The following is a 144,179-nucleotide window of genomic DNA, read 5'->3' on the forward strand; positions in this document are numbered from 1 at the left end:
TAATACTGCCCCAATTCCAAAAGGGGATGCGTCTGCTGCTAGCACTAATGGAAGGTTGGGGTCAAACTGAATAAGGACCGCCTCTGACGTGAGTAGTGATTTGACGGCGCGAAAAGCGGAGTCTTCTTTGTGACCCCAGTGCCAAGGCGATTTTTTATCCAACAGTCTGTGCAGGGGTTCTGCCACTGATGCTTTATGGGGCAGGAAGGACGCGTAAAAGTTCAATAGCCCCAAGAAGGCCTGCAGTTCAGTTTTGGAGGTTGGAGTGGGTGCCTCGTGGATTGCCTTAACCTTGGACTCCAGGGGGTGGATGCCAGAGGCGTCAATTTTATAACCCAGAAAGTCCACCTGTCTAGTGGCAATGGCACATTTTTCTTTTTTCAACCTGAGGCCATGCTGTCTGAACCTCTCTAATACTGCTCAAACTCTCTGGAAGAGTTGGGGTCTGTCCCTGGCCGAGACTAAGATGTCGTCGAAGTAGGGTACTACACCAGGGAGGCCCTGCAAAATCCGCTCCATGAGGGATTGAAAAATGCCTGGGGCAACACTTACGCCAAATTGGAGACGCTTGCACCGGAAAGCACCCCTGTGTGTGACAATGGTCTGGAGTTCCGCTGTTTGGCTGTCAACAGGGAACTGTTGATACGCTTGAGACATGTCCAATTTGGCAAAAATGCTGCCAGGTTCAAAAGTGTGTAATAAATGCTGAATGACGGGCACTGGGTAGCGCTAACTTGTAAAAACTTATTAATTGTGGTCTTGTAGTCCGAGCAAATTCTCAGGCTACCGTCTTTTTGAGGGGTGTGACAATGGGCGTCTCCCATTTGGCGAAATCTGTTGGCTCAATGACCCCTTGTTTTAATAGTTTATCCAATTCTGCATCTAGTTTTGGCCGAATAGCGAATGGGACTCTACGCGGTTTTAGCCTGATTGGGACTGCCTGGGGGTCAACTGAGAATGAGATAGGGGTACCGTTATAACACCCCAGCTCATCGCTGAATACATCTGAGTAATCAGCGAATAAGGAGTCAGTGTCAGAGGTTGAGACAGCATGGACTCCTGTTAGCCCTAGGCCGAGATGGGGAAACCAATCGAGCCCCAAGAGTGTGGGGAGATTGCCGTTAACTACCACTAGAGGTAGGTGACCTTTGAAAGCTTTAAAATTGACAAGGAACTTGCCTCTGCCGATTACAGGAATGACCTTCCCCTGGTAGTCCTTCAGGCTAAACTGGCACTTCTGGAGCCGGCTTGTTGATAGACTGGGCTGTAGCCTCTTGAGGGTGCTCCATGAGATAATTGAGAGCGCTGACCCTGTGTCAACCTCCATGCGACACGGTTTACCTTCTAACAAAACGGAGAGAGAGATTTTACTAATGGTATGGCAAGTGTGCTTGGCATGGTGGTGAGTGCGACAGTTCAATACTTGCCTCTGAGGTCCAGAATGTGAGAAGGGAGGGTGCCTTTGTGCCAAGTTTTGAGAGGCTTGACAGACTCTCGCGATGTGCCCCCTTTTGTGGCAGATGTTGCAGGTGGCTCCTTTAAATTTGCAGGCGGCCCTCGGATGAGATCCACCACAGGATAGGCACAGGGTGATGTGCTTGGGTGGACTGATGTTTTCTTGCTTGGAGCCTACCTGCGGATGCCTGGCGTTGGTGAGGCGGTGGATGTCGGTTTCATCACTAGGGGCTTCCTCTGCTACCACCTCCTCGGAGTGGACTGGAACTGTCGTTAGCTTGGAAGTTGGACCATGGATTTCGGTGGCTGAGTGTGCTGCCAGTTCTGCTGCCAGGGCCTCCTCGACGGCTTGTGCGAGGTTGAGGTCCTTCTTAGCGAGTAGGCGCCTTTGGAGGTGGAGATCCTTGACCCCGCATACTAGTTGATCGAGGAGCATGTCCTCCAGGTAGGTTCCAAACCCACAATGGAGTGCTGCGGTCCTGAGGGCGGCCATGTACTGGTTGATGGTCTCTTTGTCTGATTGCTTCCTCATACGGAAGGTGAATCGCCTGGCAATCTGTGAAGGTCTGGGAGAATAGTGGTTAGTAAGGATTTCTAACAGTTCAGACCATGGAACGTTTTTAACTCACGTGGAGCCACGAGTGCTGTGGCAGTGTCAAAGACGATGGCTCCACAGTAGATCAGGAAATATGATTTTTTCCGGTGCTCCCCTGCATCAGCCAGCCCAATTGCGTCGATGTAATGGTTAAAGCGGTTCTTGTATGACTCCCACTTCTCCTCATCCGGTTTGAACGCTGGGAAGACTGGATTGGAATTCATAGTGAGGAAATCAGTTGTACAATCTGTGGAAAAAAATCTCTCTGGGGCAGCAGCAGAAGGTTTCTAGTGCCTGTGGCAGGCAAGTGATTTCAGCTCTGGAGAGGCTTTTTCACAATCCTCTCTCTCTCTCTGGGCTAAACACGAGGTTAGGCTGCCAGCCGTTGGCAGCGTTTTGAAATTCGCGCCTGCGTGGGCGTCAGTGACTTGACTTACAGCACCGCGCTGTACTTTTTAGGTTTGAAATTCAAATGACAGCCGTTTGAATTTCGCGCCTAAAGAAACGAGCGGCTGCGGCTCGCAGCGCTTCACTTTTCCTGTAGCTGGGCTAACAAGCGGCTACAGACGCTTCTCACTTTCGTTGCAGGCTGACCGCTTTCTCTGGCTGCGGATCAGCATTCGCTTCTCGTTGCTTGCTGACCGCTTTCTCTGGCGGCGGATCAGCATTCGCTCTCGTTGCTTGCTGACCGCTCTCTCTGGCTGCGGATCAGCGTTGCCCTTATCGCCGGCCGATCGTTCTCTCTGGCTGCGGATCGGCGGCTAGTGACTCAGCGGTTGCATTGTGCTTCTGGTAGCCATCCCACCTTCGTCGCCAGTGTTAAGTTTGGGTAATGAGAGGCTGGACCAGAGCATTAGTGCAACAAATACTTTATTATAACAATAAAGGACTGACCGTGCTTGCCAAGCCTGGAACTGGCTCGCAGCGATCAGTAACTGGTTGGACCCCGCAGCCTGCTTTTATAGCTGGCTGCTGGGGAGAACCAACCAATGAGTGAGGGGGAAAACCACCCCCGCAATGTGAACAGACCTGAGTGGGAACTCCTAGAGTTCCAGGGACATAACAGAAAGATTCCCTCCCCTCCCCCCAGGAAAAATAATAATAGTGTTAGGTGTGCAAAGCTATAATTAGATAGCCTATCAAGAAGTCTTTAATTGAGACATACCCCCTCATGCTGCTTTGAAAAACAAGCTATAACAAGGTGCCCTTTTCTTTAACTAATATGAACTTTGTATAGCTGGAGTATTATTAATATGGCTCTTGTCAGGGCCTCCAATTCTGTGTTTTCCACCGATAAATATTTCCATTGGTAGTTGAATCCTTGAGCCAGTTAGACTTACTGAGGCCCAATGCAATTCCACGTTCTTTAGTTTGCTATCAGATATGCAAGACAGTTTCCATTCTCCCCAGGTACACATATGCCACTGCATAGTCCCAATGATCTCAGCCAGAGAAGATCACTTATGAAAGGTCTCTGAATGCTTCTTTTTGGACAATGACCGCCGGTTGGCCCTTAACAAGAAAAGCTCCACTTCTTCCAAGCCACACAAAGGGGTTTCCCATATTTTGCAACTCAAGAAAAGCAATCCTGATATAAAGGATGAAGACAAGGAATAACATTAAGCCCCCACCCCCACCCCCCAAAAAAATCCGTAAGTGGATGTCACCCTCACCAATAAGCCACAATGAATATGGCAGCCGCTCTTTAAGATAAAGGATTTTAAACAAACAAGGTAGAAATGATTCAGGGAGAAGGTTAAGGATGCAGGTGAAGTAGTGGAGAAAGGAAGAGAAACAAAAAGCAGCTAAGACACTTAACAGCTTTTAGTAGGAATCCTAAGAGGAGAAAGATTTTGGGGCCTGAGGCAAAGGAAAAAAGACATGGCCATTTTTCCTTTCTCTGCTCTCCAGAATCTCTCCCCTGCTTATAATTGACAGTGTTATCAAATATTCAAATTTAGAGTTATCAGTCCGAGCCCCTTTGTATTCTCAGAAATCTCTGAATAACAGACATTTTGAGAAAGGCTGTCTTTAGGGGAAGTTCATAGAAAGCATGGCAATTGTCTGCAAGCTGTTATCGCTTTCTTCTAGAATGAATAGCATTGTTTAGTGTCTATGAGAATAAAAAAACCAAGCAAGGCCTAAGAAACAAAATATGTGCTAAACCTTTTTCAAAATAGGTGCTAAACCTTTTTCAACCAGCAAGAGAATCCACTGGAGCCCACCCATGTTTGTCCCATCCAGAGTGAACTATATACTATGAGTGAAAGATGCTGCCCCCTCACATCTTTGTATATAATCTGTTGGCCCAGGATTTAACCAGGACAGCCTGCATTTGAGCCTGAGCTCAAACAATAAATGGTGCTATTGTCTCTTCCTAGACTAGGACAATAATATTTAAGATCGTACAATTACCGTCCGTTGGATTTGACCTCCAGGCAGAAAATCCCACAAGTCCTTTCACATCACTTTGTGGGCTATAAAAATGGAACAATAGCCTGTCCCTTGCTGAAAGAAATGCATGGGCATGGGCAACCAGTCCCAGTGGCATTACATACATAATCATGTATCACCTTGACCAACTAACTCTCCCCAGACATCAATGTATATGGGTAATCTGTAGGAAAGACAGACTTGTGGCCTTTCTTGCAGCAACAGCTCATTTTTTAGACAATCAAATTTGAGACTTTGTACAAGATTCTGAAGTTATTGCTTTTCCTGCTTTTATTCATTGGTCTGATATTAATCCACTGTATGTATTATTTACCGAATGGTCATCCCTTCACTGATAATGCTTCCAGCATTTCATTCCCTTTCTATTCTCCTCTGAATCAACTACTTTCTTTTCATGCCTTTTTTTTTTTTGCTTGATTTAAAAAAAAAAAGGTTATCTACCCATTGTTGTGCAAATGAGCCAAAGTCAACATTCAACCAGTCCACCTTTTGGCAAACAAAATGATGCTTTCTGATGAACTAGCAGAAGGGCAAGGCGAGGGACATTCTGCCTTCTCTCAATTCACATTGCAAAAGCGTCATGGGTTAGTAGGAATGTCCCCTGTTGCTTTTGATCACTGTTCAGCTCTTCAATCATGTACAGAGCCAGGCTCCTGCCAAATTCATAAAGTGGCATTCTGATCATCAGAATATCTGTCTGTTACAAAAAATAAATAAATCCTCTGTTTCATTGTTATGACTGCCGCTATGACTCAGGAACCGCTGGCTTCTTTAGAATATGGTGCAATCATGATAGAAAAACTGTTGCATTAAACCCCACAGAGTAGATTGCTGGGTGTGGATAGCACCGACATACGCAGCTCTATGTGGCAATCGTCTTGCTTTTATTTTATTTTTTGCTTCATGAAAAAACATCAAAGTACTCAACATAAAGAAGCATCCTCTTCTCTCTGTGGGTGAATTTCAAGCTGAAATTTTGAAAACTACTTCCTAATATCCAGCTCACAGTATTTCAAAATGCAGAGATATTTATGGTTGTTTTGTTGGAGTAGGGTTTTTTTTTAAGGGCAATCCTTTCTGGGCTAATTTTTAATTACAACACTCTGTAACCTAGGCATACGTTCCTTTGAAATATTCTTTAGTGACTTGTCAGGCCCTACTGTGATTCTAGGTATGGTTGGTTGATGTGCACGTTGCTGTATTCTTACTTAATTCTTCATAACAGAATTTACGAGTTCCCCAACAAATAATGGTCCTGTTTGTAGCTGTAGATTCTTCTTCCTTTTTAGCTCTCTCTGTCCCATTTTTTTTTTCATTTTTACTTCTGACTTTGAAATCAAACCTTCTAAAAGAAATTCAGAGAGCAACAAGATGGAAGTAAAAATCCCACAAAGAAGGTGGAATTAAATATTCTTAGCCTTGAGAAGAAAAGATTATGGCACTTTTCAAATATCAGAAGAATTGCCACATGAAAAGACCAAGACTTGTTCTGTAACATGTGAGAGTATAAACCACAACATTATGATTTTAAGTTATAGTTCCTTGGCCATGGTGAAAAACATCCTAGGAGTAAAGGCAGTTTGATAGAGTCTAAGATGATAGCTTTTTTTATCACTGAATATATTAAAGGAGAAGTTGAAAAACCATAAAGATAGAGGGTCTAATTTGGATTCCTACACTGAGCATAAATTTGACTTAACAATTTAATGACTTTTCTATGATTTTCTCTGAAATTGAATCTCTGGTGTCCCTTTTCACCCATGGATTCACTGGACAGTTATTCTTTCCTTTGCCCCAGATGTCCACAGATCATTGTGAACCATAATGTACTTACTAAGCTTCAAAATAAACTGTGGTTTAATGAGTGGCTGAATCAATACTTCTGTTCCTAGCTCTTTTTCCCTATTTTTAAAATATTTCCCAAATCTTTCTGTTCTGACCCTGTCTTTGGGCTTTATTTTTTTTCTCACTGCTTCAGGTCTACAAATATCCCATCACTGTATTGCTTTTACCTCTTTCTTTCAGACATGACTCTGGACAACAAAAGTCCAGCGTTGACTCTTAAAGACCTTCTGAAGAAGTTGTGGTTTTAACAAAAAGTAAGTATTAATCAGCAAAGAAAAATGGTCTATTATATGGGTGTCAAACTCATGTCATTACGACGGTATCATGTGATCTATTGGGACATTTTCCCCCTTTGCTAAACCAGGTGTGGGTGGGGCCAGTGCATGACCCATCCAGCCCGTGGGCTGGGAGTTTGTGTTCTGACCCAACCTAGTTCCAAGAGAGAAAACACAAGACAAAGGCAGCAGCCCCCACCTTTTAAGGTTTCATCCACTAATTCTGGATGAAAGGCTACTTGCAACTAAATAGCTCTGACAAGAAAAAGCCTTGCCAAGTTGTTTTTCAAGGCTGCCAAAAACCCAGAGATAAGAACTAGTTTACAGGAGTTTTCAAATACTAACTATAATGTCCACAAGGCTGTTAGATAGCTTGGTGACCCAATGTAGGAGTGGTTGGCTAAAATTCAACACCCTCTGCCCACCTCCGCATGCACCCAGTGCCCTTTTTGCTATCTTGTCTCCTTGGTTTTATCTTTTAATGGTTTTATCTGCTGTGGATTTTTTTTTTACAGTGGATGATTTTAATGTTTTTCAATGTTTTTATGTTGTAAGCCATCCAGAGTTGTTGGTACAAGATGGGCGGCAAATACATTTTATAAATAAGCAAACAAACAATTCATGACACCTCAAATTCTGAATGAAAGCCAGGATGTAAAACTCATCAATAAATGGATAAAGAAAAACCTCCACCAAATAATCCTGCTTAGTTTGGCTGTAAGGAAACAAACAATACTGAAAAGATATGGCAAAGCATTATTTCCATGACACGGCTGTCTCTGAAGCAAGTGAAAGTAGTGAGAAAGAAATAGAGGAAGACTTCAGCCATTATCCATCCACCAGAGGAGGCTTCACTGTCCTCCATTAATATTCAAGTTTGACTTCTTTAAAGAGTATGACAATATAGTCCATTTAGCTTGCTTTCTGTTCATTTGAATAATTTAGATTGCAATCCTAATTGCACTTACTTTCAGAAAGTTTCTTGGGAAATCATTGTGACAGTCAGCCAAGCTTATATGGGACTCTACAGATAGGAATTTTAAGGCCAACTTGAAATGAAGTTAAAACTACTAAAGGAACAATCAAACATTTGAATGGGGGCTCTGAAAAAAAGCCATCAGAAAGAAAGACAGCAGCCATATGCTATAGGACTGAAACCACAGGGGATACTTGGTGGGACTGAGTGAAACTTATTCTAAAGTATTCAGTATATTTATAAATTAGACGTGAAGGTGATTTAGACCATTATGGGAAAGAGCAGAAAATGATCCTTGTCACTAATGGAAGAACATCTGTCAGCAGAAGCGCCCTGCTAGTCCATCTTCTTTTTAACTTTCCACCCAAACATTTTTTGTGACAACTTACAAACCAAGATGTTATCCTTTAATTGAAATAATCCCCTTTCTTTCAGACTAGATCCCAATTCATAGCTTGGAATAGTATTGGAGTTTCTGATAGGTCATCCTCACAACAATTCCATAATAAAAATTATAAAAATATGCATACGTTTATTTGTATCTTCTGGTTTTGTCTCATCTAGTTGGAGGGACAGTCATACCTACCAACAATCCTCCAGTTTCAATTGGAATGGAAGCATTTGAAAAAAAAATTCCTCACCTTTGCTTTTACATACATACAAGCAGGTCTCCTGGCTATTTGTTAGGGCAAAAGCCATCCAATATTACTATTCAGATGTGGATTTTTCATGCAACTAGTAATTCACTCTGGAAACGAAACATGTAGCCTTCAGGTTTAGCAGCTGCTACCTAAGCAAGAGTTACTCAGCCTGCTTGTACCAGCAACATACTCTAACCATTCCAATATGATACAGAGAATCCATGATTCTGGAAGTCACTCTTTAGAAAATTGTTATTTATAGAAGCACTTCTGAAAGACACACTTTATTTTTTGCCATTTGTTGGTCAATGAATCGGTTGTGAAATTGCTGTATAACCAAGCGCCTGTAAAATAAAGATCAATTTTTTTCCAGAGTCTACAAATCTATTCTATATTAAATTGGAAAACACACACACATACACACACACACACAAAGGTTTTCAGAGTATGTGCTTCCAGTTACTGCTGAATTTCAGTGTCCTTCAGAATGATGGTATCTCATTTCATCCAATATGTATTCCTCATATTTTTATTTTCAACATCTACACACTGATCTTCAGGTCAGATTAAATAAATTTCAGACTGATTTATGCACCGGGATAATGTGCAAAGAGATTAAAGGTTTGGGGAGAAGAATTTTGGCGTGGAAAGATAATAAAGTCACAGACTCTTGGGACTAGAGGATGTATAGGTGATACTCTCAATCCTTGATGCCAGTGAGGTAGTCTCTGAAATTTATTTACTCATTTATTTATTTGGTTTGTCAATTGCTTACAAGATAATAGGTATCAGTAAAAACATAGTTATGAATATATGGATACATATAAGAAAAATAAAAAAAATAAAAGAAACAATAGGACAGGGACGGTAGGCATGTTGGTGCACTTATGCACGCCCCCTAGGAAAGCCAGACAGCGCCCACGGGACTTGAACTGCTAGCAACTAGAGTTGAACACGAATTAGCAAATTATGAAGGAACCGCTAGGCTAAATGCTAAATAGTGAATAAAATTTCTATATATTTCATTTTATGACATCAGTTGTTAGAATACATATTACTCATCTGTTTATTAGATTTTTATCCTACCTTTATTACTTTATAAGTAACGGAAGAGGGTGAACTTATTAATATTCCTTCCTCTTCTTATTTTTCCCATAACAACAAAACTAGGGTTGGACTGAAAGAAAGTGACTGGACCAAAGTTATCCAGCTGGTTTTTGTGCCTAAAGGAGGACAATATCCTGGTTTCTAGGATACTGCCTTCCCTATTCCACCAAACTGTCTGAAGGTCTGACTATCTTCTCAACAGAAAGCAATTTCACATTATTGCATATAAAAAGGTCAAATTTAAAAACTGCTGAAAATATTCATAAGATTCTGGAGAGCTATGAGAGGACAGATAAAGAGAAATGTAAAAAACAAAAAAAAACCTAGGCTTCCCATCTGGCAATGATTAAGGGCTCTGCCCGGTTTAAAAAGTTGCTTGTCCCACCTCTGCAGAAGCAAAGTGATGATGGCTCCACAAGAACTGACCTGACAAAAGAGGAGTCAGTGAATATATCAGCTGTTGAGAATTCCTTTCTAGATTAAGAAAAGGATTAGGATCACCCACAACTTTGCTCAAGCCACAGCCTCCCTGCAAAGAGATTGGAAAATAGTGATCTCCAGCATGGTTGAGAACTCTGTGAATCAGGGGACAAGCCATTCTGCCTAAACCATGATTTGGCACCCTCAATGAGACATTGAGTTCACCTGTGAGGGAGAACAATTAATCTGTGGAATGGCTTACCTCCAGAAGTTGGGGTGCTCCATTACTGAAGGTTTTTAAGAAGAGATTGGACATCCATTTGTCTGGAATGGTATAGGATTTCCTGCTTGACCTGGGGGTTAGACTCGAAGACCTAGTTCCTTCCAACTCTATTCTGTTGCTCCCTCTCTAAATTTTAGGGAATTGTTTAATATGTTTCTGGATAAGGACCTTTTGAAAGATAAGCTGTATTATACCAGATTTTCTTTTCTTTTCTTTTTTTGGTAAATTTTATTTGAATTTTCACAAAGAGAAAAAAAATACAAATAAAACATCTTTTTTGAAAGTAGCATAATCCCGGGTTACATTTCTTCGTACAGACACAAATTCAGGTTCATGCTCATTTTTATATTCTATTCCATATCTTATTACTATTTTACATTTTCTGCATAGCTTCTCCCCTCTTTTAATTTTCTCAATTTTATTTTAATTATCTCATCTCAATTCAAATCATTGTATTTATATTTTTTGTCTGTCCTGTTTCAATTATCAATTATCTATTATCTTTTCTCATTAAACAAAATTTATCCTGTAGTTACTGATGGGAGTATGATGCCTTTATATCTTTTCCCTAACGTTGTAACATTCAATATAATACATAACTTCCATTCAGATTCTGTTTGGTACATTCTTAAAATACACACTATATTCTTAAAAAAGAAAAAAATATAAATGTATAACATAATTAAAACAACATTCCATTCCAATTCAATTCTATCATTAATATTAATATACATTAAAGTCTTAACATCTTTAACATTACTTTTCAATTAAATATCATACTTCTATGGGAACAATTATAAGCTTTCCATAGTTAATTCCCCCCCTTCACTTATATTTTATAAAACATTGACTAATTAAAATATTCCCGTTCCTTCCTAATTCAATTTTCTCATTTATTTTATTTCACTTATTTTATTCACAAACATTTCACTAAATTACACTAACTAGTTTATCCCTCATTTTAATCATACGTTGTTTCCAATTTTCTAAAGTTATTTCTATTACTAATATAACAATACAATCTTATGTACCTTTACAGAATCCCTTTTTCAGTTAGATTTTCACCCATTATCTCTAAAATAGGTCCTATTTCTCTATATCTTGCTCCAGTCCTTTGTAACTTCTTTTCCTTTCCTTCTTCCCTCTCTTCTTCTCTCTCCCCTTTTTACCCCCTTGTCTCTCTACCTCTATTTCTCTCTTCTGTATTCCCCTTTTCTATTGCTTTCCAGTATTATACTTATTTTTCGATTTTTTTTTCTTTGGTTGTTTTTTTAAGTCTTAAATTCTCCATTCTCTTTCCCCCCTTTCCTTTTTCTTCCCCACATAAAATTACTTGTTCCTTAAAGATGGCTTCTTCTTTGTCCCAGTCTTCTTGTTTTGCAATCGTTTCTTGTTGTTTCTCATAGTTCCAAATCTCCATTTCTAAGAATTGAAAAACGAAGCCAAAAGAACCCTTCCCTTCTTGTGCATCTTCTTTGTACTTTTTAAGTTCCATTTTCAATTCATCCAGAAGCAGTGCCATTGTATAAATTTTTAAACAACCACCCGATTGATTTTAGTCATTCAAATATAATAACCAAGAATCCAAAGATCACCAAATAATCCAAATACATGCAAGCTGTTTATTTTTTGCTCTTTTGTTTTCACTTTCTCTTCCTGGGGTTACTATTTAGTTGCAAAGTTTCAGTTAAAATGTATCTTTTAGAAGTCTTGTTGAAGTTTTACTGTAGATTCTTTTAATTCCAGGCAGTCTCCTCCCTCTTCCAGATCCTGCCCTTATTCTTTTTCTCTCCCTTCCTGCTTATGAAAAAGAAAATTTTTAATGTCCAGAAATCTTTATTATCCCTTTGGCATTTTGTTTTATTTTCAGCTTAATTGTCTATTGATGTCAAAGTGGATTTTTCCGATTTCTTATTTAAGTCTCTTAGTTGTCAGTATAGGGAAGGAGAGAGAAGGGAAAAAAAGCCAAACCTTTCCCTTTCCACTTTCCTTCGCTGCTTCTGACTCTTCTTTGGGAGCAATGTTATTTTTTGTAAGTTTAAATTCCAGGGTACCTTTGTTGTTGCTTTTACAATTTAACCCAGTCAGCCAAAACTTTCACTTCTTATCTTCCTCCTGCACATTCTTTTCCGGTCGAGTTCTCCTTTGTGGTGGCCGTTTCTGACCACCACTACAACTGCCATTGGGAAAGGGAGTAATGGCCAGCTGAGGAGGAGAGATGCAGCTCTCCTCAACCCTGCTGGTGGTCTCCCCCCTCTTCACCACCTCTACGGGGTGGCTTAGCCCCGAAACCAGCCGGCTTGGGGAGCTCCAGCGGCGAGCCCAGACAGAAACCGTGCACAATCACGGATTTCTGTCTGTCGCCGAAACCCTTCAAACCGGAAGTCCATTATACCAGATTTTCTACCCCAGATAAAAGAAACTCTAAGGCTTAACAAGAAAAACTTCAATTTTTGGAAAACAGCAAAACAAATGGACTAAAATGCTGATTTTGGAAAGTTACAGGGCAAGATGGACTTTGAAAGATTGTTCTTTCATGTGGGATATTTATGTGGAGTCAATATTTCTAAAAGAATATAGTATTTCAAATTTGCTATAAGAAACCCTCCCAAGTTTTGCTGATTTGAAAATAAATAGATGATGAGAGAGGACTTGAAAGCTGATTGAAGGAAACCAGGATCAAAAGACTATAGATCCATTTATGTAATTGGAGCAACTCTATTTGCCTATAGAAGAAATAAATACTCTTTGGGAACAAAAAAAAACCCTCTCAAATTACTTACAGGATTGTTTGATACTCTAGCAGATAATATATAAGAGCAATGGATTTCATTGAATAAAACAGAGACTGAGAGATTGATTTGAATGTGAATTTGGATTTTTTTTAAAATGCAGGGTTACAAAAATGTTATGGAAAAAAGATGCTGAGGTTCTGAATATGGATTTTTAAATGCCAGTGAACTGGAAAAGTATGCCAAAATGGGTTTACAAATGAAACCAGACAATGTTTTAATAATTAAAAGGGACATACAAATAATAAATCAAAAGAGCGATTTGGAAAGCCCTCTCATCTTAGATTTATAAAAGGCAGGTGTTAAACTAATCAAGCTGTTCCTGAGAGGAGAGAAAGAGACATTATTTAAGCTATTTCTGAAAGGAGACAAAGAGAAAATGATAAGAAATCAACTTCTGCGACATTATTGGATGGGATTAAAGATCAAGTATTTTAAAGGAAAGCAGAAGGTTTATAAACTAGATTTGTCTGACCAAGAATAAAATATATATATATATGTTGTGGTTTCCAGTAGATATTGACAAGATTTCCTTTGGAATAGGACTGAATGATGAGGGTTTAGGGAATGGTTTATAAGTGGGGAGAGAACTTTTTATGTTTTAGAGAAAGTGATATGTTGCATTTAAAAAAAATGATTAAGGCTAAAATAAAGGCTAAAATTGGGACTGGATTATGATTTCTTTAATAATTTGTTTATTGATAAGGGATGAGATATGGGACGAAAGATGTATTATTATTATGGTTGGTCACACAATGAACCAGATGTTTAGACTGGATTTGACATTTTTATCCACCTTTCAAATCCTTCTCAATGACCTGGGATAGGCAGATGTTGTTTGATGGTGTATTGTCACAAGATTTTAAAAGTGGGGTGAGTAAGGCTTGGAGGACTGAGCTAATGAAAGGGTGAAAGAAGCTGGGAGAAGAAAGTGAGGTAGCGATAACTAAAGTAAAATAAACCCTAACCCTAAAGTAAAGCCAACTTGATCTAGTGCTTAAGATAGTGGCCTAGGAACCAGGAGGCTCTGAGTTCTAATTTCCCTTAGGGTGGTTGTTGTGGGAAAAATAAATGTAAGGAGTAACTATTAGCTATCTTGAGCTGTTTATAAAAATAATATAGGTGGGATGTAAAGAAATAAATGAACTAGGATGAATTAATTGTGGTGAAAGTCACTACATATTCCTTGTCTTAATCCATGAAAATCTTTGAGGGGATTCTGGGGCATCTTGCATTTGAGTTGGGCACCTTTGCTGTAGAGTGATTGCAGCTATGTCTCTATAATTATTTTTCTGGTCCTTTTCCAGGAGACTTTTGGTGTTTTGTGTTGTCTTTGGTTTGATTGTGTTATGTTCCTATGTTTTTGCTTTTAATTGTGTACGTGAGCTGGTGAGAGTTATTTATTTCTGAAATATATATGTGGCCTGACTTTCAGTGACTCAACATTGGTGTTGTCTTGTTTTCTCTTCAGATCTATTTGTATTACATTCCCGTGCTTTGGGTTTTTTAATGGTGTGTGCTTATTTTTGTGATCCACCAAGAGTTTTTGTGATTATAGGGGGATATAAATTTGACTAATAACTAAGTAAATAATATTTTAGATCCAATTTTAAAAAATGGTAGGACAGGTATGCAACAGACTCAACTTTATCCTAACAAATACCAAAACTTGATATAAGTATTTGAATGAGACACCAGTAGAAAACACTAGAGCTGAAGGTTAGATTGAAGACAATTGTAGAAAATGCCAATGACAAACCACACCTGCATTATTACCCAGAATACTACATGGATGTAAACATGACATCCAGGAGTGCGATTCAACTGGTGTAACAACCGGTTTGGTGAGCCCGCACTTTGCATGCGCACGGAGCGTTTGCTACTGACCTTCTCCAGCTATCTGTGTGTGTTAAATAGCTACACATGGCAATCCGCTGTGTCGCAAAATCAGCTGACCTTGAAAACCAGGATATAAAGCACAGACTACTGGGTGGGTGGGCCCAACAGATGATCGTTGGAGTTACTGGTTTGCCCAAACTAGGCTGAACCAGTAGAATTCCACCCCTGATGACATCACAGAAGTCAATTCCAACTCATATGAGATTTTATTTTGAAAAGGTAGGTGAAAATAAATATAACAACTTTTTTTTTTGCATGTGGCATTTTGTAGGACTGCCTTCTAACAATTTGCTGTGGTACTTATAGAAGAAAATATTGAATTGTGGGGTCTTTTTGAGCTTGGCGGTCTTTTTGCACATTGGAAGTGGTAATGAAATCAGGGCTAGAGGGGAATGGAATTTGCTCTTATTTTTACATACTAGTGGCTTGCCTTGTCAGTGTTGGTGGGAGTGACTGATGATGTTACCTAATTTGGTAATGAAACATCTTTGAGAAAATTACCAAGCTCAGAGACCACCAAGGTTCCCCACAATTAGATGTGGATTTAACAGCTGGAATTATTATGCAAACTAAAGTAGGCTTTCCGCCATTGGTCCCTATGTGATTACGTTTCCTGATAACAAATATTTGAAGTTGTTTGAGATGAGAGTTCTGTTTCTGCTTTTCAAACCCAATCTTTACCCATTCCAGCTGGATTTGTAATTGTGGCAGAAAAGAAGTAGCAGCTGGAAGGAGATCTGACTGAACAGCTCTGAAAGAACATGAATGCTCTGTAAAGTGGAGAGGGGGTATTTTTGGAAGGTGTCTTCCCATGCCAAATGTGCTAATTCTGAAATGAATATTAGTGAGGATATTCAGCAGAGTCCTAATAATATGTTTTCATTCATAGTCGAAGACATTGGCCAATTCCTAATGATTCATGATTGGTTGAAAAGAGGAACTAAATAACCATTGCAGAAAGCCAAATGGATCGAATCTTTCAGCCACCTGCAGATATCATCCTGTGGAGGAAGAAACTTGGTAATCTGATATATTTATTAACTGCACCACTGTTAGATTTTCCTGGCAACTGCTTTTTATTGCATTTCAGGAGCAAAACAAGTGTGCAGAGGAGTTAAACAGAAGGTTGTTCTTTCCCTTAAAAACCAGCCTTTTATTCGTGTATTATCACCACAATCAAAAGGAACTGAGGAACATGTCTTCATACATACTTTGAGTCAAATGGACCATCATAGAAAGAAAATGAGAGATAAAGGTTGTATGTCAGTGACATTCCAGGCAATTTCCATATCTATAATTCAGCCATAGTTCAGCTATTCATTCATCATCACAAGCTACAGTATGTGATTATAATTAGGGATAAACGTTGAAGTTGCATTTTTTAAATTCAAAAATAAGAATAGGGGACAAATTCATTGTCTTCTTATTTGAATGTGAATTTACCCATTTCACATTCCCTGAACCAACATTCAGCATCTGCTTCCACTTTTAAAAAAAGGATTTTAAAGAATATCTGCATACAAGTATATACATTGGAAGAAACTGCATGAATATTTAACTTAGAGAAAACTGTTGTCCAAAATGTATATTAGGAAAAAATATATTTAAAAAATCATATGCAGTGGAGCCTTGAGTCACGACCATAATCTGTTCCAGGATTTTGGCCGCAACCCGATTTGGTTGTGACTGGAAGCACAGCCGTCTGCACATGCGCAGACAAACAAAAAACAAAAAATGGTGCCAAAGGGGAAATCAGCACAGAAAGGGAATCTTTCTGCACTGATTTTGTTCACCACCTGATTTTTGAATTGTGACCCAATTCAAAAATTGGCTGGACTTTTTGTTCGCCACCCGATTTGGTCACAAACAGAAGCGTTTGTGATCTGAGGTTCCACTGTATTGGAAAATGCATCAAAAAGCATGTACAATGTTATCCTGATACTCAATTGCTTTGAAACTCATCAAATTTTGAACTCAACACATCTTGATGCAAAAATATTGTCCCAGTGCTCATTGTTTGTTTGGTACTCAATGCACATGCTAGAACCTGTTCGTGTTGGCTGCTTCATGACTCACCACAACTCAGATACAAAGTAGGAGATATAAGAAACATGGCCAAGATCCATAAAGAACTCAAATGCCTGTACACAAACAATCAAAGTTCAGGGAACAAACAGAGTGAACTTGAAATACCAGTACATGCAGGTAAATATGATATAGTTACCATTACTGAGACATAGTGGAATGAAAATCATGACTGAAATGTACTGATGGAATGACACAAACTATTCAAAAGAAACAGACCTAACAAAAGGAGAAGTGGAGTTGCATTATATATAAAAGATCACTACATCTCTATAGAAATCCACAAAACCAAGGATGAAACCCTCCTAGAATCCATTTGGTTCAATATAAATGGAAAAAAGAATGATGTTGCTATAAGCATATACCACAGGCCACCCAACCAAGCAGAAGAAATAGATGAACTTTTTGCTAAACTACTAACAAATGTCTGTAGGAAATATACCACAGTAGTAATGAGAGACTTCAATTACTCTGATAATAAACTGGGAGACAAACTCTGCAGCAAGTGGCAGATCAAACAGATTCCTAACCAACCTAGCTGAGAACTTTGTCATCCAAAAGGTAGAGGAGGGGACTAAAGGAAAAGTTATACTAGACCTAATTCTTACTAATAGAAAAGTTGTGATAGAGGGAGTTGAAATTGATGGAATCTTGGGCAAGAGGGACCATGTCATACTGGAATTTAATATAATACAAACACAAGCAATAGAATATAATATAGCCAATGTCTTAAAGGAGCTAATTTTAACAAACTCGGAGAAAGACGAAGAAAAATCATATGGATGAAAATCTTAAAGGGGAAAAACAACTCAAGAAGTGTGGGAAACTCTGAAAAATTTGGTCATAAAAGCCAAGTCCAACACTACTGAAAAAGAAAAATAAGAAATCCAAGAAGAAATCAGCATGGTTGCACAAAGATCTCTTTGATAAACTGAAATACAAAAAGGACAAGTATAAAAAATGCAGAGGGACACATTCCTAAGGCAGAATACCAGCAAATAGCCTGAATCTGCAAAAATGAAATCAGGAAATCTAAGGCTCAGAATGAACAAAGTAAATGGTCTAGAGGCAACTCTAGCCACTCTGAAAGTCAATGAACAAAGCGAGAAATTCCAACTTAAACAAGAAGACCACACCAAAATAAAACACAGTAGGCAGCAAACAGCTTCTTTTTAAAAATGATGTCATATATAAATATAAAAAAGAAAACTGATACAAGATGAAGTCAGGAAAGCAAAGGCTCAGAATGAACAAAGACTTGCAACAAAAGTCAAGGGTAATTTAAATTTTTTCTTCCAACATACAAATAACAAGAAAAAACTCAAAGAAACAGTAGGTCCACTTAAGAGAGAAGATGGCAAGGAAATAACAGGCAGTAGAGAGAAAGCAGAGCTGCTTAACTCATTCTTTGCATCAGTCTTCACACAAAAAGAAATTATAGCCCAACCTGTTAGGAATGTAAGTCACCTAACAGCTATTTGGTTTGGAAATATATAGACCAGGATAGACATTTTAATACTGTCTTTTTAAGAAAATGCAAAAACTGCAATTGGGTGTGGTTCCGCAAACGGCCATAAGATGGAGCCAGAAACTTGGGTTGTTTAGTCTGAGGAAGTCTCAGTAGCCAGGCTCAGTGAAGTGAGTGAGTCTCTGTTTCCTTCTGTTGGAAAGAGTTGCCGTTCCTCCATTTTTCTCCTAATGACTGTTATTGATCATTGATGTAAGTCTGTTACTGAACTGTTTTTTGATACTGGACTTTGATATTAAGATTATCCCTGAACTGAACACTGACTGCTTTAAATGTGAATGATTTAGACTGCTTGTTTGGACTGTGCTTAAACGTTTATTGAAAGTAAAAACCTACATTAACTGTACAGTGTATCTGTGTGCTGTGTGTGTATTATTCAAACACTTCTCTCACTACGTCTCCCTTTATGCGTTCATTCTCCTAATGGGGAATTACCTCAATACAACCTCAAGGTGATTTTTTTTTTCAAGAAGCAACTGGACTTTCTGGTTTTTCTTTGAAGATATTTTACTTGTCTACCAAGAAGCTTCTTCAGTTCAGACTGGATGGTGGGGAATGGAAGCATTTATACTCCTTGCAGACAGTTGGACATTTGCATTCTTTTAGTGGGTCATTAAGGTCACCTGGAGGTTTATCTGTGTCATCAGGGTCACCTGCGTGTTGCAATTTGGTGTGGAGCCTTCTTGGAACTGTTGAAAGGACTGTTTTATAGACTGAAGATAGATGATGTCGGATCCCTCCCCCTCTACTGAGAGAATGTCAGTTTTGACATAGATGGCCTCTTTAACCCCTCTTTCAAACCAGTGATCCTCTCTCTCCTAAATATGGACTTTGTGGTCTTAAAAAGAGTGGCCTGTGTCTTTTAAATGCAGATGGACTGCTGAATCTAGTCCTGATGTGTTCGTTCTCCTATGTTGTGCCATGTGTTTATGAAGTGGCTGTTTCATTTCCCCAATGTACAGATCTGGACATAGCTCACTGCATTGTACTGCATATACCACATTGCTCAGTTTCTGCCTGGGTGTTTTATCCTTGGAGTGGACAAGCTTCTGTCTTAGTCTATTCTTGAGTTTGAAGTGTGCACTGTTATGTTGGCTGAAAATCCTCCTGAGCTTTTCCAATATGCCTGCAACATAAGAAATGACAACGTTGCTTCGTTTATTGTTCTCATTATTGTTTGGAGCTCCTGTAGGGTCTTTTTTGAGATTTGATGAAGGCCCACTTGGGATAGTCACACAATGGTACTAATGGTAGTACCATTAAGGATGACTTGTTGTGTACGGTTTGTTAGCCAACCCATCTGCCTACCATCCAACCTCTCTACTAGCAAAGACGAGAAAGAAAAAGAATGAAAACATATCAAGGAAGCCTTCAGAATATGTGGCTATCCCAAGTGGGCCTTCATCAAATCTCAAAAAAGACCCTACTGGAGTTCCTCTGTAACAGTCAACGACAACAACAATAAATGAAGCAATGTTGTCATTTCGAACATTGCAGACATATCGGAAAAGCTCAGCTCTATTTTGATTGATTGATTGATTGATTAATTTGTTTGGTACTCATCATTTTTGGTACTCATCATGCCTCCCAGAACCAATTAAAGATGAGCAGCAAGATACCACTGTATAGATTAAAAAATATCAAACAAAAATGTAAGCGTGAAGTACTACATAACTGGAAAAAAGTGCATGCATTGTAACTCATATTTGTTTTAAAAAAATCATAAATTGTTATTAAAAGGATGAATAACTAAAAAGAAATAATTGAATGAACCCAAATTTGCCTTTTCCAAACAATGAGCAGACCACATGCCTTTTAAATGAAGATAATTCGTTAGTAGTACTCTGGTTATTATTTTTAGAATCCAATATTCCCATAACAATTCTCCAGCAATTTCAGGGCTGCCACAATTTGATCTAAGATTATTTAGATCAAACTGGACCACATGCCCATAATTTATCAATCAGCCTTCCATTCAACAGAGATTTTATTTATGGTCTTTCACTGTAGGAATGAGTGAACCCAATGAATATTCTCTACAATCTTAGTTATGGCTGTCCTTTCCAAGGAAAACAGCAAAGCATCTGAGGAAGTAGGCCATTAATTCGTCCAAGAAAATATATTCAGGAAAATGTGACATTGAAAGAAATAACTGGAAACCTCAATAAATAACAAAACTAACTTATATAAGGACTAGTTAGCATATACAATGTGTGCTAAACTCAGTCATCAATTAGATGATTCCAAGGTCCTCTTTACTCATAAAAGAGCTGTAATAGGAAGCCAGTGTAATCCAGTACTATAAACTGGGTCGAGTTTCTCACATTCTGAGAAGTAACAATCTAATGTAGCATTCCGTGTACTATTTTGCGCTTAATATAGCAACTGAAATGTGGGCTATTGTCTGGGCTAGTCTTTGGTGACCCACACTTTTTCCCCCCAGTTTTGATTGCTATTAAGTTGTAAATTTTGACTTCCAGTTTTTCATTTCACATAATCTGGATGAATATTTTCAGTTCTTAAATATTAACATGAGGGCAAGCTGACCTTAGGAATAAAGTATGATCTAAATATTTTAAAATAGAAAACAGATATTACTCCTGTACTGTTTAGTCCAGATAGTCATCAGTTACTCACAGTAAAGTTTGAGAAAATTTTCACAAATATCATTACTGACATGTTGTGTCATATGCAAAGTTATTTAGGAATTTATCACAGAATTACCTAGTGAATAACCTTTTTCTACAAAGGTATTTTTTAAGCAACCATTTGAAGTTATGATGCTGAAAAAAGTCACTTAATGACTACTTCGCTTAGTGGCAAAAGTTCCATTCCCAACTGTGGTCATAAATCAAGGACTACCTGTCTAAAATATTTTTTTTATGATGGTGTATATGACCATGGGCCAAAGTTGGAGCTTTGAACAAAATAATACTTTGACGCACCCTGATTCCCTACCCAATGCCATCAAAGAATGCTTGTCAGACTTATGTGAGAAATCTAGTACATGTGTATTTATACTTAGAAAAGGAAGCAAATTAACTTTCCCATTTGGTTAATTATTTTAGGCCACTTTCACTCCTACTTGGCAGTTATAATCAAACAGAAATCCGAAAATCCTTATCCCATTGGAGACATCTTTTCTGAAAGAATATGTTTCTAATTTGTTCTGTATGCAACAGGGAGCTGTTGTTGTCTTGTGATCTCCAGAGATCATATGTTTCTATGCATGCAATTGTTATTCAAGCACATACTGTTGATCCAAATGTTTCCTTTAATAAAGGGCTTAATTTTGCAGAACTGGGGAATTTTATTCTATACTGTGTCTGTGGTACCAGTCTTGCTATAGAAATCACAGAAGCCAAATAGAAATGCTGGTCTTCTTTTCAAGGATACTAAACAGTGGTGGGATTCAATTTTTTTTTACTACCGGTTCTGTAGGTGTGGCTTGGTGGGCGTGGCAGGGGAAGGATACTGCAAAATCTCCAGTCAGAGGTGGGATTTGCCAATTCTCCAAACTACTCAAAATTTCCACTACTGGTCAGAACCTGCTGAATACCACCTCTGATACCAAGGCCAAATAAGTCTTTAGCTCTATCATTCACATATCAGAAACAATTATCTCCTATGCCCATCTATTTAGAGTTTTTGGTCCCTTTGTCAAGCTACAATGCAAATCTGATAATTTGCTCCAGGAAAGAAGGAAGGAAGGAAGGAAGGGAGGGAGGGAGGGAGGGAGGAAGGAAGGAAGGAAGGAAAGGAGGGAGGGAGGGAGGAAAATGAGTGTGTGTGTATGTGTGTGTGTATAAAAGTGTCAACTCTCTGTCAACTTATTCTGGATTAATTTGATTCAAATCAACTATGTTAATGGAATAAGCAAAGTCAGATGGCTTATTTGACTACACACATTGGGACCTAATGAGTACTGTCTATGCTATGAAGTGCAGAACTCTTTTTAGGACTCAGAGAATAGTCTTTAGATGGTCTATCCTAGCCATTAGATGAAGTGAGCAACTACCACAGGCAGTAGATGGTAGAAACAGTGTGGAAATGCTCCAGCCATTCCATCTGAATCTCTCCCCCATGCATTCTTCCTCTTGGAGGACAATTAACTGCTGCTTGGCCTACACAATCTACCTTGCATCTCTTAACTAGCCCTAGAAGTGTGTAGGATATCCTATTTCATTGCCCGTGATAAAATAGCTGCCAATATAATTAGCTTCTGTACATAGAACTGGAAGTGGGGAGGGGATGAAGCCATCTTGTGGGAGATTAGCCAAGAGACAGCTGGACAGAGACAAGCTGTTCAAACATAGACCTTTCAACCACTTCAGAAGCATAGTCACTCAGAGTTACTCATGCTGTACATCAGCCAAATGCACAGGCTTTGAGGTGAAGGTATGCCTGGAGGTGAAACAAATGCGAAGAGTTTATGGATAACGGGGTTTTAATCATCTGTACTAAGCTAAGAATAGTAGCTTCTGGGCTAATAAATTTAGAGCATGTCTATTTTCTGTAACCATCCCCATCTCAAAAGGGAAAGTTCTCTTTTAGTAACCCGGGCATGTGCCAGTTGGAACATCAACCACTGACATTTCCTTCAAGACCTTCAACACAGGGGGACTTTATTTTTGTGGTGTTATATTTCATACATACCGGAAGAAATGAATGACCAACAAATTGACAAGGTTTTGGGAGGACAAAAACTAGACACAGTGTTCTACACAGAGTACATCCACTTTAGCCTATTTTATCCCTGCAAACATAGCATCATTTAAACAATGAGAAGTCATAATAATAAGCTCAAGGTGCTGAGCAGCATAATAAAAACATGATTAAAATCCAATAAAAGAATAATTAAAAGGAGCCCTGTTATAAAATTTTAACAAATACAATTAGTCAAGAGAGCCTATAGAGAAAGAAAGAACAAAAGAGAAGTTGGAAAATGATGATAGTTAATAAACCAAGGACTGTTGAGTGGGTTATACACAAGCACTAAATAAATATTTGGTTTAGAGCCTCAGCAGAAATGAGAATTGAACAAGGTCTGAAGAGGGTAAAGCAGTAGGAGCTAAAAAAAAATGAATACAGTATATATTTATTCTAATCAGGACATTAGAAGATAACTAGACTGGCTTGTAACGTATCAATCAGTCCTTTGTATTAAGTGTAAATACAATTTGTAGGTTGCCTGGCAATCAAATTCTTTTACTATAATCTCAAAGCTGGCTATTGGAACCTACTCTTTCCTTTCTGTTGTGAACAAAAGCTACAAATGTTTTAGTTCAATAAATCAAACACATCCATAAGAGGACATTTGAAGAAAGCTATATATATGGGATCTCATGTGTACATGCGCATTATTTTTATACTATTGGATTTAAACAGACCAAATTCGCATACACTCCCTTATATGATAAGGTAACCTCCCAGACACACCCTGTTGGGCAGATGGACAACTTACACATTTAATAAATAAATAAACTTGTTAAGTTTTGGCACAATATAAAGTATGAGGCCATCTATTATGGCTTCTCGTCATACATATTGCTAAAGGTTGGAGTTTGGAAAGACAGGAATAGTCCAATGTTCCTGTTATTTTGGACAACTCTCATAATTGACCCATGGATGTCACCTGTTAGAGTTTGTAGGGACTGAAGTTAAATTTATCTAAAGAGTATCAGACTGTCTGATACTCAAAGAGAGGAAGGAAATTGTCCTAGGTTATGGCTATATGATGTTCTTCTCTGCCTGCAGGAGGCCTTGTGATGACATAGGGGCAGAGGTTAAGTGTGGAAATGGGGTTGGTTTCTCCAGAAAACATCAGATCCCATTCAACTTCTTAGAATGTAGGTGGGAAACCTAGAGAAACTATGTTACTCGAAAACAGCTGCTTGGATACCAACATTGGGCTATGTGGTTTCAAAGTGCCAAGGTGGCTACAAGTAGAGTCCTAGACAACCACATGATTCATAGACCACTACTTCCTGATCCGTCCCATAGGGGATGCTAACACCTGGTGGCACTCCTGAAAATTATAGGTGACACCTTTTTTTTATGTTTCAGATTAATAGACCTAAATATTTAACTGTGGCAATTTCTGCAGCGCTGCAACTCAATGCTTGATGCCATAAAATCATATTTATGTTCTATTATTCTGTAATTAACTTTTGGGAAAGCAAAGGCACATACATCCACACAAGAGTTATGAAAAATTAAAGCTTTGTTCTGTGCACATTCCCTTTTGTATGCAAGTGTGTGTGAAATCAATAAGGGGAACCAAAATTGTTCCAGCATTTTGAGCTGTTCTGTCATTAGTGATGTCTCTGGATGTTTATCCTTTTCTGTGCGCTACAGAGTGTGCAGCTCGATCCATAGATTAAATATGGTAGACATCAGCTGCCTGTAGCTGCAGATAATTATTTCAACTGCTATTAAAAAGAAGAAAAAAAAGGGAAAAAGGCATTACAGTGCCAACTGAAAAATCTGTTCTGGGTTTATCAGCTCCCTTACTGGGTTGATCAGGATTTCTAAACTAAGCCGAGAGAGAGAGAGAGAGAGAGGAAACAGATGGAATCATACATGTGTAGGCAGACTTAAGACCCATCCCAGTCACAGCCCAGTTTTTGTCTAGGTGTAAAACTTGATCACATCATGTGTTGTATCATGACACATTGTGACATTTTTTGCCTGGGCTGGGCGTGGCCTGCACATAAATGGGCCACCAGTTTGACACCCCTGGACTCTATGCCTTTTTGTCTGTATTCATGACATTTCTAGCAACGATTGAAACCTGGAATTCTGTCTGCAAGGCTTTACTTGTACCTCCTCAAATGGAAAACAGATGACATTTTGTCTCCCCAAACATTCAAACAGGTTTCTGTGTATGTAAAATAGGGATCTCTCAAACATGCTGCTCTGGCATATTTACTGTTGCAGAGCTTTAGAAGAGTTGTAAGGGGTGGGGAGAGGGATGAATTCTAATTTCAGTTCTAGCATAAATATATTTAAATTATACAAAGTTTTTTTGTTTTTTGTTTAAAAAAACAGCTTTGTCCCTAGGGCTAAAAATACACATAAAGTCAATGGGAAGCAAATGGCGTTTGAAAGGCCTGCTTTAAAAGGATTATGCAGGTCTGACTGTCCATAAGGTGGTTAAATATTTCTTTGCCCTGTGCCGTCAGTCACTTTCAATCCTAAAGACATTTTTCCTTCTTAAATTAATCTCTCAATCAACTTCAACATGCTTCTTCTTTTTTAAAATGGATCCCCTATGTATAGGTAATCAGTGTGACAGAAAGATTCATGAACTCTTCCAAAGCATAGCAAAAATAAACCAAAAAAAAAAAAATAGCTATTGTCAAGCACTGGGGAAATCAGGAGATTCAGGCAGTTCAAATGAGTATAAAAATTATTGCATGCTTAAAACTCTCTACAAAAATCCAACCTGTTAACAGTCAAGGGAAATGAGCAGGAATAAGAAGGCATTCAAGGTTGGCTGGACTGAGATGTCTTGTGGCCATGCAGGGACGTGTGACTTATGATGTATTTGACCCCACCCACCCACCGACCCCCGCCTCTCAGGCTCAGCCTGGTCACCTCCTACAGCTATGTTGTAAATGCCACAGAAGCAGGGGCAAGCTTATGAAATGTCAGAATTCTACATCAAGTCTGAAATTTAGTTTAGTTTAGTTTATTGTCATTACACCTCGTACAATGAAATCAAACACCATCTTCAGTGCACATCATGACCATGACCATGAAAATAAACACAAACACACATCCTTCACCCTCCACACATTGAGCCGGAAACCCCTGACACCATACCAACACTGCACTATACAGCAGAATTTAAAAGAGCTGCTGCCCTGGGATGGAAGCTGTTTTTCAGCCTATTTGTCCTTGTTTTTATTATTCTGTACCGTCTGCCAGATGGTAATAGTTCAAAAAAAAAAAAATCTCCATGGCCATGACACTCAACTAGGCTAGAGAACATTTTGCTTCTTTCACTCCTCCCTGTTTTGGTTCACCTAGTTTGAGAAAACATTTGGAGAATGAAAAACTTGCATACATTTGGTGACACTTTGTGGTCCAAGTAAATGTTGGATTTGTTATCTCCAGGAAGCTTCTTGCTACAGAAAAATCAAATAGAGGATGAGCAACAGAGTTTCTTTGCAGCGTATCTTAGAGCCATGTCCACTGTTAGTTACATGCCTTTTCTTTCCCCAGCCATAGCAACCAGGAGATAAATACCAATGTAGTGACTGAGCAAATATTTTCCAAATAAGAAACACTCCTCAGATTTCAGAAAAACAAGGCAAAAAGGCCCTTTATTTTTTAGAAATCATAGCTTATTCTGGGGAACCATTTACTCTAAGAATCTGACAGCCCAAGGCACATTTTTAACCCGAGTAAGCTAGGGAAATATCTTAACATGGCATTCCAGACTAGTCCTGATGATGATATAAAGTGTTTGCTCCATTTTCAATTTGTCAAATTGTGTCTTGTTTCTACTAGAAGAGCATCACTTTGTCATCTGAAAAGCAAACTTTGGCTCAGTGGCATAAGATCCATACACTTGTCTAAAATCTTGTTGTTGCAGAATATTAACATAGTCTCTGAAGACAAAGAAAAAGAATGGGAAATTAAAATCACATATTCTAGGCATCCATCTAACATTACAGGCTAACACATACCTGCCTTCTCCTGTATATTTTATTCTCTTAAAAAATGAAATAAAATTCTATACATTGGCTCTTGAAGATAAGAACACATGCAGGGATCAAAGGCCAACCCCCTTAATATTGATTTATATACTACCAGAGAGATCTTTGTGATATATGATCAGAAAGCATAAGAATAATTTTGCTGGACCAGACCAAAAACTATGAAGTAATATGGGATAATGAGCTATTTACTGAGGAAGGAAGACAAAGTACACATATGCTTAAATTATGATGATCTCTTCACATATTTAATTCTTTGCATTCAGCAATGCAACCTGAGGGACATTACACATTTTTCTCAAATAATCAAGAGAAAATAGATTTATCCAACAGAGATGGGGATCTAATATTCACATTTAACAATTTCTCATCTATAGAACATAGCTACCCATGACATCCTAAACTTCCTATTCTCACTGTTTCAACCATCTCTACAATATATTTAGAAATGGACTGTACAGAGAGGCAAACTTATTGTTTATATTCACATATTCCATAATATGCACTAAAAAGTGCTTGCTAACAAGGATTCACATAATTATTGCTTAAAGGAGACTAATTCAGAGAGACCATGACAGTAAAATCTCATTGAAATTCCATCACATGTGACAGAAAATAATGAAAAGCATTTGTAATAATGTATACACTTATGCTAAAATTAAGACAATATTTTCCCAAGTAAAGCAATGGCAGCTATAAGAAATTCTGCAACAGAGTAGCTGCATCATAGACATAAAGAAGCACAACTGCCATTGTGAATTCAAAAAGAAAGAATTCTTTGAGATGATGACAACTATGTTCATCACTATTAGCAATAACACTTAGATACCAACTCCATTGTGATTTACAGCACTTTGTGAGTGGTTTACAGAGTCAGCATATTGCCCACAACAATCCGGGTCATTTTACTAACCTCAGAAGGATAGAAGGCTGAATCAACTTTGACCCAGTCAGGATTGAATTCCTGGCGTATGGGCAGAGTTAGCCTGCAATATTGCATTCTAACCACTGTTCCACCATAGATGTCAGCTTTGGAAGCCATATATTATTTAAAAGCTTCCATGTTGCCACATCTTAGCGCCTGGGAATTTGGGAGGGGGGATTTCAGAGAGTGGTGGAAGATTAGACATAACAACATTCTTCTCATAAAATCAAGGACAAGTTACCCCGCACCTGGAAAGGAGTGGTTGGAGTAAGGTCTCCAATTGGGACAATGGGTAATTGGACCATGTGATGGACTGGTGGGTGTAAGGGATAGGTTTTGATTTTCAATTACGCAGGGAAAACCTGGAACTCTCAGGTTCTGATTTTTCCCAGTATGGCTTCTTTAATACATTCTTACTTGGATGAACTTTGTTTCTAAGTGCTGAATGAAATGGGGAGTTTCATTCGAATGCTGACATTAACCTGAATCTCTTAAAAAATCAACCAGCTCCCCATCAACTGGGGGCTGTCCAGGGTCCTGAGCCCTGACCACCTGACAACAGCAACATTGAGGAAAAGGTGGATCAGTCCCATTTCACTCCTTTTCGAAACACCCACCGCTTCTCCATTTACTCAGCTGCCCGCATTCCAACGAGCTTCTGCTTTTAATACAATGAAGATAGTATGGTTATCCTGCCTTCCTGTAAAATGTTGCTCTTGGGAATCATGTTTGTTGAACAACTGTACTGTGTAAAAGGAGCACCTTGTGCCTTCGCTTAGTTGTAGCAAAAGGAGAACTAACTGCTCTTTGTAATGAGTATTTCCATTCATGTGTCAGAGAATGTGTTAGCAAGTGAGTAAGAGGGAAAGTAATAGAAGGCAAAGATCAATAAATAATGTAAGTCTGGGGGGTTGTAAATAATGCCATGAGTGAGTAATTTAGAAGATGAGATTATTATTGTGTGATATTAAGGATGTGAAACTGGCACCAATTCACTTTATAGTGTAAATGGCTAATAAGATATCCAATTATACATCTGATTTTCTGCTTAAGGGAAAAGTGGGTTTTACTTATTTCTGAAAGAAAGAATCTGAACATTTTGGCTTTTTATTCTTTTCTTAATTAAAAAAAAAACCCTGCTGATCCATCCAGAGCAATAAGTGGCTTTCTTCAGAAAATGCTTGATTCTTGCTGCTCTTTGATAAAAGGCAGATGCTAGCCAAACCTTATTACCATTTGTCCTCCATGAATATGGTAGGAATGATGACTTCTTTTGTATGAGCCAGCAATGTGCTGCAGCTGCCAAAAAAGCCAATGCAGTCCTAGGCTGCATCAACAGAGGGATAGCATCAAGGTCATAGGAAGTGATAGTATCTCTCTATACTCTACCAGTGAGGCCAAATTTGAAACAACTGTGTCCAGAGAAGAGCAACAAAGATGACAAAGGGCCTGGAGTAGTCGTCTTCTTCTTCTTCTTCTTCTTCTTCTTCTTCTTCTTCTTCTTCTTCTTCTTCTTCTTCTTCTTCTTCTTCTTCTTCTTCTTCTTCTTCTTCTTCTTCTTCTTCTTCTTCTTCTTCTTCTTCTCCTTCTCCTCCTCCTCCTCCTCCTCCTCCTCCAATTCTCAAAAACAACTATCTCTTTTACTCCCTTTTAGAATTTGAAATTTTTTTGGATGCCTTTAATATCCTTTAAATGTTATCAGAGCTTCACATTGATTCTTCTGCTATATAAATAGATTTGGAGCGAAGAAATAATTCCAAATTTCATGCCTCTCACAGCACTTTTGGTGCAGCAAGATTTCTATTACTTTGCGGTTGACTTTCTCAGTTCTTTCATATCATTCACCTGAGCTGTGCTGTCTCTCTTGCACTAATGGAATGTTTTACATTCATAGATCTGTTATTTGCCAATATGCCATCATCAGGGTTGACTCTTTTTTATTTATATTTTATTGCTTTATAATTAATAAGCAAAAAAGAGGAAAAAAATGAGCAAAAGACAAGAAAATGATGATGAAGATACAGTTGTCAGAGAGAAGGAAAAAATGAACGGAAAAAAAAAATGAAAGGAATGTAACACAGGAAAAGTACAAATATGAAACATCATTATAATTATATACTGTTACTACAATTCTATGTATACTTTCTAATGTAAATATTATTCAAATAAGCATATAATTCTTATATATTTATGTAACTATCTTTTTATGCCTGCTGTAATCGGAATAGATGAGTCCCATACTTTTCCACACAAGGTCTATATCTCTAGGCAATCCACTAATACTGAAAGTGGCAAGTGCAATCAGATTTTCAATCCAAACGGAACCATAAATTTATCTTTCCAATGGAGCAGTATCAGTCTCTTAGCCATGTTAACGGCACAGAGAATCCATTTATGTTGTCTGGCTGTCAAATTCCATCTACTCTGTATATACTGTAGAGCTTTAAAGAATATTATCCTCTGAAAAATGTAGTTTTTGTTGCACAATCATATTTGTATAAACCACTACTTTCCCCCAAAACTTGGTAAGCATAGGACATTGTAGAAACACGTTTTAAAGATGCATTATCTTTCTTTAAAGTGCTGCTTTTGACAGTCTTTTGCTATTCAAATGTAATAGAGTTCAGTAAATTCTAAATATTGTTTTTGCTGAATTTGAGTTCCATTGGCACTCTTGTTATAGAAGGTGACAGTCTCTCACCGCCTAGACAATACAGGAATCTCTAGGGAATTTTTTATTCTACTCATTCCTTAACCTGTACATGTCAAATTGATTTATTAATAACAAATACATAAACTAATAGTATTTTTTTTAGTTTTAAAGGATTTAATGAGTTGTTGTATCTCAGGTGTCTCAGAAGTTGTTGCACTCAATGGTGATTCTTATTGACCACATTAATAGACCTTCTCCAGGATGGTCTGTCCCCAATCCAAAGCCCTTTAGGTCTTCCAATGGTGCACCCATCACTGCTATAATTGATCCCCCCATCTTGCTGCCAGTCATCCTTTTCTCTCCCTTCCACCTTTCTTAATATTATGAACTTCTGAAATGAGCTGGGTCTATACGTAACGTCAGCTTGATCACTGCAACTTGAATAATAACTCTGATTGATTTGTTCTATGATCCCTTTGCTTTCATTCCTATTCATAATATTCTTAAGAGGTTTCCCCAGTATCGAAGTTCAAAAGTACCAATAATCTTTTTATTCTGCTTATTCAAAATCCAACTTTTACTTCCATAAAGTGTCATGGGAAAGACCACTCCCTGCAAAATTCTGGCATCTCCCTGTATATTTATGATTTGTTTATTTATATCCCACCATGTTCATAAATAGATTTTCAGTGGTTCACAAATGAGAATAATAGATTAATTACAAATAATTTTTAAAAAATACAATACATATAGATTCCAAAACAGTATGTGTCAACTACTGAACACCCTTCAGAAAACCTTATATCTATCTATCTATCTATCTATCTATCTATCTATCTATCTATCTATCTATCTATCTATCTATCTATCTATCTATCTATCTTATCTATCATCTAGCTATTCACGTCATTTCTCCACTCTCTGAATATAGATTCAAGGCCAGTCCAGAAGTGTATGTTCTTAAGTCAAAACAAACTTCTGTATATTATGTGACTCGGATAGGTTGAAGTATTTTCATTTTACGATGAATGAATAATTCAAGTTTATGTTGACCAGCAAAGTTTTCATATTTTTTTTATTTGCTGTCTCCGAATGTGTTTCCTTTTTTCCCTTTTGTATTTTGTAAGGCAATATCTATCAATTAGTCTGTTCCTGCTTCTTTCTCTGTGGTCTGCCTATCTATGTGCCTTCCTATCTTGCTGTTCCAGTCTGCTTGTGCTACCTCTGGTATCAACAGGGAACTACCAGCAAGGTGCAATTCTGATTAACCAAAAAGTGTTTATGGGCTCCTTCCAGCAGGAGGCCAAGTTTGTTAAGTAGTTAATGCCTGCCTGTTGCAGCATCCTAGGAGATCCAGGGACAAAAGGCATTATCATCATGAAGGCAGGCCAGTTTTTATTCTGCTAAGTGCTGTCCAGAAGCTTTGCCAAAGTGTTCTGCTCAGCCTGAGTCCTCTAAGACTAGTGATAAGGGGTACTTCCTAGGAAGAGCCAAAAGCTATTTCTGCTCTCTCGGGATCTCACAAGCTCAACTGTGTGATATTCCAAAAAAAGCACATTAAAAGATAAATATGTTTTAGTTTTTAAAGTTTGGATTTTAAAATAGAGTTGGTTACTATATTGATTAGCCAACCTGTCTGTAGGGTTTTGCTAGACAGAGGACAATCTGTAGCTTGTTGGATTGTTCTTTCTTCACTCTTGTTATCTTTCTTTCTTTCAATAAAACCCTTAGAGTTAACTGATTGGTTTTTGGCAGGGTAAAACTTCTCTGAAAGGTCTATCATTCCTGAAATTTTCATCCCATTCTGCCCCACCCTCTCAAAATTCAAACTGTATAATCTATAGATCAGTCAAATATTGAAGCTTCAGACAATATAGTTGTGATGACCCAGGGTGGGATACAAAATAAACATAGTCACAAAAAAACAGGTGAAGCCTTTTATTCCTTCACTTTGCTTCCAAGCTCCAGATATCCTTGACTGGAGACAAAAAACTCCCACACGAGCAGTTACAGGAAGGAGGAAATGCCGTTTAAATTATAAAGAGTAAAAAACAACACAAACCAGGCAAGATAAGGGCTGGAAGACATCCACAGGTATCAGAACACACATTGGGAAAGACGCCAAACTCAGAGAGGAACAATAAACTAGATATATTTCCACGCTTTGTTTCCAGCACTTGCCCCTACGCATGTCCATCCTCTTATTCAGTTGTCACAGCTGCAGCCCATGAAGAGGATCAAGGCCCTCTCCTCCCGAGTAGACCACATCTCTCCCTTATCCTCTCCTCCCTGCGTGCCCTAGGATGGAGAGGGGATGGGCCTGGGTCCTCCTCTGACTGCCCAGCCGGCCTAGGCCCTTCCCCAGCCTCCTCCACAACCTCCGGAGCCACACTCCCACTCCCTGTTGGCTGTTCCTCCTCTCCCTCAGAGTCAGTCTCTGCACCATAATAGTCTATAGATTAATCGAATATTGAAATCCATTCAAATTGGTTGGTCAAATGTCAATCATACCATGCCCCATCCAATTGAGAGTCAAATTAAAGTTCATTTAAAGAACAGAGAGAGAGGGTACTGCAAAAAAGGCATACCAAGACTGTTATGGTAGAGAAGAAAATTGAAAAATGTTCTACACCCCTAATTTTCTTTTCTGGCTGAACAGTCTCCCTTCCTACTTCCAACTATCCTTCCATTTCTTTATATCTCTCTTCAGTGCGGTGCACCTTGCTGCGTTTATAGTTTTCTCCTCCTGGAAAGCCAGGTCTTTCTTAAGAGTTGCTTATTGCAATGAATTTTTAAAGTTTCCGATCTCTGCATGACGCTGGAGTAATTATAGGATTAAGTTGGTTAATAATGTGCATAGGGCAGCATACCCACTCTGCACTGATACACTAGAAAGAGAAAGGTATAAATTTGAACGCATATAATTTGTGTCTCAGAGTGCGCATGTGAGTGTATTGCTTGTATGTAAGAGACACATTGCCAAATTCTGTGCAGAAGCAAAGTAAAGGCGCTGTACTAAAGCTTCAGTAATATGATTCAGACTTGGAAAAGTAAAGAGCCAAAGTTGAAAAAGTAGGGAGACAAGATAGAGTGATTGGAACAGCATTAGGGAACAGGTAATACACACACACATACACACAAACACACACACACTTCAGCAATTCTTTAGGGAGCTTTGGGGATTTTTTTTTTTATAAATCACTGTTTTCAACAGTCAAGAACCTTAGGGGACATGGCCAAGTTGACCTCAGAGATGGTGAGTCCATTAAAGTCTTTCACCATTTTCAGGAGGAGTATGTTTCACATTTCATGCTATTCTATAGACCCACAGTTTTGGCTCACTGGAGATTCAGTTTAGGTACAGACCTAACATTCTCACTGGTGCCTAAGGAATAGATCAGTTGCCATCCAGTACACAATGTTTATGTAAAGTAATAAACATGGCCAGTAAGGTAATTACATTAGCTGATAATCAAGGCAGTTGTATATCTAGAGGTCTCTAGGTGGAATGTTTGCCTCTTACTTTCTTTTCCTATGCAGGGCGTTTAGAAAGTAATTTCCCTTCTATTGTTAAATCACTAAATGTATGAAATAAAGTTATGTTTATAAATATAGTTGTATGTAAGATTGATACTCTGACATTGGTAAAAGATCTGATTCTTACAATCAAATCAGCCTATTATGGCCTGCCTATTAAGTTGGCATATACAATATTTATTTATTTATTTGTTTGTTTGTTTATTTATTTATTTGTCACTCGCTTACAAGATAATAGATATAAGTATAAACATGAGTAAGAATACAGGAAATAGGTACAAATAAATGGGGACAATAGGACAGGGATGGTAGGCACGATGGTGTACTTATGCATGCCCCTTAGGAATGGGATGAGGTCAATAGTGGATAGTTTGAGGTTAAAGGAGTGGGGGTTAGAGGATGTAACAATATAGACAGGTAGTGCATTCCAGGCATTGACCACTCTGTTGCTGAAGTCGTACTTTCTGCAATCAAGTTTGAAGCGGTTTACATTGACTTTGTATCTGCTGTGTGCTCTTGTATTCTTGTGGTTGAAGCTGAAGCAGTCATTGACTGGTAGGACATTGTAGCAGATAATTTTGTGTGCTACGCTTAAGTCTAACCATAGGCGCGTAGTTCAAGATTATCCAAGCCCAAAATATCAAGCTTGGTGATATAGGGTATTCTGTTGCAAGCAGGGGAGTGTAGTACTCTTCTCGTGAAATACTTCTGGACTCGCTCGATTGCATTAATGTCTGATATGCAGTGCGGATTCCAGACTGATGAGCTGTATTCGAGTATTGGTCTGGCAAAAGTTTTGTATGTTCTAGTTAGCAATTCAATATTTCCAGAGAAGAAGCTTCAAAAGATTAGATTTACAACTCTTAATGCCTTTTGGCAATGCTGTTACAGTGAGCTCTGGTGCTTAGGTCATTTGATGTATGAACTCCAAGGTCCTTGACAGAGTGAGGATCATCAACAAGGTCATATCCACCTAGTTTGTATTTGGTGTATTGATTTTTTTTTTTTTACCAATGTGTAGGATAGAGCATTTGTTGGTTGAGATTTGGAGTTGCCAGATGTTTGACCATTCAGGCACATAATCAAGGTCTTTTTGAAGAATGGTAGCATTGATGGTGGTGTTGAATAGTTTTACATCATAAGCTAAGAGGACACAGTTGAGTATAAGGTGATCGCAAAGGTCATTTGTGTAGAGTATAAAGAGGGTGGGTCCTAGAATGCTGCCTTGGGGGACACCCCTGTTAACTGGAGCAGGATTTGATATAGTGCTCCCTATTTCTAATATTTGCTGCCTGTTTGACAGGAACGCAGTAATCCACTTTTGGAGGGGTCCGGAAATGCCATAAGAGTTTAGTTTTAACAGTAGTTTGTCGTGTACCACTGAATCAAAGGCTTTGCAGAAGTCTATGTAAATTGCATCTATAGCTTTACCCTGGTCAAGTAGAGTAGTCCATATGTTTTTGCAGTGTAGGAGTTGTAGATTGCAGGACAATATTTTCCTGTATGCATATAAAATACGCACATAAAAAACAAAGCTGTCCACATGGATGGTTTCTGGAAGAGTAGATTAATTTCCTTCTTACTTGTATACTTTTAGGGACTCACATCTACCACTTTCCATGTATCTCCAGTGACATAGGAGGCACTGTGAACTAGTAGATAAGGACTGATGAGATCAAGGCCTCTGCCATGGAAACTCATTGAATGTCTACGGACAGTCATGTTCTTTCAGTTCAACCTAATTCATAAGTTGATGTTGAAGGGGAAGATCACTAAGTACGTCACTGCAAGCTGCTAGGAAGAAGTTGGAACAATAATTCTAACAAATAGAATTAGAATTAGAATTCTTTTATTGGCCAAGTGTGATTGGACAACAAGGAATTTGTCTTGGTACAAATGCTCTCAGTGTACATAAAAGAGTCAAGAATCATAAGGTACAACACTTAATAATAGTCATAGTAGGGTACAATAAGCGATCAAATAAAGAGAAGGACCAGAGGAGACATGATAGCGGTCTTCCAATATTTGAGGGGCTGCTACAGAGAGGAAGGGGTCAAGCTATTTTCCATGGCACCCGAAGGCCAGACCAGGAATAATGGATGGAAACTGAACAAGGAGAGATTTAACCTGGAAATAAGGAGAAACTTTCTGACAGTGAGAACAATCAACCAATCGAACAGCTTGCCCTCGGAAGTTGTGGGAGCGCTATCACTTGAGACTTTCAAGAAGAGATTGGACTGCCATTTGTCAGAAATGGTGTGGGGTCTCCCGCTTGGGTGAGGGGTTGGACTAGATAACCTACAAGGTCCCTTCCAACTCTGATTATCTGTATCTGTAAATCATACTAGGAAACAGTCAATATAAGTCGTAAGGATACAAGTGACAAAGTTACAGTCATACAGTCACGAGTGGTATAATAAATAAGTAAAATAAATAAATTTGAGTCTAACCGCAATCACAATTGAGTCCAATCTTTCTGAGGCACCTTTCTCTTGCAAACCACATTTGTTATAGACTGTGTGAAGATCGCCTAAGGTCAAGGCAACAACTTTTAAATGACTCCTTTGGGAAATTAGACTCAATACATCAAGTGTTGGAAAACACAGAAATAGAATTAATGTAAGCTGATCTTTATGCCGTGCTAGGTTGGAGGGAGGATCACACTCTTTCGTGTGAAATAATAATGTCTTGGCATACGGCTGAACTTCGTGAAAAATGAAAGAAAGCACTGCAGCCATGATTACAAAAAACATTAATACCAAGAGAATTGTAGCAATTGGGTCCCCTAAGAGTGTAGCCTTTGATGCATGAAGATCAGCAGGGATTTTAAATAGGATAAGCTTATACTTCATCATATTTCCTATCGATAACATTTCTAAGTAAGCATGAGTCAGAAATCCATTTGGCCTCTTCCTGTTAGCATCTCATAATGCCAGCTTATTAATGCCAGCTTCTACTTTTTTAAAAAAAATCTTAGCGCCGATTTGAATTATATATTCTATGCTGATACTATTTGAATAAAACAGGATTTTTTTTGGGGGGGGGTGTCTTGATACTATCCAATCATCCCATTACTTTTCCATGCTGCTTACCTATTGCTTTCAAGGATTTTTGGGTCCTACCACCATCTTAAGCACTAAGTAGGTTTTGGATTAGCAAATGACGTAAGGTTTAGCATACCTTGTAGCACCTATTTAAGGATATTTATTTACTTACTTATTTATTTAAGATTTTTTTAAATCCCATTTTGTGAGGTGAATTAAGATGAGAGAGAGAGAGAGAGAGAGTGAGTGACTGGCCCAAAGTCACCAAGATGGCTTTCTTTTCTGAGTCAGGACTAGAACTCGCCGTCTCCTGGTTTTTCAATCTGGTGTCGTAACCACTAGATCAAAGTGCCTCTTGATAATAGATGTATCTCTATCTGTTTGCTGAGAATGAATGAAAAAAATGAACAGAAAAGAATCCATAGAGCAAAGTTTTTAATTTGAGAGGGACACTTCAGAATGTCAGTAATCAGCATCTGATCGTGGACAAATGAAACAAAATGTTAAAAAGTTATGGTTTTTATGTAGTTCAAGCACATCTAAATTGCATTAAAGTAACCAAAATATTGTTAAAATCCCCAAGGCATGTGGCAACTTTTGAGCACCTCTAATGTTTGAAAATTGAAAGTTGAAAAATTTGACATGCCCTAGACTATTATAGCCAATGCCATAATATTTGAGTTTACCAAATAGAAACCAGAAATCAGATTTTAAGCCAACTAGAATGTTTGTATTCAGAGTGACACATTAAAAGTTCTTAAGTAGGGTACATTTAGCTGTACTACAGTGCCAAAACTTCCCTTCAAGCATATTAACACCACCCTGGAAAGTGGTACTTCCATTCCAGGTTGGTACAACTTACAACTTCCCAGAAGGAAACACAAGAAAATTTCCAAATTACAGAAAGCAATCATTCCATTTCACTTAGCATTTATCTGACCCTACCTAGAATGTTCTGTACAGTTCTGGGTACCACAATGTAAGCAAGCTTGAGAGAAACTGGAGGAAGTTTTAGAATGGTCAGCACAACAAACTGAGATGTGTGAAGAGAAATTGAAAGAACTAAGTATGTTTTTTTTATATTGAGTAAACTGAACATGTCACCCAGAAGGTCAGAAATCTATTCTCTATCATTACATAGTGCAAGATAGGAAACAATGTACTAGTTATAAAAAGATAGATTCCAACTGAATGCTAGAAAAATATTCCTAACTGTAAGGGAAGATTACAGCAGTTTGACAGCAGAGACAATTATCCAGAGAGATAACTTTTCCATGGTTACATGCATGAAAAGGCTAGCCAGGGATGTTTTAATATGGATTACTGCACCCAGCAGAAGATTGGACCCAGTCGCGTAAATGGCCTTTTCCAACACTGTGATTTTATAATAAACTACTTAGGCAGTGAGTCAGAGTTGTGTGTGCATGTGATTTGCTCTAAGAGCAGGGCTACTAAATAGAGGAGATTCTGCTTGTTTTCCCATTTAAGGTAATATAAGCTCAAGCAAGAGCTGTTGGGAAAAGGAAATGAAAGGATTTTATGCAGTAGATGAATCTGTGCCAAGCTGAAGTCAAAGAGAAAGGAAGGAAGAAGAGGGAAAGGGGAAAAGGAAAGGGGGAAGAAGGAAGAGGGAGGGGAAGAGGAGGGAAAGGAAGGGGTGCATCTGCCCAGGCAATTCTGAATAAGACATCTCATATTTGACCTCCATCTCTTAAAATCAAGAAACATATATAAGTACTTAAACTGAGCACATGATGAACTAGTTAGCTGAAGTTTCAGTACCTGACTGTCTTCCAATTTATCTATTCTTTTTTAGCCTCTTATTTCAAGTTGTAACAGATTAGATGTCATCACATCCATTTGTACGCCACCTCCATCACCCCACACTCCCCTTGTGAATGAAGCTTCCTGGCTTCTATCTAAGTTTCATAGGAGTTTCTAATTTCTTCACAATTTGGGGGTGGGAGGGGCTTTTCAGTGCTTTACCTCAGTGAGGCAACATAGGATATAATCCCACCCCCCCACCCTTCCTCTTCTTCTTCTACAACAGCATGAGAAGCATTTCTTCAGCATATATTCTCCCTGGTTGCCTGACCTAAAAAGGCCCACTGTTATGTCCTGAGGACTCAAGGAGTTCTCACTCAGGTCCACTCACTTTGCGTGGGCATTATTCCCCCATTCCCATTGGTCGGTTCTCCCCAGCAGCCAGCTATAAAAGCAGGCTGCGGGTCCAACTGGCTGCTGATTGCTGCGAGCCAGTTCCAGGCTTAACAGCAACGGTCAGCCCTTTATTTGTAAAATAAAGTACTGTTGCACTCATGCTCTGGTTCAGCCTCTCATTGCTCAAACTTAACACTGGCGACGAGGATGGGATGGCTACCAGAAGCACCTTGCAACCGCTGAGTCACTAGCCACCGATCTACAGCCCAGAGAGAGCGATCGGCTGGCAACAAGAGCAAATGCAGATCCGCAGCCAGAGAAAGCGGTCTGAGTCAAATAGTTAGAAGCATCTGTAGCCGCTTGTTAGCCTCGCTACGGGAAAGTGAAGCGCTGCGAGCCGCAGCCGCTTTGCATTTGGCGCGAAATTCAAACAGGTGTCATTTGAATTTCGAGCCAGTAGGAATCACAGCACAGCGCTGTAGAGAGTCACTAACGCCCACTTTTTTGGCGCGAATCAAGACACCTCCAACGGCTAGCAGCCAACGTGGTAACCCAGAGAGAGAAAAGAGAGGGTAGCAAAAACCTCTCCAGAGCTGATATCACTAGTAACTCATGAGCGTTTTCGTAGTCCCAGAGAGATTTCTCCCGCAGGTAGCCCAGCCGTTCCAGCACCATGGGTTCCAATCCAGTATTCCGCGTTTAAACCAGACGAAGAGAAGTGGGAATCGTATAAGAACCGCTTTCAATCATTACATCGATGCGGTCGGCCTGTCGGATGCGGGAGAGCATCGGAAAAATCCTATTTCCTAATCTATCATGGAGCCACCGTTTACGATACCGCTGCAGCACTCGTGGGCGCCGAGAGAATTAAAAACGCTCCGTGGTCCGGGAGTTGCTTGAGATCCTCACAAACCACTACGCTCCCAGGCCTTCACAAATCGCCAGGAGGTTCACGTTCCGAATGAGGAAGCAATCAAGTAAGGAGACCATCAACCAATATATGGCCGCCTCAGAACAGCAGCCCTGCACTGCGGGTTTGGAACATACCTGGAGGACATGCTCCTCGATCAATTGGTTTGTGGGGTCAAGGATCTCAACCTACAGAGGCGACTGCAGCTAAAAGACCTCAACCTCGCGCAAGCGGTAGAGGAGGCCCTAGCAGCCGAGCTAGCAACAAACTCAGCCACCGAAATTCAGGGCCCAAGCGCCAAGCTAGTAGCGTCCCAGTCCATTCCGAAGAGGTGGAAGCGGAGAAGGCCACAACGATGAGAACGATGTCCATCGCTCACCAATGACAGACGGTCGCAGGTAGGGGCCAAACAAGAATACACCGGTCCACCCAAGCACATCACCCTGTGCCTAGCCTGTGGGGATCACATCAAAGGCCACCTGCAAGTTTAAAGGAGCCGTTTGCAACAACTGCCATAAGAGGGGCACATTGCGAGAGTCTGCCAAGCCCCCAAAGCGCTGCACAAAGACCCCCGTCCCCGCACTCGGGACCACAGAGGCAAGTATTAAACTGTACGCACCGCCTGCCAGGCGTACTTGCCACTCTGTTAGTAAAATTTCTCTCTCCGTTTCCCTAGAAGGTAAACTGCGTGCCACATGGAGGTTGACACAGGGTCAGCGCTCTCAATAATCTCGTGGAACACCCTCAAGAGACTCCACCCCAGCCTATCTACTACCCGGCTTCAGAGATGCCAGTTCGGTCTGAAGGACTACCAGGGGAAGGCCATTCCCGTGATCGGCAGAGGCAAGTTCTTTGTCAGTTTTAGAGCTTTTAAAGGTCACCTACCTCTAGTGGTAGTTAACGGCAATCTCCCTACCTTATTGGGGCTCTCGATTGGTTTCCCCACCTCGGCCTAGGGTTAACAGGAGTCCATGCTGTCTCAACCTCAGACACTGACTCCTTATTCGCTGACTCACGCAGATGTGTTCAGCGAGGAGCTGGGTGCTGGTAATGGAACCCCATCTCGTTCACCGTTGACCCCCAGGCAGTCCCAATCAGATTAAAACCACGTAGAGTTCCATTTGCTATTCGACCAAAACTAGACGCTGAATTGGATAAACTATTAAAACAAGGGGTCATTGAGCCAACAGATTTCGCCAAGTGGGAGACGCCCATTGTCACACCCTCAAAAAGATGGTAGCCTGAGAATTTGCTCGGACTACAAGACAACAATCAATAAATATTTACAAGTTAGCGCCTACCCCGTGCCCGTCATTCAGCACTTATTGCACACATTCGAACCGGGCAGTATTTTTGCTAAATTGACATGTCTCAAGCATATCAACAGTTCCCTGTTGATAACCAAACAGCGGAACTTCAGACCATCGTCACTCACAGGGGTGCCTTCCGATGCAAGCGTCTCCACCTTGGCGTGAAGTGTTGCCCCGGGTTTTTCAATCCCTCATGGAGCGGATTTTACAGGGCCTCCCTGGTGTAGTACCCTACTTTGACGACATCTTGGTCTCGGCCAGGGACAGACCCCAACTCTTCCAGAGAGTGCGAGCAGTGTTAGAGAGGTTCAGACAGCATGGCCTCAAGTTAAAAAAAGAAAAAATGCGCCATTGCCACTAGACAGGTGGACTTTCTGGGTTATAAAATTGACGCCTCTGGCATTCACCCCTGGAGTCCAAGGTCAGGGCGATCCACGAAGCTCCCACACCGACCTCCAAAACGGAGCTACAAGCTTTCTTGGGACTCCTAAACTTTTATGCATCCTTTTGCCCCATAAAGCCTCAGTAGCCGAACCCCTACACAGATTACTAGACAAAAGTCACCGTGGCACTGGGGGCACAAAGAAGACCAGGCGTTTAACGCCACAAATCACTACTTACGTCAGAGGCAGTGCTCATCCAATTCGACCCCAACCTTCCTTTAGTACTGGCAGCAGACGCATCCCCTTTGGAATTGGGGCGGTCCTTAGTCACCGACTCGCCAATGGCGCCGAGGCCCCATCGCCTTTTCTCCAGGACGCTCTCGGCCATGGAGCGAAATTACAGCCAAATAGACAAGGAAGCCCTAGCAGCTGTTGCAGCCGTGAAAAAGTTTCACGAATTCCTTTTGGCCACTTCTTCGAACTGGTCACCGACCATAAGCCCCTCCTGGGCCTACTGGCCAGCGACAAACAGACACCTCAAGTCCTCTCCTCAGATGACAAGGTGGACGCTTTTCCTAGTGGCCTACTCATACAAACTTATCCACCGCCCGGGCAAAAACTCTATCCCACGCTGACGCACTCAGTCGCTGCCCCTTACCCGCTCCGGCTGAAGACCCAGCTCCTGTCAATGCCATTTTGAAATCACCCAGTTGGACCTGCCCATTACCGCCTTGACATCGCCGCCAAAACCAAGGCAGACCAAACGTCGCCCAGGTGCTCGACTGGGTGAGGAGGGGTGGCCGGGAGGCAATGTTGATAACAAATTCGCACCCTTTAAGACTCGCATGCAGGAGCTGTCCAGTTTGCAGGGTTGTCTACTGTGGGGCACTCGAGTGATCATTCCGACCTGCTCATGCATCCGAGTCCTGGAGGCGTTACGAGGGACACCCGGCATTGTGGAGAATGAAGGCATTGGCACGCAGCCACGTGTGGTGGCCGGGTCTAGACGAGGACATTGTCAATTGGGTAAGTTCCTGCAGCATTTGCCAGGAATCCCGTCCTGCTCCCCTCATCGCCACCCCTACCAGATGGGAGAGCGCCAGCGCCCTTGGTCTAGAATCCATATCGATCTGGCCGCCCTGCATGGAAAGATGTTCCTAGTGGTCATGGACGCTTATTCCAAGTGGATAGACGTGGCGCAGCTATCCACGACCACCACACTAGCAATCACCAACGTGTTAACGCGCCTGTTCTGTACTCCATGGACTACCCGACTCCTTGGTCTCCGATAATGGCCCACAGTTCGCATCAGTAGAATTCAGCCGTTTTGGTAGCCAACCTAGGCATTCGCCACATTTTCACAGCCCCATTTCACCCCAATGCGAGTAATGGGTTGGCTGAAAGGGCCGCAGGACCACCAAAGAGGCCCTCGCTAGGTTTGGCAGAGATGACTGGCACCACAAACTCTCACGGTTCCTGATGAGCCAGCACTCAACCCCCTGTGCAGTCACCAATAAGTCCCCAGCGGAACTTCTGATGGGCCGGCGCCTGAGGACTGTATTAGATAGACTGCACCCACAATACTGCCCTGACTCTCCCTCGCTTCCACTTCGGGGTTAGACATTTTATGTTACAGGAGCCGATATTCGAAGGAATTTCGCTGGGGACCCACTTTGGATTCCGGGCGAGGTCATCGCCGTCACCGGGCCGAGATCATATAGAGTCAGGCTGGAGGATGGTCGCGTCTGGAGGAGACACATAGACCAACTCAGAAGGCGCCTCAGCAACCTCGCAAACAAGAATCCAGAGTCTCCAGTCGAAGGGGAACCGTCCCATCCGCCACCCAGCCACATCGCACCCAGTGACCAGTCTGCGCCAGCGGTCGTTCCGGTCAGCCCAAACTCGGACAACAGCGCCCAGAGAGTTGATCAACCAGATCCAACCCACGAGAGTTTGACTCAGAAACCAACCTCGGTGGTTTCCGAGATGCCTGAGTCCAGAGAGAGTGTTGGCGACACTATGCCAGCTCAACCGTCACAGACTGATACCGAACAGTCAGACAATGTTCCCGAGTTGCGCCCGCTCGGGCGCCAGCACAAACCCCCCATCTACCTTAAGGACTATGCGTGTTCGCATCTGGGGGAAGGGTGTTATGTCCTGAGGACTCAAGGAGTTCTCACCAGGTCCACTCACTTTGTGGGCGTTATTCCCCCATTCCCCATTGGTCGGTTCTCCCCCAGCAGCCAGCTATAAAAGCAGGCTGCGGGTCCAACTGGCTGCTGATTGCTGCGAGCCAGTTCCAGGCTTGGCAAGCACGGTCAGCCCTTTATTTGTAAAATAAAGTACTGTTGCACTCATGCTCTGGTTCAGCCTCTCATTGCTCAAACTTAACACCCACCATGGCAGAGTTCCTTCAGGATTTATTTCTTTATTGAAGGATGGAAAATTGAACGGTAGAAGGTGGGCCTACACACATCTTGCCTCTAAGTAAAATAACTCTGATCACTCTGCTGCATCCAATTTCTGAGCCTTTCTTTGTTAAAAAATAATTATAACTCAGTATTTTCCAGCCAATTGTAAAAATAAATAAATAAACAAAAAGGTAAGAGCATTTTCACTATATTCTGGGCCAGATTTCCCATCTTTCCAACATATGTTTACCTAATGGTGTAGATCTTCTTTTTGTGTTTATTTGTTTTTAAACTATATAATCTGTTGTATGTAAGCAGAGTCTTCTCCAGGAAAAATAATTTTATACTACAGTATTTGTTTAATAATCAGCACTAACAGCCACTGTAATACATTGTTATAAACTCAATCACACAATTTTTTTTAAATAAAGTTTTATTGGATTTTAACAAAACATAACAAATAAAACATCTTATTTGAGTACAGCATGATTCCGGGTTATCACATTTCCATAGAGACGCAATTTCATATGCATATTCATTTTATGTATTCAACTTTATATCTTATTTCTCCCTTTCCTTCTCTTAATTTTCTTTTATAGTTATCTCATTTTCTTCTTATTCAATTGCATTTCTTTTGCCTAAATTTCTTTATCTTTTTATTCATTATACTTATACTTTCATCTGTCTTGTTTACAATTTCATATATTCTCTTCCAACATTATTAAACAGCAAAATTCCCCCTGTGAGTGCCAATCGGAGTGCAACACCTTTGGATCTTATAGTTATTATCATATGAAATCTCATTAAACATTAAATTTGTGCATTCTAAAATTATAACATTCAAATTTCTAATATCTATTTTATATCATGTAACTCTCACTATTCAGACTCTGCTTGGTACTTCCCCTTGAAAATACACAAAGAAAAATTCCAAGAAAATATACATATACATACACACACACACACACACACACACACACACACACACACACACACACATATATGAATACCATATATATATATATATATATATATATATATATATATATATATATATATATATATATATACTATATATATATATATATGGTACCATATATATATTCTCAAGTTTTCGTGGGTACTTACATGTATGGCATTCAGCTTTGTTCAGGTATTTTCCCACGTCACTGTAGTTGTGCTTTTAAAGTTGTAGCAACGTTTCAGCAGAATCTCATCTGCCATCATCAGGCTTCTGTATTGTGTTCGTCTGTGAGTCAGACTTTCACAGCCGTTTCAGTTGTAAATTTGGGGCTAGCCTACACTGTGCCAGAATAGTTTTTATTTCATCCTGATTGGTTGGGAGTCTTGGTCTGTGTTTATTCATCTTGGAGTTTGCTGTGTTCTGCTTTACTGGTGTTTCTAATATCTTCTGTCTGTTTTGTAGCTTTTTTTGTCTTGATTGGCTGGCAACATTGTGTTTCCTGTATTGAAGGCTTTTAGTGTGGCTTGGGTCCGAGTAAATGGACGGCTATCATTTGTTAGGAAGCTAGGTTTCATCTGGGTGTCTGGTTTGGGTGTGTTTGAGCTGGAGGTATCAGGGGGGATCTGTTTGTGCCCAGGTGTTTGCCTGGCTTGTGGTGTGGATATTTTTTTTGTTTGTGAGTGCAGGCTTCCAAATGATTGACAGTCTGGTGGAATCATTTCTTCTATTCATGCTTTCAGGTCTTTTTTCAATCTCTATGGCTTCTCTGATAATTCTGTGGCTGGGGTTTTCTATAGTGGCTAGGGTTTTGGTGCCACTGAAGTCAATGCTATGACCTGTGACACTATCTTTTGTACCTTTGCAGAATTCTCACTTTTAACTTAGTTTAACCATTATCTCTGTGTTTAATCCTAGTACGTTTTCTTTATTTCCTGCTTTTGACCCTCACAAATTCCTTCCCTTTCTATCTCCCCCCTTTTTCTCATCCCTTTTTTATACCCTTCTCTCTCTAATTTTCCCTTCTGTAATTTTCTTTTCTGCTTCTCCTTGCTATTATGCTTCTTTTTCAGACTATTTTTCTTTTGGGCTGTTCCCTTTAATCTCAAACGTTTAACTCTTTTCCCCCTTTTTAAGGGGAAATCACATAATATTTGACTAAAGAAAATTCAATTTAAGGACAGAAATCCACTTCCCCACCTCCCCAAAGCAACCCAAATAATTTTTTGACAGCTTCACAAGTTTTTTTCCAATGTAAACATAGATTCCTTTCCAACTGACTCAAAAAAAAAATCTCACCTTATGTCCAACTGGAAGAAAAAAGTTTTAATCAGAGAGATTGCCATAGTTACCAATAGAAGAGACGCACCAGCACTGATGATGTTACCTAGTGTGGTAATGAAATGTCTGTAAGGAAATCAGCAACCTCAGAGAGCACCAAGACCCTACTGGCGTAGTTCCTTGGCAGAGCTGAAAATGCAAGGACTACATATAAATAGCAGTGATTCTTGCAGCAGAAGAACCTCTGGAACAGGAGAAGAGGACCAACTTGGGTTGGCTAGTTGGCCCAAGTAAAGGGAGACCCACCCACTCCATACAGACAGAATTAAACTCAAAAAAATGTATCGGGTGTTTGGGAATCCTTATCGTAAGATCTGGAAAGGCTGAGGGTCTGTACTCATGAAAGTCAGATGTTGCAGATACCATGAAGTCAGTGTGATTATAATCCCATTGGCATTCCCTTCTGGGTGTCTGTAATCATAAAAAGAGATCAGGCAGGGCCATTCTCACAGTCCCTGAGCCAAGGATTACCCTAACAGTAAAATCCCTAGCTGGTTTTTCAACAAATGAATGGTGGTGGGCATCAGGCTAAACAGAGGATAATAGAGAAAAACCGGGATAGACAATATAGCACTGCTTTCTCTTTTAGCCAAACACAATGGTGTGGAAAGAAAGGTCTGTAGGCATTTCCAGCTATGGGGCCACTATAAGAAGTTGAAAAAGCTGCAGTGGCTACCATAAGCAATCTGGCCAAGAACTTTCTCACATTTTGATGTGCCACTGAGCTTGTTTCCTAATAGAACTCTGGGTTGTATTTATTTTTATTTATCTTTGTTGTTTTCGTTCTTGTTAGGTTGTTTGTGGTTTGTTTTTGTTTTTCTTTGTGTGATGTTGTTTTTCATACACTGGTTTTGAGCTCTGATTTTGAGATGGGTGGCCAGGCAAATATGTTAAATAAATAATTTTCCAAGGTGGGACCCAAACATTTGGAAAAGAAATGGGATTATAAATATTGCAAGGGTTGCCCACAGAAATGCTAGAACTCTATGAGAGTTCTAGTTTTCTTTCCTTTCCTTTCATTGTGATAGATACAATTCATCTCCCTTTGAAACCAATGGCAAAATGTGTCTTGAATTAAATGGATGTCTATGAAGCATGGGGGGGCGGGGGTGAGGACTGAAAGGAAGGGACCATAAAATATTATAAAGGAGATAAATAGTTAATTTATCATGCATCATATTCTGCCAAAATAAAAATTAATCTTCTGGATTTAGTTGTCCTCCATGGCCAGAGAGTTCTTTGCATTGTTGAATATTCTACTACAGCTTCACATATAAATATACACACCTTTGCGAGTATCAACTGTACTTGGGATCCAAGTAATTTTCAGGAAATGCCCTGATTTTGCTCCTAACCTTCCTACCTACATACCTTATATAGGGATAAGGATGATGCAGCTAGTTTATTATGTCTTACGCTTAATGGTTTTATGGAACTGGGCTCATTTTGAACAGCAGCTGTTTATTGTGATTAAATATCATTTTGTTGCTGATTGGGATCCATGGATTTTTAAAGTCATATAATAAAACAAGCATACAGTAAATATTCAGCTGGTTATTCTCTGACAACAAATAAGAAATAAGTTATGCTTTTGGTTTTGGCCCAGAAACTGAGGTTTGGCATCTGGAGACCCTTCAAGATTCAAGGTCTGGACCTCAGCCCCCAATTCCAGCCTTAGTGGAACTACTGATCATTCTTTCTCTTATTCTCTCACTTAAAAAGACACACAGAGCATCAGTTACCATTAGGAGAAGAAGGGAATAAATAGACACTAAAAGCTTTTAAAAGGTGGGGGGGACTTAAACATTCCAGGGGGGGAAATTTAATCAAATAATTAAAAACTAAATGTTAACAAACAAGCATTTAATGTCTGAAACATCATTCAGGAAGGCGCAATATAAGCCTCGTGCAATTCACTCCAAAGCTTTGGGTGTGATCCCAGATCTTCTCTAAAAATTATTGAATAAATGAGGTTAATATTAATAGCCTTGGACTTACTCACATTTCAGAGAGTGGTCCGTGAAGTGTCACTGAAAAACCAGAGGGGGCCTTGTTCAGCTTTAATACGTTATATCATTGTTCTGTAAGATAGCTAGCGGGGAGGGGAAACAACCCTGAGAGATTCAAAGTAATAAGGAAGAATAAATTCCAACTTCTTTTTATATTCTAAATATCCTATTCCTGTTATAAGATAAAGTGATTTTTTTCCCCACCAGAACCATGGAAATCAAAAAAATGGTTTCTAAGACCACAAAATTGTCTTCCCTGAAGAAGAGTAAAAGAAGATACAGGGCTGTCAAGCCAGTCACCTCCAACTAGCAGGGCTAATGCTTGAAACATCTAGATCACAACATCTCAAGGGCAGCAGATTGGAAAAGGCATGCTCGGGATATAGATTGAATATATGGGCTTCGAATCTGTTGTTGTTGTTAGTTTCTCAAATAGAAATGCGCTCTGAAGCAATTTCATATGTGTCTTGAATATAGCAGAGTCCTGCCAGTTTTTCAATAGAGAAAATGACTTGAATCTGAAAACCATCCTGGCTTCTAATCTTCATCAGTGGAGGTTGTTGTTTTTTTTTACCTCAGCTTTAGAAACAACCACTTCTATTCACTTTCTGTACAAAACAAGCAAAATGTATCCAGTCTCTAAGTCTCTCCTGGATAGATAAAATAAATAAATAAATCCAAGTAATTTTGTGAATCAAACCATACAGAAGGTATGAAAGCAGTTAGCTCTCTAATAAATCTATTTCCATTTATACTGATGAAGAGACTGGTTTTAGTGATTTCTGCCACACCCAGCAGGCTGTTTCTAAATGCCCTGGCCCAACTGAAATGGTGCTCTGTGGGCAGCAGGGAAGGAAGCCAATCCAAATTGCTCAGGAAAGATGGGGAGGGTTGAATCGCATCCAAATCAAACAGGGTGGTGAATTGAATGAGTGTCTGGACATTAGCCAGAAAGCCATTTCCTAGACATTAGTGGTATTTAGCTGCAAGTTTAACTGATGGCACAACAGTAAGCCACAAAATGTGGAACTCATCAGGGTCACTCTCTGATAAAAATGTCACTCTTGGGTCCTAAGACAAAGATAGGAAAACTGTGCCATACACCGTCCCAGGGCCACGTACAATCCTGAAGTCACATTTTTTGTGGTCCTCAAAGCATCCTCTCACATGAAAGCTGAAGTAGTCACTGAAGTGGGGAAACTGTTCGAAACTGTGGTGCAAGCCCTGAAAAATAGACATTTTATAGTTCAAAGGCCTATTTTCAAAACCGTAACTATGTGGTTCCACCTTAGCAACAAACTAGCGTACAAAGCCCTTAAGGTCTACTTAAACAACAACTTACTCCCCTATGATCCCCACCCCAAAGTACCTTGGAGTAACATTGGACCAGACTCTCTCTTACAATATACACATAGAAAATACAGCAACAAAAATCAATACGAGGAGCAACATACTCCAGAAATTATATGGAACTAAATGGGGGCTTCAGCTGCCACCCTGAAGCATTAGGGTTGGTCTACTGCCCCTCTATAACTTAACAGCTGCCATGCTAGTAAGTTAGATGCCAGATTCAATGCCACCATGAGGATTATAAGTGGCTGCACTAAAACCACTACAACTTGCTGGCTTCCTGTTCTGAACCATATTGCATCTCCAGCTTTACGAAGGCAAGATGCACTAGTGAGAGTATACAGGAAAAATTATGAGCAACTCTTACCGATACATGCCAATCTTCCTCATTTATCAGCCAAAAGACTCAAACCCCCAGCCAAAAGACTCAAACCCACCACCCCCGGCACTTGCACAATAACTTTAATATCAATTTCCAGTGGAAAGCCAAATGGGTTGGTGAACACAAAGACATAGGAAGACACCCACAAAAATGCCAGGCTTTGAATTACCATGGCAACAATGAACAATCCTGAATAGCATTTGCACCTCACACCACATCTGCTGGGACTCTGTATAAATGGGACATAATATCCTCCCCTCAGTGGGACTACATGATCCAGCATCAAACTATAGATGACATCATGACTGGCTGCAGGCTAAGGGCATATGCCAGTCCAGCCTCTGATTATTTTTTAATACAAATGATGCTGCACTTCAACGGTTAGATGGACTAGACATTGGTATTTGAACATAGATCTTTTTAACATTTATATTTTATTATGTTTTACTAATTATTGATTGATTGATTAGTCCTTGGACCATATCAAAATACAGAGTTCCAGAAACAAATTATTACTCAAATTTGATAAAAGCAATTTAAAATGGAATTGGATAAAATATGATTTAAAATGAAATTGGAATAAAATACAATAATTTACAATATAGACAAAATATGGTAAAATAATATTTTAGTATCACCCCTAAAATCTACCCCAATCAATCCCAACCAATGTTTACTTATTGAAATATTAATATATATTGTTAGTCCATGTATGACATGCCATATGCTAAATAACATAATTCAAAGGAATCCTCCAAATGTATTACCCAAACCATACCCCTGATGTTGTCCTAGCTACTTTACAGTACTTATTATTTTCTTGTTATTTTTTTGTATTTGTATCCCATCTTTATTATTGTTTACAAACAACTGGAGACAGCAAACATTTCCAACATACCTTCCCTCACCAGTTTTCTCCACAATAACAACCGTGTGAGCTGGGCTACACTGAGAGAGAATGACTGACCCAAAATCACCCGGCTGGCTTTCATGGCTAAGGTGGGACTTGAACTTTCTGTCTCTTACTTTCCAGCTTGGTGCCTTAACCACTAGACCAAACTGGCTCTCTAGCTCCCCAGAAATGGTTTTCCACCGATGGTAGCCAAAAAGTTACTTGCTCTTGATCTAAAGTAAGTCCCAAAACTGCCAAGAGCAGCACTGACAATATTGAGACTTGAACACATTATCAACTCATGTACAGTATGTGTCAAAGGATATCTCCATTTTAAGGACAGATTATGGGAATCCAAGTGGTAAGTCTTCACATTCTCCTCCATTACGCTCTCACACCGAATACATATGTCCCAAAGTGTAAGTGAAGTGAAAATTGGACAGATTGATTAGGATGAGGAATCGCATAAAGATTATATTCCCTGCAATAATAATATGCCCATAAATGGACAGTGAGGAAAAGGAAACCAAAATTGGAAAATGTTAAACAATTATATTTCCCTTTGAAAAGAAGAGAAAAAGGCAGAGCCAACCAATTAGACTGCAAATGAATGCTCGCATTAGTAATATTTCATTAATAATACACATAAAATAAGAAAATTAAAGAAAAATAACATAGAGACCAAAAAAGTATAAACCTAATTATTGCAAGCTGACTTTTTTAAAAACCCTGATTTTTTCATTATTCTCATCTCCCTTTTTCCTTTCTGAGTTTAAAGCATTAAAAAGAATTAGAGGTGCCAATGTGCCATGTCACAGCATAGCCATAGTTCATGCAGAGGGAAAGAAAGGGCCTTGGAACTCTTCATCTGAGATCTAGAGATGTTCATCATTTCATTATAGTCTTTGGCCTCTTTGACTGACGTCAGATAACCTGGGTGCCACTTTGTGCTGCCATGTGGTGCTAATGGCTTTGCTGAGATGGAAGCCTCCCCACTGGAGGTAAGACCATGAAACTAATTTTAGGCAGCCCACAGAACTCCTGCAGACCAGAAGCTTTCAGTCATTCCAGCTGGAGCTCACATTTGATCCATACAAAAGACAATGAATCTCATCACTAATCCAAGGAGCCATGCTGAGTTCTTTGGAGGCCTCTGCTGAGCAGTTATAGTAATGCTCCATCTAAGTGGACAGAGGCAGACTTTGGAAAACATTTTAATTTCCATCCATGGGAAAGGAGGGAGAGACTGGCTGAACATTAATGTACAATTCATAAATCATATGTGCTCATGCGCTCGCTACAAAATATCACAGTGCCTAATAACATAGAAGTCTGAGCCAAACACAGATAGAAATGGAATTTAGAAACCATGTTCTTATCATAAGTAATAAAGCTCATAAACATATGTACAGTTATAATTATTATAAGATATTCAGAACTCAATAGAGCTTACTTCTAAATCAGAGAAACACAGGAAGCCGTTTTCTATTGATTCAGGTCCTTGGTCTAACTCTGGTTGACACTGATAGGTGTCCTCCAACAGGAGTCTTTCATACCCTAGTGTAGTGGTATGTGTGAATGACCTTGAGGGAAGAGAGGAAGAGGTCCTACCTATGGAATGATCAGACAAGAGGGGAAGGAACCCATAGTTGCTTAATAGTCAGATCAAATATCTTTATTATGCTATTTTACCAGCTTTTACATTTTAAAAAATATCATTATTTGTAGAGGTAAAACAAATAAGACAATAAAGTGACATGTCTAATTAAAGTGTCATACAGCTGTATAACTTGGTGAAGAACTTTGGCTACCTGATACATGAATGGAGGTTAGGCTCCTTTAAAAATGATAGACATAAAATGTATCAATGTGGCCATCATATTTGGAAATAATTTGAGTGATCAGAGTACATCTTGGGGCATCCGAAAAAAAGGACACTGTATGAGAATATGAGCGAGAGTTTCTACCTCCCTGGTTCCACAAGAGCAAAGTTACTGCAAATAAGGAGTTCCATGAAACCTTCCCACCAGTAGAGAGCATCAAAATAAAAAGGCCCATATATTAGGAATAGATTACTTGGTGATCTACTTGGTACTCTACTTAGTCAGACTGTAAAAAGAGATGGTGGGAGATTTTTACTTTCAGACTTGCAAGGTTCTGTTCATGTAGCCTTACAATAAAGTAGCATTAGGTCATCTGATTATGGTTCCTATCTGGTTTACTTGAGAGGGATGATGTCTATTGAACCTGTCAATAAGAAATACTAAGACCTTTGGCTAACCAAGAAATCATTCTACTTGGGCCTGTGGATAAATGTTGCTTTTTGTTTAGTTCGCAATTTGATGAACAAAGTCATCTGTTTTAAAGGAAACAAGAATGTTGGGAATATTCTCACCTATGAAATGTGGTGTTCTCATTCTTACTGTATTTTGTTATATGCTGATCAGGAGTGCGGGAAGCCTGTGAACTGCAGATAACTAGGGCAATGCTTTAACTAAATCCTGAGGGGAGACATTTGGGAGGAAAACACCTCCCATGGGACAGCCAAGGAATCTTTAGACCTATGGAGAGATATGGGAAAGGATATAATAGTAGCACCATCCTTCACTTCTGACAATAAAATAAGTTCCAAAAGCCCACCAAAAGAAATTAAAAAGAAATTCTCATGCACACTCAGAATAAAGTTGTAAAGCCAAAATTAAAGAAATTAATATCTGAGAAATTTCCAAACCAGGACAACATTATTTCTGCACTAAGCCATATGTAACTCTGTTAATAAAGACTATATCTAGCAAACCTGTGGAATAACTAAAACACAAGCAGTCACTTTAGAGACTGTCTGGAAGTTAGCTGGACTCCTGCAAATTTCACTGTGTTCCCATCCATCCCAAACTGACTGTCTAGTCCAGTATTGTGTGTGAATCTCAAAAGCTGCTATGATTTGCTCATAATTACATATAACATTCTAATTAGTGGCTTTGTGAATAAAGGGAAACAAACAATGAAGTTCTGCAACCAACTCATAAAACAAAGAAACTTGCACAGTGTATACATTAACGGGAGGATTTGCATCTTTCACTCAACGATAGAGGATCCCTTTATTCATGGGACTATTCCGCATGACTTAGATGTGCAAGAGTGCTTCCCATCCACACAGTTCCTTCACTGCATAACTGAATATCAAATATCGACATTCACGTGGTGCCATTATTCTCGTACCAAATGCATCTACCTAGGCCCCTGTATGGGAAACACATGAGGATGTAACTTTGTAAGAGGAAGGCAATTATGACATGACACAATAAACAGGAGTCCCCTAGGAATGCGCACAGCTTTGAGGGGTACACATTTCAATGAAAGTTGACATAAAGTACCCCTTTAAAACTGCTTTCTGGTCCCCTCACTTTGTTCTGATCCTGTCTCTTCTGCAATTTTCTCTGGCACTTTGCAAGATTGGAAGCATCATGAAAGACTTCTATGATCACAGGGCATTTGCAGGAACTTCTTGGGGGTGGGGGGTGGGGTTAAAGGAGCCAGAGGAGATTAAGGAAAGACTCAAAGGCATCTTAAAGTAACTTGTAAAAGCCAAGGTACTTCAGCACTCAACTTGGGGTCGTGGCACAAAGAGCCTCATTAAAGGTGGAATCAAAGCTGCCTCACACAGGCCCAACATTCGAACTGAACAGCAGCCCAATTTAAATGTAAGGAAGTCATAGGATGGTTTGAAAAGTGTACATTTATCTTCTGAGATAGAAGGGGGGCAAGTAAAGAATTGGGAGTCATGAAATAAGTCTAATGGGGATTATTCCAACACTGCCACACACAAAGTGGAAGCTCAATGCATGTGTGAAGATAATCCACTTTGTGTTATGAGGATGAGTAAGTGCAGGCTTGTGTAGGTATTTTTATTTCTCTGTATCTATACCAGAGGTGGTATTCAGCAGGTTCTGACCAGTTCTGGAGAACCGGTAGCGGAAATTTTGAGTCGTTCGGAGAACTGGCAAACACCACCTCTGACTGGAGATTTTGCAGTATCCTTCCCTTGCCACACCCACCAAGCCACGCCCACAGAACCGGTAGTAAAAAAATGTGAATCCCACCACTGATCTATACATTTCTAAATCTAGTTAACAGCCTAGTTTTGCTGTGGCATCTTAAGCAGCAAACTATGGATTGTGCCATCACAACTCTTACTTCAACTCATTTGATCATTAATTCCAGTAAGATCATAAACCAAAGTAAAAAAGTACAATTTGGGGCACTAAATTGTGGACAAAATTATGATACTCTTCTAGCAACAGCATCTGGATTATTATTATTTTTGTTCACGTATAGTGGAAGAAAAATACAGATATGTGCCAAAATTGCTGTCTTAGTAATAATCCATGGTTTGCTGTTATACCTAACTGAGAACCAGAATTATTATGTAAATGTATCTTAGCTCATTGTGTGGGGAAGAAAAATATATTTGTGGTGAACAAGTTGTAGCACATAAAACATTTAACATTTACATTTCCAGGTTTCACCTTTTCCCTCTAGGTAAACAGCTACAGATGAAGAAGCTGCCTATTCATTACTGGACATCCTGTCTGGATATTGCTCATAGCTGAAGCATAAAAAAATGCTTTTCCCTCCAATAAGGAAAGCATTCCAAGATTTTGGAAAATGTGATTGGTTTTTGAAGTGAACATGAAATTTCTTTTTTGGTATGCAAAACTCAAGTACCATTTTTCCAATATCACAGCCAATGGCCGGGCATTGGCTTGTTCCTATTGTGTATGCCGAGAGAAGCAACAGATAACGGAGTCCAGGTATCTGCAACATTAGGGCCCTATTTTAATAGACATCCTAACCTGTCAGAAGCCCTGAGTCAAGAAGACAAATGCTGTTGACAAACACTGAAAGGCCAAATACTCAAAGCATCTCTTGTGATCTAAGAACAACCTGAATAACACAGGTTCCCTGTACTTGAGAGGTGCATCAGAGGTGGTACATTGCATCAGAGGTGGTACATTGCATCAGAGGTGGTATTCAGCAGGCTCTGACCAGTTCTGGAGAACCAGTAGCGGAAATTTTGAGTAGTTCGGAGAACTGGCAAATACCATCTCTGACTGACCTTGCCCCCATCTCTTCTCTGCCTCCTGAGTCCCAGTTGATCGGCTGGGTCTTCTTTGGTTGCCCTGCACAGGAGAACGGAGCTGGACAGCAGGTTAGTGGGGTGGGGAAAGAATGGAATTTTGCAGTATCCTTCCACTGCCATGTCCACCAAGTCACGCCCACCAAGCCATGCCACGTCCACCAAACCATGCCACACCCACCAAGCCATGCCCACAGAACCAGTAGTAAAAAAAATTGAATCCCACAACTGCATTGCATGTATCTTCTTATTTTTTTTCAACAAGAACTATGTTCATTTACAGCTTTCTGGTCTTCTTGGCCTCTCCATCCAACCACTCTTCAATATATTTGTTTTCCAATCTGAACCTTATATGTTATCTTTATATTATCAAGCCACCACTTTGTACTGTCCTAATTTTTGAATTCAGTTCACAATCATTGACCGTTACACTCGTGTTCAACCCAATCTCAGCCTTCCACCCATCCAAGGCTGGTAAAATGAGGACCCAGATTGTCGGGGGAAATATGCTGATTCTGTAAACCACTTAGAGAGGGCACTGTGAAGCAGTATATACTAGTAAGTCTAAGTGCTATTGCTATCAATACAGAATGCAAGCTGTTCCAGATAAAGCTAATTTTTGCAATTGACTGATAGTGATTTTGTCAATGTTATGAGTGTTCAAGTGGTGCTCCAGATGTTTTGGGATTGCTCCCAAGGCCCTTATTACTATTGGTACTATTTTTTACTTTCTTTTGGTACAATCGTTCTACTTCTATTTGCAGATTTACGTTTCTGTGCCACTGGACTCACAGCAGCTCCCAAGGCAATTAAAGAAACTCTCACAGTACAAGAAAACTATAAATAGATCAGTAGATCAACATAATCAAAATATAATTTACGATATCATTTATTTATTATGGTATTTATATATATATATATCTCACTACAATCCAGAATGATTCTTAGTGGTTCACAGGAAATGTAGAATAATTACAACAACTGTGGCTAGTTTCAAATTAGAGATTATTAAAACATCATAAAAATGCAAACATGGTGTGATAAGACAGCAGCCATCAATTTATAATCCTGTCCCCAAACGTTGGAAAATCTTTATTTTCAGCTGCTCCTAAGCAAGTAATAAGGGAACAAACCTAATCTCCAGTGGGAGGCCATTCCAACGGGCTGGGACTGCTAATGACAATAGACCTCTTATCCCCAGACAATGAGCCATCAGGAGCTTAACCCAGCAAGAGTGAATATAGAAGAGTAGAGTTAGCAAACAGGAAGCTTCTGTTTCATCTACTATTGAAATTTGGCTTTAGTGGGAAATGGTCCATTTGCTGTAACTCTTGTAATCCTTTCACTTCAATGTGTTTTGTTAAATATACTCCATCCAGATTAGTGTCTGGTGAAAAAAACAACACATTCATTTCTTTGAGTCATCAGTTCACAATTCTAACACATCTCCACTCCCAGATTCTGGCTTTGCCTCATTTTTGTGCATCAACAACCCATTTCTACAGTAACCTCAGCCACCACAAAGAAAGCAGGGGGCTGCTAAAATATCTATATTCTTCCCTCCCCCATATTCTGGGGATTTTGTTTATCCATTATTACCCATTTTCTTTCATGCTCCCCATGAAGGAAGACAATATAGATAATGTTCCTAGAGAGAGCTAAGTTCTTTAGAGCTTTCCAGGATATCATCTCAAAAGAGATAAGAGCTAGTTAAGCCAGTCAAACAACAAGTCACACGTCATCATTGACCAAGGTGATTTACTTTAGCCCCAAATAAAACTGAATCTCTTCAGAACTAAAATAGGCTTTGGTGAAGTTAACTGACTGGGTCAATTTCCTGTCTGTACAATGTTCAGTCTTTGATGACATAAAAAAAAAGTTGTACAAACAAGGGCTAAGAAAGGAAATTGGATTGTTTTTTTAAAAGAAAAATGGTTGCTAAGCGAAGTTTCCTGAGGCAAAATCTGGCAAAGTTTCATCTGGAGCTCCTAGTTAGAAATACAAGAGCATTCAGTCAAGCCAGCTGGGTTATCATAAAGAGCCACACAAGGCATTGTTGTGTTTGTATTCAGAATGTGTGATATTTTTGCTCACATAGGTTGCCCTACTTGGAATACTAAAGACCATAACTTTTGTGGAAGAGCATTGCTGTTCTTCTTCATACAACAAAAGATCTTAAACCTACCATTTTCTGAAGCTGTTGCATCTGGAAAATTCTTATCCTGACACAACTTTTTAATACCGTATATGATCTTTTACATTATTTTACCTTCTCCATTTTTGATGCCTGAAACAGACAAATATTATATTGATATTGTGAGTCTTAGGTGGTTTTTATCCTAGAAGTCAGGACATATTTTTTTAGAAATAAATAGACTGTAGTAAAACAAAAAAAAGGAAGTTTGCCCAGTTTATGAGTGACAAAAGTTATGATGAATTTACAGTCTCAAATGTCATGATCAATGGGTATTTGCAACAGATGACTAATCCATCTAAATGGAGCATCATTACTAGACGGTTAGGTATATATTTTTTTATTTTAATGAATTAATTATTTTTTGTTTCATTGTTTTTAATGCCAAGGGCTTTCAGTGGAGATTTCATTTCCAAGATTGATTCTTGGGTGTGTGTTTATTTAGGTACATTAGTACTTCCCCATGACTTTCATGTCTATGAAAAAAAATGTTTTCTATGAAAAATTGACAATAAGATCTGTTATATTAGTTCATTTATAAAATCTAATCATATTAAGAAATAATTCTAGAAAGCTAACAAAAATATAGATAAAACCACAATATAAAAATTATGAAATACTTTAAGTTGCTGCATTCTGGACCTATTTACAGTTTCCAATACTTTTTAAAGGCAACCTCTTATACAGCACACTTGCACTACTCCAACTAGAAAGTGACTAAGGCAGGGGTGTCAAACTCACGGCCCTCAAGCTGGATATGTCTTGTGCTGGCCCTAGCCCCACCCAATTTAGCAAAGGGGGGAAAAGTCCTGATATGTCATGTGATGATGCCATGATGATGCAAGTTTGACATCCCTGGACTAAGGCATGAGCAGCTGTGAGCAGCATTTCCCAAGTCACAAATAGAACCACAAATTGAATAACAGAGTTGGAAGGGACTTTTGAGGTCTTCAAGTTCAACCCCCTGCTTAGGCAGAAACCATATACCACTTCCAATGTTGGAGCGTTTACAACTTCTGGAGGCAGGTCGTTCCACTGATTAATTGTTCTCACACCATTGCCTCTTGTCCTGACCTTAAGGTGCTTTGGAGAATAGATTGACCCAGGGGTGGGATTCTCCAGTTCGCACCTATTCACTAGAACCAGTTGTTAACATTCTAAGCAGTTCAGAGAAGCGGTTGTTAGAAGAAATTACTGGCCTAATCCTGTAAGGAAGGCAGGAAGGAAACATTCTGGTGTTGCTTACAGAAACTGCCTCTCCATTAACCCTTATTACATTCTTGGCAGGACTAGACTTCCTGTCTCAGGAACGTCTCTGGAGTTTTTTTTCCCCTCCTTTACTGGTACTTTGCTTGTGTGGAGTGACTATTCAAAGTTACAATGGCACTGAAAAAAATGACTGATGACCATTTTTCACACTTAATGTCTGTTGCAGCATCCCCACAGTCATGAAAGGCCAGGCAAGGAGATGCGTGCCTTGATGTGAGTGATATTGAGTTGGCCACACCCAGCCAATAACATGACCACCGAGCCATGTCGACCCAGTCACATGACCACCAAGCCACACCCACTACCTAAGCCACACTCACAGAACTGGTTGTCAAAAATTTGAATCCCACCCTGGATTGACCAAAGCACCTGAGGGAAGGACAAGAAATAATGGATGGAAACTAATCAAGGAGAGATGCAACCTAGAACTAATTTAGGAAAGAACATTATTGGTGAACAAGGTCATGGCTTCCATGTGTTCCTCAAGCAGGAGTCATAGGTCTAAAAGTGTACCAACTTGAGAAGAATCCCATATAAAGTTAGTGATAGAAATTTTCTAGATCTAGAGAGCCGTAAACCCATAGCTACTCAGTCTTACTAGGATTCTATCCAAAATGTCATAGCTTCCAGGCACTGGAAACTGACAATTGAGTATCAATAGCATAATGATGATACTTAACCCTGTACCAACCAAAGTCCTTGCTATATTCAGTAGTTTCATTCAGGAGCTTAACTAAGAGTTGGGGAGAGATTTGAGCTATAGGACACCTTATAAAACCAAAGGCCTGAGGCCATATTTCTCCCCAATCTAACAACAACTGGAACCAGACTTGGTGAAAGTAGCAGCACCAGTGTAAAACTGTATTCCCTGCTCTCAACCTGCTAATCGGGTCCAGAAAGATACCTCAATCAATAGTACTGAGAGAATCTGAAAAATCTAGGAGGGTCAGGGCAAATATAGCCCTCTTACCCCAAGTCTTCTAGAGCAGGAGTCACCAACCTTTTGGACCTCAGGGAGCACCAAACTCATAATTTTAAATCCCAGGGACCATTAACCGGTTCTGTGGGCACAGCCTAATTTCTGGGTGTGGCTTGGTGGTTATGTGACTGGCTGGGCATGGCTTGTATATAAATATTATAAATATTTATATAAATATTGATTTTTTATTAAAAAAAAGAGCAACTTTTACCCAAAATCAGGCAAAGCAGGCAGGCAGATTGTGTTGCTCACAGAATCACAGATTCATTCGGAGATCTATCTATCTGCCATCGGCTAGCTCAGTCTGTCACATAAAATTTGCTAGCAAGCAAGCTCACAAAATTAACTCACAACACACCATGTATGTAAATATTGAATTTTTTATTTTAAAAAAGAGAAACTTTTACCCAAAATCAGGCAAAGCAGGCAGGCAGATTGAGTTGCTCACAGAATCATTCAGTGATTTATTTATCTGCCATCTGTTTCCTAAGTCTGTCACATAAAATTTGCTTGCTGTGAGTCTGCACTGAATAATAGAATCTTCAGTCCTAAGGAAGGTTTGACTGTGCTTAAAAGCAGAGCTGAAGATCTAAAGACTAGCTAAAAAGCAGGAAATGCAACAATTTCCTGCTTCCTAGCTAATCTAAATCTCCTGGCACAGCAGAACATTTGATGGTCAGAAAAAGAAAAAATAGCAATTTAGCAGACAAGTTTGCTGGGTAAGGGGTGAGTGGGTGGGGAGGGTTCCCGCGGGCCATGTGGGCAGCGCAGCCTGGATTAATTGCTTTGGGGGGTGCTCTGGGGGTGAGATTTCTCTGCGGCCCACCACAATTTTCTCGTGGCCCACCGGTTGGCAACTGTTGTTCTAGAGGTCATATACAAACACAAGAAATGCTATCTCAGCTTGAAACCCAAGGGAAAAGGATCTAGAAAAGCACTTTCCTCCAGGACCATGTGGAGCTGTAAAGCCATCTTCTCAGTAATCTTCTCAACATTGCAATGTTTCCTAAAAATGAAAAGCTGGACGCGGAATGAAAATGTCCATGAGGCTGGAACCAACAAAAGTTTTTTATGGAGAGGATGAACTACCACTTCCTTTCAAAACAGGTAGAATCTTCCACTAATACTTCATTTAGATGCATCAACAGGAGGCTTTGGCCAGCCCAGTTGAACATGGCTTTAAAACCAGGTCGTAGAATTCAAAATCCTAATAAAAGCCTGCACCACAATTGGCATCAACAGAAGGGTCAGAATCTGCTGAGCCCCACCCACTTTGCACAGATTGATGACATCATTGCACGTACCAAAGAACAGAACTTCAATCATACACTGTTCTCACCATCTTGTAGATTTTAACTCCCTCCTTGTGCTCTCTGGTATGCACAGCCCCAAGATTACAGGGGAAGATATAAGGATCATGCCTCATGAGTACTGTACTGATATTGAAATATACTGTAGCAAATGAAAATACTTCTAAACCAGTTTTTCATTTCATTCCAAACTTCATTATTGGAGTTTACATTAAAATACACTCTCCAACGTGGCAAATCAAAAGTTTAGACTGGAGAATATGTATGATTCTAATTTAAATAGGAATGAAAACTCAGCCCTGTTTTAACTATAGCAACAATAATATTCCCAGCCAATTTCCTCATTCATTTCATAGATTTATATGGCAAGCTCAAATCTGAAAAAAAAATCTACTTGCCATCTCAAAAGGAAAAATAATCACTAATTATTACAGCATTCATAGGAATTATTTATAGTTCAGACTTAGAATATCTAAGTCTGAATTACTTCAGAGTTAGAATATCACAAAGTTTATGCTTTAGAAGAATCCCTATTTATAGGATACCTAGTTTACAAGCATGAAATATTTTTCTCATAATGTAGCTGTGGTTTGTTTATATTCCTTGACTATTATAACTTGAAGATTATTTTATAACATATTGGTCTTGAATTAGTGAAACCAGCACATAAATAACATAGAAGATAATCAGATTGTGGCTTTATGAAAACTTCCATTAGCAATAAAAGTGAATTAAAAAGAAATATAATAATTGCATAATGAACAGGTAGAATCTTCTTTTCACATTAATGTATTTGGGTCTGAAATCTCAACAGAAGAATTGTATTACTCCTTAATTGGGAAAACCTGTGTAATTTAATCAGTAGCCATGATTTCCAGCAGCATCATGGACAACATATCTAAAAGATTCATATGTCAGCACTCAGTGTCTTTTACAAATGGTGAAACTGTTTGCTTGCCTCCAAAGAATAATCAACACTGTGTAAATAATCTGAAACCTGGGAGCACTTTTTCAATAAATAGGAAAAAAAATACACATTATAAAATCAATAAGGCTGGTTGACAAATGAACCCAAGTGTGCATTTTTGATACAGAGGTACAAAAAAAGTCTACATTTTATTTCACAAAGCAAATCAAGTCTTATGTTTTATGGAGGTGGAATAAATAGATCGTAAGACTTCATAGATCATACTAAAGAATTTCTAGTCCTCATGGTGAAAAGCCTTTTTTTGTTGTTGTTGTATATGGTAAGCAAATATTGAAGATCTTCCACTGATTGCCTAAAGCATCCAGTATTCAGTGTCAGGGACCTTCCAAACAATGCAGTTTTAAAGATAATAATAATAATAAAAAATTAGCACACTTATATGCCTAACAACATCTAAAATAAATAGTACGAGAGAGAGAATGAGAGAGAGAGAAAAACTGAAACTATGATTAAACCACTTCTACATAGAGCAGGGTTCTTCAAACTTGACAACTTTAGGACTTGTGGACTTCAACTCCCAGAATTCCTCACCAGTCATATTCAGCAATTCTGGGAGTTGAAGTGCACAATTCTTAAACTTGCCAAGTTTAAAGACCTTTGACATAGAGTATAGTTAATCTTATGACTTGGTGTACTGTTTTTCTGGTCAAACAGATTTTTCACTTGTACAGCCAGATGTTGCTTTTCTTTTTTATTTGTAAGCTATCCAGAGTCAACAAGGAGTCAGGCATCCTACTATATTTGTTGCAGCTAAATTATTTGGGATTTTGCCACCTGCTATAAATCTTAAATGGCTCATATAAGTAGATTTTTGTTTAATCAAAATAAGCTTTTCTTTACAATGTTACCAGATCTTTTGAATTTAAATGCATTGTCAATCATCAGTCATATAGCAGTATTCCAATATCTAAGGAGCTTCCACAAAGAAGAGTGAGTCAACTAAAGCAGGGGTCACCAACCTTTTGGACCTCAGGGACCACCAAACTCATAATTTTAAATCCCACGGACCACTAATATGAATTTTGAGTGACGGTGGCTTGCTGACATTGGTGGGAGAGAGAGAGAGAGAGCGATCTGATCTAACCTCAAAGGGTTGGTGTTATGTCCCTGGAACTTAAAGAAGTTCCCACCCAGGTCCATCCACGCTGCGGGGGCGGTTGCCCTCCCTCTCATTGGCTGGTTCTCCCCAGCAGCCAGCTATAAAAGCAGGCTGCGGGGTCCGACCAGTTGCTGATCGCTGCGAGCCAGTTCCAGGCTTGGCAAGCACGTTCAGTCCTTTATTATCCTAATAAAGTATTGTTGCACCCATGCCCTGGTTCAGCCTCTCATTATCCGAACTTAACACTGGCGACGAAGGTGGGATGGCTACCAGAGGCAAAATGCAACCGCTGAATCACTAGCCGCTGATCCACAGCCAGAGAGAACGATCAGCAGGCAACGAGAGCGAACGCTGATCCGCAGCCAGAGAGAGGGGTCAGCAGGCAACGAGAGCGAACGCTGATCCGCAGCCAGAGAGAGCAGTCAGCAAACAGTGAGAGTGAGAAGCGTCTGTAGCCGCTAGTTAGCCAGCTACAGGGAAAGTGTAAGCGCTGCGAGCCGCAGCCGCCGTTTCCTTAGGCGCGAAATTCAAACGGCTGTCATTTGAATTTCCGCCCAAGAGTACAGCGCGGTGCTGTATTGCGAAGTCGCTGATGCCCACGCAGGCGCGAATTTCAAAACGCTGCCAACGGCCGTTGCAGCCTAACCTCGTGTTAATCCAGAGAGAGGGAGAGAGTTGTGAAAACCTCCCCAGAGCTGAAATCACTTGCCTGCCACAGGCACAAAAAACCTTCCTGCTGCTGCCCCAGAGAGATTTTCTCAACAGATTATCCAACGAGATTCTCATCATGAACTCCAACCCAGCTTTCCCATCTTTCAAGCCGGATGAGGAGAAGTGGGAGTCATACAAGAATCGCTTTAACCATTACATCGACGCCATTGGGCTGGCTGATGCAGGGAGCACCGAAAAAATCATATTTCCTGATCTATCTGCGAGCCATCGTCTTTGATACTGCCACAGCACTCGTGGCTCCACGTGAGTTAAAAAATGTCCCCTGGACAGAACTGTTAGAAATCCTTACTAACCACTATTCTCCTAGACCCTCACAGATTGCCAGGTGGTTCACCTTCCATATGAGGAAACAATCAGACAGAGAAACTATCAACCAGTACATGGCTGCCCTCAGGACTGCAGCACTCCATTGTGGGTTTGGGACCTACCTGGATGACATGCTCCTCGATCAGCTAGTCTGTGGGGTCAAGGATCTTCACCTTCAAAGGCGCCTACTCGCCAGGAAGGACCTCAACCTCGCTCAAGCCGTCGAGGAAGCCCTGGCAGCGGAGCTGGCAGCACACTCAGCCACCGAGATCCAAGGTCCTGTCTCCAAACAAATTGCAGTTTCCGTCCACTCTGAAGAGGTGGTCATCAAGGAGGACCCCAGTGATGCGGCCGACATCCACCGCCTAGCCCACACCAGACAACCGCAGGTAGGAGCCAAGCGAGAAAGCATCAGTCCATCCAAGCACATCACCCTGTGCCTATCCTGTGGTGGATCTCACCTGAGGACCACCTGCAAATTCAAGGGAGCCACCTGCAACAATTGTCACAAAAAGGGGCACATCGCCAGAGTCTGTCAAGCCACTCACAACTCGGCACAAAGGGTCCCTTCCTTTTCACATTCCGGACCCCAAAGGCAAGTATTGAACTGCCGCACCCGCCACCATGCTAAGCACGCTTGCCATACCATTAGTAAAATCTCTCTCTCCGTTTTATTAGAAGGTAAACCTTGCCGCATGGAGGTTGACACGGGGTCAGCGCTCTCAATTATCTCTTGGAGCACCCTCAAGAAACTACAGCCCAGTCTATCCAGAAACCGGCTCCAGAAGTGCCAACTTAGCCTGAAGGACTACCAGGGGAAGATCATTCCTGTAATTGGCAGAGGCAAGTTTCTTGTTATTTTTAAAACTTTCAAAGGCCACCTACCTCTAGTGGTAGTTAGCGGCAACCTTCCTACACTTTTGGGACTTGATTGGTTCCCCCACCTCGGCCTAGGGTTAACAGGAGTCCATGCGGTCTCAACCTCTGACACTGACTCCCTATTCGCTGACTACTCAGACGTATTCAGCAATGAGCTGGGGTGTTATAACGGTACCCCTATCTCATTCTCAGTCGACCCCCAAGCAGTCCCAATCTGGTTGAAACCTCGTAGAGTTCCATTCGCTATTCGGCCTAAATTAGATGCGGAACTGGATAAATTATTAAAACAAGGGGTCATTGAGCCAACAGATTTCGCCAAATGGGAGACGCCATTGTCACACCCTCAAAAAGACGGTAGCCTGAGAATTTGCTCGGACTACAAAACCACAATTAATAAGTTTTTACAAGTTAGCGCTACCCAGTGCCCGTCATTCAGCACTTATTACACACTTTTGAACCTGGCAGCATTTTTGCCAAATTGGACATGTCTCAAGCGTATCAACAGTTCCCTGTTGACAACCAAACAGCGGAACTCCAGACCATTGTCACCCACAGGGGTGCTTTCCGTGCAAGCATCTCCAATTTGGCGTAAGTGTTGCCCCAGGCATTTTTCAATCCCTCATGGAGCGGATTTTGCAGGGCCTCCCTGGTGTAGTACCCTACTTCCGACATCTTAGTCTCGGCCAGGGACAGACCCCAACTCTTCCAGAGAGTTCGAGCAGTGTTAGAGAGGTTCAGACAGCATGGCCTCAAGTTGAAAAAAGAAAAATGTGCCATTGCCACTAGACAGGTGGACTTTCTGGGTTATAAAATTGACGCCTCAGGCATTCACCCCTGAGTCCAAGGTTAAGGCAATTCACGAGGCACCCACTCCAACCTCCAAAGCGGAACTGCAGGCCTTCTTGGGGCTTTTGAATTTTTACGCATCTTTCCTGCCCCATAAAGCATCTGTGGCGGAACCCCTGCACAGACTTTTGGATAAAAATCGTCTTGGCATTGGGGACACAAGGAAGACTCCGCTTTCGCAGTCAAATCACTACTCACGTCAGAGGCGGTCCTTATTCAGTTTGACCCCAACCTTCCATTAGTACTAGCAGCGGACGCATCCCCTTTGGAATTGGGGCAGTGTTAAGCCACAGGCTCCCCAATGGCTCCGAGGCTCCCATCGCGTTTTTTTCCAGGACGCTCTCTGCAACAGAGCGCAATTATAGCCAAATCGATAAGGAAGCTTTAGCAGCTGTCACAGCAGTGAAGAAATTTCATGAATTTCTTTTTGGCCACTTTTTCGAGCTGGTCACAGATCATAAGCCTCTCCTAGGTCTACTAGCAGGTGACAAACAGACCCCTCAAGTCCTATCTCCTAGAATGACGAGGTGGACTCTTTTCCTAGCAGCATACTCGTATAGACTCATACACCGTCCAGGTAAAACATTGTCCCACGCAGACGCCTCAGCCGCTGCCCCTGCCTGCTCCAGCTAAGGATCCTGCCCGGTCCATGCTATCTTTGAGGTCACCCAACTGGACCTCCCCATCACTGCCCTTGACATTGCCGCCAAATCCAAGGCAGACAAAACGATCGCCCAGGTACTGGACTGGGTGAGGAGGGGGTGGCCGGGCAGTGATGTTGAAACCAAATTCACGCCTTTTAAGACCCGCCTACAGGAGTTATCCAGTTTGCAGGGCTGTTTGCTGTGGGGCACACGAGTGGTCATCCCGACCTCACTGCGTACCCGAGTTTTGGAGGCGTTGCATGAGGGCTACCCTGGCATCGTCAGGATGAAGGCATTAGCACGCAGCTACGTATGGTGGCCTGGCCTCGACGATGACATCATCAGATGGGTAAGCTCCTGCCATCCCTGCCAGGAATCCCGTCCATCTCCTCCAATTGCCACCCCCACTAAGTGGGAAAGCGCCAGCGCACCTTGGTCCAGGATTCACATCGACCTAGCGGGCCCGATGCATGGCAAAATGTTCCTGGTGGTTGTGGACTCTTACTCTAAATGGATTGACGTGGCACAACTATCCACAACCACCACGCAAGCGGTTACCAAGGTATTGACTCGCCTGTTCATAACACACGGGCTACCAGACTCTATTGTTTCCGACAATGGCCCCCAGTTCGCATCAGCTGAGTTCAGTCGCTTCACTGCCAATCTGGGCATCCGCCACATCTTCACGGCTCCCTTTCATCCTGCCAGTAACGGATTGGCAGAAAGAGCCGTTAGGACCACTAAAGAAGCTCTAGCTAGGTTCAGCAAGGAAGACTGGCACCACAGACTCTCCCGTTTCTTGCTGAGCCAGCACTCAACCCCGTGCACAGTCACTAATAAGTCCCTGGCTGAACTCCTGATGGGTAGACGCCTGCGGACTGTATTGGACAGGCTTCACCCACATTACTGCCCTGACTCTCCCCTCGCTTCCACATCGGGGGTTAGGCATTTTGTCTTACAGGAACCCGTGTTCGCGAGGAACTTCGCTGGAGACCCTCTGTGGATCCCGGGCGAGATCGTGGCCATCACCGGACCCAGGTCGTATCGAGTCAGACTGGAGGATGGTCGAATCTGGAAAAGGCACCTGGACCAGCTGCGGAAGTGCCAAGGCACTATCGTTAGCAGTGACTCAGGGTTGCAGACCAGTGCGAGGCTACAGCATCAACCCCACATCAGCACCAATTCCGGTGACCTGTTTACACCTGCAGCCGAGCCGGGGAGCCCGAACTCGAACCAGGACCATCCGACGGCTGACCAGTCCGAACCAGTCAACGGGAGCACATCCCCAGTGACCAGCCCTACGAGTCCCGAACCAGCACTGACCGAGGAACGCGTTCATGACACCCCATCGGTCCGACCTTCCTCTGCAGACTATGAACTACCAGACAACTCACCAGAGTTGCACCGTTCTGGGCGTCAGCATAAGCCTCCCGCGTACCTTAAGGACTATGCGTGTTCGCATCTGGGGGGAAGGGGTGTTATGTCCCTGGAACTTAAAGAAGTTCCCACCCAGGTCCGTCCGCGCTGCGGGGGCGGTTGCCCTCCCTCTCATTGGCTGGTTCTCCCCAGCAGCCAGCTATAAAAGCAGGCTGCGGGGTCCGACCAGTTGCTGATCGCTGCGAGCCAGTTCCAGGCTTGGCAAGCACGTTCAGTCCTTTATTATCCTAATAAAGTATTGTTGCACCCATGCCCTGGTTCAGCCTCTCATTATCCGAACTTAACAGTTGGCAGTGATGTTCGTTCTCTCTCTCTCTCTCTCTCTCACACACACACACACACACACACACACACACACGTCTTTCACGTACTCCCACCCCCTCCAAGGCAGCCACATTCCTAACCTGCTTTTCAGCTCTGTTCTCAGAGAGGGAGGGAGGGAAAGGGGGAGGGGGGAGGGAGGGAGAGAGAGAGAGAGAGAGATGCAATCCCAAATAAAGAACGATCAACCGGTAGGAAAACGGGGTGGGGGGTTTTCCTGCAGACTTTTGGGGGGATTTTCCAAGGATCTCTGCAGAAAAAGCAGAAGCAGCAAAGACCCTGGGAAAATCACCAAAAAAGTTTGCAGTTAAATTCCCCACCCTGTTTTCCTACCAATCGATCATTCTTTATTTGGGATCGCAGGATACCGTCTCCAGCTCCATTCTCAGGGGGTGGGGGAGAGAGAGGCTTTTGGTTTCATGCAAGGAAAACAGCAGAAGCCGCAGAAGTCTTTCTTTCTCTCCCCCAAACTCCACTGGTGGCCAGGCGAGGCACGTGGGTCGCATGGGGCAAATCCACCCCCTCCGTCCTTTCCCCCTCCTCTCATTACCTCATGTTGTTCCCAATGCAAGCGATATAAGCCTTGTGTTCCTGCAGGCCACGTGGGTGGTACAGTCTTGTGTTCCCGCGCAGCCTGGATTGATTGCTTTGGGGGGTGTTTTGGAGGTGACATTTCTCTGCGGACCACCAAAATTTCCAGTTGGGGACTACTGAACTAAAGCACTTGAAGGCAGGACAAGAAGCAATGGGTGGAAATCAAGGAGAGAAGCAACCGAGCACTAAGGAGACATTTCCTGAGAGTCAGAACAATTAATCCGTGGAACGAATTGCCTCCAGAACTTGTGAATGCTCCAACACTGGAGGCTTTTGAGAAGAGACTGGACAACCATTTTCTGAAATGGTGCAGGGTTTCCTGCTTGAGCACCTATTTAGACTAGAAGTCTTTTCCAACTCAGTTATTCTGTTGTTCTGTTATTCTAGCATCTGTACTGTTTTTCTGATTATTATCAGAAATTATTAAAAGTATTTCTGTTTCAAATACTTGCACTTATTATTTCACATTATCAATCAATGTCAGCAGGTGTTCGCTCTTGAGCATATCCTAATAGGCCAGGTTCCTTCAATCCAGAATCCTACAATCATATTGGACTACCTGTTGTGCCCAAGGAGCAGGCTCCAAGGCCTAGGTGGATCAGGGGAAGCCAGGCATTACGTTGCCTAATAATAATAATAATAATAATAATAACAACAACAACAACAACAACAACAACAACAGATAATAAGAGTTGGAAGGGACCTTGTAAGTCATCTAGTCCAACCCCCCGCCCAAGCGAGAGACCCTACACCATTTCTGACAGATGGCAGTCCAATCTCTTCTTGAAAGTCTCCAGTGATGGCGCTCCCACAACTTCCGAGGGCAAGCTGTTCCATTGGTTGATTGTTCTCACTGTCAGAAAGTTTCTCCTTATTTCTAGGTTAAATCTCTCCTTGTTCAGTTTCCATCCATTATTCCTTGTCTGTCCTTGGAAAATAGATTGACCCCCTCCTCTCTGTGGCAGCCCCTCAAATATTGGAAGACTGTTATCATGTCTCCCCTGAAGAGGTCTCTCCCAGCATAAGTAACAGGAAGCAGGAATCTTAGCTCCCTTCATCTTAGCATGAAGGCCCCATATACCACTCCAAAGTAAGTAACTCAAAGTAAGTAACAGACCATCCTCTCCTGGTTGTAGCTGGCTCCTCTCTGTGACAGTTGTGCAAAAGGAGCTGCAGCTACGCCGGCCCCACTAGGAGACGATATCAATAATGCCATAGTCATTCCCAAGTGGCTCGAGTCCAGTTGCTTGTAACCAAGCCTTCTGCTTTTGATGACTGCAATGGTTGCAATGCTGGTTTGTCACTGTTTTCTCCTTGACAACTCCAAGATTTCAGTACTGTATTTTAGAAGGGATTGCTCAGTTCTACTTACATCTCTCCCACAGCTTTGGAACAAGGTGGTGCGCATTCACACATTCCCATGTCTTCTTCCCCAACAACCCTGTTCTTGCTTGCCTTGCTGTTCTCCCTCCATCCTGCCTCTGTGCTCGCCCCTCCTTGCTCTCATTTCTCTGCTGGCAATTTTTGATAAAATTGACACTAGCTGCACACACACTTAGTGCCTGCACACATCCTGTGCTCTGCTGGTCACAAGAAAATATAACTACCATTATGATGGGAGAATCTGGAAGAGTTATACAACATAACTGTAAGATAAGAGGTTACAAACGTCTGCCAGTGATTTACAGCTGGCAGTAAAAATGATGGTAACTGTTGTTTTTCACAGTAAATAAAAATTACAATCATGTTACAGGAGGAGCCATTTTCAAATTACAGAAAGCATTCTCCAAATAGAACAAAAGGAAGACGGGGCCTTCAAAAATTTTAGCAAAGGGTTCTCTGCCCAGTTGCTGGGTGGGTGTGGCCATGGTGGGTGTGGCCTAGTCAGCCTCCTGCACCATGGCAGGGGAGCATTTTTGCCCTCCCCAGGCTCTGAAGGCTTTCCTCAAGCCTCCAGGAGGGTGAAAACAGCCTCCCCGGGCTCCGGAGGCTCTCTGGAAGCTGGAAATGGATCTATTTCTGACTTTCCCAAACTTCTGAGGCCTGTTTTTCATTCCCCCGCCTCCCCGCAAGCCTCTGTGTGCACTCCACACTTATCTGCATCCAAAATGGGCCATGTGGAGACTCTTTGGAGGGGCAGGGTGGGGTGGGCAGTGCCAGCCAGGCGTGGGATTTTGGGGATTCTCCGAACTGCACAGAAACTTAGCTAGGGGCTCTTCTGAGCCCCTGTGACCCCCAGCAGCCCACCCCTGCACAAATCCAGTCTACAGACTCTGGAAAAGCAGAGGAGGAAGAAGGGACATCTCAGTCCAGAGAGCGGAGAACTACCAGAAAGAGCAATTCTGAAAGTAATTATACCTGCCTTAATTGTGCCAGGTATAAGTTGAGCAGGAGAATTACTTTGACAGCCTTTCATGATTCTACTACATTATGCTCCAAGCAATAAAGCACTTTCAAGAAATCCAAGTGGCTCTTGTTTCCGGAGTTTGCCAGCCTTGCAAGGGTTGACAAGTCCTGTTAGGAAGGAAGATGGAGAAAAAGATTTGAAATCAAAATATATGTGTGTACGTATGCATATACACACATATACATACATATGTATGTGTAATGCATTATGTCTCTGCATGTGTATGCCATGGACCAGTATGTAACTTTTATATACTGTTGTTGCTCTCTAGCCCCATCTCGTGGCCAGAGGAACAAATACTAATCATATTGTTTGAAGCGGGCCCAATCTCTTTATCCATCAGCCTACACTCTCAAAACAAGTGTATGCTGGGAAGCCAGACTTCACTTCCTTTAGCATTTGCAGAAGGCAGAAGCACAAAGAAGAATCCATCTTAATCTGTGGCACATGGTCATCCAAGAACAAGCCAGCATCCCACGCATAGAGCAATTTATTAATTGTTATGTTCAGCAGTAACTCAATACTGCCTATCTTGTATTTGGTTCTCATTGTATGTATTCCCATTTTCTCCAGTTTCAGCATATCCTGTTCTTTTAATAAAGCATCCAGATCTACCCACATGGTCTGTTTTATTGGAGGATAGGTGGGTTTAGCTGCATGTTGAGCTGCACACAGACTAACGTGTAGTGACGACAGAACAATGTGTGTGTGTGTGTGTGTGTGTGTGTGTGTGTGTGTGTACAGCTAGTCCTCAAGCCCAACATTTCTGTTGTTAAGTGAGATATTTGTTAAATGATTTTGCCCACTTTATGATTTTTCTTGCCACAGTTGCTTAGAGAATCACTGCAGTTGACAAGTTAGTAACCCGGCTGTTAAGCGAATCTGGCTTCCCCGTTGACTTTGTGTGTCAGAAGGTCACAAAAGGGGATCACATAATCTTGGGACACAGTCACAGCCACAAATGAGTCAATTTCCAGGCATCTGAACTTTGACCAAATGACCATGGGGATGCTGCAAAGGTCATAACTGTGAAAAATGGTCATAAATCACTTTTTGCAGTGCCATTGTGACTTCGAATGGTCATTAAATGAACTGTTGTAAGTTGAGGACTCTGTATGTGTGTGTGTGTGAGAGAGAGAGAGAGAGAGAGGTGTACTATATATGTACACAGTAATGTATACAGTAGTGCATCTATAATATGTGTGTGTATAAATATTAAAAAGGAAAGATAATTCCTTGAAAATTATACATGTTTATGGATTTCTGAACTTAATACTAGGAGCCACTGTCCTTTATTTTGGTCCTGCTGGACTGCCTTCACAAGTTTTAACTGGATTTAAAAAAGGAGTGTATAATTTGATTTAGATGAAGGAGAATCGTGAATATTTAACAGCCTTTGATACTTTTTATGGAAAATGAATGTATGCAATAATGCCTTTTGATCATACTGATTGCTCTGTAGTCTTTGCCAGATTCAGATTTTTCCAGATATTCTGAACAAATAAGTTGTAATTTACCTGCATGGCATTTTGTTTCTTATTAAGAAAACCCACCTTCCCTAAACCTTACTCACATTATAGGTAGTCCTTGATTTATAAGCGGTCACCGAGCAACCATTCGAAATTACAGCAGACCTCACCGCCACCACCATTGGCAGTCATGTGATTGCATTTTGGGGACAAGGCAACAGGCACATATTTGCAGTGTCCTCTGGTCATGTTATTTATTTATTTATTTGTTTGTTTGTTTGTTTGTTTGTTTGTTTGTTTAGTGTGTGGCACTTTTTAGCCAGGGATCACCAAGGTGGCTGGCTACCTCTGTGAAAGGAATTTTTTCAGGCAGTGTTATCTTATCCATGAGATGCCTGAATGCCAGTAAGCAGTTGGGGGCAGCTCCTTTCTTGTCTCTCTGCGGTTTATTCTCTCACAGGAATTGAGCCACCAAGCTACTGACCTCAGCGGTGTGCAGGCCCAGTGTTTTAACACGTGAACCACCTCAGCCCCTTCTGGTCACTTGATTGTGATTGACAAAGGGCTGGGGTTTTTTTTGCCCCAAACCAGCATTTACTTTAGTTTTGGACAAAAAAATAAATGCCCATTGTGGATAATGGAGTCATTTAACAACCATCATATTCGCTCAATGACTGTGAATGTTTCGCTTAATGTCTGCTGCAAAAAAAGTTGTAAAATCAGGTGTTGTCATATGGTGACCCACTTAACAATCAGCAAGACTTATGACCCTAATTCTAGGCTTAATTACAGTCATAAGTTGAGGACTACCTGTAGAAATGTGCTACAATGCCTTGGAAAAACAAACCTTATGCCTAGATGGGAAAAAGTTCCCCTAATCTTTCTGCCTTAGACTACTGGAGTCATTGCACCTTAAGAGAAGGAGCGAAGAGGGATTCCTTTAAGGAGCACCCCAGTCTTTCCTGGCAAGCACCTAGAAATATCAAAGATGTTTAACATTTTGCGGGGGGGCGGGGTTGCCAACTTTTACAGGGATTTTACTTTTGATTTTGCCCAGGGCCAATGAGGCCATTGACTCAAATTCTAATAAAAGAGATCCAAGGCGGTCTATTTGAGAACAAACAAGCTTTCTGAACTTCAAACTAGCCTTCTCCTCCCAGTGTCAGGTTCCAAATAATCAATCCATTGTGATTGACAAAAGGGTTGGTTTTTTTTGCCCCAAACCAGCATTTACTTTAGTTTTGGACAAAAAAAAAATGCCCATTGTGGATAATGGAGTCATTTAACAACCATCATATTCTCTCAATGACTGTGAATGTTTCACTTAATGTCTGCTGCAAAAAAAAGTTGTAAAATCAGGTGTTGTTGTATGGTGACCCATTTAACAACCAGCAAGACTTATGACCCTAATTCTGAGCTTAATTACAGTCAAGAGCTCCGAGGCAGGTAGATTCCTCAAAGAATAGCTTTATTGGAATTTTCATATTGGAACATATCAGTTGAAAGCCAATTCTGAAGGGTCCCTATCAGAGTTTTTTTTGCAGAAAATCACATCCAGAAAGTGCACACATTTAACTGATTCAGTAGTATTCATTAACTTCTTTATATACATAATAACACATGAAGTAAATATACAATACCAATGGCAGATTTTCCAACATGGTAGCAGTTCCAAGCAAAACACAAGCAGAGGAGAGAACAGTTTTAGTTTTCATTCAGAGTTGCGGACAAATGTGCAGTTTCAGAGGTCAGAGCTTAATACAGAGCCACACCCAGGCTCCTTCCAGTTTCATTTTCCAAACAGTCCTCATTGACTAACTTAATTGCTTTGCCTATTCATTGGCTGACTTTGTTACTATGCCTCTGCCAGTTCATGGATATTCTGACAGTCCCTCGGTTTTCACCTAATTAAATGTGAAAGTCCGTCTCATCCCAAACAATCAGTCACATGGCCCAGTCAAGGCAGCACTTGTTGGTCTTGTGACATAACTCGTCCTTCCTCTGCCCAGCTGTAAGAACATCCTTGGTTCCCAAGAGAAAGTATTTAATTTTGACCACACAGCCCCAGGTGTCTCCAATCCCCCCTCCCTATCCCTCAGCTCTAGTATGGCAGCACTGAAGATCCAAGATGGCTTCGGCTAGGCCAGCTTCAAGGTTAACCCCTAGCCTCTATTCCATCATTTTGATCCTAACCACCCCTTTGTTGATGGGACGCCCCAACTGTGGCTTTGAGAGCTGTTCTTCATGCCTCAACAAAGCAGAGGCAGCACCTGTAGCATTGTCCATTTTCTTCTAGACTCCTTCAAGAGACATCTCCCGTGTAGAACTGTAAGGCAGCAGCCTTCAACCTTTTGGTCACCACAGAATGGTTCCATGGAGAAAGGATTTTCCATGGACAGGCAGAGGCGTGGTTTTGTGTACTGCCTGCATCCCACAGATGCAAATGGGGCTTTGCTTCTTTGTATAGTCTGGTTTCTGGCATGTCACAGCCCAGTGCCAGTCCATGGAGGGTTCGGGACTCCTGCTATAAGGTCAGTGATAGGTAGTTGTTAACAGTAAAAGAAGTGAATCCAACAACGAAGCTATTTCTTACAAGAAGCAGCTCATCTGATGCAAGATCAGACTGGTGGTAGGAATTTACAGCCCTTGCAGAAAGCTCACATCAGCACAAATTTTCTCTCTTTAAGTTCTACATTAGTTATTACATTCCTCCTTGCTGTTTTCAAAATTATTAGCTGAATAATTTTCACAACCCAGGTGAAGCTGTTAAATATCATAACCGAGTTAACTCGCTGCAGATAATACTTTAATTTGACTTAATCATCTGCTCATGACTGATCAGTTATTGAAATAATATATACACCGCTGTTGGTAGAGAATACATATTCCAAACCAGGAGCTCTTTGTTAGGCAAAGTGATTCAAACATTTTCAATCAAGGGATGGCAATCATATTTAAAGTTCAGCCATCAGGGTAGGGGAGCAGCTACCTACTCTGGTGCCATGATTCCTTTTCATTACTGCCTATAACAAGATAAAGGAGCCCTCTACAGACATCCAGAAACTTAGCAAATGCAACATAAGGGAGAGAATGAGATGAGGCACAAACAAGACAAATTCCTTCCTTGTTCTCAGTGTACAGAATGGAATGTATGCATGTGTTTGTATATGTATATACTACTACATCTATCTATCTATCTATCTATCTATCTATCTATCTATCTATCTATCTATCTATCTATCTATCTAAATGAGATTTCATAAATATGCCTACTGTGTGTGTGTGTGCATTAGGAATCAACATTAGCAATAGCAATAGCACTTAGACTTATATACTACTTCCCTGTGCTTTACAATCCTCTCTAAGTGGTTTACAGGTCAGCCTGTTGCCCCCAACAATCTGGGTCCTCATTTTACTGACTTCAGAAGGATGGGAGGCTGAGTCAACCTTGAAATACAACTATGACCATTTATTCGTACTCATTTATTATGTATACACTTAAACCTATTTATAGTGATAGGTTTATATGTTATGTTCATACTTGTACTTGTTTTCTCAGACAGGCTTGACAAGCAAATTATATGTGTATGTGTGTACAATGTACATTACATGTAAACACACATTAAGATAGCTGGATAGCCTGGATAGATGATAGACATGTAATGTAAACACACATTAAGATAGCTGGATAGCTAGCTAGCTGGATAAACGATAGACAGACAGACAGACAGACAGACAGACAGAAATTAGTGCACATACACCTATGTGTACATACACCTGTGTGCATATACATACACACATTCTCAAAGAATAAGTCTAAAATATCCCCTTTCATGGTGGAACTTTTGGTATCTTCAATTTTTTTCATGATGGAACTTTTGGTATCTTCAATTTTCTGCTTAATATTGCTGAACTGCTAAGTAATTTTAAATATTTCTGTTTATGTATTTGTTGCAGTCCTAAACTTTCCTTAGTTCTTTCAAATCAGAAGGTACCACATGGGCTTTCTAGAATGTCAGTCAAGATTTAAAACAAAAACAGACAGATGGTTTAAAATATTATATTGGAAATGATTTCATCCCATAATGCATTTTCTCCGGTTATATGAAACATTTCATAGAACATGAAACAGCTACAGTAATGTTTCTGCTAGGATCTGATGAGATCAGGTGTTACAATACATTCTATTTTGTTTCAGTGTCATGCTGCATAAGTAAAGATTTGTCTCTCAAAACAGGTAATAACATGTCAATGTTTTGAAAGCAGCCCATTTAAATTAGTAGTTTCTGCCATGTTTTCCCCTTTCCCCAAGGGACTGCTATAGAAGCCCATGAAGGACACCTGAGGTCCATCCAGATAGATAAAGGTGTTGAAATAAAGGGAGAATGTCAAATATATGTCAGTATCTGATGTGGGTTGTTTCTTTAAAAATCTATACAAGAAATATGCTTTGCTTTGTTGTTCTGCATTATTGTTCATGTAATATGACAAAGAGCAATCAATTGATAAATCCATGACTTTTATTGTTTTGGTTGAGAGAGAGTGAACCAGAGAGATTGTATTGCTGTAATAAATGGTATAAGACAGCTTTTACATTCCTAATATCATGACCGTCCCTAAATCCTTCAAAAACCAAGACAAGAGAAGCATAAGTAAAGGAGCCAGGTCAGATACTGGTCTTCCTGCTTCTTCAAAACTGTCTTTTTTTTTTTCATGGTAGAAGAAAACAAACATTATTGGGGCAACGCAAAGCATTTGAAAAGGCGTCTTGCTTTGTACATATATTATTGACTTATATCCCCACCTTTCCCTCTAGTACAGGGCACAAAAGTTATACAGTTTTGTATACCATATATTGTGCAAATGCTACATAAAACAATGGAATTATGGCAATGAAAATCAAAATTAACCGTAAAATATTTGTAATAGTAATGAAACATCGAAAGAGATGTGATTTTTATTATCTAGTTAAATAAATGCTGGGAATCATGGAGAAAATCACTGAGAGTCAACAACCATGATGGCACATAATCAATCTATCAAATACTGAGAGAGGAAGGGAAATGCACCTCCTTATGGGGTAACATTCATAGCATGAGAATTCCAAAGGAGATGATCCCGTTCTTCCCAAACTCAATCATCTGGCCATAGAAGCATCTTCAGAAGGTTCTCTCTTGCTCATCTAGGCCATGGTAGATAAGTTCCTAGTGAGGGAGCAGTTTTGTAGATAATCAGACCCTCAGGCTGTAAAGACTGGCATTATTCCTTAGTTTGGTTGATACTGCAAAGGGAAAGAGGCACCCACCATTTACTCCACCACCACCCCGGAACCACCAGGTTACACCTTCTCCCAATCCCTTCCACCAACTACTGCTTTAATACTTGCTTGCAGAGCTAATTCTATTTGCTTAATGATGATTGTTAATTTATTTATTTATGTTGAAAGACTTATGTGGCTGCCCATATTATAACCACGACCTGGGGGAATGAACAAAACGGCATAAGACACCCCCTCAAAAAGTGCTCAGAATAAAAATCGATTTTTAAAAATCAATGCAAACTCACGGTGCCCTAGGACAACTCTCTCCAATACTGGGCTCCAGCCCTATCCTTTGCTCCCCTCCCCCAATATTTGTGGGAAGAACCAGCGGTTGGAACGTTGGAGGTGTGTGGTTCTGCTCAATCCTTGGGGGGGGGAAAGGCATTCCACAGGACAGGGCCAGCTATGGAGAAGACACACCTCTCAGGTCCTGTTATTTGACAAGGTTTAAAGGAAGGAACCTGAAGTGCACCCATCCTGTCTGACCTGGGGGTTGAGGGGGGGCAGATACCCTCGGGAGAGTAGAAGCCTAATCCCTTGACAAGTAGGGCTTGAAAGGTGATAGGGCTTGAATTGCACCTGGAAAGAAAGTGGAAGCTGAAGCAATCTGTGAAACAAAAATGCAATATGAGCAAAATATGTGAGGATGCTGCATTCTGGACCAGTTGTAGCTTCTGGGTGGTCTTCAAGGTCAGCCCCATGTACAGCACGTTGCAAACTTGCCTACTTTACATGAGAGGTTCCCAAGCATTCTCAGCCAAGGCCACCTTAATGTCTCCACAATTTTTTCATAGTACCCTACATTCCCAATCTGCGTGCCTGGGCACCACAGCACACAACATGGGAAATGTAGACTTAACAGAGACAGCAAACTCATAAAGGTACTGTGGGATATATTTGAAGGAACCAGTGATACCAGCCTAGCAGTTTGCACAGTGACCAATGGGAATCATGTGTCATTGTCTCCCTCTCAAATATTAAAATATTCTGCAGCATCCATTTCAGTTTGTTGTGGTGCCCCAAAGCACCATGATGCACTGTTTGGGAACCCCAAGGTTTATGCTACAATATAGGAAACACTGCAAAACAGAGAGTGTTTTTGTTTTTTAGAATTCAAAGGCTTCAGAAGATGCAAAAAGGAGAACTGAGGATGGCATGCAGCCTGAGACTACGCCTTATCATCCCTGCTTAGGAGAACATGTAAACTCAGTCATTTAAGGTTTTTGGAACAAACCATAGTTAGCAGAATCGAAGTTCAGCATGATGCATTAAGCCATACTATATGCCTAAGCCAAGATGCAAGAACCGGTTCCATCATCAAAAAAAAAAAAAAAAAACCATGTTTTACTGCTATATATTTAGCAACCTCAGGAGTGAACCATGTTTGGTTGTTGCACAAGGCTATCTGCATTAGGGCTGTGCAGCACTGAGGAAAATATGATTTGGAGCCTGTGGGAATATTCACACAGCATCTGTGGCAAACTCTCTACAGTATCTCCTAGAATTCTGTGGCTGCTTTCTATATAGCTGCAGCATGATTCCAAAGACATATTTGGGTCAAGCTGACAAATGTTACATATGATCCAAAGAAATGGGCCTGTTTCTGGCTTCCAGAGAGCCTCCAGAGCCTGGGTAGGCCATTTTCGCCCTCCCAGAGGCTCGAGGAAAACCTCCGGAGCCCGGGGAGGGCAAAAACACCCCCCCCCCGTGCTGAGGTGCAGGAAGCCAACTAGGCCACGGGCATCATGGCCACGTCCATCCAGCAACCAGGTGACGAACCCTTTGCTAAAATTTTTGAAGCCCACCCCTGATCATTGGAACACAGGAACATTAGAAGTACGCTTATCAAAATAATCTTCCAAACTTAGTTTTGATTTACTTTTCTTCTTTCTTATGTTCGAGTGAATCAAGAAGGAACCAGCCTGAGTCATTTCTGAATAATGCCATGTTTCCTTGGAGTTTTAAAAAAATGTTTCAGCCCTCTTTGAATATATAAATATATAAAATTTATTGTCTATTCCCTTGAAGGCCATCTCTCTGATTCTCTGTACCAAAGTACGGGGACATTCATAAAATATGAATATCTATCTACATATGAGGCCTTGTAGGCTCCATGCGGGGGCCCTGCCTGCAAGAACAGAAATATATTTCGCCCTGTAGCCTCCGTTGGCATTCCAAAAGAAAAAAAGATGACTGTAATCCATTATTTGGTTTGCAAGAAGACTCACTTCAAAAAGATAAAAACCACTCAGCACAATGGGAGTTGTTCTCAATTACACGTGCTTGGACCATTAGAGTCAAGGGAATCTAATTTTATAGGGTTTAGAATACTGTTTGCTGGGGCTGCAATTTAAAATCATATCCATCCAAACATTCAGAGAAGCATTTCAACATGCAAAGCTGTAGAGCCACATGGCAAAATGCATTTATACAATAAAGCGAAACAGTTGATAATATCAGTATTTGACAGATACCAAAAGAATGTTTACAAAATAAATTGAAAGGTGTGGGATTTATTGAAAAGACATCTGTCTAGTATGGTATGACAGGCTAATAAAAAAGGGTTGGCTAAACTTTTTTAGATGAACAAATCTAATCAGATTTTCAGAATGTATGCTTGGGTTTTTTTAAAAAAATGTTCTTTCTTTTTCTCCCAGAAAGGGGACAGGGAGAATTTATGAGTGCTCCATTATTCACATCATTTTAAGCTTCTGTCAACACTTTTCTGAGAAATATTACTTGTTTTCACCAAGCTGTTTCTTTTAAAAAAAACGTACAGATATTCACAGTCCAATCCTTGACTTATCTAGTCAGGAATAAGCTCATTTGACTCAATGAGATTTACATTCAGGAACGTTGCTCATGACTGCTTGATTTAGAACATTTTCCCGGCCTCCCACTTTTTTTTTGCAGGATATATTTTTTTCCAGAGAAGAGGTGCACAAACTGGAGCATCAGTCTTTATTTCTTTTATTTCATTTCTTACATCTACTTCTCACTTTTGTCCGTAAAAGCTCAAAATATAAAATAGGAACCTTGACTTTAATATTGCCTCTGTGGGGTAGGTTAATTTGGCTCCAATTAATCCAGGAAGATGCATGGATGAGTGGGGATTTGCACCTGGATCTCCATGATCCCATTTTTCTGGAAATGTGTCATTTCCCCCTCCCCCCCTCCCCATATTGGCTCTTAAATGTATGACAAGATGATACTTGGGAGGGGGGGAAATCATGCCATTTATGGCTCTAAGTATGTAGGTTCTTGGGATAGATTAAACATTAATGCAAGCAGAGGCAAGGAGGTTCTCAGAATGGAAAACAGTGAAGGACCCATTTTTATTTTATTTTTTTGGAATATCTCTATCCAAAGGATTTCTGTGACAAGTGTTGAAGTGTTGCCCTGATCTGAATTCCTATCTTCTGTAACGCTAAATTTAATTTAACGAATGCTAGATTTGCTTGCGCTGTTTTTCCACACTATTGACCCCTTAAGTGAGCTGCACTGACCCAGGATCAATGCCTCGTCCCACAATACTATCAGTTTTGGAGAGCTTCTCTACAGTTGAACTCACAAATACCTTCTCAAGGTGATGTCAGCTGTGGCCAACATGCTGGTGCCTCTCCCAGAAAGCACGATGTGAGTCGTGTTTTTCTCCTATTTTTTCATCAAGGCCAGGTTTGCTCTTTATTACAGATACTCCTCTCGCCCCGCTTTTAAAAGATGTCATCTCTCCTATAACAAAATGATGCTCACTCCAAGTAAAACTCTTTAGATTAAGGTTAGCAGAATCAAAATCCTGGATTCGTGATAGAACACCAACATTAAAATGGCAAATTGTATTTCAGAATCGTTTTCTTCTTGTTCTAAATCAAAGCTGGCAAACGTTGTTTTATTTGCATTTTGGGCTGAGTTTTTGCTTTAAACACCCCCACAATATAGAAGCCAGCCATTCTAAATGGAGGAGGAGGAAGCGGGAGGGGGAGAGAGATCCTCAAGAGGCAAGGTTTCATGGTTTAATTAAGCAAAAGGTTTCAAAATAATGTAGGTGCCCCACTGAGACAAAGACAACTATGCTATCTTATTTCCCATTTTGGGGGGATAATATTGCAAAGATCAAGTTGAACACTTCAGAATACAATGACATTGATTTGTCAGCCTGTTTACAAAAAACAAGGAACATCTATGGATGTATGTGCGCACTCAGAAGTCAACACTAAATCTATTCAGTTGTGCTTTGTTTTACTTGTTTTTCAGTTTTACAATGGACATACTTTTCTATACATGAGCCTGCTTTTCTGTATGCAATATGGAAATGAATTTTACCTTTAAGCTTCATCAGATAAAGGCACAGTTGCTCCAAATAAGGTTTCCCTGGGTATAATTAAATTTTCTTCACTACCATTTCTGCAACCATTGTGCATATAACACTGAGATGTTATTGTGCTGTTATTTTTTAATAAAATTGATTGAGAATGTTATTTCTATCACCTGTTTTAGCCATACTTTGGGCCATAACAAAATTAGAAAAGCGGCCATGTAGAATAAATACTTTTGTTTTCTATATAATTCAGTTGTTTTTGACAACTTATATCTGGAATGAGTGCAATATGAAAGTGAATCTTAATATGGCATGGAATTCTTCCAAATTTGGATCAAATAATGGGAACCAATCAACTGAAATATGAAAGCATCATATATAATATCTCCATAGAGGAATGGAAAATGATAAATATATTCATTTCTCCCAGGTTATATAGGAGTTGGTTTTGTTTTATTTTTAGACTTAAACATAGGGAATTGTAGCCATATTTTTATCCTTTGTTAGCAAACTGAATTTTCTGCAGATGTCTTGAATAACATAACAATAAGAATGTTGAACAGAAATGGAAAAAAAGAGGCAGGTTAAAGATCATGTTATGAATTGACCAAGGAGAGGTTTTAGGGGCATTGTGAAAAATCTGGAAAGCCTCTGGTATCCCACTGTATCCCTAGGGCAAAATAAATGAGGGAAATAAAATAACAGAAAGGAAGGGAGGGAGGAGAGAGAGAGGAAGGAAGGCATAGTCCTGAAAAGCATGAGAAGACAGAACATCACTCAAGAAAATGTCAACTTGGGATTCCTCAAAAATCTGCGGTATTCCACTATATTACAACAGAACAATAAATGAGCTGATAATAGAAGGACATCAACACAAAGAAAAATAGATCAATCAAAATGAGTAAAATTGGGAAATATTGAAAGGATCAGTTGTCAAGTCAACTAATGTGTTCATTTTCAGCCAACCATCTTTTCACAGGAAGATTATTGTTTTGCCCTAAAGAAGAAACTCACGCAGAGCTTACTTTTGTCAACATCGGACCTTGAGCTTCTTGGAAGGTGTAAAATTTGAGCACTATTTTTTTTTTTAAAAAAAATAACAATAGTGAAGCTGCTGCTTTCTGCTAGTCATGTTAAGAGGACAAAGGTGGAAACAAAGTCAACAGGAACAGGCAGAGTTTGGGGACATACAGAGATTGAAAGGTCATTTTTTGATTCAAAGTTGGCTGAACTTAAATTCTACAACAACCATTTCCACAATTCTGTCCTTTTAAATTGTGTTTGAATGGAATACCCATTATCTAGAGCAATCAGGGCTGGGACAATAAGGTTTATAGTCTAACATATCTAGAAATCAGCAATTGAAAAAAAATGTTTTGTTTTATTTTATTCTATTTCATTATTTTATTTTATTTATTATTTCATTTTATATATTTATATAGCTGCCAATCTTCTAACCAACTCTGGGTATTTTCCAATCAGAAGTTAAAATAACACTTAAAAACCATATTAAAACTATGTGAAACTAAGCACATTAAAAAAATTAAAACAAAAAAAAAATCTGGCACCAAGTCAAGCTTCTAATGTGCACTTATCCAATCTTCTTGTCTAGACAAATTTTGCCAGCTCATAAGAAGTGTCTGGGTTTAAATCTGATAAAAGAAAATTGACATGAAAGGTATCTGGTCTATTTGAGTATTTGACCAAAGAAGTATTATAATTCAATATTGGGCATCATTGTAGACAGTGCAGTACCATAATACATGTGTGTGTGTGTGTGATGGAGTATATAACAAAGAACATGAAGATGGGAGCATGAGCATTACAAGAGAAAATGATTTCTGAATTAAGGATAGTGAAAATATGAGGAAAAGGTTTAGAGTAAGTCCACCTTAATTATCCTAGTTGTAAGGTGAGCTAGGCAAGAGTTCTGTTAAGGCTGATTTAGAATGGCCCTCAACTGCCTATTCCTGTCACTGCATACCTGTGCTGTAAAGGTTTAGTGGGTAAGGAGGTCACAGAGGGCTGAAGATGGGACGCGAACACTTCCTGAATCCCAACCGTGCATCTTGCAGTGGTGACTGATTTTGACCTCCTGCCAGGAGGCGGGAGGTGGGAAGGCACATTCAAGCAGTAAACATGAAAATTTGCTGATGTGTAAAAATAACACCTATATAGCCATCCCTGAACTATAGCTATATACATTCCATGCACTGGAGTGTAGCAGAAGTCTTCTCCAACCCTTAGATTTTCAAAATTCTATTTTGTTAGCTTACTAGCGATAAAAATCTTTCCAGAAGTCTAAGTTTCTTCTTCCTTAGGCTTGCCAACCTTCCCGAATTTAACAATGTGTCACATGTTTTTTAGTGAATCCAGAAAATCATGGACAAGGAGATGGGCAATTAAGAAACATGATAGATGATAGGTAGGTAGGTAGGTAGGTAGATAGATAGATAGATAGATAGATAGATAGATAGATAGATGGTTAGATAGATGGGTGGATGGATGTATAGACAGACAGACAGAGTGAGTGAGTGAGTGAGTGAGTGAGTGAGTGAGTGAGTGAGTAGATGCATTCATACATCTGGAATAACAGCAAATCTACTGCTTAATTGCAGAGGTCAAAGAAAGACTTGAACTGGAGTTTTGCTTTTTCCTTGAATATGTTTCACTTCTCATCCAAGAAGCTTCTTCAATTCTGGGTAATGAAATGTCTGCAAAATGTCTATGGAGATTCTCAGTCATCCGAGTCATGTTTATCCCAAAGGTGCTTTTTCAAAAGGCACTTAACTTTTTGTCCTCTCTTCTTATCCTTTCAATGACCTCCCAAATGTGCTTTTTCAAAAGGCAACTGGGCTTTGTTTCTCCTTGAAGATGTTTCACTTCTCATCCAAGAAGCTTCTTCAGTTCTGCACCTTTGGGACATTCATGATCTGGATGAATGAGAATCTCCACAGACATTTTTCAGACATTTCATTACCTAGAACTGAAGAAGCTTCTTGGATGAGAAGCAAAATGTCTTCAAGGAAAAAGCAAAGTCCAGTTGCCTTTTGAAAAAGCACGTTGGGGAGATCTTTGAAAGGATAAGAAGAGAGAACAAAAAGTTAAGTTAGTTCTTTGACTACAAAGCAATGGGGGATTATTCAAAACTCTTTTCCGTTGATTGATATCTCATAGATGCTGTTTGGTGGCTTCTTTTTGATTGTTTATTAAAAGCATTATGTAGCTTTAAGATGATCTGAAGTGATACTTAGTTCTTCAGCAGCATAGAATTCATGCATTCTATGCATACCTAGATACTTTTCAATAAAATGATTTTTTTTCCCATTTACAAATTAGTGTGCATGAAATTTCATAATTTCCATTTGAGAAGTGCTGGATTAGGAGAACATCCTCACAAGCCAAATGTAAGGCAAATGACAGTTTAAATATATATTTTTCAGGAAAAAAAACTTCCGAAACAATCTTTTCTTTTCTTTATCTTTTTTTTTCTTTTTTCTTTCCTTTTCAGCTCAACATGCTTGTAAGGAACTTTCCCTCTTTTAACCAGATTGTATGAAACATTTTGTGTTACGGCTGTCTTAAATTCCCCAGAGACTTTTATAGTGCCACAGAGACATAATAGTTGTAGCTCTGATTCTTACAACCTATGTTAGCAACCTCATACTGATGGTCCCTTGTACATTGTGAAGTTCTTTAAATAGAAAGAAAGAATGACTCTAATCTGGCCTCATGTCTGTATAACTTCATTATCTCATAAAACATCTGCGTTGCCAATTAACATGGTGATACTTTAACTAAGGTTATCATATCTGAGCAAGAAAAATCTGTGCAACCATTAAACCAAAGATTTTCAAATTCAACTTTATGATGTTCCATGAAAAACTAAGCGGGGAAAAGGTTCCCTGTATGTTGACAGAGGTGTCCATAGCAATTCTTTTTGTAAGAAACATCAAAAAGGTGACATTCAGATGATGTGCAATATGTATTTTTTTGTTAGTGTTTCTTAAAAACATTGTTGAAGATTCAAGAGAAGATTGCATATAGAGATAATAAAATAAGAGCACAACAACCATTTTCTCTCAGGGACAATCTGGAGCAGAAAAACTATGCTGCGGTGCTTAAGCTGGGTTGTATCTATCTTCCAATTTTCATTCCAAATGTTGTCCTTCAAGCAAGATTAGAAATCCAAGGGAAGGAAAACAGTTGGAAAGCTAGTTAGATTAAAGAAGGCAGAAACTGCTAATTTTTCCATTGTCCTATTTTACAGCCAAATCTCTCCAGAATGCCAAGCAGGTGGCAGGCTTCTGATGAATACATACATCAGTTGTGCATAGCATCAGCAGGAACCAAGCCTAAGTTGAAATATTTCCTTATTTGTTTATGGGATTGCTGCCCAGATTTTCACATTAGATACAGGTAGTCCCCGAGTTACGACCACAACAGACTCAAAAATTTATGTTGCTAAGTGAAATATTTCTTAAGTGATTTTTTGCCTCATTTCACAACCTTTCTTGCCATGTTTTTTTGGTGAATCTGGCTTCCCCATTGACTTTGCAAGTCAGAAGGTCGCAAAAGCTGATAACATGACCATGGTTATGCAACCATCATAAATATAAACCAATTGCCAGACATTTGAATCTTGATCATCTGACCATGGAAATGTTGCAACGGTCGTAAGTGTGAAAACGGATCCTAAATCACTTTTTTCAGTGCTTTTGTAACTTTGAAAGATCACTACATGAACTACTATAAGTCATTTCCTCAACCAAACTTAGCATCCTTGTTTGTATTTATTATCAATCAGTTTATATTGCCCTAGTTAATATTTGCCTAGGGCTTATGCTGTGATTTCACAACACATGCAATCTCTGGGTTCCTTCCTTATCTTGAAGGATTAGATGAAGTAAGCTGCCTTGTAATAATTTAGCTTTATCTTGTGCCTTACAGTTTTATGTTCTTGTAATGGCAGTTTGCCTTTTTTTTTCTCCTTTATTTAATTAAATATCTCTTATTTCACAATGAGAACATTTTTATTGGGAAGTTTATTTGCTTAGCAGCTGGCACAGCAAAGCAATGCTTGCCATTAAGAGTGTGTGTTTATTTTTAGCAGCATAGTCAGAAAAAAAAACCCTGATATACATACAAAGATAATGAGAGAATGGTTGTTTCACGGATTGTAATATTCTGGAATGAAGGGACTATTGCTTAGCCTTTCTTGAGACACAGTTCCACAAATGTCACTTTTACTGTGACTTTTCTTCTTTAACGAGAAGCTTTTTCAATGATACTTCTTCCCCTGATTAAAAAAAATTCTTTTGCACATTGCAGCTTGCTTCTCTGTATTCACTGCCTCTGCTTTGTTAAGCCAGTGGACCATTGATCATGAACTGTCTGGACTGAGTAGCTATGCAAGCACAACTTCCTCATGGCAAGCAGAGGCTCTAAACGTAATTCAGAAGAACAAAGTCTGGCAGTAACTATAGATATGTCAGGATCCCACTAAAGCTAATGCTAAGGTACATCAAGATAGATAGACAGATAGATAGATAGATAGATAGATAGATAGATAGATAGATAGATAGATAGATAGATGATAGAATACTTTATTGGCCAAGTGTGATTAGACACACAAGGAATTTGTCTTGATGTAAATACTCTCAGTATACATAAAGAAAAGGTACATTCGTTAAGAATCAAGAAACATAACGTACAACACTTAATGATAGTCATAGGGTACAATCAACAATCAAATCATACTAGGAAACAGTCAATATAAATCATAAGGATACAAGCAACAAAATTACGTTCCTACAACCACAAGTGGGAGGGGATGAGTGATAAGAAGTGATGAGAAGATTAATAGTAATAGTGCAGACTTTATAATAGTTGGACAGTGTTGAAGGAATTATTTGTTTAGCAGAGTGAGGGCTTTCGGGGAAAAACTGTCCTTGTGTCTAGTTGTTCTGGTGTGCAGTGCTCTATAGCATCATTTTGAGGGAAGAAGTTGAAACAGTTTATGTCCAGGATGTGAGGGGTCTGTAAATATTTTCACAGCCCTCCTTTTGACTTGTGCAGTATACAGGTCCTCAATTGAAGGCAGGTGGGTAGTAATTGTTTTTTCTACAGTGCAGTCCTAATTATTCTTTGAAGTCTGTGTCTGTCCTGTTGGGTTGCAGAACCAAACCAGACAGTTATAGAGGTGCAGATGATAGACTCAATAATTCCTCTGTAGAACTAGATCAGCAGCTCCTTGGGCAGTTTGAGCTTTCTGAGTTGGCGCAGAAAGAACATTCTTTGTTGTGCTTTTTTGATGATGTTTTTGATGTTAGGTGTCCATTTTAGGTCATGTGATATAGTAGAACCTAGAAATTTGAAGGTCTCTACTGTTGATACTGTGTTGTCTAGTATTGTAAGAGGTGGTAGTATGGGAGGATTTCTTCTAAAGTCTACCACCATTTCTACAGTTATGAGTGTGTTCAGTTCCATATTGTTCTGGTTACACCACGAGGCAAGTTGTATAACCTCCTGTCTGTATGCAGATTCATCGTTGTCTCGAATGAGACCAATCACTGAAATCACTTGAAACTTCAGCAGTTTCTTGGATAAATAATCTAAAAGATACATGGAAAGAATTTATATTCACTTTCCTTCCATTTATGGCTGGGACTTCGTTTAACAGCCCTCTGCAAAATAATCATGATTATCTTAGTCAAGCCGATCTTTCTGATGCACAATGTAGAATAATAAAATGAAACAAACTGGAAAGGTTTGGGTTAGTAACTGAATGCTTGAGAACATACACCTTCTTTTTAACTGGTGTTTCTTGATTTTGATTCATGTTGTAGAACTGTGATTTAGTTCTGTGATTACATTTAATTAAAATAATGAAAATATGTCCCAACAGCACCATGCATTAACAATTGTTGGGCTGACTCAATTTCATGGAGATGCCCTTGAAGAATCAATAGTGAGACATCATCATGCCATAGATTGTAAGGGGCGAGAATGTGCTCCAAGTATTTATTTAGGGCAGCTCCAGATTCCCGTAGTAGAGGATTGCAGAAAGATTGTGGTAATACCATTTTAGAAGCTGAGAAAGGATTCAGGAAGGAATTCATCTCAAATCAGGGTATCCTTAACAAGCAAAAATATAGAAGTAGAACGTGGAGAATATTATAAAATTGTATAAGATTATAAAATTTTCATTGGTCCAGGTATGACTTATCTATGATAGTATTATGTTAACAGAGTATTTGCTGAGTCAGCTCTCCTTTGCATTGTAAAGGGAGTTCACATTTCAAAGTAAGAATAAAATCTAATTCAGACTCTTAATATTTTGGGACAAATAACAGATCCATGAGGGTAATTTCATTCCCTTAAATAAATAGGTAGCACATACCATTATATATTGAACCCATGAAATACTGAGGGTCATTCTCATATCTGTAATACCTGAAAACCTAACTCTTTCTGTACCCTTAATATCTGGAGATCATATGATAGCATAGTTCCACTCAACTAAATCAATGCAGAAAGTGGGAAGGGCAGCTGCAAGAATCAGAAAAAAATAAATCTAATGATTTAACAGACAAGTTAATCTTTTATTATGTAGGTTACTCTTACCTTTTCCAGCCAATGTACTGTTCTAATCACATACATACATACATACATACATACATACATATATGTATATGTATATATATACATATACATATACATATACATATACATATACATATACATATACATATATATATATATATATATATATATATATATATATATATATATATATATGTTTTCTGAGGTTCTCAGGGTATTTGTATGTGGATCTTTGGTTGTTCGGGTTTTCTCCCGCGTAAGATTCAAGTATCTAGGCAACGTTTCGATGAAGTCTCATTCATCATCTTCAGGCTTCTGTCTCCGGCTCTGTGCTTCTCAGAGTAATGTGAGCCCCCACCTGAACAGAACACGCCTCCAACCAATCAGAACACGGCTAACCCCCAACCAATCAGAACACAGCCAAACCCCTACCAATCAGAACACCCCCACCCAATCAGAACACAGCCAAGCCTCCACCCAATCAAGTCCCACCCCACTGGCAGTTAAAAGGAGGAAGCAGCTGCAATCTCACATTACTCTGAGAAGCACAGAGCCGGAGACAGAAGCCTGAAGATGATGAATGAGACTTCATCGAAACGTTGCCTAGATACTTGAATCTTTGCTGGGAGAAAACCCGAACAACCAAAGATCCATATATATATATATATATATATATATATATATATATATATATATATATATATATATATATATATATATATATATATATGTGGCATTCAGCTTTGTTCGGTATTTTCCCACGTCATTGTAGTTGTGCTTTTAAAGTTGTAGCAACGTTTCGGCAGAATCTCATCTGCCATCATCAGGCTTCTGTATTGTGTTCGTCTGTGAGTCAGACTTTCACAGCTGTTTCTGTTTTAAATTTGGGGCTAGCCTACTGCTGTGCCAGAATGGTTTTTTCTTCATCCTGATTGGTTGGGAGTCTTGGTCTGTGTTTATTGGTCTTGGAGTTTTCTGTGTTCTGCTTGATTGGTGTTTCTAATATCTTCTGTCTGTTTTGTTGCTTTTTTTGTCTTGATTGGCTGGCAACATTGTGTTTCCTGTATTGGAGGCTCTCAGTGTGGCTTGGCTCTGAGTAAATGGACGGCTGTCATTTATTAGGAAGCTAGGTTTCATATAGGTGTCTGGTTGGGGTGTGTTTGAGCTGGAGGTATCAGGGAGGATCTGTTTGTGCCCAGGTGTTTGCCTGGCTTGTGGTGTGGAGATTTGTTTGTTTGTGAGTGCAGGCTTCCAGATGATTGACAGTCTGGTGGAGTCATCTCTTCTATTCATGCTTTTAGGTCTTTTTTCAATCTCTATGGCTTCTCTGATAATTCTGTTAGCTGGGGTTTTCTATAGTGGCTAGGGTTTTGGTGCCATTGAAGTCAATGCTATGACCTGTTGCTTTCATGTGTTGGACTAGTGAGGAGGTGTGTTCTAGCTTTTGTACTGCATTTTTGTGTTCATCTGGGCGGGTACTTATTCTTGTATTGGTTTGTCCAATGTATGTGGCCGGGCATGATGCACAGGGGACTTCATATATGCCTTGGTTTTCCAGGTCAATTTTATCTTTGGGGTTTCTTGGGATGGCTGCTATTTTTCTGTCTGTTTTGAAGGCAGTCTTGATGTGATGCCTGTGTAATATCTTACTGATTTTATCTGTAGTACCTCTTATGTGGGGCAGGACAGCTGTTCCATAGGTCTGTTCATCTTCTAGGTCTCCATTATGTCTCAGTGTGTCTTTGTGGGTCAGGCGAGTGATTTTGCTTTTGTGGAAGCCGTTAGCTGTCAGTACTTTAGACAGGGTGCATAGTTCAGTCTTTATGTGTGTCTTGTCTGCCAGGCATTTGGTTCTGGCAATTAGTGTTAATTAGTTTATCTGTGCTGGGTAGTGGTGGGATTGGGCGTTGAGGTAGTGGTTGGTGTGTGCTTTTTTCTGGTATATGGTATGTCCTAGTGTGCCATCTGTTTTTTTGTAGATTAGTACATCTAGGAATGGCAGTTGTTTGTTTGTTTCCATTTCCATGGTGAATTTTATTTTGGGGTGTGTGCTGTTTAGGTGTGTTAGGAAATTGTTTAGGTTTTCTTTTCCATGGGGCCAAATAACAAATGTGTCATCGATGTATCTTAACCATAGTTTGGGTTTGTGGGTGGCATTAGCTAGGGCTCTGGATTTGAATTCTTCCATGAACAGGTTTGCAATGATGGGTGACAGTGGTGATCCCATAGGGCTCCTTCAATTTGCTTGTATCTTTGTCCTTTGTATATGAAATATGTGTTGGTTAAGCAGTGTTCCATTAGTTCCATGAGGTGTTTAGCTGGTTGGTATTTATTTTTGATGATTTCAAGAGTTTCTTTTATTGGGACTTAAGTGAATAGTGAAACCACATCGAAACTTACAAGCAGATCTTCTTGTTCCATGTATAGATCTTTGACCATTTCCAAGAGGTGGTATAAGTTTTGAAGCTGTTGCTTCAGCATGGGGCTGTAGCTGCTTTGCTAAGTGTTTAGTTAGGTTTTATGATGGTGCTCCTCTGGAGCTGACTATGGGTCTGAGAGGTATGCCTTCTTTGTGTATTTTTGGGAGGCTGTATAGTTTGGGGGGTCTGGAAGATTTTTCTCTTGGGATGATCGTCTGTTCGGTCTCTTTGCTCATGTGGCTGGTTATAATTTTCTTCTTGGTTATTTTTTCCAGATATGTGGTTGGGTCCGTGTACATGGGTTTGTATGTGGAGTCTTGGAGTAGGTCTGTCAATTTTGTTTCATAGTCTTTTCTATCCATTACTATTGTGGCATTACTACTGGAAGTATGATTATGCTGCTGTCGTTCTTTAAGCCTTGCAGGGCTTTTAGTTCCTCTTTGTGCAAGTTGTTTTTGGGTGGTTTGCTTGTGCATAGGATGTTAGTGACGGTGTCTTATTCTATCAGCTTCATCTGTATTTAATTTAGTTAGGCTGGATTCCACTCCACATATGATGGATTCTGTTGGGATTTTTTGGGGTGCTACATCGTAATTGAATCCTTTGGTTAGGACATCTGTTTCTGTTTTGGTGAGTTCTCTGTTGGAAACATTGTTGTGAGTTGTGAGCCCCAACAGACGAACACTATACAAAAGCCTGATGATGGCAGATGAGATTCTGCCAAAACGTTGCTACAACTTTAAAAGCACAACTACAATGACATGGGAAAATACCCGAACAAAGCTGAATACCATACATGTAAGTACCCGCAAAAACTTAAGAAAATATACATACATACATACATACATACATACATACATATAATTGAATAATAAAAAAGAGAGAGGGGGAGGGAGGGAGGGAGGGAGAGAGAGAGAGAGATTAAATGTTGATTTGTTTTTCAAAACGCAAAGTGAAAAGACTTTTTAGTAACACATGCTGCCTGTGCTTTCCATTTGCGGCCTCAACAAGTAACCACAGTTTGAACATTTGTACTTTACACTGAACATCAATAATTTTTATTAATTGTGGTTTAAATTCTAGAAACTGCATTCCAAATCTGTCTTGACTTGTAAACATTGTATAGAAGGGAACGTGCTTAAACTTGGTTAAACTTCTATTGTAAATATATGCAATTTTTCCATTATTGTTATTCTCCCTTTTTTTTTTGTCTCTTCTGATATCATAGGTAGACTTTCTCTTTTCCAATGTTACCCAGGTTTGTTCTTGCTGGTATCTACTGGTGTTTTAGTAACCTGGAATATTTTATTGTTTTCTGGAATTATACATCATAAAAATATCTGGTTTCAGTTCAAAATGTATTTTCGGACATGTTGAATGATGCTCTTACGTATTTCTTTCTGGGTTTTTTTGTTTTTTTGGCATAAGCACCAAATGTGGTAAAATATTCCATCTTTGATGTAGCATTTTTCCAGTTATTTGAAAATACTTGAAAATACATTATTTGAAAATAGAAGGTTCCTTCTTTTACTGAGTAGCCCTGTTTTGTCTTCAGTCTGTTTTCTGAATCTGGATGTCATACTGGCACATATAATTAAGCTGCTTATTGTTGTTTTTACTATAGTTGTCCTTGGAGTAAAAAAAGCATTTAATGATGATGTTAATGGTGAAATTGCAAATATATATTCATAATTTTAGAAGATTCTATTTTTTAAAAAATCTTTGTTTTATATTATGTCCTTTGAAGTTATTTATCTTGTATCTTTGTACCATAAATGCTACATAAATGTGAAGATTATTTGATAAGGTTGCTCTTTCTATTATTGCTGCTAACAGATTTTATTCATTCTATGATACATACATTCTTTCATTTAGTCTATTATACAGACTAAATTTCAGAAATTCTAATCCATCTTTTTTCTTTGGATGTTGAAAAAACTGAATCTTACTCTTGAGTTTCACACCCCACCCCACCCAAACTCCATATAAATCAATGAACTGTTCTTTGCCAATCTGCAGATTTTTATCCAAATTGGAATCAGTGTCATTTAGAATAGAAAATTTATATTGGATGCTATACTCATTTTGGTTATTGCAATAAACTTTACCCAGGAAAAATTTAAACTTTTCCCTCTTGTTTTATTTCTTTTCATAATTGATTGCAATTGTTTGAAACATGTTTTTTGCTACTTCCTGTCCAATAAAGTCTTAACTCTTAACTGAAGTTTCTTAACTGAAACTTTTGTTATCTCACAGATATACTATTTCTTGACACAATCTTCTTTGACAAAAGTTAAATGCCTTATTATCTTTGTTTTCTTTTCATCAATTTTATAGCCAGAAAGACAGCTAAAATCTTTAATTACTACCATCAATTGTGGTATGGAGTTTTATGTTTATGTACTTGTTAATGCTATATCATCTGCACAGCATTATATCTTGTATTTTCCCACTTAACTTTTGATTCTAGTTGTTTATCTTTTCAGATCTTGTTTGCTGGAATTTCCAAAACAATTACAAAAGATAAATAAAGATCAAAGCGAATGCCCTTGCTGTGTACAATTACATACTGAGACAGTTGCAGAGAGTGTTCCATTTGCTATAATCTTCACTGCTTGCTATTGAGACCTGCTCTCCATCCAGGTTTTGAATGCTTCTCCAAGATTTATTTTATCTAGAACCTCCCATAGAAATATCTATTCCAAATTATGACATAGTAATAGGTTATTCATCATTGTGAGGCTGTGGTTTGAAAGCAGTATTGCAGACTTCCAGCAATTCAATCCTGATAGGTCTCAAGGTTGACTCAGCCTTCCATCTTTCCGAGGTCAGTAAAATGAGGAGCCAGATTGTTGGAGGTAATAGGCTGATTCTGTAAACCGCTTAGAGAGGGCTGTAAAGAACTATGAAGCAGTATGTAAGTCTAAATGCTATTGCTATTGCTCTCCTCCATCTAAAATGTAGTTTTTCCCCCTAAAACCATACTATGATGACACTGTGATCTGCACATGCCATTGGGAAGTCCTGTACTTCTTTGATAAGCAAAGTAAGAATCTTGGTGACCCAATTCCAGTGACTTCTTGAGTATGTTTGATGTTTAGCTGGGGAAAAAAAAGTGTAGTCTCTTGCTTTGGAGGGTTTTTTTGTCTCCAAACATCTATCGAAGTCCTAACCTATTGTACTTCAGATTTCTTTTTAATGTCTCCCAATACTAGACGTTATAAAAACTAAATCCAAAATACTTGATTGGGAAATCCTGGATTAAGAATTCTTTTCAGAATGAAGTTATGGAACAATTTGTAACGAAATTTCAAAGAGAATCAAAGTCATTTGACACTTTCATAGATAGTCTCTACTTTCCTTAAGCTTCATAGAAAATTGTTCCTTTCGTTCATCTATCAGCAAAATACAGACATGAGACCTGTTCTTAATCTGGCATAAGGTTAGGCCAGATTAAGAAATAGAACCTGTATAAGCCTAAATCTATTTTTATTACAATGGTTTTAACAGCAGACTCTTTCTCTCTCATTTACCTTCCTGTGAATGGGGCAGATGGTCTGTCTTAGATATTTCTATAAAGCACTTCCTTGGTCTGATCTTAAACCATGTTGATCTGAATGTGGCTTTGGTAACCAATTTTCTCTCTGTCCTTCAAGGCCCTCCGCTATACTTTCTACACTATTATACTATTTTTTTCATCCTTCCTATTTAAAAAAATCCTGCAATCAACAACAGCTCCTATTGAGTAATAGGAACTGTTCAGAGTATTGCAGTGTAAATTCAGCACCAGAAAAGGCTTCATTTAACTTCTTTATAAATATATGAAGTAAAGTTTACAGACCAGTTGTAGATTTCTCCAATATGGAGCAAACTCAAACAGAAGCAGACATGTTACAGGTTCAGAGCAGAACAACAACACAGGAGCTCAGAAACACACATCAGTTTCACTTTAGTTCAGCAGGCAAGCAAAAAAGTTAGTTTCTTTTTCACTTTAGAGCTGAGCACAGAACAGAGATAAACCCCACCCAGAGCTTCTCTTTAAGTTTCAGCCCTCAATTCAGCTCTCATTGGCTGACCTTGTCACTAAGCTCTATTCCAGTTCATGAATATACTCTGACAAGAACATCTGTTCATTTTCTCTCAACTTCTTTGTCACATCTAGGTGACATAAAGGTTAGAAATTTTCCAAGAAAATCTGCCTAATAGTCCTGCCTCTATCATTTGCCCCATGTTACCTTGGCACTGTTTAGAAGCACATAGAAATAATTTGTGTGAAAGTTGGAAGGTTACAGATACCTTTACATAGTAGATTATACCATTTTCATTCATGTTTTTACAGATCTGTGATGTTTCCTTTTTATAAAATCTTTCCATTCATGGCCACCACAGCAGAGAACTGTAGCCATGCTAGAAGACTACACTGGCTCTTTAAAATGCTTGATCTTCACTTAATATCCACAAGACCATAACATCATTCAGTTTTAGGAAGAAGAAAAATCCTGCATTTACTCATAAGTCATTTCCTCCAGATACCTTACAATTCCTACTTTAAAATCAGCAGTGCACACAAAACTATGGTCAAGAGCTTGGATTTTCACTTGACCTACATTCTCCTTTAAACACTACAGACAATTCTAGTGACTGTGTGAGCAAGAATAAACTCCCCACTAAGGTCATGAGAAGATAAAAGACATCTGGAGATAAGCTACACCTTATTACCCTTCCAATATACATTCTTGATCGCCTGGAAATGGAATTGTATCACTTCTTGGATCGCCCAAGTGCTTAAGTTCGACAATGATGCACAGTATGTCCCAGGTTCACTTTTATACTGTTTTGAACAAAAAATTATTTCTTTGTATTTCTTTGGTGTGTTTTTGCTCTTTGAAATTTCCACTTTCCATTCTGTGGCCTATTATCAGTGCCTGGACCAAAATAATAACTTGGCTTGACATTCACTGTATCTTTGAGATTTAAGCTTGAAGCTTGCATGCTTAAATTCTGCGCTACTGAACATTTCAGCTTTTTCATCCTGTCTCCTCATCACTGTGCACTTCCCATTAGGAAGGCAATCAGCTTCAGAACTCTTCTCTATTCACCATTGGAAGCTTTGTAACTTTTCTCTCTGCTACAATAGCTAAAACTACACCATAATTGTTCTACAGAATAATAGGATTTATATCTTTTCTATACTTAACGCTATTCCTGGCTTCCAGCATATAGCCAGAAATAGGTCCCTTTCTTCTATATACAGTTTTAAGAATGTACAAAGTACTTGTGTTTTGAAGAATTTTTTTTAGTTGACATGGAAAATGTATATAATCTGGGACTGTGCATTCTTATAGTCAAACAAGAAACTTTATAGTGATAGGGATTCACAAAAAGAATGTCCTGTATAGCTCTTTGCTAGCTCTATGGGAGCGGAGAGCCCTTCTGACTACCATGGCTTTTCTTATAAGGTAGGGAGAAAATTCATTAACTTCATTGCAAAATTCTGCTACTTAATGTAAATATCAATACAGTGAAGAACTTTTTTTTTTCTTACAAAGCAGAAACAAAACAAGATTGTCCCAGTTTTTGTTTGGATTTTGAATGATCTGGATTTTGGACCAAGAGGTTTTTTTAGGGGTGTGGTTATGAAGTTTTTCTGAGGTGTGGTTTAGGTAGGCACAGACAGCTAGTTAGACAAATATTAGAAAGAGTCACATCTCATTTTCAACATCTGCTTCAGGATGAACCAAACAAAAGAGCACCACAAATTCAACTTATGGCCAGATAAGCAGGAGTTATAGTTCAGCTGCAGGAAGTTAGTACTGAATCCTGCTTGTTAGCTAGGGCAAGATCTATTTCACCTGGATCTCTGAGTAGATTGACTTACAGTCAGGATCTCTTGGCTAATCCAAACTTGGATCTCAATGGCTAATCCAAAAATTGAAAGGATCTGCCAGGTATTTGTCTAACTTCCACATGGGAACATTCATATCCAGAGATAACTGCAGCTCTCCAACTTGACCTATGGCTACCAGTATCTTTCACCATTAGCCATGCTAACTGGACTACCTGGATGTTGTAGCAACATCTAGAGGCCAACATTTCCTTGTAAGGTCCAAGCGATTTGCAATATACTTGCATGATGTAGTAAAATGCTTTATGTTCTGAATAGAAGATTGAAGAAGAAATGTATGGGCTCAAAAGCATATTCTTTTAAGAACAACATTTGTAGAAGCAGGCCATATAGTTTTAGGAAGGAGTAACTAGCAGTATAATAATTGGCACAACAGCAAAAATAGTAGGACTTATGCTATCTATGGATTTACAGATGCCCTATTAATATACTGCATATAAGGACTGATACTGGATTGTAGGGACAGAAAATAGCATTTAAAGATGTTTATTCTCGAGGCATTATTAACACCTCTGCATATTAGTGTTATTTCTGACTCTAAGGATATAAGAGAAATTCAGAACTGTAAGAAGATGAAGAAAATGGCAATCATAATGCAAAATGATACCAGAAAAGAGACAGAAAAGGTGTGGGGGAGTAGGATACCCATGTTTATCTCCCTGTTTCATTGTATATAACTGGCCTTTCCTCTGAGAAGTACAGGTTCTCTGCTAATTTCATCTGCACGATAGCCATCCTTTGAACTATACCAATCAGAGAGAAACTGGCTCAAAGTGATCCAGCAAGCTCCATGATCAAGTGAGGACTTGAACATTATATTTACTGTATATGTCCAGATAAGTCCAAGTAAATTGAGTCCAGTTTTAGTATAAGAGTTGCTTAGCATCTCTGTGTCTAAATAAAGAAGAAAGTCAATGAGAGTTTGACATTTCCTGAAATCTCTTTGTGTGCATGAAGGTATTTGTCTGTCTCTGACGGTTTTCCACCTTTGTCATTATTTATCTGTTTTATCTACCAGATGAAGGTCGCCTTTGTTCCTGCAAAACTAACTGTATGGTCCACATGGCCTGTTCCCAAGTAATTTCTTTCCTAACTAGAAAAGAGAGAAGAAGGGGAAAAAAGACTGCTTACATAACGTTTGAGTCAGAGACACTAAGCTGATAAAATAACTAGTCTTAAAATGTTCCTGATCTCAACTCTTTGTTAAGTAAAAATGGAGTGTTTGGGTGTCTGCTTTCCTTTGGTTCTTTCTCCTCCTCCCTCTTCCCCTTCTCTTCAAGTAAATGGGATTTTCACATTCAAAGTCGACATGAGCTTCTCAACTGCCCTAGTAAGTGGATGAAAATAAACCAAGAGCAATTTAGCATTTTCTGCTCCCATAACAGAAGTCTGATGAGAAGGAAGCAAGCCTTTTTGCTACAGAAAGTTAATCACTCTCAATGACCCCTAATTATTTTGAAGTGAACTGCTGATAACGGGGCAGTGGCAAAGGCTCATTCAAAAGTTAGCCACCTGTGGCTTCTAAGTTTGTGTCCCCATCTGCACAGCACAAACATGGTCTAACTTCTTCTTCTATCGGAGTCATTTCTGACATGTAAAAATCTTGCCCCATTTTCTTAGACTACCTTGTGATCTGTCCGTAATCTACAATTAGGCACATGAACACCAAGCTATCGTGTGGTTTATCTGATTTTGGCTTAAAATACTCTGTTGATCTAGTCATTGGGGTTGAAAGCCGTGCTGGTTAGTGGTTTTAGAAATCCAGCCAAATATAATTTATTCAGTAAACCATGCTAGAGCAAACTTATACTCCTTAGTCCCTGTTGGAAATAATAGCCTTTTGGGTTCAGTTCCATGTGGGGAAGAAAGACACTGGAAACATGGTGAGTGATTGGAAAGATGGTTTAATGATGGACAGGATCACATGCCTTGAGTGAAGAAAGAAGGAAAAGGGAAGACATGCTGAGAGTCCCTGGGTTTTATGCCCTCCGTTGGGATTTGAATTGGAGCTTGTATTCTGCTTGGTTGTCAGACTCCCATGAGGCCATGCAGGGGCAATTCTGTAGGCTGTCCTGAATCCCAGACTTGGTTGAGTCTGAGTGCTGGCTGATGATGTAATGAAAGGTCTTTGGGCAATTCCTATTATAACTCTACCTGGAGATCTTTGTTATGTAAAATAGACTGCCCTAGGTCAGAGTAATGGCCCATTAGCAAAGGTGGGGGCGAAATTCTGCTTCTGAGTTTCTATTCTTCTTATGGGAAATATTTGCCTTTTTAATATATCCCAAAATATTTCATTTTCCTAGGAGAGGAGTGGGTTTTAACTTTCAACGTCTCAAAGGTGCTTCTTCAGAAGACAACTAGACTTTCTTCTTTTTGTCTTGAAGACGTTTCACTTCTCATCCCAAAAGTTTCAGTCTACAAGGAAAAACAAAGAAAAAGTACCCTTCAGAGAACCATGACCTGGATGATTGAGAATCTCCATTAGACAATTATATTCCGAAGCAACCCCATGATAGTCAACTCATTTCTCTGCAGGGTTACACAGAAATAAACTCTATCGAACTTGGGGTTGGTTTTTCTTTAATTTGGGTATAATTGTTCCCTTTGTAGAATACCAAGTTTAGTTCAAGAGTATAGGATATTTCCTATCATTTCCATTCATCTTTAAGGGGTGTACCTTGGTTAAATTTTATACTTATTTTGTGTATATCTGTGTGTGAACATTGGTGAGACAGAGAGACTAAATACACATACACACCTATGTTCCTGTTTAGCTTAAAGGTTTCCAAAGTAGTTTATTAATATCAGTAGCAAACAACTATATCTTACGCACGAGGAGCTGAGATGGAGCCTATTGGTGGGATTTCACCCTGTCCTAGACTAAAGATAAGGGGAAAGTGACAGCAGAACAGTCCTGAGGCTAGAAGCTGAATATCTGCTGAACCTGTGAACATGATCACAGATACCGAAAACGAGTTATATCGCTCAACAAAGATGACAAGATTGCTGCTGCTTGGTCTTTGATCTGCCTTCTTAGTCCACTTTCTTGCAGAGCCACCGGATTTATAAGCCACTGCAGCTGGTCCCTTTTGACAGACCCTGAGACTCACACCAAGCTGCCTCTCTTCTCCCAGTTTCACACTATAGTGTTTCCACCCCACCCATTTCACTAACCAATCCTCCTGTTCCTCATTTTAACAGGCAGAGCTACTGAGGGCAGATATAACAGTTGACATCCTAGTTCAGGGGTGTCAAAGGCGTGTCGTCATGGCAGCATCATATTGGGACTTTTTTTCCCCTTCGCTAAAACGGGCAGGGGTGGGGCCAGCATGTGACACATCCAGGCCACGGGCCGCGAACTTGACACTCCTGTCCTAGTTCACAATTTGTAGGGAGAGAGATGAATAGACCCAAGCTGAGAGTAGCCCCAGTGTTGCTGTTGTTATGTGTGTGTTTGTTTGTTTGTTTGTTTCAGGCATCAGCCCTGTTAGAAAAAGGTCACCCCAGTCTATTCTAATGATGGCTTAAATGCCTGATGCTGACACTTGGCTTTGGCTAAATGAACTGCAAAGCTAAGGATTTATGGAATCAGCTCTTTCCATGCAAGTCACTGAACTGCTTTCATATTTTAATAATATCCTGTCACACCTGGTGACCTGAAGGATAAAGTCTCGATCCCTATTAGAGACTCCATTAGCTACGCAGTGGCTCTGAAAAACTATTCTTTAGGCAATTGCCTCCTCGAATATCAGCTGTGAAACACCTTCCCCATCAAACTGAGATCCTAGGAAGGGCTCCTGGCCAAACTCTGGTAAATGGCATTAGAGGCTAATTCCGAGATGATGAGCAACGTATGTATGTATGTATGTATGTATATGTATATGTATATATAAAACATATATATAAAATCCTCTGTTTCTTTATCATCTTAGTCCCAATTAGATCACCCACTTAGGGCAAAGGGAATGTTATTTTTGATGAAAACTCCTTTTTTGTTTGTTTGTTTTAGATATTTTGCTTTGCTTACTGATGAAATGCAAAAAGGAGTTAATAGGACTTAGTACTTCAGAGTTATGCGTTTTCCCCCCATAGGCCGAAGGCACAGTTTGACCTTTAAATGGCAGGTTGGGAGCTGCTGTGTAAAAAGTTGATGAAACCAGGACATGGAAGGGGAGGAGAGCAGGGCTACATTTGATTTAATCTAATTTATATTTAAATATAATTAAATTAAAAGCAATATCATATACACTGCTCAAAAAAATAAAGGGAACACTTAAACAACACAATGTAGCTCCAAGTCAATCACACTTCTGTGAAATCAAACTGTCCACTTAGGTAGCAACACTGATTGACAATCAATTTCACATGCTGTTGTGCAAATGGGTGGAAAGCATAGGCAGGTAGCAAGACATCCCCAATAAAGGAGTGGTTCTGCAGGTGGTGACCACAGACTACTTCTCAGTTCCTATGCTTTCTGGCTGATGGTTTGGTCACTTTTGAATGCTGGTGGTGCTTTCATCTAGTGGTAGCATGAGATGGAGTCTACAACCCACACAAGTGGCTCAGGTAGTGCAGCTCTTCCAGGATGGCACATCAATGTGCCAAGAAGGTTTCCTGTGGCTGTCAGCGTAGTGTCCAGAGTATGGAGTTGCTACCAGGAGACAGGCCAGTACATCAGGAGATGTGGAGGAGGCTGTAGGAGGGCAACAACCCAGCATCAGGACCCTCTGCCTTTGTGCAAGGAGGGACAGGAGGAGCACAGCCAGAGCCCTGCAAAATGACCTCCAGTGGGCCACAAATGTGCATGTGGCTGCTCAAATGGTCAGAAACAGACTCCATGAGGGCCTGACGTCCACAGGTAGGGGTTTTGCTTACAGCCCAACACCATGCAGGACATTTGGCATTTGCCAGAGAACACCAAGATTGGCAAATTCGTCACTGGCGCCCTGTGCTCTTCACAAATGAAAGCAGGTTCACACTGAGCACATGTAACAGACATGACGGGGTCTGGAGGCACTGTGGAGAATGTTCTGCTGCCTGCAACATCCTCCAGCATGACCCGTTTGGCAGTCGGTCAGTAATGGTGTAGGGTGGCATTTCTCTAGGGGGCCGCACAGCCCTCCATGTGCTCGCCAGAGGTAGCCTGACTGCTATTAGGTACCCAGATGAGATCCTCGGACCCCTTGCGAGACCATATGCTGGTGTGGTTGGCCCTGGGTTCTTCCTAATGCACAACAATGCTAGACCTCATGTGGCTGGAGTGTGTCAGCAGTTCCTGCAAGATGAAGGCATTGATGCTATGGACTGGCCCACCTGTTCCCCAGACCTGAATCCAGTTGAGCACATCTGGGACATCATGTCTCGCTCCATCCACCAACACCACGTTGCACCACAGACTGTCCAGGAGTTGGGGGGTGCTTTAGTCCAGGTGTGGGAGGAGATTCCTCAGGAGACCATCCACCACCTCATCAGGAGCATGCCCAGGCGTTGTAGGGAGGACATATAGGCACGTGGAGGCCACACACACTACTGAGCCTCATTTTGACTTGTTTTAAGGACATTACATCAAAGTTGGATCAGCCTGTAGTGTTTTTTCCCACTTTAATTTTGAGTGTAACTCCAAATCCAGACCTCCATCGGTTGCTAAATTTGATTTCCATTGATAATTTTTGTGTGGTTTTGTTGTCAGCACATTCAGCTATGTAATGAACAAAGTATTTAATAAGAATATTTCATTCATTCAATTCTAGGATGTCTTTTTTTTGGTGTTCCCTTTATATTTTTGAGCAGTGTGTGTGTGTATGTATATATGTATGTATGTATGTATGTATATTTATATGTATATGTATATGTATATGTGTGTGTGTGTATATATATATATATTCTTAAGTTTTCGCGAGTACTTACATGTATGGTATTCAGCTTTGTTCGGGTATTTTCCCACGTCATTGTAATTGTGCTTTTAAAGTTGTAGCAACGTTTTGGCAGAATCTCATCTGCCATCATCAGGCTTCTGTATTGTGTTTGTATTGTGTTTGTATAGATATAGATATATATGGATCTTTGGTTGTTCGGGTTTTCTCCCGCGTTTTCACGCGGGAGAAAACCCGAACAACCAAGGATCCACATACAAATACCCGTGAGAACCTCAGAAAACAAACAGATAGATAGATAGATAGATAGATAGATAGATAGATAGATAGATAGATAGATAGATAGATAGATAGATAGATAGATAGATAGATAGATACACACACACACTGTATAATCCATTCCCCTTCTGGCACATAAAAGTACAATTCAGTAGTGAATCCAAGCAGAGCTTTGAGGGTCCTGTTTATGGCTCTTGAGAGGCTCCGTGGCCCTGTAATCTCAGACCATGCTCCTCTTTTCTATCACACAATATATGTACAAGCACAGAAATTCAGACTTAGATTTCAAACATCAGAGGATTTCTGCTCTGGAAATTTCTAAATGGTAGCACAAGTACATTATCCTTGACAATGGTAATTATTTAATGGGGCACTTCAGCAAATGCTGCGACAGACACAGCACAAGTGGAAAAATGGATTGTCACATAAATAGACATTAGCATTCTCAAGTAATAAGAATGGGAGCAGAAAAGGAGGTTTAGACCCAGAGGTGGAACTGCTCTTTCACTACTTCACATTCGGTGAAGTATAGCAATTAAGGCAGGATGTTTTTGAAATATTCTTCATCGGATTTATCTCCCTGAATTCTGATGTTTTCAAATCTTCGTGTTTTCAAACACATACATGATCCCCTGCTGTTTTGCCTGTCTCCCCCGCCCCCATTCTTCCCCACTTCTTTCTGGATTCGGTAGAAGATGTTATATTTCACTTATTTATATTCACTTTCCTGAAATGATTTGCAAAAGTGCTTTAGCACATTGTCAAACATACACACACATACTGATAATTTGGATGCCACAGTGTTTTTCCAAAGCACACATATGTAATGGTTACAGAGGGGCTAGAAAAAACAAGGAAAGGAAGAAAAACAATGGAAAATAAAAGATTCTGGTTACTCTTAGATTTAGGACCCATACTGCATTAAGGAGTGTGTGAAAGCATCAGTGTTGACTCCTGGCAATTACCTGGACAAGCCCCTGCAGTTTTCCTGACAAGGATTTATTGGAAGTGGTTCACCGTTACTTATTTCTCAGGGCCAAGAGACAGTGGCTGGTCCAAAGTGACGCAGTCTCTCAGTTTCTGGTCTGATATGTTAACCACTATACCAAACTGACTCACACCTAAAGGACTAGCTCATGCTTCATCTCGTGCAAGGTATTCTCAGAAAACTTGTATATCAACTTACCTATGTTGAACTCACCACATTTTGCAATGATCCTACACTTGGGGAAAAGGGATAGAAATGTGACTTGGAACTACTCATCTTGGCTTGGGCCTACATTTGTGGAGAAGTTTGACATAAATAAATGACATGTTTATTTCCCAGTTATATTATTTTTACAAATAACTGAAGACAGCAAACATTTCCCGCACATCTTCCTCCTCCTATTTTCCCCATAACAACCCTGTGTGATAGGCTGGGCTGAGAGTGAGTGACCGGCCAAAAGTCACTTAGCTGGCTTTTGGGGCTAAGGCAGAACTTGAACTCAAGTAGGCTTATCCTGCTTTCTAGCAGGTGCTTTAGCCACCAGATCACACTGCCATAAATCTCTTTGCAATATGGTAACAATGAAGCTTCCATCACTAAAATAGTAGTGTAATCAAAAAGTGAAAGGTAGTTTAAAAGCTGAAACAAGCCTTGATTGAAGTTCATAGTCCAGGAATTCTGGAAGTTGTCATCCCAACTCAGGTTGGACATGACTCCTGTTAGGACTTTGCATTTTATTTTGGGAAGCAGTATCAGATTGCCTACTCAGTGGCTTTCTAGGTGGAAATTGACCTATTAGGACCAAGCGTTTATGTGTGTTTTTGAAATTTCATTCTGTTTTCATCATTATCATTATAGCCATTTTCTATCCACTGCAGGATGAAAGCCTCTTCTGCATGTTTCCAACCTATACGTTCCTGAGCTTTCTTTTGCCGATTGGGACTGCAATACTTGCTTATGTTGTCACTTGATCTTATTTCAGGTCTCTTTCGCGGATGCTTTTTATCAAGTGGGATCCATTCAGTGACTGCCTTGGTCCACCTGCCATCAGTTCTTCTTACTATGTGACCAGTCCATTTCCATTTCAATCCCTTTACTGTCTTAATGATATCGTATAGTTTCATTTGTTCTCTAATCCATGTACAGGTCTTTCTATCTTGTCTTGTGATGCTGGGGCATGTATCTTTGCATGACTTTTTGTGCCACTCCTAGCTTTTGTATTGAATGTGAGGTTAAGCTCACGTTTCACTGGCGTATGTTCAAATCGGTAGCACAACTGATCAACTGATCTTTTTTTTTTCAGGGATAGAGGGAAGTTGTTCTTGAAAATTATGCTTAACTTGCCAAAATCTGTTTTACGCTCTTTAATCCAGTTGTACTTACAACCCCCTTAGGTAGGCCAGCTTTCCAGCGGGATTTAGACTCCAAGGATTTCTTCTTTTGCGTTGTGGGTAGCATTATTCCAAAGCTAAACTTCAGACAGATTTGTAATGTCAAGTGGGGAGGGAGGATTTTGCCTGAACTTCTATGGCAGGAGAAGGCACCTAAATAACGTTCTGTCAGAAGCATTAGGCTTCTACTAAACTTGAGAGGGAAAAACACGGCTGATATCCAGTGAAATAAGTTGTCTTCTTTTGCTACTCAAATTTTCCTGTCTTCCGGACGTCCCTTTTGTCAACCAAACAAATTTCTCCTCTCTCCAGGAGCTCCTTCTGAAACGTCTTCTCCTCCACTTTCCTTGTGTTCGAGACTCAGAACTAAGCCTTGCCAGTTTCTCAGCTGGCCCCCTGCAGCTGTTCCTTTTAATAGCACATTGCTGCGCGGAATTTTTAGCAAGTGATATTCCCTTCAGTGGCAAGCATCCTCGGCTGAGGTCTGAACATTGTACTGCTGTTAAAGGGACAAGAGTAGACTAGGCCTTTTCCACCACCACCCTCCACATTGTTTGGCAGTCCTCCCGAGAATTGCTCTTTTTCACTTTCCTGAAAGTGAAACCAACATTGATCTAATAATACGGTCCTCGCTAGGCACTTCATGCCTTCCAGCAATTTCCAGGTAGACATCATGGGAGACTCAGCATAATGCTGTATGACATCACCTCCCTAGAGAGATGGGTGGGTGAGGGTGGGGAGGGGAGGGGGAGCAGATTGGACTTCAAGGAATAACAGCGAGCATCAAACACAGGGATGCCTTCCTGTGCTTAGGTACTGGGTGAGAAACCTTTTTTTGCAGGAGAAATTGTAGGAAAGACTCTCCTAAAATAAAAGTTCAGGTGTGAGATCCATGCCAGGTATCAGAGTTATAATTAATTGTGACTTTCAGTTGGTGAGAGCCATATCATGTACCATGCCAGAGTTATATTAATTATAGCTAACTTTCATCAAATTTAATTGAATTGTATCCAAAGTAGTTTTCCTTCTATTTTTCAGAACGCCGTTACCTTCCCACCAAAGTGGTACCCATTTAACTGGATTTGCATGCTTTCATGCTGGGCAGGAGCTAGGGCAAGTAACGGGAGCTCACCCCATTGCAGGGTACTCAGATCTTGAAACTGGGCTGTCTGCTTTCCAGCTGACAAACTCGTGATCTTTAACCGCTAAGCCTTCAGCATATAGTCACGCTGGCCACATGACGGTGGAAATATCTTCAGACAATGCTGACTCCATGGGCTAAGAAATGGAGATAAGCATTGTCCTCTAGAGTCACATACAACTGGAAAGGGGAAATCTTTAGCTTTAACTTTTAGTTATTTTGCAGACTGTGTTCTCCGTATAGGCCACAAAAGAATTGTGGCCTAAAGAATAAATCCTTGTATTACAGAGCTCAAGGGCCAACCTTGGCCTGAATTGTGCCCCCAATATCTCTCACTAGGACTGCTATGGCCCCAATTATACTTTTCTGAAGTGCAGGTCAAGAATTATCAACTCGATTGTTGGCTTATGGTATCTGAATTTCCAGTCCATAAAGTGTTAATTCTTGCACTTCAGGAAAAATACTCATTGCTTTTGATCCATTAAGAAACTAAATCATTTTTTGGATGGCCCCACCTCAAAACAAACTTCCCTGACTAGAATGACACAAGAAATGGACCAATAAGCAGGGAGAGAATCTCTCAGAGCAAATGTGGAATGGAACATAGAACTCACCATGTGATGCATTTCTTTTAATTTCCAACATGTCAACAGATTTGAGGGAAACATTTTTCAGTAAGCACAGCTGCTATCAATTTGGGTAATGATAGTCCATCTCCATTTTTTTGTTGTTGTTTTCGTATATGTTTATGCAAACAAAGCAAGCAAATTCCCTCACAGAACAAAGATGGTATAATTTTAATTCACAAGCTACTTATATTCAACACATGGTCAGAATAAATACACACACACATATGTGTATGATTTTATATATGATTGATATATGATTAAATTTTATAGCCTGAAAACCAATGAGGATGACCAATGAAGGAATATTAATATCACTACTGAAAAAAAGGCATCTTGACTATGACTATTGTAGCTGTAACTTCACTGGTTAATATGTTCATTTGCATATTCCTAGTTCTTTTTGGAGTTTTGCCCTAATAGTGAAACTGCTCCAAGTTGAAATTGCTTTTGGGCCATGTTGAAATGGATGAGAAAGATTTTGTTAATGCTGGTACAGCTAAGGACCATAAAGGGTGTCTCCTTCGAGGTCTGAAGAAGAGATTAGGGCATCATAAAACATGGCACACAAAAAAGTTATTCCCCGAACATGTTTTTTCAGAGATTAGCTAAAAATGGGGAAAGTTTTGTTAGATTCTGTACTATTCCCCAGAGTCTCATATTGAAGATTTCTCCTTCCATACCTGAAAAAATGGAGCTCAAATCAGACACCTCCTACACCCAAAACACCAAAGGGAAGGTGATAAAGATTTTGTAGAAGTTCAAGACCAACTGCATGTCTTTCTATTGGACCTTGAAGTTGGAGTAGAAGGTCACTATTTATCTATCTATCTATGCATCTATCATCTATATTTATAGGTCTGTCTATCTATCTATCTATCTATCTATCTATCTATCTATCTATCTATCTATCTATCTATCTATCTTCTTGGATCTCAGACATAAAACAAGTAGCCAGTATTTAAATCTGTGCTATGTAGTTCAAAAACCCCATGTTATTTCTTCTCTAGGAGGATTTTGCTTATTTAATAGGTCATCTCTCTGCAAAACCTACAGAAGTATAAAAAGGGAGCACAACAATTATTGCCAAGAGACATAGGAGCTAAATAGAACAGATTTATCAATGAGAAACCCCCTAAATTCTCCAGCAAATATGGCCCTGCTAGGAAAAACCACTATATATTATATCAACATGATGCTAGACAGCAATGTCACCATCAATAACTGGATGTCAGTAGACATTGTACATGTTAGGATTATCCCATAAATATGGAGATGAATAGTCATTACAGAGTCTGCATACTACAGCCAAGTTTTTTCTTACTTTCATGCAGCATGCCCTTGTTAAAACAAATAATTGGCACATTGTTCCCAGGACATTTCATTCTCCATTTTGATGTGACTACAATGCCTCTAGAAACTAAATATAGTAAAGGACATGTGAAGCTCCAAAGATTGGCCAATAAAAATAGCTAGAGCTGTTGAAACAGCAGGACTAAATAACAGATTGCTTTTACAGGAAGAGAAGCAGTGAGCAGGAATACACAGAGCCAAGTTATAGCTGTGAACTGATTCACAGCCTTTTACACTCATACTTGTTACTCTTTGTGCCCATACTAAAGCCTTGTTTTTAACAAAGTCACTACCTGATTGTTTCTCCATGGAGCCCTGTTATAGCACAGCAAACCTCCTTAAAGGGAATTGAAGAAATATAGGATGAGCCAAATGGCCTAACTAAAAACTCAGCACTAACTATATTGCCAAGGATCCGCATCCATGGTCAACGTCATATTTCTTTTTTTTAGATGTGGAAAAGAAAGGGATTGAGGCACCTTTTATAAAAAAAAAAATTGGCCATAAAATATGAAAGTGTACACGTTTTTCATATGCTTATTCACACACTTTGGAAAACAATTCTTAAATGCCTACTTATTCCATAAATTGTTTAAACCAGCAATCAGAATTGCAAAGTCATTCAATAATTATAATTTAGGGCAACCATTATACAAAATGACATTTGATCCTAAATGTAAATATCTTGTGCTACAATTAAGAATTTAATCTAAAATGTTTCAAATCCATTTGTCTTCACACTTATTTCATTTCAATCTAAGATTAAATCAGAATATTTAAATATGCTAGCAACATAATATTATACTGTCCACTCAGCTATAAATTCCGCTGAATTCATTTACTCCTAATCCCCAAAGTGTAGTTTTTCAATTTAAAGCAACAATTACTTTACTCTATCAATTGCATTTCTCTTCCAATTGTTGCATTAAAAAAAATCCTGAAGTTGAAATTACTAAAATGCTTTCTTATCTCTTTGACAATACGTCTGTGCCGACTTCAGGAAATTTAGAAATATAGTTTAGGACCCTGATGCTCTCTCAACATTCTTCAGTTTATTCAGAATTAAAGGATTAGAAAGTTGTTGGTCTGCATGTTCTGTCACAAGACGGATCCTCTATCTACTTACCATACACAATCTAAAGCAGGGGTCTCCAACCTTGGCCGCTTTAAGACTTGTGGACTTCAACTCCCAGAATTCTTCAACCAGCTTTGCTCTAACTCCACCGGCTTTGCTGGCTGAGGAATTCTGGGAATTGAAGTCCACAAGTCTTAAAGTGGCCAAGGTTGGAGACCCCTGATCTAAAGCATAGTATTCCGTAAGCAGAGGCTTGTTTTCTAATTATGGCCCTATTCAGAAGTTCTCAAAAGTATACATGGAAGGACTAGTCTTCGCTCTGCTTTGATGTCCTTTCCATATTGAAAGGAAGGCTTGAGGATACCCTGTAGTCATATTTTGCAAGAAGCAATTGTAATCCTCCCCTTAGTTAGGTTGTCAGTTGAAGGGAAGATTGCAAGCTATGTTTAACTAAATTCTGTTAAATGTTTTTTCTTCAAGCCATGCTACTCCATGAATTCAGAGGTGAAAGGGGGCAGATTTAGTGGGTGTGCAGATATTCCATGGATCCACTTCCATAGTACCTGAGTGAGAACAATCAACCAATGGAACAGCTTGCCCTCGGAAGTTGTGGGAGCGCCATCACTTGAGACTTTCAAGAAGAGATTGGACTGCCATTTGTCAGAAATGGTGTAGGGTCTCCCGCTTGGGTGGGGGTTAGACTAGATGACCTACAAGGTCCCTTCCAACTCTGATTGTCTGTTATCTGTTATCTGAGTGGTCTTTTGCAACTTGGATATATTTTTCTCCATGATTATTCAGGTCAGGTGCATTGTTAAGTGGCAACTGAAATTTAATATTTCAGAAACTTGAAGTAATGAGCTGTCAGGATCCGCAAAAAAAAGAGAATGGAACACTCCAATAACAAATCTTCGCATGGAGAACTTTTCCAGAATTAGGTGAAAGGGGGTATGGTACGTTCCTAGGTTCCAGAAATTAATGAGCCTATTCCAGTATTTAAAATGCTATTTACTAATGAAGAAGGCTGAGAGAACAAGCACATTAGTTCCAGCTCTGATTTGATTTCCATTTGTAAAATGGTCTTCTAAACACAGTATCATTTGGCGTCTCTCTGGAGCATAGATTTTGCTTCAGATGCTCAGCCTGCAGACGAAGAGAGTAATGAGAAGCCAAACTTGTACACCTCTTGTCATCCCCTCTTATCATATGCAACTCTTTGAATGCACAAAGATGGCTTCTGAGACAATTTTGACTGTGATATTGAAATGCCGTAGAGATATGGGATTTCTTCTTGATTACTTGAATGATCTTTCATTTTTTAAAGTTGAAAATTTTGACCTTGCTTGACAGTTTTAATTAAAAGCCAGTAAGAGTTCTCAATAAGTAATTAGATGTAGGTCTCAGGAGAACTGAGTGGTCAAATTTTGAAGGATAAATGTGAAAGTTCCTTTCTGGTTTTTCCCTAGCTATCTCTTCATTCTCCTCCTGCAGGATCTATACCTCTAATCAAATGGACCTTCTGAACCATGTCTTCTTGCAACTTTATTGTGTAGTTCTAGATAAGGGACGATTCTCTCACCTCTTTAGAGTGCAGAGAACTAAGCCGCCCATTGCTAGCAGATTGCTCTTAATGTTGAGATTTAAAAACTAAATGGGAAATTAAATGTTTTGTATATCCAAATTTCCTGAAAGTATTTTTCCCTCCCTTTCCTGTATTTATATATGTAAGGGCTTACTCTTCAGTTTTAGATACATATTTTTCCAAATGTACAAAATGTCTGTAAATCTACTGAAGAATAATAATTGGACAATGAAAAAAAATATAATTCTGAGCTTTCTTCTTTCAGAATTCAATGTTCTGTTTTGTCTCTGCTTCCATAAGATCATTTTGCATGGACATCTGAGTCCATTTTATGGGTCAGTACTAATCACAGGTAGTTTTGATGTGTTGGCTTTATAAAATGGCATGGCTTGGAAAAGCTCTGGCTAAAACTTTGGAATGTTGCTTCTTGTCAGACCTGTTAAGATTGGACTACAGAGACCAGTGTCTATGTACAAAATGGAAGATGGTTTTATGTTTTTTTATGTATTGTCTGTATAGGTTTGTCTTAAAATTAAAAAAAAATAAAAAAGGTTGGACTACAGAGACCAGTGTCTAAGATAAGCTGCTTCATAAAACGCGGTTATGCCATATAGCACCTATCCTTAACCTCAGAAGACCCATTAATATAGATCTCATTTCACCCTTGCCATCTATTAAAATCTTGTGGGTTCATCTCTTAGGATCTGCTATGCTCTCTGCCTCAATTGACTTTTTTTCTTTAAGATACTTTTAATTGAAAATAATAATAATATATGTACTGTCACAAGAAACCACCATAGCCTTTATTTAGAAGTATATTCATTTAACCAGGATAAAGGCAAATGTAAAAGTGGGTTTTTGTCAGCTCCACCAGATAGATCAGATCAAGAATCAACTCCATCACAGGGATAAACTATTTTTTCCAGTCTTGTAAATCTGGTTGTGCTACTTCTTCCCTTTCTTATACTCATGTGAATTGGGGGCGGGGGGAGTTTCTCTAAGACACTTACACATATATTGTGCTTCTTTTCTAGTTAGGCATTTTTCTTCTTGTCACTATAGCAGGGGATCAGGCCTATTTCAGGTGAAGTCATCTTTACTGCATTTTACAGATAGAGAGAGATCTTACAAGGCCGGAATTTGTCATTTGGGTAAATAGTTTTTCTCTAAATGATCCCTCTCTCCCCCAGAACCATTTTGTAAATGGATGAGATCCTTACAAGGCAATTATTTTGCTAAATATTGTTGAAAGGTGTCAAAATGCCTCGCAGCAAAGGTTTTCAGAAAAACGTATTTTCTTGAGAATTTATCTTCTCTGCTTTAAAAGGTTTTTGAATAACCCTTCTCCCAAAAAGAAAAAAAGGGAGAAAGAGAAACTTAGATTTACAAATTTTGGCCTATTTCTTGACTAAATTAAATTTTTTTCTATTTGTTTCACTGTATCTTTGGCACCTATTTTGTGTAAAAGCTTAGAAGGCACTAATCACATAATTATCATCTTTTTAAAAAATCTTATTACTCTGGTTTAGGCCTACCACACATAATAGCAGTTTCCACATAGCTATACTTCTACCATAGTTGTGTCAGTATCTAGGGGGGACTTTCTGACCAAAAAAATTATATAATTTTCTGTCATATATATCTGGATCTCCATGTGTTCATTCAGACATAAAATATCTGGAAAATGAAATCCTGGAGCAAAACAATGGGCAGCAAACAGACAGGTTTCATATTGTTCCAGCAGATGTGCGAGACATAAGCAGTCAAACTGCCTTGTGTGTTCTTCTCTGACACAGTCTCACAAAGTATAATATACTCAACTAAAAGAGCCACAAGGAACTAATGTGGTTGTGAAGCAGGAAATGTGCAATGGGACAATAAACCCCCTCAGTCAGACCAATTCTGTAGACTTCCATTTTTTAAAAAAAATTTGGAGTGCTGTTAGCTCAGGCTAACTTTGTGGAGTGGAGAAGGTTTGTTCAGAAGAACTCTTCTTCCCTCTTGGCATGCTAGCTGGAAGTTCAAATAGCAATCTTCAGAACTCCTACCAAGTACCTCAGAAGTAGATCAGCGGGCTATTGGAAAATAGACACAAAGGCACAAGAGGTTGCTTAGCTTTGTTTTTCTCAGCAAAAATGGCCACAGAGATTTTTTGCTGCCCTGCAAAGTGAAAAAAACAAAATATGTGTGCCAGATGGCCCCAAACCTATACTGAGGATTGTTTTGAATGGAGAATGAGTATATACAAATTTTTAGACTTGCAATTTGGACTTTGTGGTACTGTTACCTTGACTAGGGAGTCTGACACAGCTATCCTATATCATTAAATACAAGGTGTTAAACATCTGGGTTTCCCCTGTGGCAGCTGGGCTTGCCAATTACCTATGGTACATCCCTTGATGCCTATCAAATACCTTGTGCCAACTGTCTTTTTACATTTAAAATAATATTTTTCCTTTTCTTAAAAAATGGGAAAATAGTTTGCTGTAAAACAAAGCATCGGCTTCCAATATTAACTTTTGTGGAGGAAAGGTACCACATGTGATTTCTTAGAAAATAAAAATGTTAAGTAGGACCAGCCCTTCATAATAACCCTTCACCCATGGGTGCATTCTTCCAAAGTGGTGAGAGGTATGGCAGGTGCTGGGAAGTGTGGAAGACTTATGTATGCTACTTATTACTTGATATGTTTTATTTAAAAACAGATCTGTACATTCAATCTAACCAAACTACATTGAGACACATAGTAATACCCCTTAAAAGCCATCTAGATATGCATTCACTGATATAATTATCTCATATTAAAGTACTAGAATTGTCTTCACATTCAGGATTTAAGAACTTACCAAAAAATCGTTATTTCACTTGCATTACCAAGCAACAATCTATGTCATTACCTAACAACACTATACTTGTTATGTAAATTCTATGTTTGTAAACTGCTGGGGCTCTTGGCTTAAGGTTTGGGGTTGGTGGCTCATCATATTCAGTAAGACCATCATTTTGGGATTCTCCAGTTGGATTGGTAAACTTTTGGGGTGTTTCTTCCACCTTTGGAGAAATAGGGAATCCTCGAGGATCTGCCAGGATCCCTTTTCAAAAACAATTCCGTTAATAGAAGGTGCTCAGCTCACATTTAATGACACCCTGCCCATTCATTTATATGGCTTCCAAATTATTGGCCTGGAAATAGTAAGCAGCAGGTCATTCAGGATGAATAGATTTGCTGTTATTTAAGAATAATGACAATGCATGATAATTTATATGTTTAATGCACTATAGAAACATTTCCCAGATAACAGTTACTTAATTAAAATTATCATGAAATGGTTGTTGCACTATCCCAGACTCTGTTTTGTTTGATAACAGACCTAAACTAGACTAAGGCAGTGTACTCACTGAAATCTGTAAGTCTTGAAAAGCGCTAGATTTGTGGCCCATTCACTGGTTTAGTCAGTTCTGCACTAAGATGAACAAGGAAATAAAAGTTTGGACAATCAAAACTATCCACAGAGACTATAGTACATGAAAACACTCATTGGACAGGCCAAAAGAGGGTTGAACTTAGCTTCCCTTGGAGGAAGTTTGGCAGGAAAGGAAAAAACATGGAATTTTGCCGTCTATATGTTGTCCATATCCTTTGCTGGTCAATTGAAAAACAATGAAATTACATTATGGATATTGTTCAGTTCCCCTTCTGAGAGCCAAATGCTATGTTGATTCCCATGCAGAATTGTTCTACTCAAGCCAGGAGCTGTCTGAAGCCTAGAACGAGCCTGGGAATCGACTCAATTGGAACGCCATTTTAAAAATGCTCCAAATGGATACATTGCAAATAAAAGCAGTATTACACGCTGACTTTCCAGTAATGTCCAAGATGAGATCAGCCAGGGATTTCCACTGGGAAGGCCACAATGGTTGGAAACAATAGGAAAGACATTACAGTGCAGATGGGGATACAGATGGGTTACATGGAAAAGCCAATGCCCAATGCTTGCAGGACTCCTACAATGAAAATGATATGGGCTTCACTTCTTTGAGCTATTGTTTCTTTTGTAACACATGAGATGCTCCTATTTTACATCCAATATCTCACTGGGCAGGAGGATGCTTCCCCAAATTTGTTTTCCGGTACATTGTTTGTGGCTTCATAAATCAAAGATACATTTTGGAGGGTATTTTTTTTCTCCATGCTTGTATGTATCTACAGGGAAACATCAGCAGATAGTCAATGTCCTGCCTTGATCCATGTGCAAAGAGGTCACATCCACTTATTGCAAACTTACTTTTTATGTGGTTCTTTCCCAGGCCTTAACTCCATTTAAGATGGTTGAATGTGTTATGTAATAATTTTTTTATTGGGTATATTATCATATGCTTTGAATATTGCTATAAAAAAAACATAAGGGTTTGTAAAGTAAAAAAAAAGCAGCTTTATTTGATTAAATACTTCTGATAAAATCACAGTATTTATTCCATTTTATTTTTAATTGCCAATTTCATTCCTTCCTTCTGTGGAAAGCCTTCAGGTGGTACAGAGATCTATAAAAGAATCAAAGAGATCTTGACTATTCTGTGAATTAGGTATGAGATAAATTTCTGGACATACATTTAGACTAAAACAAGTATTTCTTCCTTTGAAGGAAGATGTAATGTTACACATCAGCTGTTTTATTTTAGGATTGCCAGACCTCGGATTTTAGCCTTCTTCTCTCAGGGAAGGGGTCATATTTCTGGGGAATGACTAGAATAAAGGAAGATGAATTTTGCCCATGAAGTATCACCAGACTTTATTCCTTGACTAAAGTTCCTTAGCCTCTGACAGACTAGCAACTTATAATACATCTTATAGAGGGACTGGAATTTCACATAAAATCAGAGCTGAGTTAGAATGAAATCAGGCATGGCCTATCCTAAAAAGTAAACTCACATGAGGTTTTTTTAGACTCAATGAACAGATAGAATGGTGGATAGAAGCACTGGACAAGACCCATTCAAGAAGCACAGGAGTGGATTGGGACTGGAATCCACAGGGAGGCAAGCAGACTGGCAGAGCTGACATTCTATCTCAAGCTATCTTTGCTGATTTTAGACTAAGCATGATGAGGAATACTTAAGCCCTTGCACATTTTCATATGTCATATGGAGGTTATCATCAATCTATTATCATGGTACTTATTCAAGGTCATCACTGGTAACCTGTCATGCATAGTACACAGTAGGTACTTAATATGTTCCCCTCAAGATGTTACTTACTCACTCACTCAGTCAGTCAGTCAGAAACTTTGTCACTTTGAATGTACACCAGTGGTGGGATTCAAATTTTTTTTACTATTGGTTCTGTGGGAGTGGCTTGGTGGGCATAGCAGGGGAAGAATACTGTAAAATCTCCAGTCAGAGATGGTATTTGCCAGTTCTTCGAACTACTCAAAATTTCCACTACCAGTTGTCCAGAACTGGTCAGAATCTGCTGAATACCACCTCTGATGTACACTAATCGGCATACATTAAAATGAAATTTCATTTCATACAGCTCTCAAAGAGTCACACCTCCAATATATTCTACATAAACATACATACATACATACATAATTATGCATATACCTACATATATTATACTACACAGAGAAACAGCACAGTCTAATTTGGATCTATACATGTACATGGCGAGAAAAATGAATCTTGCAAGTTTACTAGATGGATGGCATACGGAGCAAAGCTGTTGCAGAATCAGGTAGTCCTGCTAGAAATACTTCAAAACCTCCTCCCAGAGGGAAGCAACCTGTTATGCAAACAGGACAATAATATATGATGTTGCTTGGTATGTGTTGGGTATATGGATATTCCAACTGGTTTGGGTGAATAAATATGTAAACCTAGGATTAAGTGTCTTGTAGCTTTAAGCACAAGAAACTGCAATGTCATTGTGGGTGCGGTTGCAGGCAGTAATATAGGTAGGAAGGGAAACGTAATAGGCCCGGCTTCTGAATGCACCTGGTTACTGTTCCTGGTCTGCTGCCTGCTGTGTTGGAACGTCTATCTGCTTACTTTTGGAGGCTACTGTGCCAGATACCATTTCAACTGAACACAAGGACTGTTTGCCTGGTGAGCTGAGGATTCAGCGTTGTCTTTGTGAGAAAGGTATCGGGATGAGAAGATTTACAAGCAGATAAGGACATTGTATTTACTGTTAATGGACTTGATAACTGGATGGATATACTAGATAATGTTATATGGACTGAATGACACTTCTTAATCTCTGTGTGTATTAAATAACTATTTTAAAACTACAAACTGTGTTTTTGTCTCCAGTGTGTGTATACTCTTGGGCCCAGCCTCTCTCTCATTTGCCTGCCTGGCTTGACTGCTGCTGCACACTCTGCTAGGGGGTTTATCCCCAAACACTAACATTGGTTATGGGCCCAGCAGTGTGCACAGTCTAACTAACCAGGATATAGTAGTGAGAGCTGGTGTGAGTTGCACATTACTGTAAAGACAAACTGTTTGTTGAATAGTTATTTTTCTCCAGAGCAATGGCACAAGTAAATTTGCCAAGTCTGTCCATGATATCCAGGTTAGATGGAACAAACTATGTTTCATGGTCAATGAAGTGTAGTTTACTGCTACGAAGAGAAGGTTTGTGGGGCATAGTAACAAACCCACCAGATGTATCCAACTTGGATCCTACTGTTGATGAGGATGCCAAAAAGATACAGGACTATAAGCAAAAGAATGAGCAGGCTTTGTGCATCATAGGTCTCACCCTGTCTGACCAGCAACTCATTCATATCCGAGGAGTGGAAAATGCTGCAGACTGCTGGGATAATCTCAAAAGGATTTATGTTCGAGACAGTGTAGGAGCTCATATCAATCTTACACGGAAGCTGTTTAGAACACATCTTGAGATAAATGGAGACATGTTAACTCATTTAAACTGTATGAAAAGCATTTTTCAACAACTGCAAGAAAAAGAGCTTATATTTAATGAGTTGCAACAAGTATACATCATATTGTCTTCTCTGGATCGAAGCTATGATGATTTTGTGACTGCCTTAGAGGTATTGCCAAAAGACAGTTTATCAGTAACTGAGATAACCGGCAGGCTATTAGAGGAAGCCAGGAGGAGGTTTGAACGTGACCAGCTGAGGGAAGATAAACCTAATAAGGAAGTGAAATTATCTTCAAAGCCTGAAGGAAACCAGCTGTGTAAAGGAAAGCACCCGGAAGAAGAGAATTTATCTTCAACGGCATACACAATTAAAAAGTGTTTTAATTGTGGAGGCAGAGGACATTTGGCAAGATTCTGCAGAAAAGGAAAAAGCCAGAATTTAAAGAAGCCAAAGAAATCCTTTGAACTAGCCACGTTTAGCAACTGTGATGTGAAGAGTGATTTATGGGTGGTGGACAGTGGTGCATCCCACTGCATCACGAGAGATAAGACAAAGTTTATAAAAATGTCTACAAGCTCTCAGCATATATCACTTGCCAATGGTTGGCACCTCAAGGCCAAGGGTGAAGGTATTGCTTATTGTCCATGTTTAAACCAGAATATAAAAATGTTATATGTACCACAGTTAAAAATGAACTTACTTTCTGTAAGAGTATTGGATAAACTAGGATATGTGGTTACATTTAAGAATAATAAGTGCATACTGGAAAGAGATAACAAAAAGGTAACTGCAGCTTTAAATGGAACATTATATGTCTTACATGACAGTAAGAAAGGGGAGGCACAAACTGTATTTAATAATATCAAGCCTCATGATGAATGTATCCATTTATTGCATAGACGTTTGGGGCATGTGAATTTTAAAATGCTAAAACGTACAGTAGAGTTATCTGAAGGAATAAGGTTAAAGCCCTGTGATAAGTATTTGCGTTGTAATGTCTGTTGTGAAGATAAGAGTAAAATAATGCCTGCAAATAGGCTAAATGGTTTCAAAACTAAAGAACCTTTAGAAGTAGTATTTGCAGACATTATTGGTCCAAAGAAACCCAGTATGGGGGGTGCTCGATATATACTGAGCATTATGGACCATTACTCTAGATATGGGTTTTGCTACCTAATGAAAAGCAAAACTGAAACATATCAACATTTCTTCAATTGGTTAAAGTTTGCTGAAAGAAAAACCAAACGGCAAATTATAACCCTGGTGACAGATAATGGCATGGAATTTGTTAACAGCAAATTCCAGAGTAGATTAAAGGCAGCTGGAATAGCTCATAAGACATCTGCACCATACAGACCACAACACAATGCATTTGTTGAAAGGCGAGGCCAAACGTTGCAGGCGATGACCCGTACTATGTTAACTGATTCTGGGTTACCTGATTCTTTGTGGGGGGAGGCCACAATGTGTGCTAATAATTTATTAAACAACGTTGTTAACTCAACTACTGGTGAAATACCTTTCACCATGTGGCATGGCAGGAAGCTTGATCTGAGTTACCTGCACACATTTGGTGCACCAGCATGGGTGCATATCCCTACACAACTCAGGCATAAAGGGCAACATAGAGCTAAACAATTTTTCTTCGTTGGTTACCAAGCTAACCATAGGGCATATAGATTTTGGGAGAAAGGCACATCTAGAGTGTTATGTAGTGCCAATGCCCAATTTCTAGAGCACATAGGATGGGATAAGTTAGAGCAGGATAACAGTAAAGAGGTGGTTATTGAATCATACAGAAATCCCATTAAGTATCCCTGTAACTTTAAGAAAGAAGTAAAGGAAGAAGTACAGGAAGAAGTACAGCCCCTAGAGGAAGAAAAAGCTGAAGATGAGGAACAGGTAGTAACTCAACCAAGCCCAGTAATACCCAGAAGGACTACACGTATTTCTAGACCGCCTGAAAGATACCAGGCTAATACAGTGTGCCAGGAAAATAGAATCCCAAGTACTGTGGATGAGATTAAAAGATATCCTTCTAAAGAGAAAGACAATTGGTATGCAGCAATTAATAAAGAATTGAAGTCTCTGAAGGATATGAAAGTGTATGAAAACGTGAGATTACCTAGTAATAAAAAACCCATTGGCTGCAGATGGATTTTTAAAATAAAGACAGATAAAGATGGAAACACAATCCATAAGGCAAGGCTAGTAGCCCAAGGCTTTGGACAAAGTGCAAATGACTATGATGAAGTATTTGCACCTAGTCTGAAAGCATCAACTTTAAGGGCAGCATTAGTGTGGGCAGCAAGCAAGCAATATATAGTTAACCATTTAGATGTGGAAACTGCTTACTTGCATGCTCCACTAAGACATACTGTGTATATGAAAAGGCCTAATGGATTTAAAGGAGACAATAATAATGATAATGATTGTTGGTTATTAAAGAAGAGCCTCTATGGTCTTAAACAATCGGGCTATGAATGGAACCAGTATATTGTGAAGGAACTGACCAATATAGGGTTTAAAGCTGGTTTAGCCGACCCATGTCTATTTAAGAGAGAAAAGAATGGGAAGATATCATTATTATTGTTGTTTACTGATGATATTGCTCTGATAACTAAGACTAATGATGAAGCAAATGAAATAATAACATCATTAGCCAAGAAAATAAAAATCAAGCAATTAGGAGAGATAAAGAGATATCTAGGATTGAATATACTGAGAACACAGAAAGGTTTTAGGATATCTCAGGAAGATAAGATATCTAAATTGCTAATAGATTATAAGATGGAACTTTGTAAGCCTGCAAAGACTCCAATGAGTCAGGATATTTGCAAAATGGATACACAAAGTCCCAAATGTGATAAGGAACTGTATCAATCTTTAATTGGTAGCTTATCATATATTAGCAATTGGTCAAGGCCAGATATTGCTTTTAGTATTAATCAGCTGGCACGACACAATAATGATCCGCTTCAATGTCACTGGATAGCATTGAAAAGAATCCTAAGATATCTTAAAGGAACATTACACCATGCACTGTATTTAGAACCAAAAGGTGATCTCATATTGAGTGCTTATGCAGATGCTAGTTTTGCAGCAGAAAGAGATACTAGAAAGTCGACTTCAGGAACAGCCATAATGCTGGGTAAGACGTTAATAGGCTGGAAGTCAATAAGGCAACAGCATATAAGTTTGTCTACTATGGAGGCAGAATTCTCCTGTTTATCTTTATTGTGTACTGAGTTAATTATGTACAAACAAATGTTGAAGGATATGGGTATAACTGTAACTTACCCTGTAGTTGTACATGAAGATAATCAGGCAGCAATTCAAATGGCCACTAATATTGCAGTTAAAACGAGAAGTAAACATACAGATTTGAGGTATCTTAATGTAAGACAATCTGTACAGAGTAAATTGATACAGCTAGAGTACTGCATGTCGGAGGACAATGTAGCTGATCATTTTACTAAAGCCCAAGGTGCCATTAAGCATCTAGAGAGTTGTGAAAAATATGGGTTTAGAATGTAAAGGCATTACATATTTATATCACCCAAAAGGGGAGAATGTTGGGTATATGGATATTCCAACTGGTTTGGGTGAATAAATATGTAAACCTAGGATTAAGTGTCTTGTAGCTTTAAGCACAAGAAACTGCAATGTCATTGTGGGTGCGGTTGCAGGCAGTAATATAGGTAGGAAGGGAAACGTAATAGGCCCGGCTTCTGAATGCACCTGGTTACTGTTCCTGGTCTGCTGCCTGCTGTGTTGGAACGTCTATCTGCTTACTTTTGGAGGCTACTGTGCCAGATACCATTTCAACTGAACACAAGGACTGTTTGCCTGGTGAGCTGAGGATTCAGCGTTGTCTTTGTGAGAAAGGTATCGGGATGAGAAGATTTACAAGCAGATAAGGACATTGTATTTACTGTTAATGGACTTGATAACTGGATGGATATACTAGATAATGATATATGGACTGAATGACACTTCTTAATCTCTGTGTGTATTAAATAACTATTTTAAAACTACAAACTGTGTTTTTGTCTCCAGTGTGTGTATACTCTTGGGCCCAGCCTCTCTCTCATTTGCCTGCCTGGCTTGACTGCTGCTGCACACTCTGCTAGGGGGTTTATCCCCAAACACTAACAGTATGAAAGGTGATTTGGTTTACCAAAAAGGAAGCACTTTGAACTTGGGAAGAAAACAAGTATGTTACCAATGTGCAGTTTTAGGCTTTATTTTGACCCTGGTCTTTAAACATTTGGCCACAAGCAAATCTTGGTCCTATCAAAAATGAGTCTGCTGTGTGCTGTTTTCTACAATAATGTCATAATATTCATTACTTTTCAAAATAATGCTCCCATAATTATATAAATCAGTTTTTAAACTGCACATTAAACCTAGACCTTCTGGAGCCACGCTGTCTGATCCTGTCTTTCCTTTAGAAGCAACAGATATTAAACTGCACAATGGGTTTTCACCTAATCTATGCTCCGCAGAGCAGGGGTAGAATAAAAGCACAGAAGAGAAGAGACGGCACTGAGGAAAGTCATAGGGTTCTTACCCTTCATGTTTCTCTTTCTATTTCAGCGAAAGGTTCAAACGTGAACACATGAAAGCTCTTTTGTGCTAACATCAAATAAAGATTATTTGTGCCAGAACTGACAATAAGGTTTCCAGAGGGTTTGTTGTTTGAATAGGAATCCTCTAACCTTAGTCTATGCAGAGATCTAAGTCTGCCAATAATATCAGAAGAATCCCAGATGCTCAAACACATCCCTGCGTTCACAATAGAAGATTAAACCTGGTCATTTTCACCTTAAAAACTAAATGGGTAAAAAAAAAAAATCATCCTTGGTCAAATTCGCCATTTTGATCTGTGTATGTCCTACTATAGCTCAATAGTAGGGCATATACAATACATGCAGAATTTTCCAAGGACAGTCCTAAAGATTGGCTACTTAAAAAGCCAGGAAGAACAGACCAACCTTCTGCCATCCCTATTCCGGACACTAGGGCTTCTATCTTCAGAATTTCCCCTACCAGCATTGTTCTGCTGAGAATTCTGGGAGTTGAAGTCCATGCATTTGGATGGCACCTATATTGAAGAAGTTAGAATAGACATATCCACCAAGATGTTGTTTTTTCTTATTTCAGCATTGATTTTCACATTGTTGTTGAAAAATAAAATTGCAGGGAAAGTTTTTATAAACTTTTGCTTACTTTGCTTATTTCTATTTTTTTATTTCTATTTTGCTTAAGATATACATTTAAATCAATTTTGCCTAATATATATATGTTTCTGCAAGCAAACTTTGCTAATGCAATGCATTTCATTCATAGTATATTTAGGTTTGTATAGGTGTGAATGTGTGTGTAAGCAACTAAGTCACATAACTAATGATTCAGTTCTTATAATAATTCAAAACTTACTGTCAACTCATCAGATATTTCTGTGGTCTTTTTAGAGTTGCCAACAGAAAGGAATCCTGACACTTACATTGGATCATCAATGTATATTATTTAAAATAAAAATAAAGAAATTCTGTCTCCCCCTTCTATATGCCTACTGACAAAACATGGATCCCCATTTCGCTCCAACAACTTAGAGGACAATTATTAATAAAAGACACAGTACCGGATAGAAGATAACTCCACTTATACAATAGAAGGCAAGTAATGAACCCCTCAATCTGCCCAGAAACCTACTCTCCTTGAGGGAACCTTACTTCTGACATCCTAATTCTATACTATTGTAGGCTTAGACAGTAGGAAATATTGACAGAGAAAAGGGATTATTACAAACCAGTGCTGATGGGGAATCCCCTTCCTGTACGTCTCCCCCTCCTCATTTGCAGATATGACCTTTTTCTCAGGGGTAAAACCAATTATAGGTAGTCCTCAACTTATGACCACAAAATTTCTATTGTTGAGACATTTGTTAAATGAGTTTTGCACCATTTTATGACCTTTCCGGCCACCGTTGTTAAGCAAATCACTGCAGTTGATAAGTTAGTAACATGGTTATTAAGTGAATCTGGCTTCCCCATTGACTTTGCTTGTCAGAAGGGTGCAAAAACATGACCTTGGGATACAGCAACAGTCATAAGTATGAGTCAAGCATCATGTGATCATGAGAATGCTACAAAGGTCATAAGCGTGAAAAACGGTTTTCTCAGTGCCACTGTAAATTTGAACGGTCACTAAATGAACTGTTGTAAGTCGGGGACTGCCTGTATGCTTATAGATTACAACTTCCATCTTGGAGGTGAGAGAACAAGCAGGTAGAGTTTGGGTTGAAAGATGGAGTGGATTACAAATCTAATCAATACAGATCATCTCTACCAGGGCTGTCAAACTCCCGGCCTGGGGGCTGGATGCATCATACATTGACCACGCCCACTCCCGTTTTAGCAAAAAGTCCCGATACATCACATGATGCTGCCTTGACGACACGAGTTTGACGCCCCTGATCCTGAACATAAGAGAAAGGGATAAATCCCGCAAGGAGTCACAAGTACATCTGTGAGACCCTCAGAGCTAGGGAGCCTTTTTGTGCTTGTCTCTGATTAAGGGGACAATTCAGCAATCTGCATGAATAATGGAGCAGAAACATTATGAAAACCTTGACCTCTGTTAGGAATATAAGTCACCTAACAACTATTTGGGTTAGAAATACATAAACCAGGATAAACATTTTAAAACTGTGTCTTTAAGAAAATGCAAAACTGTAATTAGGTGTGGTTTCTCAAATCCACAATAAGATGGAGCCAGAAACCTGGTTTGTCTTAGTCTGAGTCTCAGAAGAGAGTGTAAGTGTATCTCTGTTTCCTTCTGTTGGAAAGTATTGCCGTTGCTCCATTTCTTCTAATTGGCTGATATTACTGGATTTAATGTAAGTCTGATACTTAACTGTTTTTGACACTGGAATTTGATATTTGGATTATCCCTGGATGAAAACTGACTGATTTTACCTGTGAATCACTTTGGACTGCTTATCTTGAACTTTGCTTAAACTGTCTGGAAGTAAAAACCTACATTTACAGATACAGTGTATCTGTGTGCTGTGTGTGTGTTATTCAAACACTACTCTCAAATACGTCTCCCTGTATGCGCTCATTCTCCTAACGGGGAATTACCTCAACAACCTCTGTGTCCCACAAAGAATTTAAAAACAAATATACTTTATTTTGAGACCTTTTTTTTCTATTCCTAGCTGAAGCCACCTAAGGAAAAAATGCAGAGCTAGGAAGCCTATCTGAAGCCTCGGCATCTTTGCAAGTCCTTGTTTATTATTCCCGGCAGGGGAGGCCTACTGAGCTGCCTGAAGCCTGGTCTCCCTTAACAGATTGGACTTGATCAGCAGGACCAGGAAGGGGGCAGAGGGGGGCACATGTCAGGGCCTTCCACTCGGTTGGTTGTACTTACAAGTCCAAGGAGGCTGTAGGCATTGTTGACTGTTATTCTCCCACTACATCTTCAATCCTCAATGCTATTTCCCCAATGGCTACTTGTTTCTCTTTCATTGCTATTTCTCACTGACAAGTTTTCATTGTGTTGCCATTTCAGAAGTCCACGGTTGGCATGCCAATCCCTGTGGAAAGACCTTGTGTAATCAGCTCTGGGCTATATTTCTGTAATTTCCTGTCCCAGATTGGGATTGGGAGTCAACAAAGGATCAAATTCAGAAGAATGTTGTGGCCGGGCGGACGTACAGAAATGAGAGCAGAAAGAAACCCTTCACCACACCACTCTAAAACTTCAAGAAGGATCCAGAGGGCAAAGATAAGAGAGCAAAGATCAAGGTGTAGTAATCAAAGAGCCACGGTGATAATCATAGTCCAATACACAAGAGTAGCAGCTTTCCCAGTTCACAAGCAATAGATTGCTTCCAGCAATGAGGTATTCTCAAGCAGAGAGTTTCATTTAAGAAGATATACCCACTCTACTCTTATTTGGATGGTGTTCATTAATCTGCTATCCCTAACCCTAACCCTTCCCTCAAAATGACGCTATAGAGCACTGCACACCAGAACAACTAGACACAAGAACAGTTTTTTCCCGAAAGCCATCACTCTGCTAAACAAATAATTCTCTCAACACTGTTCAACTATTTACAAAGTATATACTACTATTACTGTTAATCTTCTCACCACTCCTTATCACCCATCCCCTTCCACTTGTTATTGTAGGACTGTAGTTTTGTTGCTGGTATCCTTACAATTTAATATCGACTGTTTCCTAGTGTGATTTGATTGTTGATTGTACTCTATGACTATCATTACGTGTTGTACATTATGATTCTTGATTCTTAACGAATGTATCTTTTTTTATGTATACTGAGAGTATTTACACCAAGACAAATTCCTTGTGTGTCCAATCACACTTGACCAATAAAGTATTCTATTCTATTCTATTCTATTCTATTCTATTCTATTCTATTCTATTCTATTCTATGTCAGCCTTACCCTGACTTAACTCAATTGTCAAGCCTGCTCAAGCCTAAGATGAATCAGACATGCCAGAATATCACATTGGATCTTATTTCCCGGGATAGTCTCTCTTGCAGATGAGCATTTTTAAATTGAGGATCCCCAAGTGCCACAAGCATCAGTTCAATCCTCCCTATATAGTACAATTAAGTTTATATTACCGTTTCACCCACCATACAAATCCTCCTTCAAAGCAAAGGATTCTGGCTTTCCATTCAATAACAGGATAATATGGATCGTTTTCTCCTATACAATTTTATACTTCTTTTGCAGATTTTTTACATATTGCTTTGGAAGCTTCTGAGACATCGAAATCTGAAGGCTAGGATCTTAAAGAGATATGGTTAGGGAGTCTCTGCAGGATCAGAGAAAAGAATTCAGCATTGTGGGCAGGAATATTTTCTTTTTTAAAGAAAAGATGGGAAAATCTAGTTTTTGTTCAACTGGACAGATAATTTCAGATAATTCAACCTCATGTTTTGCATGCCACAGCACAAGGATCTTCCTGTTCTTGAGGGGATAGGCTGAAGCATTTGAAAGACCTTTAACTTTTCTAGTCTGGAACTTTTCATTCTTCCCCGAGAACAAAACCTCTCCATGTGGGAAATCTAGTGTTTCAATGACAACCTGGAATGATGGGGATGGGTACAGAGATTCTTCTCAGTTCTTATTAGGGGGCTGGAGCAGGGCTGGTGTTATGTCCCTGGAACTTAAAGAAGTTCCCACCCAGGTCCGTTCGCGCTGCGGGGGCGGTTGCCCTCTCTCATTGGCTGGTTCTCCCCAGCAGCCAGCTATAAAAGCAGGCTGCGGGGTCCAACCAGTCGCTGTTCGCTGCGAGCCAGTTCCAGGCTTGGCAAGCACGTTCAGTCCTTTATTTCCTAAATAAAGTATTGTTGCATCCATGCCCTGGTTCAGCCTCTCATTGCTCAACTACAACACTGGCGACGAGGATGGGATGGCTACCAGAGGCAAAATGCAACCGCTGAATCACTAGCCGCTGATCCACAGCCAGAGAGAACGATCAGCAGGCAGCAAGAACGAACGCTGATCCGCAGCCAGAGAGAGCGGTCAGCGAACAAGTGAGAGTGAGAAAGCGTCTGTAGCTGCTTGTTAGCCAGCTACAGGGAAAGTGTAGCGCTGCGAGCCGCAGCCGCTCTAAACAAAAGGGCGCGAAATTCAAACGGCTGTCATTTGAATTTCTATACAAAACACAGCGCAGTGCTGTGTTCTTTTGAAATCACTGACGCCAACGCAGGCGCCAAATTCAAAGCGCTGCCAAACAGCCGTTGCTGCTTACAGCGTGCAAACCCAGAGAGAGAGCGGGAGGCGCGGAGCCCCCCCACCCCCCCCAGAGCTGTAATCACTTGCCTGCCTAGGCACAAGAGTTTTTTTTCTTGACTCCACTGTGGTCCCAGAGAGATTCCAAAGCAGCCAGCCACTAGATTCTCAACATGAATTCCAACCCAGTCTTCCCATCGTTCAAGCCGGATAAGGAGAAATGGGAGTCATACAAGAATCGCTTTAACCATTACATCGACGCCATTGGGCTGGCTGATGCAGGGGAGCACAGAAAAAAATCATATTTCCTGATCTACTGCGGAGCCATCGTCTTTGATACTGCCACAGCACTCGTGGCTCCACGTGAGTTAAAAAACGTCCCCTGGACAGAACTGTTAGAAATCCTTACTAACCACTATTCTCCTAGACCCTCACAGATTGCCAGGCGGTTCACCTTCCGTATGAGGAAACAATCAGACAAAGAAACTATCAACCAGTACATGGCTGCCCTCAGGACTGCAGCACTCCATTGTGGGTTTGGGACCTACCTGGATGACATGCTCCTCGATCAGCTAGTCTGCGGGGTCAAGGATCTTCACCTCCAAAGGCGCCTACTCGCCAGGAAGGACCTCAACCTCGCTCAAGCCGTCGAGGAAGCCCTGGCAGCGGAGCTGGCAGCACACTCAGCCACCGAGATCCAAGGTCCTATCTCCAAACAAATTGCAGTTTCCGTCCACTCTGAAGAGGTGGTCATCGAGGAGGACCCCAGTGATGCGGCCGACATCCACCGCCTAGCCCACACCAGACACCCGCAGGTAGGAGCCAAGCAAGAAAGCATCAGTCCATCCAAGCACATCACCCTGTGCCTATCCTGTGGTGGATCTCACCTGAGGACCACCTGCAAATTCAAGTGAGCCACCTGCAACAATTGTCACAAAAAGGGGCACATCGCCAGAGTCGGTCAAGCCACTCACAACTCAGCACAAAGGGTCCCTTCCTTTTCACATTCCGGACCCCAAAGGCAAGTATTGAACTGTCGCACCCGCCACCATGCTAAGCACGCTTGCCATACCATTAGTAAAATCTCTCTCTCCGTTTTATTAGAAGGTAAACCTTGCCGCATGGAGGTTGACACGGGGTCAGCGCTCTCAATTATCTCTTGGAGCACCCTCAAGAAACTACAGCCCAGTCTATCCAGAAACCAGCTCCAGAAGTGCCAGCTTAGCCTGAAGGATTACCAGGGGAAGATCATTCCTGTAATCGGCAGAGGCAAGTTTCTTGTTAATTTTAAAACTTTCAAAGGCCACCTACCTCTAGTGGTAGTTAGCGGCAACCTCCCTACACTTTTGGGACTTGATTGGTTCCCCCACCTCGGCCTAGGGTTAACAGGAGTCCATGCGGTCTCAACCTCTGACACTGACTCCCTATTCGCTGACTACTCAGACGTATTCAGCAATGAGCTGGGGTGTTATAACGGTACCCCTATCTCATTCTCCGTCAACCCCCAAGCAGTTCCAATCCGGTTGAAACCTCGTAGAGTTCCATTCGCTATTCGGCCTAAATTAGATGCGGAACTGGATAAATTATTAAAACAAGGGGTCATTGAGCCAACAGATTTCGCCAAATGGGAGACGCCCATTGTCACACCCCTCAAAAAAGACGGTAGCCTGAGAATTTGCTCGGACTACAAAACCACAATTAATAAGTTTTTACAAGTTAGCGCTTACCCAGTGCCCGTCATTCAGCATTTATTACACACTTTTGAACCTGGCAGCATTTTTGCCAAATTGGACATGTCTCAAGCGTATCAACAGTTCCCTGTTGACAACCAAACAGCGGAACTCCAGACCATTGTCACCCACAGGGGTGCTTTCCGGTGCAAGCGTCTCCAATTTGGCGTAAGTGTTGCCCCAGGCATTTTCAATCCCTCATGGAGCGGATTTTGCAGGGCCTCCCTGGTGTAGTACCCTACTTCGACGACATCTTAGTCTCGGCCAGGGACAGACCCCAACTCTTCCAGAGAGTTCGAGCAGTGTTAGAGAGGTTCAGACAGCATGGCCTCAAATTAAAAAAAGAAAAATGTGCCATTGCCACTAGACAGGTGGACTTTCTGGGTTATAAAATTGACGCCTCAGGCATTCACCCCCTGGAGTCCAAGGTTAAGGCAATTCACGAGGCACCCACTCCAACCTCCAAAGCGGAACTGCAGGCCTTCTTGGGGCTATTGAATTTTTACGCATCTTTCCTGCCCCATAAAGCATCTGTGGCGGAACCCCTGCACAGACTTTTGGATAAAAAATCGTCTTGGCATTGGGGACACAAGGAAGACTCCGCTTTTCACGCAGTCAAATCACTACTCACGTCGGAGGCGGTCCTTATTCAGTTTGACCCCAACCTTCCATTAGTGCTAGCAGCGGACGCTTCCCCTTTTGGAATTGGGGCAGTGTTAAGCCACAGGCTCCCCAATGGCTCCGAGGCTCCCATCGCTTTTTTTTCCAGGACGCTCTCTGCAACAGAGCGCAATTATAGTCAAATCGATAAGGAAGCTTTAGCAGCTGTTGCAGCAGTGAAGAAATTTCATGAATTTCTTTTTGGCCACTTTTTCGAGCTGGTCACGGATCATAAGCCTCTCCTGGGTCTACTAGCAGGTGACAAACAGACCCCTCAAGTCCTGTCTCCTAGAATGACGAGGTGGACTCTTTTCCTAGCGGCATACTCGTATAGACTCATACACCGTCCAGGTAAAACATTGTCCCACGCAGACGCCCTCAGCCGCTGCCCCCTGCCTGCTCCAGCTGAGGATCCTGCCCCGGTCCATGCTATCTTTGAGGTCACCCAACTGGACCTCCCCATCACTGCCCTTGACATTGCCGCCAAATCCAAGGCAGACAAAACGATCGCCCAGGTACTGGACTGGGTGAGGAGGGGGTGGCCGGGCAGTGATGTTGAAACCAAATTCACGCCTTTTAAGACCCGCCTACAGGAGTTATCCAGTTTGCAGGGCTGTTTGCTGTGGGGCACACGAGTGGTCATCCCGACCTCACTGCGTACCCGAGTTTTGGAGGCGTTGCATGAGGGCCACCCTGGCATCGTCAGGATGAAGGCATTAGCACGCAGCTACGTATGGTGGCCTGGCCTCGACGATGACATCATCAGATGGGTAAGCTCCTGCCATCCCTGCCAGGAATCCCGTCCATCCCCTCCAATTGCCACCCCCACTAAGTGGGAAAGCGCCAGCGCACCTTGGTCCAGGATTCACATCGACCTAGCGGGCCCGATGCACGGCAAAATGTTCCTGGTGGTTGTGGACTCTTACTCTAAATGGATTGACGTGGCACAACTATCCACAACCACCACGCAAGCGGTTACCAAGGTATTGACTCGCCTGTTTGTAACACACGGGCTACCAGACTCTATTGTTTCCGACAATGGCCCCCAGTTCGCATCGGCCGAGTTCAGTCGCTTCGCTGCCAATCTGGGCATCCGCCACATCTTCACGGCTCCCTTTCATCCTGCCAGTAACGGATTGGCAGAAAGAGCCATTAGGACCACTAAAGAAGCTCTAGCTAGGTTCAGCAAGGAAGACTGGCACCACAGACTCTCCCGTTTCTTGCTGAGCCAGCACTCAACCCCGTGCACGGTCACTAATAAGTCCCCGGCTGAACTCCTGATGGGTAGACGCCTGCGGACTGTATTGGACAGGCTTCACCCACATTACTGCCCTGACTCTCCCCTCGCTTCCACATCGGGGGTTAGGCATTTTGTCTTACAGGAACCCGTGTTCGCGAGGAACTTCGCTGGAGACCCTCTGTGGATCCCAGGCGAGATCGTGGCCATCACCGGACCCAGGTCGCATCGAGTCAGACTGGAGGATGGCCGAATCTGGAAAAGGCACCTGGATCAGCTGCGGAGGCGCCAAGGCACTCACGTCAGCAGTGACTCAGGGTTGCAGACCGGTGCGAGGCTACAGCATCAACCCCACATCAGCACCAATTCCGGTGACCTGTTTACACCTGCAGCCAAGCCGGGGAGCCCGAACACGAATCGTGACCACCAGACGGCTGACCAGTCCGAACCAGTCAACGGGAGCACATCCCCAGTGACCAGCCCTACGAGTCCCGAACCAGCACTGACCGAGGAACGCGTTCGTGACACCCCACCGGTCCGACCTTCCTCTGCAGACTCTGAACTACCAGACAACTCACCAGAGTTGCGCCGTTCTGGGCGCCAGCATAAGCCTCCCGTGTACCTTAAGGACTATGCGTGTTCGCATCTGGGGGGAAGGGGTGTTATGTCCCTGGAACTTAAAGAAGTTCCCACCCAGGTCCGTTCGCGCTGCGGGGGCGGTTGCCCTCTCTCATTGGCTGGTTCTCCCCAGCAGCCAGCTATAAAAGCAGGCTGCGGGGTCCAACCAGTCGCTGTTCGCTGCGAGCCAGTTCCAGGCTTGGCAAGCACGTTCAGTCCTTTATTTCCTAAATAAAGTATTGTTGCATCCATGCCCTGGTTCAGCCTCTCATTGCTCAACTACAACAGCTGGGATTCAAAATTTTTAACAACCGGTTATGTGGATGTGGTTTAGGTGGTGGGAGTGGCTTGTGGTCATGTGACTGGCTGGATATGGCCAACCCAACATCATGCAGATCAAGGCACGCATCTCCTTGCCTGGCCTTTAATGACTGTGGGAATGGTGCAACAGTCGTAAGTGTGAAAAACGGTCATAAGTCACTTTTTTCAGTGCCATTGTAACTTTGAATGGTCACTCCACACAAGCAAAGTACCAGCAAAGGAGGGGAAAAAACTCCAGAGACATTCCTGAGACAGGAAGTCTAGTCCTGCCAAGAATGTAATAAGGGTTAACGGGAGAGGCAGCTTCTGTAAGCAAAACCAGAATGTTGTCTTCCTGCCTTTCTTATAGGATTAGGCCAGCAATTTCTTCCAACAACTGGTTCTCTGAATTGCTTAGAATGTTAACAACCAGTTCTAGCGAATAGGTGTGAACTGGTAGAATCCTACCCCTGGGCTGGAGGCTAAAACATATTGCTGGAATTGGATATGTCCAATTTAATGAAAAGAAGGACTGGGGGTGACATGATAGCAGTGTTCCAATAGTTGGGGGATTGCCACAAATCTATTCTCCAAAGTACCTGAGGGCAGGACAAGAAGCAATGGTTGGAAACTAATCAAGGAGAGAAGCAACCTAAGGAAAAATTTACTGACAGAACAATTAATCAGTGGAACAACTTGTCTCCAGAAGTTGTAAATGCTCAAATACAATGTTTTTAAGAAGGGATTGGGCAACCATTTGTCTGAAATGATATAGAGTTTCTTGTCTGACCAGGTGTTGGACTAGAAGACCTCCAAGGTCCCTTCCAACTCTGTTATTCTATTCTATTAACCACCTAGGTCTGCTGTGGGTACAACCAACCTGCAATGCTTTTCCCAAGGTCACTCAGCCAGTAGAGGGGGTTGCCTTTTCCAAGATAAGCATTCAGTTGATTCTCCTCAGCTTTCTCACAATCTCATGCTTGGAATCATCACTTTTCCTCACATGACAACAAGATCTTCTATACCACCAATACTGTAACTTGCAGAGTCTATTGCCTTGCCAACCAAACTCATATCTAGGCCAAAGCCATCCTAAAACTTTATCCCAATCAGCTACTTTGCTCCAAATCCAGTTGATGTTTAGCCAGGAATGGTGGCCACCAGCTGATTAAGTGGCTTCCTGAAATTTCACTCAAAAACAGCCAAGGTGTTCATATTTCTGTTACAAGCTCAGTTAGCCAATCTCCAGCTGCACTGTGCAACCAATCACAGAAAACTCCAGCAGCTTTACCTCATTCCTCAGGATCATCCAACATCCACAGTCAATCTTTCCAATCCTTCCCTATATCTTCTCTCTTCACACAATTCTTCACCATGTACTATCCAAATCAATCCTCTTCCTGCAAAGTTTTCATCACCTTCACCAGTTCCGCTATCTCTTCCTTCCATAGATTCGAAACAACCATCTGCATCTACTTTATTAACCACACATCATTCCTAACCTACTATAAATGCTAGATGCACTGCACTAAACCGATGCCTGATGCTGTTTTAAGGCTTGCATTTTTAAGAAGCCATATATCAGAAATATTTTTACTAGCTGGCCAACGGAGCATGCATGGGCCACACAGTGAAGTAGGAGAAATCACCTACCAACCCAAGCAGGCTACATGTTCAAGGGAAGAATTGGTGATTTTTCTCCCCATCCATAGGTGATTACTAGGAGAGAAGGGAAAGCACAGTAGAGGATCTACCATTCACTGCTGTGTAATACAAACTATAAGTAGAACTTCATTGCTAAAGTGTTGTATAGCATAATTGTGTGAGGAGCAGTGCAGTTTACGTCATGCACTTTCCTGCTATCAAGCAAAGCATATTAAAGAGGCTTTCTGGATGAAGCCTGGGCTTGCAACAGCCCAAGGGAAAGCAGCACAGGCCCTGGACTAACCTATTTCCTATTTCATAAACTTCTGCAGTATAGCTATAGCTGAGCAGATCTGTTGACACAACAACCTCTTATCATATTTGCCAGAGGGTTCTCTCTTTTTTTAGTTTCTATGATTGGACTGGATTGTTAGACATTTGCATTTTCAGTAGAGCAATAAACATTCTAGAGCTAAGTAGGCACCAATGGTTTATTTGGAAATAAATAATAAATTCCATGAGCATCATTTTTGAGTAAGTATGGTGAGGAGCGCATATTCATGGGCGAATATTTATCCCCACCCCAGGCCATGCTGCTGGCATCCTGGATTACAGCAATATGTTAGGCGGGATTCTGCTGCAGGGTCAATGAATGCTTAGGCTTATTTTCCCCTCTGGTGAATCATTCAGTTGAAATCAGCAAAGAGATATCCATCCACCAATGGGCGCTCTACCTTCTGCAAATCTTTTGTGCCTCTGCTCAGAAAAGGGGCCCTCTTCTTTCGTTCACCTGTCATGTCCCAAATTTAGCTTACAGTAGAAAACCCAGGCCCTAGAGCAGGGGTGTCAAACTGACCGCCCGCATGTGTCAAACTCATGTGCTGACCCCACCCCCACCTGTTTTAGCGAAGGGGGAAAATGTCCCAATAGATCATGTGACGCTGCTGTGGCAATGCGAGTTTGACATCCCTACCCTAGACAATAAATAGCTAAGGTCTTATGTGCGGGTCTACGACAATTCGCCATGGCCAACTCGCTTCAGTCACCTCACCATGGCCAACTCACCTCAGCCAATTTGCCACAGCCCACTTGCCAGTCACAACTTGCCTCGGGACAACTAGCCATGACCAACTTGCCACAAGACAATTCACTGTGGGACAAGACTTACACTAATATCAAAGAAATGGTGGGATAGGATTATGAAAGAAAGGATGCAAAGGGAAGGAGTGAATAAAATGTGAATGACAATGATTAAAATATTTTTTATTTATTTTGAATAATTAAATTGAATTGTTAAAATATCCTGGGGCTAGTTGTCCACTGGTGAGTTGGCTATGGGAAGTTGTACGACAGCAAGTTGACCATGGCAAGTTGGCCGTGGCAGTTGGCTGTGACAAGTTGTCCCGTCCCACTTATTTGTAATTTAAAAATACTGAAGTTTGGTGTTTTTTGAGTTCTTTCTCAAGTTTCTGAAGGCGTTTTAAAGAACCTCATCCTCTTGTGCTCCTTAACACTGCTTATTAGAAGTCAGACAGAGAATAAGAGATAAATAATTTCTTCCCTTCCATCTTCCCTGCTTCATATATGCCAGCCATTCTGATAAGAAAGGTAGGCAAAGAGTGCCGGGAAGAAAAAAATGGATGATAATTTCAGCAACTGCAGATAAATACCCTGCATTGACCACAGGAACTGGGATAAATCTGAGGAAGAAAAGCTAAAGAAGAAAATGGCCTGCAGGCAAGAGAGAAACTGGAGCAAATTGGGGATTGTCCACAAAGACATGAGATTCAGACACTTTCAAACAAAAGTAGTTTCTTGTGACCTTGAATGTGAAGAGAGCTTCGGGGAAAGAAGAAGATGAAACCACCTCTAAAAGAGTTACTAAAAAGAGCAGAGAGACCACATTTTAAAACATTTCCTTACCATAACATTAAGGGAATGGGAACCAAACAGCACCCCACCAACTACCCCTTGGGCAATTTCCTCTTATGAATTCCCCTAACAATAATGTTAGGGGAAACAGCAACATGTCTAGCTAGAGAATGGAGAAGTTTCTGGGGGACAGAGTTGCACAGTCACATCTCTCTCTAAATCTGCTTTCAGTTATTAGCCCAGCTCTGGAACTGATGTTTAGTCGGGCTGTTCTAATGGCCCACCAGCCCATGAAGAAGCTACAAGACCCAACTTTTCATTGGCTAAAAACAATAACACATTTTCAGTCCTCAGAATCTGTGGCTAGAATGAGCTCCAAACTTATTCAGACTTCATAGACTTTGTATCTTTTGTTATAGTTTCACTGCATATCACATTATAATTTGCTGGCAATTTTTGAAGATGCTCTGGGTTCTGCACTTAACATTTTCGGAGGCTGTGTGCAGCCCTGGGATTTTATATATTTAAGTAAGGGTGGTTGCAGGCTAAGGTGATGCTACTCTAATTAGCATTTTTGCTTTGAATGCTACTGTTTAGCTATTTGTCGAATAGATGAAGGGACAAAGAAAACCTTTTAGCCATAACCAGCCTGTATGACAGATTTTTGCTATTTTTACCAAAGGCCTATTGACAAAAATGGCAGCCTCTCCCAAGACTAGCATGTGCTCGAAGTCTAAATCACAGCCACATTAAAGTCAAGAATTTGATCCAATGTGACCGTTAAGGTTGATGATTATCTAAATTATCTGGATCACTGTTTTCCTCCTGAAACAGAATTTTAATGCAGGGATTTATCCTTGCCATGTGAAGATAATGTTGTGTCACTTTTGTTCATTCCCACAGTGGAAAATTAGATTAGGATGCTGAAGAATTGGATTTTCACATACAGTACAGTTACATATTTGTAGGACTGGACTCTGACTCAAGGAAAAGGTCAAACACAAGGCAAATTGAGATAGAATTTTACTCACCCAAGGCAGGAGAAATTACCTTGCCCCAATTTGCTTCTGTTTAATTCTTTGCCACAATTTCTCAGTTTGGGCCCCAGAGCAATAGCCATGCCACAAAAAGGGGAAATGGTGTTTTTTTTTTTTAAGTTTGCTGCTAGCTTGTATTACACACTGCAGGAGTAGGAGGGAATTCTGAATTCTGAAAACAAGATCCTCCTGCTAAAGTGATGCTTGTGGGCATATCATCATCAATTGCCCAATCCCAGCCTTTGGGTGGGCAAATGAGATTGTGGAAGATAGCAATAGCAATTAGACTTCTATATTGCTCCACAGTTTACGGCATTCTTTAAGCAGTTTGCAGAGTCAGCCTATTGCCTCCCAACAATCTGGGTCCTCATTTGACCAACTTCAGAAGGATGGAAAGCTGAGTCAATCTTGAGCTGGTGAGGATCAAATTCCTGGCAGTGAGCTGAACTAACCTGCAAAATACTGCATTTTAACTATTGCACCACCATGGCTCATGGCAAGGCAGTACAATAGGGGAGGACTCAAGGATGATGAGACAGAGGCAGGTATCCATCAAACTCTGCTTCCTCAATAGTGTTAGGAACTTTGGGACTGGTTTGAGGAAGTAGCTTCTCAATCTCCAGGCAGAAAGAACAAGGTGCCTATTATGGAGCATGAGGTCATTGATCCAGCTTGGGACATCAGAGTCCCGGTCATGGGGCCAGGAGACCTGAAGGACTGCCTTTCATCACTTGTTTCTCTCTCTCCTATCTGATGGAGCAGGAAGGCATACTTTGGGTCTCGTCAAAAGATGCCATCTTGCTTAACCCTAGCAAACCTGAAAGTTAGGATGTGATGGGCAAACAGCTTGAAAGGAAATTTGGATCATATGTTGAGCGACAATGGCGACAATCTTAAATGCACTGAGATGGGAACATTAATTCCCACCGTGGAAGAATGGAAGGTGAAGGTGATGGGATTGGTGGAGATGGTAGATCTGACTCTTCTAATTAAAGAGAAGAATTTATCTACCTTTGTTTCCATTTGGGAAAACTTTAGAATTTTGTACCCAAAACTAAAAAAATAAATAAAATAAACCTGTAACTTTGGGTTTTGAAGATTTAAAATGGCATTAATGGTGTGGAAATGGCTGGAAGTACTTAGATATGCAAATAAAACAAAACAAAACATGAGGCTATTTTTTTTTTTTTTTTTTGGTATTCTACCGCATTGAAAAAAGTAGGAAGTTGTTGTAGATTGAGCAATGAGAGGCTGACCAGGGCATTTATGCAACAAGACTTTATTTTAGAAATAAAGGACTGAATGTGTCAGCTCTGCCTGGAGCAGGCTTCCAGCGATCAGCGGCTGACCGAACCCTGCAGCTGGCTTTTATAGCCAGCTGTCGAGGGAAGCCAGCCAATGAGGAGCAGCAAACACCCCCGCAGCATGAACGGACCTGGGTGGGAACTTTGGCAAGTTCCAGGGACATAACACCCCTTCCCCCCAGATGCGAACACGTATAGTCATTTAAATAAGCAGGTGGTCTGTGCTGACGCCCAGACCGTCGTAACTCAGGCGAGTTACCAAGTGTCTCAGAGTTCGAAGAAGCAGGTAGGGTTGGTGAGGGAGTGCGGTCTCGCTCGGAGGTCTGAGCTGGAACCGGTGCAGTGCCTCTGGCCGGCGATGCCGTGACTCCATCAGATGGTTCAGGTGGAGGACCCATCGGGCAGTCCCGGTCTACTGCCTGTTCCCTCTGCTCGGGTGATGGTGGCGAAGAGCCTCTGGAATGGTCTCCGATGAGAGTTTGGTGTGGCACCTGGGGGCTGACCTGTGCCCACGACCCAGCACTGGCGAGGGTACCTTGGCGCTTCCTTAGCTGGTCCAGGTGCCTTCTCCAGATGCAGCCGTCTTCCAGCTGGACTCAGTACGACCTGGGCCCGGTGATAGCTACAATCTCCCCTGGAATCCATAGTGGGTCCCCGGCGTAGTTCCTTGCAAAGACATGTTCCTGCAAGACAAAATCTCTGACCCCTGTCAATGAACCAAGAGGGGTGTCAGGGCAATAGTGAGGGTGGAGCCTATCCAACACAGTTCTTAGGCGTCTACCCATCAGGAGTTCAGCTGGGGATTTGTTGGTGACCATGCATGGGGTTGAGTGTTGGCTTAGTAAGAAACGGGAGAGTCTGTGATGCCAGTCTTCTTTGCTGAATCTGGCCAACGCTTCTTTTGTGGACCTAACGGCTCTCTCTGCCAATCCGTTGCTGGCAGGATGAAAGGGGGCCGTGAAGATGTGTCGGATGCCAAGATTGGTGGCAAAGCAGCTGAATTCGGTTGAGGCAAACTGGGGGCCATTGTCCGAAACTATAGTATCTGGTAGACCGTGTGTCACAAATAGGCGGGTCAGGGCCTTGGTAACCGCTTGCGTGGTGGTCGTGGATAGTTGGGCCACATCAATCCATTTAGAGTATGAATCCACGACCACCAAGAAGGTTTTGCCGTGTATTGGACCGGCTAAGTCAATGTGAAGTCTTGACCAAGGCGCGTTGGCGCTCTCCCACTTTGTGGGGGTGGTGACTGGAGGGGATGGTCTGGATTCCTGACAGGGTTGGCAAGAGCTTACCCACTTAACGATGTCATTGTCCAGGCCAGGCCACCAGATGTAACTACGAGCTAACGCCTTCATCCGGACGATGCCCGGGTGGCCCTCGTGCAATGCCTCCAAGACTGGCGTGCGAAGTGAGGCCGGGATGACGACTCTGGTGCCCCACAACAGACAGCCCTGCAAGCTAGATAGTTCCTGTTGACGGGTCTTAAAAGGTGTGAATTCGGTTGCAAGGTTAGTGCCCGGCCACCCCCTCCTCACCCAGTCCAGTACCTGGGCGATTGTTCTGTCAGTCTTAGATTTGGTGGCGATGTCGAGGGCGGTGACAGAAAGGTCGAGCTCGGTGACATCGAAGATGGCATGGACAGGGGCTGGATCCTCAGCTGGAGCTGGCAGGGGGCAGCGGCTGAGGGCATCTGCGTGACTTAACGTTTTCCCTGGGCGGTGGATGAGCTTGTACGAGTATGCCGCCAGGAACAAGGTCCATCTCGTCATTCTGGGAGACAACACTTGGGGGGTCTGCTTGTCTCCGGACAGAAGACCCAGGAGCGGTTTGTGATCTGTGATCAGTTCGAAGTTGTGGCCAAAAAGGAATTCATGAAATTTCTTTACCGCTGCAACTGTGGCTAAAGCCTCCTTATCGATTTGGCTGTAATTACGCTCTGTTGCTGAGAGCGTTCTGGAAAAGAAAGCGATTGGTGCCTCGGAGCCGTTGGGTAGTCTGTGGCTTAAGACAGCTCCGATCCCAAAAGGGGATGCATCAGCTGCTAGTACTAATGGAAGACGTGGGTCAAATTGTATAAGGACTGCGTCTGATGTGAGCAGTGATTTGACTGCGCGAAAGGTGGTGTCTTCCTTGTGTCCCCAGTGCCAAGGTGATTTTTTATCTAAGAGTCTGTGCAAAGGCTCAGCTACTGACGCCTTGTGAGGTAGGAATGATGCATAGAAGTTTAATAATCCCAAAAAGGCTTGTAGCTCGGCTTTAGTGGTTGGCGTGGGTGCTTCATGGATTGCCTTGACTTTGGATTCTAGGGGGTGGATGCCTGATGCGTCAATTCTATAGCCCAGAAAGTCCACCTGTCTAGTGGCAATGGCACATTTCTCCTTTTTTAATTTGAGGCCATGCTGTCTGAACCTGTCTAACACTGCTCTGACTCTCTGGAAGAGTTGGGGTCTGTCCCTGGCCGAGACCAATATATCGCCGAAGTAGGGTACTACACCAGGGAGGCCCTGTAGAATTCGTTCCATTAGGGACTGAAAGATGCCAGGGGCAACACTTACGCCAAATTGGAGACACTTGCACCGGAAAGCACCCCTGTGAGTCACAATAGTTTGTAATTCGGCTGTTTGGTTGTCAACAGGGAACTGTTGATACGCTTGTGACATGTCCAATTTGGCAAAAATGGTGCCTGGCTCAAAAGTGTGCAGTAAATGTTGAATGACCGGGACTGGGTAAGCGCTAACTTGTAGAAAGCGGTTAATTGTTGTTTTGTAATCAGAACAAATTCTCAGACTGCCGTCCTTTTTAAGGGGTGTGACGATTGGTGTCTCCCATTTGGCAAAGTCTGTGGGTTCAATGACCCCTTGCTTTAATAATTTGTCCAGTTCCGCGTCCAGTTTAGGCCGAATGGCAAATGGTACCCTACGTGGCTTCAGCCGGACGGGAACTGCTTGGGGGTCAACTGCAAATGAGATGGGGGTACCGTTATAACACCCCAACTCATTGCTGAATACGTCAGAGTAGTCAGTAAATAAGGAGTCAGTGTCAGAAGCTGAGTCAGCATGGACTCCTGTTACCCCAAGGCTGAGGTAGGGGAACCAATCAAGCCCCAGGAGACTAGGGAGGTTGCCGTTAACTACCACTAGAGGCAGGTGGCCTTTGAAAGCTCTAAAATTAACAAGGAACTTGCCTTTGCCGAGTACTGGAATGTCCTTCCCTTGATAGTCCCTCAAGGTGAGTTGGCACTTCTGGAGTTGGTTTCTGGATAGGCT

This window comes from Pseudonaja textilis, chromosome 1 (genome assembly GCF_049901715.1).
Source record: "Pseudonaja textilis isolate UNSWEBS1 chromosome 1, rPseTex1.2, whole genome shotgun sequence".
NCBI lineage: Eukaryota > Metazoa > Chordata > Lepidosauria > Squamata > Elapidae > Pseudonaja > Pseudonaja textilis.